Here is a 115,246-nt window from a genome sequence, read left to right as displayed (position 1 = left end):
GGAGAATAGATCATAGGTCTGTTTACAAAATGCATTAAGACTGGAGGTGCATCAAAGCTAAGTTCTCAGGGCCAAAGGACAAATGCCTAATAACCATCCAGAGTAACAAACAGGTTAGCAGCAAAATGCAAGACCTTTCATCTGCTGCACTGCTTGTTTAAAATACATTTTATTAGGAGGTGAGGAGCTGGGTGGGTATATAATCGCCAAAGTACGATTGGGGATGTCAAGAGAAGCACAAAAGTTAATGCAGTAGAAATTGATTCCTTAAAAAGTATAATAAAATAAAGTCAAGAAAAATTAGAACTGAATGAACAGATTGACAACAAAGAGTGGCCAATAGAAAAATGTACAATTAAAGTTGTTTAGTTGTATAAAAAGAATGGCAATTGGACTTATCAATAAGCACTATTTTGAGCCCAGTTGGATGGAACCTGTGAGATTCTAAGCAAAGATGAAATTGAATACAAACTGGAACCCTGGCTCAGAAGATTAAGCTGGAAGATGCCAGTTATATCAGCAAGAGTTATCAGTTACCATCTCCTGGGCAATTAGCGATCTATAACATACCTAGCATCTACACTATATTACCCTTCAAAAATATGATAAGACCAATGGAAATACACACAGGAATCACAGTCAGCCTTTTCTTCCTGTATATCATAAAATTGGGAGAAAAGTAATTATATAATTATCTGTACAGTAATGGGAGCAAAGATGGTTTGGAAGGACAGAAATATATAGATGAGTGAAAAATATTAAGAATAAACTAGATAAACTAGTTTCATCTTTTTTTTATCTTTTTAATTTATTTGCTTTACTTTTCTTTAATTTGCATGACATAACTTATTCCAAAAACAATTAGCCTGAAAATTATAGCGTAAGTGTTTATAGGAATTTTTCTTAATAAAATGGAGCTTATTTCCAAGATATATCCATAGGTATCAAAAGAGAAAAAACTAAAATCATGTCAAGTCCAGGGCCTAAAATTATCTATTTGTCAAACATGTTTTAAGATAGAGAAGCCATATGCTAATTTAGAAGAATTCAAGCTCTGAGCTATTGCCAAGTGAAAATGTTAGGAGGAAATTGGAATCACAACCTAGAAAAGGGCCATGAGAAATACTGAGGGCTTGAAAGTACCTCTGTTGGAAGTCTACAACTTCCAGAGGCAAAAAAACAAAAGGAAAATTGTAGAAATGATAATACCTGGAAATTTATGTGACCCTATCTGTTAGCAAACAGATCATGGAGCAGAGACAGCTGTGTTTTGTTATGTTTCTTTTCTTCTCTGCCTAGGCAATATGTCCTTTCATGCCAAAACTGAAATCAAAGGGGAGGAAAAACTGTAGACAACCCAAACAATCTGAAAACTGGAATAACACATTTGTCCTTGGGATACTTTGTACATAGTGCTTTGACCACATCCCTAAGGAGAATGAAAGATATGCTTTAGTGCAGTGGTTCCCAACCTTTTTTTCGCCCCGCACCCCTAAAGAAATTTCACTCGAACCTCGCACCCCCTGAAATTTATATTTTGCTCAGTTAAGTTAATCCATTGCAAAAGAAAATAAAAATGCCAACATATAGCCAATATCCTATTATTTACCTGGACTTTTCTTGCACCCCCTGGAATACCGTCTTGCACCCCCAGGGGGTGCGAGCACCCCAGGTTGGGAACCCCTGCTTTTGTGGGTGTGATACATACTAAGAGTTCTATTTCAGTTTATTTCAGTGCATGGGGAGACTTGAATTTTAAACCAAATTATGGTTATTATTAGATCTTACATTATTATTATTTTTAAATGCCTTCTGCCACTTTCGTAGTATGTTAATTTTTAAACCATTATGTCATGAAAACTAAGAAGTGTGCCAGTTGTGCCCTTTTCTAGATTGGGAGGAGGGGTCTGGTCATTCATTGCTTGACTACTGAAACATTCTATATGGGAATGCCCTTGAAGGCCACCCAGAAGCTTCAACTGGTCCAGAACAGTGGTGGGATTCAAAAAATTTTTACTACTGGTTCTGTGGGTGTGGCTTGATGGGCATGGTAGGGGAAGGATACTGTAAAATCTCTAGTCAGAGGTGGTATTTGCCGGTTCTCTGAACTACTCAAAATGTCTGCTAGCGGTTCTCAGAACTGGTCAGAACCTGCTGAATACCACCTCTGGTCCAGAATGCAGTGATACAAGCAGGGCATGCCCCAGTATACCCATGTAATATTTATTTTGGAAGCTACATTTGTTCCATTTGCTTCAGTGTACTTGAGGGTCCACCCATTCCACATAATATCTGCCTGGTTGATTTCATTTGGCATGGTTGGTGTCAATTAAGTAATGCCCTCTGCCAGAACCCGTAAGCAGTCTCTTTAGAATAAGATTGCTATAGAAAAAGATTCCACCCCAGATCCAAGTGATCCCACTCTGTAGTGTTTTGAAGAAGCCCAAAGACCTAGCTATTCACCCATGCCTTTGGTGAGGATGATCTCCTTTTAACCAAATTTATTATTCTACAATCTTTAACTTTTAGTTTTTTTATTGTCTTGTTTTCAAGTTTTAAATATTATGTAAACTACCCAGACTTAAATAAATTTAATAAATAATAGAGTTTTGTCTTGGAGATGAACTTTGGGGCATTTGAATTGTTTCTAAATTCTATCAACAATTATGACTGATGTATTTGGGCTAGCCAGTACTAAAAGTTATACATGTCCAGTGACAATTGTGCAATATACCTCTATTTAAATGATGGAATCCAAAGAAGGAAGCAAAATGCTTTTATTGATTTTAGACCAACCATTTAGATAGCCTTCATTACAAAATTAATATTTATTGCTGCAATAATATATCACAGGCTTCCCTGAAGTTGAGTGCCTTCTAAATGTATATACAATGATTGTCAGAATTATTCGCCACATAGAAATCCCATTGAGGTTGAAGGCAACAATATCAAACACAAAATATTGAAGATAAACATCACACAATTTTTGTCCTTCACTGAGCTGGGTAAACCTATGTTTGTTGTGGCATTGTTACCTGGAATTTTAGTCTTTATTGTTAGCATTTTAATCAGTATTTTAGCATGGCATCTGTGCTTATTTTTGAACTTTAGGAAATCTCTAAACTGGGTGTGTCAAACTCACAGCAGCATCACATGACATATTGCAATTTTTTTTCTCCTTTGCTAAACCGGGTATGGACGTGGCCAGCATGTGACGCATCCAGCCCACAGGCCATGAGTTTGACAGCCCTGCTCTAAACCATCTGTGATCTATTGGATCATCATTTCAAAGGTATTTTCTTACCAAATTCCTCAATGTCTCAACCAAAGCAGAGCTGCTAATGTAGGGCCTTCACAGGAAAAATTGAAATTCAAGGAAATATTCAGAGATATATCTGCTTTGAAATTAGCCCATGTTGAACTGTATAGCACAATCTCCAGGAGTTGACCCACAGCAGACATTTTGTGGTATTTTGTATTATGTCATAAAATGTTTTATAACATTTGCCAAATTCCAATTTCATATGACTCAGGATACCAGATTTTGAATTCTGTAAGTTAAGCCATTTAAGGTACCTCACTTCAAAAACTGTTGCTCTCTGATGATTTGTTTCACAGTTAAAGTTTACAGACACAAGAGTTTTACTGTAGTAATATGCAGGGGTGGGATTCAAATTTTTAACAACCGGTTCTGTGGGCGTGGCTTAGTTGGTGGGTGTGGCTCGGTGGTCATGTTATTGGCTGGGTGTGGCCAACTCAATATTACTCACATCAAAGCACACATCTCCTCGCCTGGCCTCTCGTGACTGTGGGAATGCTGCAACAGTGTGAAAGTGTGTAAGTATGAAAAATGGTCATAAGTCACTTTTTTCAGTGCCATTGTAACTTTGAATGGTCACTCCACACAAGTAAAATACCAGCAAAGGAGTGGGGGGAAAACTCCAGAGAAGTTCCTGAGACAGGAAGTCTAGTCCTGCCAAGAATGTAATAAGGGTTAACGGGGAGGCAGTTTCTGTAAGCAATACCAAAATGTTTCCTTCCTGCCTTCCTTACAGGATTAGGCCAGTAATTTCTTCTAACAACCGGTTCTCTGAACTGCTTAGAATGTTAACAACTGGTTCTAGCGAATAGGTGTGAACTGGTAGAATTCCACCCCTGGTAATATGATAAACCATATTTTTCCTTTTGGCAAAAGCCATTTCCTTTGATGTGCGAAAACCACCTTTCAGGAACTCACAATTAAACATTTTGAAATCCTTAATTGCTGTTAAAGAAATGGGAGGAGGAAGATGCAACATGTTTTAATGGTTTCTATCTTTTCTCACATCTAATTAATCTCTTTTATTGTTTCACTTGTAGCTTGCTTGATGCAAGACATACTGTATATTGAATTTCTGCATTTTTTCTGTAGTTTATATGAAGATTTCACCCATTTTAATAAAATTATTGGTTTTGTCTAAGGCATTTGTAGTTCAGGTAGGTAAGTTGTGGGTGAAAAAGCCACTTTACAAAGGAATTGAATATTTATTTCAAATTCAAGAACTAGATTGACGTCACTCTAGTACTTGAGTTTCTTAGGCAACAGTATGTTCCAGCAAATAACCTAAAAATGTCATTGTAGTTGCTGAATTATTTGTTCAAGTTAGTCTTGTATTATTTTGTACAATTCCTCTATAGATCAATCTACATGTGGTTTTATGAAATTTTTATGGTTTTATGAAGCTTTTATGAAATTTATAGACCACTCATCTCACTCTCAGGGCAAATTTCCCAAGTCTATTCCCACTGCAACCTTTACAATGTTTTAATTCTGTTGCCACTATATAGTATATATAGAAATGTGCTATTAGATTCTGATTTACCTTTCTGATGAGCTCAGCATTAACACATTAAAAGATCATCAGTCTTTTTTTTCTGGGCCAACCTATTAGTTTTTAATTCTTTTCCCCAACTTTAACAATAGTTTTGTTTTGCTTATTTCACATTAAAAACTTTTAACAAGGATGCCTACTAAAATATTCAAGACAAAATTGTTTTATTCAATGGATAATGTGAACCAATTTTAACAAGCCCTTTGGGATGTATCAGATGTTATTTGAAAAAAATGGGCTTTCTTCAGCACATATGTTCAGAAGCTTCTTCCAGCACTCAGAGAGAGATGGTGGGGGATATTTTATGCTGTTTCTCCCCCCCACTCACCCGCCTTTTTTTGTCTTCGGCTCTCACCTGAGGCAAAGAGCATGACCCTGCGAACGCGCACACATTGATTTTTACCACGCACGCGCGGGCCAACCAATGTTTCCATTGTAACGTGAGCGCGTTCATTCGCCCGGGACGAGACTGGGGGGTGCGGGGGGGGGGAGAGAAGCCGTTGCCACAGTGGGCAAAATAAAGAGATGGCGATGGACTAGCTAAGCTCTTTAACTGGCGCTCAAGGTAGGGACTCGCGCTTATGCCCGCACAAGAAACAGGCCGGGCGGGGGAAAGCAGAAATCGCTGGAGGGAAACAACGAAAGCTGAGTAAAGCCGCGCGCTCTCGCGCGAGAGCTTCTACGCAGGCGCATTCGTTGTCTTCCTACGGACTAGCCAGAGAGCGACGCTTAAGGAAAAAACGAGGAGGGAGGGGGAGGCAGGGCGGACGTAATCGTGAGGTTGACTGACTGACTGTCTTGGTTGGCTGCGGCGAGGGCCACGTAGCGCTGCGGCGGCGGCGGCGGCGGCAGCAGCGGCAGGGAGGGCGGGCGATCGAAGGATAGGCAGAACCACGGCGGAGGTAGCTGCAGAGGGGCCAAGGCCTGGTCCTAAAAACAGGCGGCGGCGGGGGCTTTAACCAGGGGAGGGCAGGAAGGAAGGAGGGCCCTGACCGCCCTCTCCTTCCCCCTCCCCTCCCCCGCCTCAGCATGGATCGCGGCGGCGGCGGCGGCGATGGAGCGGTGGAGGCGACAACAGCGGACGATCCCGGCCTGGGTGAGTTCGTGCAAGGCAAGAGGCCCAGTTGGCAGAAGGATCAGGGCAAGTTTCCCTTGATGAGCCTCCGAACCTCGTTTGTTCTATTAGTTGTTATCCCTCACTTTTCCAGGAAGTGCAGTGATAACAGATTTCCAGCACAATAAAAGTATGTTTCGTCAAATGTAAATCTGAGCATGTTCAAAGTAAGAGATAATTGATATGTTTTGGATAAAGTTAGCAAGATTTAGCCCAGAGGACATAGCTTTCAGGTAGGCATATTTATCTTGAAACTTGAATTTGGAGCAATATTTCTTAAAGCCATCATTCACTCGGCAGAAGTGGAGATCTTAGAGCTAAAGGAAATGATTATGAGCTTGGATACTTTAAAGACTTTAAGGTGAAGTTTATTTGAAACACAAAATCGTGAAAAAGTTGAGATAGAAGTTGGCTTGAGGGACATGTGAAGAAAAAATATTTACTTTGCACATTAAAAATGATTGGACTTCACCATCTGAAATGTTTAGCTTTGAAATATCTCAGGATTAGGAAGTAGAATCTTCTGTATTTTGCATCCTTACATTAACAGTTCTTTTTTGTTTTCTGAATTCCACCAGGAAATATAAACAAGAAATGCTATACAATATTTTTTCTGAGATGTATGGTTTTCCCTTTCCAATCTATAAAGACTGCATTCATATATATCTACTAAAAAGTAATCTCCACTGAATATATATTTGATAAAAGATTTGCTGTAGTTCAAGTAATGTAAATAAATAGAAATCTGGAGTTATCTCTCATGCTCTTCCCTAATTGTGAAATACATTGAAGTTATCCAAATAGATTAATAAATAAAATATCAATATATGCTATGCATGGTTATAAAATAATTGACAGCATGTGGTTTTCATAAAGCATGGCTGTGTATTAGGCTTTTGTATAATACATTAATATGAAGTTTGAGCTCAGACATTCTACATAAGAATACATCTTATTCTTCAAGTGCTAATCCTTTGCTGTATGTTGAACAACAGTATATTCTGATAAATGTTGAAAATGATATTGTGAGAGAAATTGAGGTTTTGTTTTGTTTTTTTGAAAACCAATATTTGTGACTGAATTAAATAAATATCTGTTTGCCTTGATGTTCTGCCTGACAAATAGTATAACTTCTTTCAAGTGACTTGATCTTTGGGGAATCATTGAAGAGTAGAAAGAGTACAATATGGTGAAGCAATACTACTTCCAAGAAACATGTGCAATTTGGAAACAGACCTGCACTATTTCTACAAAGATGGGTTTTGCAATAGTTTTTCTACCTTTAAGATGGAGATGGACATGAGATTTCCCAGAGCAAGCATAAAATGGAGAGAGATGAAATATGTGGTAATGGGAAAGATATTGTACTTAGAACACTTAAGAATATTGTACATTGCTGGCATTAGATGTTGATAGTGGCTGGAGGATAGAAAAAACAAGATAGTAGCTGGTATTATAGAGGTGCTCAACAATCTGAAAACCAACTCATCTTGAGTTATTCTGTTTTCCCTATAGTCTTTATCCCTGATAAATAGCTACTTGGGTAATAATTTGCCAGTGTTATATTAGTTCAGATTTTTTTTTCAGTGTACAACAACTTTATGGAACAAGATAGTTTACAGATACATAATTTACATCCTTTAGAAAAACGTTTCCACTTTATGTTGAGATATGTTTATCTTTCTGCTAGATGCAGTTCAAGGTGCTGGTTGTCACCTTTAAAGCCTTTCAGGGCTTTGGACCCGAATATAACTGGGATTGTCTAGTTCTGATTATATCTGCCCATCCAATAACTCATCACTTCCTCATCTCTAAAATTGCATTCACATTCTGTTGATTTTACAGAGGTTATTAAAAACTACACAATACAGAAGCTTGATGATGGCAGATGAGATTCTGCCGAAACATTGCTACAAATTTAAAAGCACAACTATAATGACATGAGAAAATACCCAAACAAAGCTGAATACCATATATATATATACATATACATATACACATACATACATACATACATACATACATACATACATATACATACTATTTGCAAATGAGGGAATATATGCCACACAGAGTTGATAACAATTGGAATAGCATATAAGCCTAAATAAAATAATAAATTGGTAGGTGAATAAGTAAAAAATAAATTCAGGTCAGTGTGTTTATGAGTAACATCACTTTTGACAAGAGATAGATGTCTAAGTCATATTTGTATTCTATAACATTAATCAATGGTACCAATAGTACCAATGGAATTGCTATGCTGATAATCTATATATTATATCCTGGAGAAATAAAGGATTTAAAGGAAGACATTGGGGTACTTGTATCATGATTTGCATTATGGTTAGAGAAGGCAAAGATATTTTCTACTACCAGTAGGCTTAACAGTAATTCTAAAATATGGATATTAGCCAGATGCACTGCAGTTTTGAGATACTACAATCAGTGGGAGTGTGTACTTCCCAGCAAACTGTTTCAGATAAGAAACTGCAATGATTACAGTTGCTGTAATAATCTCTGTTCATTTGGAGACACATTAGTTCTTTCAACTTAACATAATGAAATGTTTTCTGCAGTGGTGGCATGATGTCGAAGGATGCTTTAACAGATTTAAAATTAATCTAAATTTGGGAGACACATTTTTATTCTGCATTCTAGATAATTAATAATTTATTTAAATATTATTTATTCTTTTATTGCTTTAATACAATATGGTGGATTGCCTGTGATATGAGTTAATGACAGGACAGTTTCCGGATAGTTATTGAACCTATGCCTCACTTCAAATTAAATTCCAAAAGGTGTTTTGGAGTGCAAATGTAGCACCTGCTTTCTGTGGTTGCCATGTGAACCTGGCAAAAGGCCCAGCTGTTTTAAAAGTTGCAGACATGTTTATGTTCCTGAATCCTCCAAGGCACTTTTTAAAGAATTGAATCAGAAATGCTACATACAGCCCTAATAATGAAAAGCCTTCTTACATTACATTATTATAAATGCAAACATTATTTAGATATATCCACAGAGTAACATATTGTTTGGTGTGCAGGCCTGGAATTATTGGGGACAAGATTCTGTACCATTTTCTTCCTATGAAGGTTTTAGGTGGTGCTGGTTTTAATGTTATAATCATTATGGGTTTTTTAAAATTTAAATGTTACTTAAAATCTATTTTACCATTGTTTTTGTATTTTATTACAATTTCTGTTTAATATAAAAAACACAAGTTAAGAGAGAGAATACAGTGAATCCAAGTTTTATTTGCTTGCACTCTTACCAATGTTACCATCTTCCCAAATTACAGCAACTGAGTAATGAAATAGATTCATTTGTTAGTGAATGCTGACTTCTTACGTTAACAAGGACTATGGCATGCCATATGAAATCAGTATATGCTACATTATTAATTCTTTCTGTGTATATACTGCATCCTGCATAAAGGGTAGTAATTAAAGTCCCTCATAAATGCTACTTTCAATATACAGTTACATCTACCAATATTTCACTGATTTCAATTCTGAATTGTGTCATGTCCCTCAAGTATTTGGGTTAAGAAACTAAATCAGCCCTTATTGGTAGATCTGCCTCGTTTTGTCCTTGTTAATTGAAAATGGGATGATTTTTTTAGACTCAGGAGTATGTTACATTATTGTTATTATTTGGGGTCTTGTTTTTTACATGTCAGTGCTTCCTTTGTACAGTATATTAAGTTGTTGAGCGATTTTTTGTTTCTTGTGGCTTTGATCGTCATTGTGCCATCAGAGTCACTGTTGTAAAGCTGACAGCTATTTGAAATGTTTAAGTAAATAATGTTTAAAACACAGTTCTAATGTACAGGTACATTATATTATTTCCTCTTCAACCATAGCTCCAGTTCAGCTAATCCTTTTAACAGAGAAAACAATAAGTAACAATGATGCCTTTAATACCCTCAAAACAACAGCATCTGCCTGTCTCAGGTCCTTGGGAAGGACGACTACAAATGCCAAATCCAGTCTAAATATCTGGCTGACTATGTAACCAACCATAAAATAATAACATAACATAACATAGTCATCAAAATGATTAAATGGGACATCTGTAAAAATTATCATGTGCCAGTAATGAAAAATGGATAGAGATAGAATTGAAAAGTTATTGAAAATGAGGAGATTAAATACTGTGGAATTCCAAAATCTTCATTCATAACACACCAAATTTAACTGGTTGAAAAGAAAATAATTGATGTAGCAGTACCAACAGATAGTAAAATACAAAACAAAGATTTGGAGAAAATCACAAAGTATCAAGATCTAAAATCAAAGTGGAAAGATTATGGTGTACATAGGCCCTGGTGGTTATTGGCATATTGGTGCCATACCAAAAAATCTTGGATGACGCTTAGAGAATCTGTGCATTGACAAAATTTTCACCTCTCGATTACATACAAAAGGGCACACTATTTGGATCCACACTATACTATGCTGATATATTACAACATCATAAATTCTTGAGAAAAACTCACTGCACAAAGGCCAATACTAGCTAAAGAACTGGCAGTTGTGATAATAATAATCATTCAGCATTGACAAAAATCACAATCAGTTGATTTCAAAAGGCAGCTTTATTTGGAACAGTATACATCCTGTCACCATACTTTAACATGATCAAACAACACCTTATTCTATAATTCTGGCAATGACTTGATAGGTGGATAAAAAAGCCAGATCCATTCTAAACATCTGGCTAAATGTGCAATGAACCTTCAACCTTGTGATTCAAGCTTCATATGGATAGTTCAAATGCAGCTTTCATGGGCATTGTACATTTATTATATTTCCAGTAATGAAAATTGCTTTGTGATAAAAATTGAATTACATCCTTTGGTAAAGTAATTTTTGTACCCTTTGTATCACTCATTTTCTCCTTCCCCAGCATTGTTCATTTCACATTTTCTGCACATGCATGTGGAAATGTGCAAGATTCTGTGTTTGTTCATTTTCACCTTCCCATGAATGTACCTAAATTATCAAATATGTATTTTCTATGTGCTAAAGAAATTTGAAAATATATATCTAATGTTTCTGTCCCATTATAAATGACACAATAAAATAATGTATTTGCTAAAATTGACATTCTTTTGAATACATATTATTCTGGAAAGTATGATCCAGAAAATGTCATCCTATATTCTAGGAGATTCTTTTCTAAAGGGCAACTTTTATCTTTATTGCATGTCTTGCAATGATCAGAACTCAAAAAATTTCAAATCTCAGGTTATGATATGTACATTTCTTATAATCAAACTGATCGATATTTCATTGTGGTATTGTTTAATTTTTTTCCCTAAATGATATCTTTCCATGTAACTTGGGATGGAGGAAAATCTAATAAGTTCCATGGCCTTTGGTATCCCATTAAAATGATCTTATATGGGCCTAGTTTTTATAAATGTAATTTGCTTTTCTGGTTAGTGAATACTCAGGGTATAATGCTAGTAACTGGCAATTCCCAATAAGAATGAAACTGATGAAGTGATGCCTCCTGGTGTTCAGTGTTTTTCAGAAGAGTAGATATCTTAGACTAGTATTTTAAATTATATGGTTATATCTGTTTCATTGATTATGTTGGTGTCCATTTTTAGCAGTCACACAGACCGTTTTTCTCCAGAGGATCTGTCCCCAACTTGGACCTTCAACACTTCCATTGATTCACCTTTTGCAACAATACTGTCCATCCACCTTGCTGGTTGGTCATCCCTTCCTTCTGATTATGCCACACACAAATATGTAGGTTTGGATAATTTTCCTATAAATAAATGATCAATTTGACTCATTGTTAATTGGGTTATCTTTATTTGGTTTTAGATCTTATATGGGAAACATATTTTAGATCATATTTATGCAGAATATTGAAAATTCAATTCAAAACTTTTAAGAACCATTTTGTATTTAAAATGCATGGAACCAACAGATATTCTTTTCATGTATTATGTTAACTATGGCTTTTTAGTGGGGGGAATGGAGGGAGGGAAAGAGAAAGAGAAAGAAAAGAAAGAAAGAAAATCTGGAAACCTTGATCAACAACTCAGTGGTTTGTGTGGTTGTGTGGTATGTATGCGTATATAGGTTGTCCTGAACCCTAGGTACAGATGCTTTACAGTCCATAAAGTACTTCCAGCCACCACAAAATATCACACACACGCCCCACTCCGGTCTTGCGCCTGCATTTGGGCAACTTGACAGCTGGCTAGTCTTTATGACTGGTTGCAGTATGCTGTGGTCACCTGACCATAATTTGCAACTCATGGTGATTTGCTTCACAATCCCAGCAAAACATTTCCATAGGTTAGTTCTAGTCACATGGATGCTTCGATTTATGACCACAGCAACTTAGGATCAGATTTCTGGTTCTAATTCTGGTCATAAGTAAGGACTACTTATGTGTCTATATACTAAACAATATACTTATATTGATAATTGAATTAGGAAAAATTTACAATTCACAAACCAAAATGAGGCAGCTAAAATGAAACATGTTAAAGAAATAAATAAAATTAATACACATACAGTGCAGGGGAAAATCTTTCTGTCTGCTTTAGCTCTTAGGAATGTTCCCTATCGCCATCCCTTTGGTGGTTTGTGCACGTTAGACATAGTATTCAAATTTAGCTCTTAAGCAGTTTCTTCAACAGTGTTTTTAAGGCTCAAATAAGGCTCTGAGTTATTTCTTATGTGACACATGTTTGATTTATTTTACAGCATGCTAGCCATTCGGTTAAGTAATATTATTTTAAAAAAATCAGGAGAAAGGTGACTAATGATAAAACAAAAAATTCTCATTGAAACTACAGTATATTGAAGAAACCAGAGCTAGAGCTTAGTATGAATCAGTTATGTGTCCAATAATGGCTAGCAACTTCTGCAAAATAACAACCTGCAAGGCTAAAACTTACCAGAAAATATCCTATGGAAATTTATCTCAAATAAAAAGTTCAAATTATTTATTCAGGGTTGTTCTTATAATGGAGAATGTGCATAGCCATGATCTTTTTCTCATTCAGAGATTATCTAATCTGATAACATTGTGCTGAAGGGAAAATAATTCAGATGCTGTAAAATATGCATAATGTTGCACAGATTTTGTAGCCCTTTCTTGATTTTCTTAATTGTATATTATTAATTGTTTTAATCCTTTGGATGGATTATGGATACTCATAAATTGTGGCCCTGAGGTGGTATCTCTTGTGTGATTTGCTATTTGATTTTGTGTGTGTGTGTATATAAAAATATCTGAAGATAGAAGCAGAAAATAAGCAAGCAGACGTTCATCCAGTGATCACATAAAGCAAATAATTGCTGGTGGGGAAGTTTACTCTTGTTTACGAAGAAAAATCCCATTTGTTGCACAGAAATCTTCATTGCAATAAAGCAGGAGTTTAGTTTGAGACCCACAATGTTCTAAGAAGTATATTCATGCTATTTTTAAGAAAAATATTATGTTGACTAAATAATGCTCTATATATTTTTTTTTTTTTACATTCCTGCTTTTCATGTGGAAAGATAACTGGACACAGAAATAGATTTAGTAGTAATATTATGTTTTTAACAAATTATATAATTGTGTTCAATAGAATTGCTTCGTTAGGAATGTTGTATAAGATTACTGACATTTACCAGATTGTTTACATTTGTACCACAGGTTTTTGTACAAATTGAATACTTTTATAAAAGATTGCAGATACAGATTTTCAAAAACTAAAAAAAAATGACTTGCTAAAATTTTTCTTAATTCTAAAATTACTCTTTATTTACTATTTTCAGTTAACTTACAGTAACCACATGATTCCAGGTAACTATATCTTTTTACATAAGAAGATAATAGTATGTGCATTCTTTCTTTATCACGGTCATACAAGTAGTTCTCAACTTACAACTGCAATTGGGACTGGGTTTTTGGTCATATGTCTTGTCTTTACAGTTATAAATTGAGGCACATGACAGGACCTGATTTTATGACATTTTTTGCTGTGATTCTTAAAGTTAATAATCATGATTATTAACTAAATTTATGTTCATAAATGCAAACCCATTCTTACAAATGAATGTTTAGTGCTGGAAACTGGCAAAAAATATTTCAAATCATGGTCACAAAACTGCAGGATACTGCAACTGGTCAGAAAGGTGAATTGGTCATCAAGCACTTGAAATGCAGGACTAGCATGACATTTTACAATAGCTGAAGTGCTTTATGAGTTATAAAACAACCATTCCAGGGCTGCTATAATTTCGAATGGTTGTTAAGCAACCAGTCGTAAGTTGAGGACTACATGAAATTATTAGCTTTTCTTTTGTGAGCACATAAGACATATTTTACTATATTTTAAAATTAATGACATTTTGTTTGCTTATTTAGGCTATCAATATTTTTGACAGATTTCTGGTTTTATTTACAATAGGTTATTTAACACTATGTTCTGCAGAATGCTAGGGTTCTATGAAAGACTAATGAGGGGGGAAATACAACGAAGGTAATTTTTCTAACATATAACTGACAGAATGGGGCTTGTTCTTCATAAAAATACTCTCACTGTGGTTGCCATTTTGAGGATTGGAATTCTGGGATTTAAAAATTACTTCTAATTTTTAATTACTTCTTTCACAAATTAGGATATTGCCCTAACAAAATATAATTGATTATACTGTTCTGTCAGAAAAAAATATTGAATCAAGGCAATGAAAACAATTATTAAGTGGTTATACTTATTTTTACTTAGAAATAAGTACACTTAATTTATTTTTCCCAAGCTACATAATACATACATTCATAATAATATATATCAAGTTCAAAAGCTATGTATGTTTGCTTGGACTGAGAGATGCAACTGGCTGAGTGGAATGAAGTGAACATAAATTAAAAAATACTTAACTGGCATATTGCAGGCATAATTTATGTACTGTACTGCAGTAGCTTTGATATGCCTCACAGATAACTTTCAGGAGAAAGTGTTATGGATGCTGGCTAGGACATATCAAAAGAAAAATAATGTAAATCTTAACAAAATTTAAAAACAGGTTAAACTTTATTAATGTGCAGAGAATTGGATTGCAATTTAAAGAAAGTTGATAGAACCAAGCACAGTTTAGAGATTGCTAGAGATAAAATAGAGAACTTCATTAATCTGAATAAGTCAATTTATATCTGTCAAAATGCAAATGTGAAATTCATAACTCAAAAGTAAAATAGTTTATAATTAGGAATTTGATTTTATTTGTATTTATCTGTATATCACACTTTTCCTTAAGTATCTAAATATGGTTTGCATATCACTTTATCCTTCAATTTCCCACTCCACAAGAACAATTCTGTGAGGTAGAAAGGGCTCAGGGAAAGTGACTGGCTTAAAGGTACCCAATAAACATGATTGAATTTAAGTCCTCCAATTCCTAATCTCTCACTGTACACTGTACTTTGTATATAGTGACATCTTAACATCTTTAATTGTATTCTGTGTTAAGAAGCAAATAGAGCATCTGTAATTTGAATCCAAGCAAATTTGCTTCTAACCTATGTTAAGCAATGCAATCTCTGTATTTACACATTATATGTCAACGTCCTGCAAAACACATACATTTTCCTGAAAATCTCTACCCTCGCACTTACATAATCATTGATACTTAGCAGAAAAATATTTAAATATATTTTAAATTATTTAAATTATGTTTTATAATAACATCTTGGACCTATGATTCTAAAAATACTATATTAACATTTTATAACATATAGCAGGCAACCTTCCACAGGATTCAGTAATAGGGGTTTCAGAAGCTGAAAAAGGATTAGGAGACATCAAGATTCCCAATTCAGGGATAACAAGTGATGAAATAGTTGTCCTTCTCAGGAATACTGTGATTGGAAGCCAACTTCTGTGTGAACTCATTGAACATGGCTTGTGTATAGTGTTAAAATATGGTAAAGAACTTCTTTGAATTTTATTGCATGAATTATATTTGTAGAAATTTGCAGGCATTATGCCAGTTGCTTTCTTTATTCTTAGCTAGATTCTTGTTTAACCTTGTCCTTATCCTCAAGAGTTTATTACCCATTAGTAATCATGCCTTTCAATTAAAATGTTGATGTACTCTCCTCCCCTAAGTCCTTGAAACTTACTTCCCCTGTTCTCCTGGCCAAATTGTTTATTTCTGCAATGATTTTCTTGTGCTGTTCAACTGAAATGGTTCGTACCATTTTTGGACTTGTCATGTACAACATCAGGCCTAAAGTTCTTCCAAAAAACATTTGGAACCTGTCTGAGTCATCCTTTTGACTTTTATTCAATGGATTAAAATATTTTTAAACATAAACTAACTTATTTTAGGTTTCTTGACTCTTCTCTGAAGATTTGGATGTATCAGGAGGAAAATTAGTTCTATCTCCCTCCTGTTAATAGCAATTATGAGTTATTCCTCTTCTTCCAAATAATTTAGCAGAGCTACCTTATGCAAACTCTTTTTAGATTAAGAAATTGTTTTAAAAATAATCAAATAATGCCAGAATGTATTTTAAAGCAAAAAATAGCATATATGATTTGTTGCAAATAAATAAGTTTTTGATTAAAAATATACTCTGTATGACAATTACATTGCAACTGCTAAGAGCCTTTGAAAATCTTACGTTAGAATCTTCTTAGTCTTCTAAAGGTCTAATATTCATGTTAGATTTAAGATATAGTACTATATCTTTGGCATTAGGTTGAAGACTTCACATTACAGTCAACATTAGCAAACAACAGAGAAAATTACTTAAGATATTCCTAGATGTTATTATATGCTTGCTGTATTTTTTTTTCTTCCATTCAGTTGTGTCTGATTCTTGGAGACCACCTGGACAAATCCCTGCTATTTTCCTGGCAAAGTTTTTCAGAAGTGGTTTATTATAGCCTCCTTTCTAGGGCAAAGAGTACATGAGCAGCCCAAAGTCACCTAGCCTAAGGCAAGACTAGAATTCATGGTTTCCAGCCTGATGCCTTATCCATTACGTCAGACTGGTCCTATATGTATATACAAGTATCTAAAGTTGCTGGGGAAAGCCCATGTAAAGTGTAGCAAAGTGAAGGTTGCCTATATTCCTGCATGACCATACTGTGTTCAGAAGTTCTGATCGGAAGCAAATAATAGTACATAGGGAGGAAAATTTACCTTCAGTCCCAAGATATTCTTACTGTCATTATTTAGTTAGGCAACTCAAAGAACAAGAACAACAAAGAAAATCAGTTCACAACTGAAGTAAGATTGGCCATACCATAATACAAGTAGTCCTCAACTTATTGACCACAGTTAAGCTCAAAATTTCTGTTGCTAAGCCAATACAGTTGTTTAATGAATTTTGCCCCGTTTTACTATCTTTCTTGACATAGTTGTTAAGTGAGTCACTGCAATTGTTAAATTACTAACCCAGTTGTTAAGTGAATCTGGCTTCCCTATTGACCATGCTTGTTAGAAGGTCACGAATGGTGATCACACGACCCTGAGACACTGCAAATGTCATAAATATGACCATTGGCCAAGCATCAAATGAACATGGGGATGTTGCAACTGTTATAAGTATGAAAAACAGTCATAAGACTTTTTTCATTGTTGCTGTAACTTTGAACAGTCATTAACAAATGGTGGTAAGTCAATAACTATTTGTATTGTAAAAACCCAGAGGCTCCATCACTAAATCTATATTACAAAAAATTATAGAAAAATATCGTAATGGAAACATTGATATAAAAAGGAAGGAAGTATTGGGATGTACTTGAAAGATTACTTTTAATTCAGTTTGGGAGAAAGTTATTCATTATATTTCTTTTTCTTTACTTCAATTCCACAAAAGTTGCTATTGGAATATTGTTCTTAGAACTTTTTGATATGTGCACTAATTTTTAAATTTAAAAAGTTTATTAAGATTTATCACATTGAAACATATTCATGAAACTAAATGTTCAAAACATACTAATTAAAAAAGAAAGCAAAGATTTTAACCCTTTATATTTCTAATGCATTTAATATATAAAGCATATAACTATATTTCTAGACTTAGTTGGCTTAAGATGTAACAATGTAAATAAGAAAGATTTGTTCAACTAATAATGAGAAGATGATGCAGAACATAATAACTTTGTTTTTGTATAATAAAGTTTTAAAAGAATTATCTTTCCATAATCTGCCATGAGAGTTAATTTGATGCAGTAGCTAAAGAAACTGACATAGAAACCAGAAGACACTAAGATGTAATCCTGCCTTAGACACAAAGCCAGTTAGGTGACTTTGGGTTAGTCTCTTTTTTTCAGTACTAAGAAGAAGGCTATATAGCAAACCACTTGGGGGGGGGCGGGAATTGCACATGTAAACTGGACAGGAACCAAAATTGACTCAGAGGCTCCGCCTGCCCTCCCATCTTTGCATGAAAAGCACAGAAGTAGTAATTGGGAATATTGTTACTATTTATGGTACATTTTATAGACGTTTCGTTAAATATTTACAAACTATGATTCATAACTAGATGTCATTTGAATAATGATTTCTTCATGCTTTCTTCAATGTGTATTTGCTTAGTGTGGGAAAACATAAAATCTTTGTGTTCTTTTTTTCTTTTGGAAAAAACTTTTTAATTATTACTTTTTATCTTTTTCAAGTACTATACCAATAATTTTTTAATTTGATATCTGTGATGTGTAGTTTGAAACCAATTTGTATATAGATCGATTGTATTTCTTTACCATCATCAAAGGAAAATTGTGAATATGTCTTATTCTTGCAGTGCTGTTCTGTGCATACTTAAAATTCCCACATACTTGAAGCTAAGTCTTAATTAGCTGTCTTAATAAACTTCTATGTGGCCAAATTACATGCAGGACAAAAAATGAGAGATTGAATAAAAATAGACTGGTCTTAATGATACTATTTCTATTTAAAAGATGGAAACACACAAAAAAATTTTTTTTCAGTAGATCACATAAATGCTCTTTCATATTCGGTGTAATTTAGTTGAAAAATAGATCTAGTCTGTCCATAATTTAAAATGTGCAGAACATGAGTATCTACAGGCCCGAAATTTGGAATGAGAGTAAAATTATAACAAAAATTATTTCAAATATATTTATATAAGTGTCATTCTTAACCTACTTATTTTGTAATCCCATATTTTATTATACGTATCCATTCAAAATCTATGTTTGTAAATGCTCTTATAAGCAGCAAGTGTAATTAGATCTTCAATATATTAAGTGAAGAGGTCATACATTTACAATTTATAATCAGAATAGAGCTTGAAGGGATATTTGAGGACTTCTAGTACAACCCACTACTCTCAATTTATTGTTGCAATAGTAAGGGCGTGGAGAATATAGCTATATCTAGCTGTTAAATACCATATATTAAGTATGTAATTCAAGAACATATTCTAAAAAATTTAGTTTTTGCCAGTCACATTTATATAATCCAGTATTTTCTCCCAAAATACACATGCTTCAAAGAAGCTTTATCCTTATTATTTCACTAACAAAATGGTGTCTTAGACGATTCTTTTCTATACAGATATGATAGAGTCCAGTAAGTTGAAAATATTTTTGTTGTATAAGATCCACTGACATTCTTGCTATTGAAGTTGAGACATTCTCCCATTGATTAGGTAATATAGGAACATTTACCTACCTACCTACCTACCTACCTACCTCTCTCTCTCTCTCCCCCTCCCTCCCCTCTCATACACATACACACAATATTTTCAGTAGATAATTATATATCAAATTGTAACTCTTTACTGTTCTAATAACATGCTGTATTGTGTGTTTTTCATTTTTTACTTAAAGATAAAAGCCCTTTTGCATTTTGAAATGTATGGATCTTCGTGTGTTTTGTTGTTTATTGTTTCTATTACTATTTTAAGCACAACAAAAATAAATTTTAAAAGAAGTTGGCTCTGTGTTATTTCACTTGCACAATACTTGTGAAGAACATTATTTTAGTGCTAATCATACTAGCTGAATTTTAAAATTTTCTTCCTTACTTTCAATCTCTTTCTGTTCAAATGAAAGCCCAGCTTTATAGCCACATTTGGAAATTGTCTATCAGATGTTTGAAATGCAACTGATACAGAGATAATTAGTTATCCCATAATACATACTCAAATGACAATCCCACTTTTTCTTAAGTCACTTTTCTCTGTGTTTATTATATATTTTTTCTGATAAATGTCATAAGCCAACTTGTGATATACGGCTTATGCAGCATCCAGCATCCCTCATTTTTGGCAATGTAATCTATTTTTGCTGGGAATTCCAGTTTAAATTCCAAGTTCTTTGTGTTTCTACTAAAGTTTGTAAAATTAGCTGCTGGTACATCAAATTCTTGAGCTATAAAAGATATTAGCAGAAGGACTTGTTTCTTTTCTTGTGATTTCACAGGTGGTCTTTACTGCGGATTAAAGACCTATTTTCCTGCAAAGGTCAACAAGTAAGCAAATTGACATAAATTTAAGGGTTGACATTCTAAAAGTTTAGCAACAGATAGACAGGATATTTGTTTTTATTTCAAAAATGATTTCAGATCTGAAAAAGTAAATAGCTAGCTGCTATCAGCATTCCAACCAAACTTTCAATCCCAAATTCAGCACTCGGAGACAAAGTCCATCCAAGTAAGAATTTATTAGAGAAGTCATATTGGCACATCTGAGAAAAACCCGAATCTGAATTCCCACGTTTTCCCCTTGCTACACTAAAACTCACACCCTGCCCCATTGATTTTTAGACACATTCTCCAATCCACCTTAATTCTGAACTCCCGCCAACTCCAGTCACTCCCCTCCAACCTCCAGAGACTCGATTTTGAGGTCTCTCAAAAGAATGTTGTTGTGGCTATCCTCCCTTCTCATTATTCTCTCATTCCAACAACTGCCCATCCCCCCGTGGCAGCTCTAATCTGAATCAAGATGAATCCGGGGCTAACAGCTCCCTGATCTGATCATATGCTTCTTTCTCCTCAACTCCTTCCTGTCAGTGACAACAGACATGAAAATGGCCTGCTGGTCAAATTGCTAACATACTCTAAGCTTCTATGATTTAAAACACATACATAAACCACAGATATCAGCACACTCAAAATAAGTTTTGAAATAAGAAAAAACCTTTTACCTACTAGCTGCTAAGTTTTTGAACAAAGCGGACAGGTCGTCAAATAAAAAATGTGTGTACTGGACAAACAGCATTAAGACAAAACTTTGGCCCACTAGCCAGGAAGTTGTTTCCCTGTTTTGTCATTATTGAGCTAGATTGAATCCTTTACTATTATTTCTTTGCTTGAATCAGTTTTATGATTAGATGTAATTAAGCAAACAAAGCAAACTCCTTCCTATTTTCTCCACAATAATTTATCTTTCCAATGGTACAATATCAATCCTTAGCTATATTAAGAGCGTGAAGAATTCATTTATGATATCCAATTATAAAATTCCATGTGGTAAGTATATATTTCAAAAGAATATTATCTTCTGGAAAAAATTAGCTTTTGTCACACAATTGTATTTAGGTAATCCACTACTTTCTCCCCAAACTTGATAAATATAGGACTTTTAGGGACATTTTAAAAATGACATCTCTAACAAAAACTTGTTTTGACAGCCTTTAATTTAAGGAGCTTTTTGGGAGTCTTATTTTTTTTATGAATAAGTTGTATAATGTAAGATCCATTGACACTCTTTCTCTAGAAATTAAGAGAATGTCTTAATTATCTAGACATAGGAATCTCCAATTCGTTATTCCACTCATTTCTTCACAAATGCATATGAAATTGATTTAATGCTAATGAATAAATTTAAAACAATAGTAATGTTGGTTTTTGTTTTAAAGGATTTAACAAGTTGTTCCAGTATCTTAGACATCTCAAAAGCTGAAAATATTTCTGAACCAAATAATGTTGTTAAAAATGTTGTAATTGTAAATTTTGCCATTGGGTTATATCTGAGAAATTATATTTATTTCTTAATATGGAATATGTTAAAATTCAAGTTCATCCTCTATAAATTAATCCAAAATCAACCTCCCTGCTTCTATCCAATTTTTTGGATTTCCCCATAAAGTCAGTTTGGCATGAAAAAAGGATCAAATCTTTTTTTTTAAATCAGACATTTCATTCCATAACTTCCTGACGGACATAATTATTTCTAGAGATTCTAAAATAGTAGCATATTTAGATCATAATCCTGTTCACCAAATCAAAGGTGCTATGTATGTATATTCTAAAGTTGCCCAAAACAGAAAAACCCAATTGTTTGCTTCCAATATATGATATGGTAAGATAAGTATGATGATACAGATTTGTAAAGATTTATAAAACCAAATTCTTAAATTCATTAATTGGTAATTGTACTCTCTGTAAAGATATTCTAGGAATCAAAGAACTAAAATTTTTCTAAACAAATAGTTTATTTTCTGAAAACTTTTCCAGGAACATTATATAATCCTGTCAAAATATAAATTAATCTTGGAATAATATTCATTTTACAGAATACAAAATTCCAAGAATTGGAAGGATCTTGGAGGTCTTCTAATCCAATCCCCTGCTCAATCAGGAAGTCCTATATTATCCCAGACAAATGGTTGTCCAATCTCTTCTTAAAAACCCCTAATGATGGAACTCCCACAACTTCTGGAGGCAAGATATTCTACTGATTAATTGTTCTCACAGGCAGGAAATTTCTCCTTAATTCTAGTTTGGATGTCTTTGTTAATCTTCCATCCATTACTTCTTCTCTTGTCCTCAGGAGCTTTGGAGAATAGGTTGATCCCTTCCTCTCAACGATAGTCTCTCAGATATTGGGAGACTGCTATGCTGGCTGAGGAATTTTGGGAGTTGAAGTCCACAAGTCCTAAAGTTGCCAAGTTTGGGGACCCCTGGACTAGATATTCCCAGTTCCCACAAATGTTCATTGTACAGTTTAGCCAGTCTCCTAATCATTTTTGTTACTCTTCTCTGCATTCTTCCTAGAATCTCAACATCTTTTTTTGTATTGTGGTGACCAAAACTGGATGCAATATTAGAAGTATGGCCTTACCAGTGCAGCATAAAGCAGTACTAATACTTCACGTGATCTTAATATTATCCCTGTATTGGTGCAGTGTTCACCTTTCCCCAAAGGGTAAGGTTTAATATCTCTCAATTATCAATATTTGAAGAAACCTCTATCCATATTTTATTTATATTATTACATATTAGTAACTGGATTATATCCTCTGGAATATAATGTATTTGGTACAAATACCAAATTGATATTCCTTAAATGGAATAGGTAACTCAATTTTCACCTATTGGCATCAATTCCGATTTGAACCAGTTAATAATGCAAACTGCTATTTTGTTAAAGGCAGCTACTTTTGCATAAACATTGGGATAGCAGTATAACATTTAGAAAAAACCAAAAGACTGCCCTATGCAAAAATTAACACAAAATTAATTAATTTACACAAAATTAATTGTGTTAATTGTTAATTAATAAATTAATTACTACTCCACAGATATCTCTGTGTTGTCTAAAAGCACATACCAAGAGTTTCATGGATATTAAAAAACATGGGTGAAAGTGGGCATCCTTGTCTACTTCTAAATACCAGAAAAGTAGAGATAGAATGCCATTAGTCTTTACATGTGGGTGATTCATATGATATCTTAATCAATTTTACGAATTCCTAAGAAAGCCTGAATCTATCTATCTATCTATCTATCTATCTATCTATCTATCTATCTATTTATATCCATTATAGTTCTATAGATTTCCTATTGGAATGATTGTCCTAGCTTTCTTTATTTTAAATGATTAGCCATGATATTACTGGGCCTTTGGCCATTCTCCCAATATCTGTTGTAGATATTTAAGCATAAATTCTGTCTGCTGTGATATTATAGTAGTTAGTACATATTTCTTTTTCAATATTTGTCTGTATAAAACTGTAGATGGTTATCTAGCCATAAATGTTTCTCCTTTTATTTTTAATTTCAATTTTATTTTTGTATTATGCATAACCAAGAATTCTGTCGCAAATATATATGTATTCTATATGCTTCCCATTCAAAATTTGGGCACTTGGTATTTCTGAATTCAAATCAAAACATTGTAGTGTCTCTACCTGCATTTTTTCCCCTGCTTTACGTTTTTCACATTTTTGTTAGAGCACTTTTTATTTTTTTGCTTCTTTTTGACAGTATATGTATCATTATCACCATTACCTTGTGTTTTGCTCTTTTTTGTTATTAATTAAGAAGCAATAACAACTTTTTAAGTCATCTTTTTTGTCAAATTTTCTATCGATCGAATGTGAGGAAATATTCTTGAATGGACTACAGTACAACCTCTGTAATTCCAGGACAAAAAAAACAAGAGACTTGTTTTATGCTCCTATTATTAAGTATGGCAGAAGTTGGAAATATTTTGAATTTTGTTCCATTGAAACAGAGCCAGTTTAAAATATTTCTGTCAAGCCTTTCAAATTTGGAACAGAACTTTTATTTGTCAACTTATATGCCTTTTCAATCAGAGAGTCGATATAGGAGACTTATCCAATTAAATGATATGTTCATTTTGTAAGCTTTATCTTGCTCATTTTCTGTCTTCTGGCTATAAAAATGGAGGTGAGGATTATTGGATAGAAATAACAGCAAAAATCATGAAACAATTAATATATAAATACATGTTCTGCATGGATAGCTGACCCAAATATGCTCCCTACCCTAAAAATATGAAAAATATTGAGCAGAACATTCTACTTTGGCCCAGGTCTTTATGCCTTTAGGTAAGCTCAGCATGGTTGGATTATATATTATGTTTTTTTCTCAGGAACAGCTTATCTCCTGAGGTAAACATTGCTTCTATTGTCATGGCCTTTTGGAATTTGGTAAAATACGTCTTTTCCAAGTGTGGCTTAACAAAAAGAAGAAAGAAATGAAATTATGTGTGTTGTGCACATGAATTTATTCATCTGTGTCTTTATCAAAGAAAGAGGATACGGATGAGAAATGAGAAAGAGAAAGCGGATACATCTTGCCCATAAGCCCCACACCTATTTCACCACCCAGAATCTACCGATCCATGTTTCAGTTCTGAAAAAGAAAAGATTGTCATTTACTGGTGAAGTGCATATTTTGCCAGTAGAAATTCCTGGATCAGTTCCTGATACCTCTGATGAAAGAATTAGGTAGCAAGTGATGAGAAAGGCATGAGGAGTTGATACCCAAATGATACTACGTTTATGGACAACACAGTATCTCACAGATTGCTATTTCATTTATAACTCTGAACATTTAATTGCATTCATAATTTTACATAACTGCGTTTTTATTTAGCATTTAATATTGAAAAGTTTAGAAGAATTTTAGATTAATGTTAAGTAAATATTAAATGTTCAAGTAATTGAGAAAATTTTCAACTTCCTAGTTAATCACAATTGTATTATCTTTTTTGCAATTCTGTTTTAATTTTGAATATATGAGTAGGCAAATACCTTAAAGCTGATATTAAAAATACCAGATTTGAGGTGATGCTGGTATTTATTTATTTTTAAACATGAAAACTGAGTAAGATAAACTATTGTGCACCATCTCTTATACAAAACCATTTCTTTTTAACTATATTTAGCACCTTCTATTGCTCTAAGATTCAGATAATAGTATATATTTGTCAACAATGCTATAAAAACATTTCCCCATTTTTCTCTTGTGGACAATAAAACAAAAGCCTTATTAATATAAATGGTTAACAATTGTGGGAGCAAATCCTGTACATCGTTTATATTAAGCAACAGATTTTTCCAAGGGTACTAACTTAAGCTATACTTAAGCCACTAACTTAATTTTCTCCTTTTTTTCTAGACAAATTTTTCATCTGTTGAATGGCAGCTTTCTTCATGTGAACTGCTGTCGATGTCTTCATGCTATAAAACCAGAGTTCCATGATCTACACGTGCTTTCTTGTTCCGCTCCCCAAAAACAGTCATGAGTTAGTTATTTCCAGATATTCATCTTGTTCCACAGGAGATACTTCATTGATATTCTGGAATACAAGGTGCTCAATGAATCGAGAGCCCCCATGAATGAAACAGCCAGCTCTTGCCAGCAGATGGCTAAAAATTGCACCACACATGTAGCAGGGATGGCACAGGAGGACAGGGGTCAAGTACCATCCACTTTCTATCATGATGCCAGCCAGGAACTTGATTTGTCCACCAAGGTATACAAAAGGGAGTCTGGGAGTCCTTATTCTGTACTGGTGGACCCAAAAGCAAGTAAGCCACATCTTCATGAGAGAGAGGAGCAGCCATATTTCAGGGAGGAAAGAACAGTAGGAGAGGCCCGAGCCATGAAAGAAGACAGGGAGAACTCTGACGACTTGCAGGAGGAGGACGAGGAAGAAGATGAAGTGACTTACAAAAGGGAGCAGATAATAGTAGAGGTAAACCTTAACAACCAAACATTAAATGTATCAAAAGGGGAGAAGGGGGTCCCTTCCCAATCCAAAGAAACTGCTGTTCTTAAGACCAGCAGTGAGGAAGAGGAGGGTGACAGTGGGGAGGAAGAGGCCACTGAAGACAGTAATGATGATGAGGAAAATGAGAGGCAGAAGAAAAAAGAGCAAAGAGAGGAAAATGATAGTGTTGCACAAAGGAGGACAAGGAGAGCTGCATCTACTGCAGCCGCCACATCTTCCCCTACTTCCAGAACTACAAGGGGCCGTAGAAAGAGCATTGAGCCTCCCAAGCGTAAGAAGAAAGCTGCAAAGGAGCCCAAGGCACCTGTGCAGAAATCAAAGTGTGAAGAAAAGGAGACTTTGACTTGTGAGAAGTGCCCCAGAGTGTTTAACACACGGTGGTATCTGGAGAAGCACATGAACGTCACTCATAGGCGCATGCAGATCTGCGACAAGTGTGGGAAGAAATTTGTTCTAGAAAGTGAGCTCTCCCTTCACCAGCAAACAGACTGTGAAAAAAACATTCAGGTAGGTTTTCTCACTGGTTTGCCAGATTTCCCTACCTTCTGCTGTCCCCTGGACACTTTGCAAGGGGGGAAATCCTTTGAGGAGGACAAGTTCCCAAACTTTCCTACTTTGATCAACATTTCCTCCTGCATAGTTAAGGAAATTGACTTGCATGGATGTGGGGAGGAGAGGGAATAATGCTTGGCTGTAAGAGTTCTCTATGCAATCTTGCAGAAGAAATGGAACGTTGGGTTCTAAGCCTACACATACAGTAGAACCTCTGGTCATGACCATAATTCGTTCCGTTAACTTTGGTCGCAACCCAATTTTGTTGTGACTCGAACCTAATTTTGGAAATTTGGCACTTACAAAAAAAATGGTGTGGAAGGGGAAATCTGCCACGAAAAAAAAAAGGGGGAACTTTTTGGTCGGAACCAGATTTGGTCATAGTCAGAAGCGTTCGTGACCAGAGGTTCTACTGTATATTGTACATTAGTCAGTATTAAATGGAAGATAAAGACACATTAGTTAAAAAATTAATCATAATACATGATATATATAGGCTTGCATATGTAGACAAGATATGACAGAATGCAAAACTAATTTGTATTATATTGTGTAAATCTTATTTAGCTATAAATCGTTTAGGAAATATATGACAATAAGACACGTAAACTAAACATCCTATTGTACTTTTCAGTAAATGTAAGAAATCTATTTAATTGGTGTGTCAAATATCCATTTGCTATTTAGCATGCTATGGATTGTTGTTAGATTTTGAAATCATCATTTAAAAATAAGTGACCTATGTTAGGGGACTGAGAGCTATATTAATTCCTCAGAATCCTTTTGGAACTGCCGAATGGGTAGAGCTGCGTGACTAAGAAATAAAGCATTCAGCCAGGATAAACAAACTCAAACACTATTCACATTATCACAATTTAAGAAACACTATTTTAGCCTTCCTATTTTGTCCATCAGATCAATCAGACAGCAGGAAAAAAGTGAGTTTGGGTTCCATGATTTCATAAAAGATAGTTGTGAATTATACACAGGTAATTCTGAATATTGGAAAACTACTAGATAAAAGAAACTGCGTGTTTGCATATAATTTATTCAGGTTAGTTCTTGGAATGAAACTGAATACAATATAATTAGATAAATACCTAGCAAACTAGATATTGTATACAGAGACCATAAAGAGACTGATAGAGCAAAGTGATAGGGAGCAGTTTTCCTAAGAAAAGTTCTCTTTTAAAAGGCACATGTTTGCTTATTTACCCATAGAATTGGAGGTTGAATTCAAGTTAGTAGTTAGCAAGATGATCCTATAGCTTATTCCTCCTATGATTCTTGGTCCTGGAAATAATGCAGAATGAGCAAATCCAATAATCTTTGGACAAATACAAATGAAGAATCCTTGTTGTATATGGTCAGCATTTATGTTTGTTTAATAAATGGATCAACAAGATGTTTATTTTCAACTACAGACTCTTTGCCTGAGAACATCAATATTTAACCTGGTAGCATTTATACTTTTTATCCTAATCAATTCCGATTTTTTTAAAAAAAAATAATATTTTAAATAAATATGACATAAAGCATAGAGTAACCTTCAAACTATCCTGTGGGTTTTGATACTTATTTTTCACTTTTTAGCTTTGAAATGCCCAGTCTGAATTAAAGGATAAGTGATTCTCAACTATGTGATTGCTTTGCATTTGTTTCCTTCAGTGTGCTCATTGTAATTGCTGAGATCAAGAATTTTGGTTTAGTATTCTCTTATCCCAGATTCTGATGTGTGTCTCTTCTGTAAACTGGATGTGTTATTTCTGATACATGTGTGAACCCAGAGGAGTAAGACACAGATGTTCCTTCTGCTACTGCTCTGTCCACTCTTACTCAACAGTTCCACTTCGTTGTTATTCCTTGTGCCAGCTTCAGCAATCCTCTGGTCCAGAATTCTTATGCTGTTATGCCCTAGGAACTGGAATCCACTTACTTCTGTCTTCCAATTTGAATGGAAAATAAGAACGAGTTTCAAGTCAGTTAACTCTAATCCTCATTTTGTAGTAGGTTTATTATTTTTAAAGTGCTTTGGACTAACTTAAATAATCTTCATGGATCTTATATTTTTCTCACTAAACATGTTTAAAATTACATTTTGCTAACTTCTATATGTTTCACACGATCTAAATAACTGATAATGTTCTGGTTTCTTGGCACAGAATTTAAATTTGGGGACAGAGAGAACATTACTTTCTTGTATAACTGGTCTGCTAGGGTTATGGTAAGATGTATTAATGACTACTTCCACTGAATAATGATACAAATTACATATATTTTTATTTTGCTTTGTTTTACTATCTTATTTTATACAAGATAAAAATTAATTAAAAAGTGTCCTTTCCAACTAAAATCAGCCATTAATACAAAATCACATTACTTTGTTTAAATATGATTGCCATGATTTTGGGTAGAGGGAAATGTATTATTTCATTCTCTCTTATTTCCTGTACTCCAAATAAGAAAAATAGTTGTTTCATTTTGAGTAATTTATTGTAATCCTGCAATTCACAGCAATATACTTCCCAGATTATGCTTAAATACAAATGAGCTATTTTTGATATCAAACATCATTTTGAGGCTGGCAGACTAGCTGACTGAATTTAGTTAATATCCTTCTCCCGCATCACTGCTCATTCCATCAATGTATTTTGTGTCTGTGTGAAGGGCTGGTAGAAGCCTGGATGTTGCTGCTGATCTGCTCTAGAGGAAGCAGCAGGTGGCGATGTAAGTACATGGATACAGTATTCACTTAAACCTTTTTATCTGTGGTTTCAGTGAAAGAATGAACTGAGCAGCATTTTAATACTTGTCACAAACAGTGTACATACAGTTGCAGCCATTTCCTTGTGTATGTTCATTTCATTTGGTTACAGCTTCCTGGTACCATCTGAAGTGAACTTTGTTTAAATTATTCTTCTTTGTCCTGTCCACCCATTCAGTGTGTTTCCTGTAATAAGTCATTCAAGAAGCTTTGGTCCCTCCATGAGCATATCAAGATTGTCCATGGATATGCAGAAAAAAAATTCTCCTGTGAAATATGTGAAAAGAAGTTCTACACCATGGCTCACGTGCGAAAGCACATGGTTGGTGAGTTTTTGCTGTCTGTTTTTGCATAGCATAGTGCTTCTTTCAGATTTATGATTCTGATGTTCAGTCAAATGCCCATGTAGCATTTAGGTAATTCCTTGTTTACAATAGGTTAGTCCTTTTTAAAAATACCTCTCTGTAACTATGCCCTTGTTCATCTCCATTAGTCATTACTGGAAAGGATAGAGAAAGCCATAGAAAGCCTTTCAGGTAAAATGGGAGAAACCCAGTCTTTGGCCTCTCAGTCTGCCCAATGTAATACTATCTGGGGCTGTAATGTGGAGAATCTGTTTTAGATGCAATTGGAGAGAGAAATGACACTTTAGTCTATTTGCAATACAGAGATTTGGTGTTTTAGTTAATCCCCATTTATTACCAATTTTATAATAAAACTGTACTTTGATGTGCATCTTCCTGAATGCAAGCACTGAAGTTAGGGAGTTCATACGTTTCCTTTTGCCTTTGAAACTAAAATCTATATTTGGAAGAATTGAAGCATATAACATTGGTAAAATGTGGGATATCTTCACTGTAAAATACCTATCCATAGACTTAAATGATACAGGAAGAACATTTCCATGACAAATTGAACTTCGTTTTAGAGCGAACTGAACTATTAAGAAATTATTCTTACTTGGCTGAAATAATTTTGACCTGGTGAGATAGCTAAGAACGTAGCTTTGAACTTTGAAGTAGGATGTTGAGAAAGAGAATGAATGAAATAAGGCACTTTAGTCTTGTGATTACACAAAGTTTAATTATGTAGGTCTCTGTATACATGCCTACCAAAATTTATAGTCAAATTAGTGTGCTTTATTTTTATCTATATTAAGCTGATTTCTATATTATAAGACACAATGAATAGTATTTTTATTTCCTGAATGTTAATTGCTTATTATTTTGTTTATATTATAGTTTAACTATAGGCTACCACAAGAACCATTCTAATTGAATAACATCCACATAAATATTTTAAATAAAATAAAATCTCACCTAGATCCAATCTTATCTATGCTTAGAGTATACCTCTTGAAACCATTGAGACTTAAGCTAGTTATGACTGACTTACTTAATTGACTGATGTTTCAGCACATACTAAGGACATGCCGTTTACATGTGAAACCTGTGGAAAATCTTTCAAACGCAGTATGTCGTTAAAGGTTCATTCACTACAGCATTCAGGAGAGAAACCTTTCCGATGTGAGGTATGAATTCTGCTCAATGTCTAATTGTAAAAAACAAGCATATAATTATAAAGTAATATTAAAATTGAATAGACATGAACAATAAAACCTGTGCTACAGATCAAAGCTATCTCTTACCTAACATTCTATTTCTACAGCGACCAGCATACAAATAAGAATAGTGACATGCTCACACTCCACTCCACTGCAATTTTTTGTCTCATGGTGCCTTCTTAAATCTGTGGCAGAAATGGATTATATCTCAATGATTATCAAAATTATAATATTTATCAGTGCTTGATAAGAAACCATGGATATTGTTGTGCTACATTGCAGCAAGATGAAGATATAGTGGGTAGGGGAAGATATGGCAGAAAATAGTTTAGATCATTGTCAGATGTATGAGGTAAACCAGGTTAGGAAACTGACTCCACTGAAAACTAGAACTATATTTATTGAAATGGGTTATAATAACAGAATCTTGCAAGTTTGAGAGGACCTTAGTTCTCTCTGAGCTTGCTTGTTTTCTTGCAGACATTTCATTACCCAAATAAGGTAACATCATCAGTGCTAGTAAGAAGTGCAATTTGCTATCAGTTTATATTCTAGTGGCTTGCCCTGTCAATATTGTGGGGGTGATCTCAACCAAATAATTTCTAAGGCCATCCCCACCATCGCTGACCAGGAAAGCCATTAGAATATAAACTGACAGTAAACTGCACTCCTTACTAGTACTGATGATGTTACTTCTACATGGCTTCTGAATGATTTCTCCAACACTATCTCCATGCTCCTTATACCCACTTCTAGGGATGACAGCCTTGGTATTTGGTACCAATCTTGATAGACTCTTGTGCTATATCGCAAGATCTGATATTGAAGGCTCAAATGCCCTGATTTCTAACTGTTGCTACTTAATGGATAACACTAGTTTATAATAAAGCTCTCCTCCTCCACAGCTTAATTGTGGATGAAAGGGCTGGATTTTTTAAAATTACCAAATCCTAGCTGGATATCAAGGGTAGCCCAGGATTAAGGTGGTAGTGTAGCCATTGTCATCTGAAAAATCTGATAACTTTCAGGTGCACTGTTCTGCAGTACCTAGTTGGGAATTCCTGTTCGTGAAGTTGAGCAGTAGGAATCAGAGGGAATTGTGCCTGTGTTCCTGTTAGAATTCACAGCTAGTTTGGCAATAGGGTTCCATGGGCTTATGGTATGGCAGACTTTAATCTGATTTCAGGTGCAGGCTTGCGGGCTACTCAGGTGGCTACCAAATTACCACTATGCCAAAACACGGACTAAAAAGTGTCACATATTGAACATTGTCTTTATCTTGGGACACTTGCAATATAAACTGGACTTGGAGAGTACTACCATGAATCCCTTGACATGGACAGATCACTCCCACTTGGTCATAGAACATTAATGGAAAAAAGCAAAGAGTATATGTAATCCTTGATTTATGACCAAAATTGTTTTTGTATAAGGAAGCAACAGGTGAGGCTAAGTAAATTTCATTTAGTACCCAAACAATGATCACAGGCTCCCTCAGGCTCTCTCCATTGTTCTTTTCTCTCTATACCAATGACTGCATCTCAAGGGAACCCTTTGTTCTGAAATTTGCAAATGATTCAACAGTCATTGGCCTCATTTGAGACAGTGATGAATTTGCATATAGACGGGAAGTTGAATAACTGGCTCTGTGGTGAGCCATCATAATCTGGAGCTGAATACACTTAAAATTGTAGAGATGAGAGTGGATTTTAGGAGGAGCCCTTTTGTTTTACCACCTCATCATATTGAATAGCACAGTATCAGCAGCAGAGTACTTCAGATTTGGGGGTTCTATAATTTCCCAGGGCTTGAAATGGACACTTAACATTAGAACCATCATTATAAAGACACAGTAAAGAATGTTCTTCCTGCATCAATTTAGGAAGTTCAGACTGTTCAGGAGCTGTTGATACCATTTTACAGAAGAATTATTGAGTCTCTTTGTATGTACTTTTATAACTATCTGGTTTGGTATAGACTCCAATGGCTATTTAAGATTATAGAAAGAATAACTGCAACCAGCCTGCCTTCCATAGAAGACCTGCATATTGCATGGGTCAGAAGAAGGGCCCTAGAAGATATCTGCAGACTGCTCACATACATCCTGGATATAAACTGTTTCAATTCCTCCCCTTGGGACAGGCTACAGGGCATTGCATGCCAAAAGAACTCGACATAGGGACAATTTTTGTGCCATCACTGTGCCGAACAGGTGCTCACAATGCTGTCTAATGTCTGTGTATTCATGTAATATAGATGTAGCATTATTATTTATCCTTATTAACCTTCTAAATCTCTCTTATTAGGGTGGTGGTGATGAGGATGTTGATGATGATGATTCTGTTGCTTTGCATGTACGTTGAGGGCTTCTGCACCAGAATCAAATACCTTGTGTATCTAATCACATTAAGTATTCAATTTCTGTTGAGCTCAAAATTTCCATTGTTAAGCAAGACAGTTGTTAAGTGAGTTTTGCCCCATTTTACAACCTTTTTACCACATTTGTTAAGTGAATCCTTACAGTTGTTAAGTAAGTAAAATGGTTATTAAATGAGTCTGGCTTACCCATTGGCTTTGCTTGTCAGAAGATCACAGATCACTTGACCCAAAGACACTGTAACTGCCATAAATACATGACAGTTGCCAAGGGTCTAAATTTTGATCATGTAACCATGGGAATGCTGCAACAGTCATTAAGTGTGAAGAACAGTCATAAGTCACTTTTTCAGTGCGGTTGTAACTTCAGACGGTCACTAAATGAATAGTTGTAAGTCGAGGAGTACCCTTAAATCTGATCAAAAATGGGTAAGAACCTTTTTTAACATTATCTTGTAATGATAAGGGTGGTAGAATGTGATATTTTCTGCCTTTATTTCATGCCAGAGCAGACCCTCCTGGGTCAAGGAAATATTTGGTATCCATTTCTGGACCAGGAAATGCCTTTGTCACTTCTTGATTGAATTAACTGTAATGCAGTCTACATATGAGGTGGTCCTTGAAAAAACATTTAGAAGCAGCAGTTAATTTAGAATGCAGAGGCACAGTCAGTTTTGGGTATTCATGATACACCTGTTTTGTGAGCCGCCCTGCCTGCACTGGCTCCCAGTGATTTATGGTCAGGATAGTTGTGGAATGTTTATTTCTGATTATTTTTGCTTGCCTGTAGAGATGAGTTTGAAAAAGATATTCAATAACCATTAGATAAACACTACCTTAGCTGTGAAAAAGAGGAGGAACTATGAAAAAACTCAAGATTGTGATACCTTCATTCTCTTGTTGTTAGCCAAGGGAGAGAGAGAATCTCTGTTGGGCTTTCAAGATTCTGTTATTATACTTTGCAACAATAAAATTACCAGCTCTTTTGGAGTCTTATTTCCTGACCTGGCCTACATAGAAGGACTGGCATCAATCTTGAAGGCCTCTCCTCTTTCTAATTATGAAGTCATTAATCTTTCTTTTGATTGTGGAAATTGCATCATAGAACAGCTTGCTCAAGCATGATTGTCATTCCCTTGTTGGAGTCTGATTCTGAGGGGGAGATTGAGGAGCTGACAGGGAGTGGGAGTGTGGCTTCGGTGGCTGTAGAAGAAATGGGGGAAGGGCACAGTCCGGCTGGGCATTCAGAGGAAGACCCTCTTCATCCTAGGGCACGCAGGGAGGAATGGAAAAGGGAGCAATATGGCTTATGGGAGAAAAAAAGCTTTGATCTCTTTCATTAGTTGCAGCTGGGAGAACAGGATATAAGAAGAGCATTTGCACACAGCAGCTTGCTGGAAGCAAACCGGGTTGAGACTTATCTGGGTTTTTGGCGTCCTCCCAACTGTGTGTGCTTCGTTATCTTTTGGAAGTCTGCAATTTTTTATCCTGGCCAGTCGTGTTAATTACTTCAGCTGTGGTTTGTGTTGTTTTTTTATTTCTAATTTATCTGTACTTTTTGGTTTGGACTGCATTTTTTCTTCTCTTTGGAGACTGTTTTTGGAAGAGTTTGATCTCCAGGCGAGGATAACTGGACATTGGGGGCCAAGTTGGAGGTATTAAAGGGACTTTTCTCACTTTTGTGACTTTGTTGCTTTTGTGCCACGCCCCAGGTCATCACAATGATAGAACAATAACAGCAAGTGGAAATACAAATAACAAACCTGCACAGTATTGTAGTACAATTAATGCAGCAGTTCAGACAAGATTTGTCTCATCAGGGCAGTTCAACAATCTGCATCCCAGATAGTATTTCTTCGCTCTCAAAAAAATTTCTGGAGTGGTTTGGAGGAGACGAAGATCAGTTTTTTGTTTTTAGACTCAGTTTTGAGTTGATTATGAAATGTCAACCAACAGCATTTCTTACAAATTGTTCCAATGTTTGTTCTGAATCTTTTAAAAGATGGAACAGCCAAATAAGATGTGTCCCTCATTGAAGGCAATGTTCATTACTGCATAGTTACCAGAACTTCATACAAAGTTGAAGTTGCATTTGATTATTCAAGTAAGGTAGCAATAACAAATTGAGAGATCTGCAATGTAAAACAAAGTAGTGAGAAAGTTTATAAATACATATAAATTTTCAGTTATTTGCCAGAGATGTATGTAAAATAATCTTTCTCCGATGAGCTAATTTTCAGCTTCCTATGATGAACTGGGAAAGGAGGTTAGTGTTACAAGGCATATCAAAGAATTTGAAAGAACTGTTACAATACTGAATGTTAATAGAAAGTGGTTGGAAGACTTGAGGCATGGAGGAAATAGCAAAAAGTAGAGATTTTTAACCTCTGCTCCACCCCAATGACCTCAGATTCCAGTGTCAAGAGAATCCATATAGAAGTAATAAAGAGATGCATGTCCTCAGTAGAGAAGGAAAGGATGCGGTTTATGCTTCTACTGTGTAGCCCTAGAATACAAAGCCTAGACTTGAATCACAAAAATAGGTACCTGTCAATGTCTCACCTGTGGAATTGTAGTCCACATTATAAGCAAGTGCCCCATCTGTTGGAAAGCCTTATCTTTGGGAAAAATAAGGAATCCACCAGTAGAGCCTTTTAGCTATTAAGAAGAGCTCAGGCAGCCAAACAGAAAGACTTATCTTTTTATGTCAGAGAAGAAAAAATTCTCGAGGGATATTCATTGCTATAGATTCCATGTATCCAAAACCTCCTGGATGTGACCATTAGCGGTCTCTACCACTACCTCTTATTTCAGACTTACTAGACAGCCTTCAAATGACAATTTTTCGCAAAATTGGATTTGAGAGATACATAAAATTTAATCAGAATAAAAGATTGACATGAAAATTCGCTGAGAAACCAGGTGTGGCAGATTTGAATAGATAGGAATGCTATTTAGATTATTTAATTGCAGTATGACCATCTCCACGTTCATGAGTGAAATATCATCTAATGTCTTGGATAAGTATGCACTAGTATGTTTGTATAACATACTGATATTTGCATGAGAGCAACATTAAAAAGGTTTAAGAATGACTTTGCAAATGAAGCTTTTTTTAAGTTGCAAAAATGTGTATTTGATTTTCCCCAGCCGGATTACTTGAGTTTCCAGTTCTCTATAGAAAAAAGAGATCCAGTACAGTTCATATCATGGCAGGCACTTAGAAATATGAGAGAGTTCCAAATGTTTTCTGGGCTTTGAATTTTTTCATAGAAAATTTATCCTTAACTTTGTAGAGTGCAAAAGACCTTTGCCACAATTCCTAAAGAAAGGACCCAAATTAAATTGGTCTACCCTAGAGCAAGCAACAGGTTAGGGTTCAAATGGAGGGAAAAACAGCCTAAAACAAAGGAAAATGAATGGTACATTACTGTATAACTATTGACCTTCAATAGTTAGTGGAACACCTGATTCATAGGGCAGAAAGCTCTCCTCTCCCAGAATCCTTTATGTATTGGAATTTGACTACATCTCTTGTTGTATGATTGCAGTTTAGTAAGTTCTGTTGCTAAGAGCCAGTTTGGTATAGTGGCTAAAATATTAGATTAAAAATCAGGAGACTGAGTTCGAGTCCCAGCTTAGTCATAAAGTTAGCTGAGTGACAAAGCCCTAGGAAGAAGGAAATGGCAAATACTTCCAGAATCTTGCAAAGAACCCTATAGGACCTAATTTTAAAAAAAACTGACTCAGAGACAAAAAAATCTGCTGCTATAAACTTGTCTTCCAGGAGATGCCACAAGTCACAGCTTTTCCTTAATAACGGTGTGGGTGAGGAAGAAAACTCTCACAATGTTTCTTTTCTTTTTGGACAATTAAAAGAAGGGGTAAATGGGAGCAGACATAGAATAATATACATACTACTTGCCCTTGTCCTTCAAAGGCATGAGGGCTTTCCTACCCATTCTTGTGAAAAGGGATAAAAAGGGATAAAAAGAAACACACTTCATCAGACAAGAAAAAATTATAGAAGTCCTGAAAAATATAAAAGAAAATGCAGTATGCCAGGCAAGCTGTGAGATTGTGATGAACTGTCTCAATAATTGTATTCTTCATTTTCTGCATACTTATTTTCTCATCTGAATTGCCATTTATAAGGTAGGCAAAGAACTCCCCTTCTGTCTTTTGATTATTTATGTCTAATAGTTTTTCCATTACTTTCACATCCTTCAGACAGTTTTGTCTGTCTGTCTGTCCTTCCTTCCTTCCTTCCTTCCTTCCTTCCTTCCTTCCTTCCTTCCTTCCTTCCTTCCTTCCGCCAGCCTCACTGTCTGTCTCTAGCTAGCTTACAGATAAAATCTGTCATAATTACAACTTTTAAAAGCACAATTTTCATTTGCTCATCTTTTTGAGGAGATTTCCTATTAATCAGTAAGATACTGCCAAGGAGTTTGTTTTCTCTCCAATTCAACTAAAAACAAAACCTTTTCTATAAGAGGTATAAGGTAGGATAATTTGACGGTATATGATATTTGTCAGTGTGATCATCAGGCATGGTCAACTGGCTGTGAATATCAATATTTAGAACCTGCACAGTTACAACGCTTTTAAATAATAACAAATATTTAAACTTCAGTAAAAGAGCACAGGCAATCTTTTCTAATGTCCAAACTAGTTGGTAGTGCTTTTTTTATTGACTACCTACCCCACTCCCTTCTCAACACAACAGCTTAAAAATACTAGATTTATTTCAAACCTTAGAACATTCAAAATGGCTACTACACGCTTGAATTAGTTGGAATTAGTTGAAATTCTACCATTGTTGAAGGTATTGAGGAATCTGGTAAAGAAGTATCTCTGAAAAGGTCATAGTTGTCTAGTATTTACCTAAAATATTTGTTTCACTTTGAAACTATTCTCTTACCAGAACCAACTCATCCTAAATAGGATTCCATTGCATTTTTTTAAAATTCTAATTGTTAGATGTATTGATAAGATGCAATGTTAGTGTTGAAATTTTTGATGGTAAAAAAAAATGTCAAATACATTTATATAAACTTAGCTCTGTTCTGTTTGATATACTGCTACTGTATTATAAATTTCTTACCTGCAAGTAGGAGACTAGTTACTCATTATGTTTTGCAGAATTGTGATGAAAGGTTCCAGTACAAGTACCAACTTCGTTCTCACATGAGCATCCATATTGGACACAAACAGTTTATGTGCCAGTGGTGTGGTAAAGATTTTAATATGAAACAGTACTTTGATGAGCACATGAAAACACACACTGGTAAGGTTATATTTTGATTGTTATCTTTATACAAGACCTACTAATGTAATAATTCATAGGGAAGTTAAAAGATATAGTTTTATCAGCACATAAGATTTTCTTTCCATTAAAATCTAAATAAAATGCTGTTTTCAGTGCAATTAAACAAGGAGATTCTTGAATCATCTGAATTTCAACGGTAGAAAGCAAAAGAAGGAGAATTAATTTAAGGAAATAAAATTGCACAGCCTCTTTGAAAGTAGAAAGCTCTTGACACAATGCATGAGAACCCCTTAGGCCAGAAGGGCAATATATGTGTATATTAAGACAGAACAGAAAATATAAAAGGTATTGTATTAGATACAGAAAGCAGTAGAAAGGCACTGGGAAGATTTAAGAAGAAGTGTATAAGATATATGAGTGTGATGTAAAGGAACCAAATGCAAATTAAGTAAAAAAGGAATGGGAGATTAAGAGAATAAAACATTACAGCTAGAAATGAAAGAGCGTAATTTCCTGCAGATATGGTGAAATCTGCGATGAAACCTAAATAAACTACAATGAGGCAAGATGTCTGATAAATTATGAGGAAGAATAGATTGAATATAGAGAACAAAAATCTGATTACAAGAGGTTGTGAGCAGAATAGTTGTGACCAAAGGTTTATAGTCTAAGAAGTCAAAGCAAGATATAAAAAGATAATAGGTTGAATAGTTGGATAAATAGTGATAGAATAAATAATAATGGGAGGGTTATTGATGCTGACATTTCAAATGAGATTGGAAAATGATTTAAAAGTATATTTTAAAAAAGAATGGATTGGAAGAAACCTCTGGTTTCATGTTAAAGGTGAGGAAGGTGAATGGTATAATCTGTAGGACCAGAAGTTGGGAAGTACTTAGAATTCTTGGGTATAAATCAACATAATGCATTGGAATTGTAACTTGACAAATCTGAGTTGAATTATGAACCCCAACCAGAATAACCAACTGTGAATGATTTTGGAAATTTTAAATTAGCAATATAGATGAGTCTTTGATAATTTCTTTGATTTAGGATTTGCTTTCAATTTTTTTTAATGAAAATTGAATTTTATTAAAGATGCCATTTTATAACTTTTAACAGGAGAGAAGCCTTTTATTTGTGAAATCTGTGGCAAAAGTTTCACCAGTCGCCCAAACATGAAGAGACATCGCAGAACTCACACAGGGGAGAAGCCATATCCGTGTGATGTGTGTGGCCAGCGATTCCGGTTCTCTAATATGCTTAAGGCACACAAGGAAAAGTGCTTCCGTGTTACCAGTCCTGTTAATGTGCCACCCTCTGCCCAGATCTCACTTGCCACAACTTCATCTGCCACCACTGTACCTTCTGTTGCGAACACACCGAACCCACTTGCCCCTACTTCAATCAATATGAATCCAGGGAGCACACTTCCTCCTCGCCCAATTGGCCATCCATATTCTCATCTGCATCTTCATTCACATCATTCACATCATCTTCCAGTCCCCATCCCTCCAGTCCCTCATTTGCCTCCACCTCCTGCTCTATTTAAGAGTGAGCCTTTAAATCATAGGGGCCAAGGTGAGGACAGTTTTCTGCGACATCTAGCAGAAAAAAACAGTTCAGTGCAGCACCACTAACTGCTTGTCTTCTGCCTGCCATTCTCCTGATTTTCAAAGTTTGGAATTGTGCTCTTCCCTAAGAAAAGGTACCATTTTGGCCCCAAGTAAATTTGCATTACTCTTGGTGATCATCCAACTTAGGGGAGCCAATAGGACAGATTTGGCTTGCACGTTTTACTGTTGACTTTTATAAATTTCAAAAGGACTGAGAAATGTGGTGTTTTTTTTTATAATTTCATATCAGCTAATGAGGTATGCTTGCTTTTGTATTCTGGATTTTCTCCTCAAATTGGGGATAAGTCTGGTTTCCTTTGTACTAATCAGAAAGACTGTGAGACTAAATCCCAGAGCATTAATTTTCACTGTGTATTGTTAATTTCTTTTCTGCTCTGTATATGTGTGTGAGAGAGTGTTTGTGTGGGTGTGGGTGTGCTGGTTATGGAGTAAACCAGCCACATGATTGCAGAATATGAAGCATAGGAAAAACAACAACAATAGTAAACAGAATTTAATCTCATTTGAATAGTTCTCCTAACACACTCTTTATTTTATTATAAAAATTATTTTAGAGTTTTTGTATAGACCTATTTAGTAGCCTGTTTCTAAAATGAAATGTATTTCGAATAAGCGATGTAATTTTTTTCAGTGTAGCTGGACCTATGTTGTTACAATAGATAATTTTTATAATCATTCAAATCTGATTCTTTTACAAAAAAAATGCAAATAGCTTCTATAGTAAAAATTATTCTTACATCTGTACTGCTCTAAAAAGGTGCTTTGAAGTATAAAGGAAGAAGCCCAAGAAGTCTCTTGTAAAGCTGCCTCAGAAGTGGAGATAATTTCAGAACTTTATATAACTTATTTGTAAGGGGAGGGGAATTTTTACTGTGAGACATATCTTCTTTCCATGTCACTTGAGGGTGATTAGATAAGGACACTGAACTACTGTATGCCCCAAAATTTCACTTCTGTTATACTGAAGCATGAAACATTTAAGAAAGGATTTCTGTTAGAGTGAAAATTGCACATGAGGGACAGTCTCAACCAAATATGGTTTCAAATGTAGTATGCTACCTTATCATGGGCATACCTTAGAACCTAGTTCGTTATAGAGACATGTATAAGGTATGAGTTATATTGGGACCGATTTGATGCTGCTTGTTTTGTTCTTAAGTTTGTTAGGAGATAAGCAAGGGAACTGCAAAGTAGATGCAATTTAATTGGATCTGTAAAAATTAAGCCTGAATTAGGCAAACTGGTGTGAAAGCCATTGTCATGTTGGCTGAAAAAATGAATATCATGGAGTATGTGCATATGCTAAAGTTGTGTGAAAGACAGATAGTACTGATTATAGAGGATAATGTCTTTCAGGTTTGACCATGTTCCACAGATAAATGGGAAAGAAATGTTGAATGTTAAGCAAGTTGGTAATTGTGTTTTTCTCAGTCTCCAATGATTCTAAGTTGTGATGAATAGAATCATAGTAATTAACTTTGGATAAAATAGAGCACCATTTAAGGATCCACTTAGTATCTTGAGGAGAAGGCATAGAGATTCCTTTATAGCTGGACTCTAAATTTTTCTAATTTTCATGCTCAAAGACCATCATGCTGATTCCTAGGATATTGTTCTGCTTTTAAAATTAGGCTTTAAGTCTAATTTAGAAAGGGATATTACCTTGGATGAAATGGAAAGCCCTTGTTATTGCATTCCCTTAGGCTGCTGATTGTGTTTCCGCCTTTTATAAACTTTGCATTAAAAATAAAATAGCTGACCTTTCAGTATCTATTCATATTTGACTGAAAACTTCTTAACTCCTTTTTTCGGGGAGTATTTTTAAAATGTTGTCATAAGGCAGTAAAGTTAACTATAAAAATTAATAATATTTAACAGTTCACTATCATCTACTATCTTAATTGGTTTTATACATTCCATGTCATTTTGTAAAGTTGCAGCTCTATATAGAATGCCAGAGGCCAACAATGTGGTTTGTAAAATCCGCTGTTCCAAATTTAAAGGAAAAAGTCACAACTGATAAATCAATTGTAACCCAATTTGCAAAAAGCATTTTTTTTCAATAAATTTACAGTATTTGGCTGCTATTTATGAATTCTACTACTTCAAAAGGGTGTATTTCTGTGTTTCTGTTCTAAAAGTTAACATTATTCATTTCAGAGCTGTGCTCTACATAGAATGAGTACAGGTAGATAGAAAAATGAGTCAATGGCCATTGAAGTTTCTTTATTCTTGTGTGGACAAATTTGCATCTATCCTATTGCAATTCTTAAGGCTTTTTTTTTTTTTTTTGAATTAATTTGGTTCAGTGCAATGTCATCCCTGTAATCCCAATCATTATTGGATATATGAACTGATAGAGGTCTACACTTTGGTCTTTATGCAATGCTGTAATATACTTCTGGCCCCTTTTCATTTTTATTTTATTTTCAAAGCACAAATATTATAAATGTGTAGCCATTCAGAATCCATTTAAAATGTGTGGGACATTTCCAGAGAATGCGTCATTCTCTGGAAATCTTTAAAGCAGCTGCCTATTTTCCTAGGAACACACAACTTTGGAGAACTAAGTTGAAAACATTGCACAGCGCAAGTGCAAAAATTATTCAATCAATATATAAAATACCTTTCATTAGATTTTGGATTTTGAAGTAGAATTATAATTTTGGAAGCCTATTTATACTGGCACGCTTTTACTCATAAGATATGAAAGTTTTCATGCTTAATCTTTAAAACAGTTTATGTTTGTTCATTTGATTGTATAATAGCAATAGCATTTAGGCTTATATACTGTTTCATAGTGCTTTACACTGTCCACTCTAAGCAGTTTATAGAGTCAGCATTTTTGCCCCCAACAATCTGGGTTTTCATTTTACTGACCTTGGAAGGATGGAAGGCTGAGTCAACCTTGAGCCAGTCATGATTGAAGTCTTTGCAGTGGGAATGCAGAGTTAGCCTGCAATAATGCATTCTAACTATGGTACCATCACGGCTCTTTAACTCTGTAATATTTTTTCTTCTGCTGCAAGTTTTACTATTTCCTGTTAGAGTTGCAAAGTACTCGTCTCTGCATTTTTTTAAATTTTGGACAATGATTTGTTTTGCTACTACCATAGTCTTGAAGCCATACGATCTGATCTTGGTGTTTTTACCATTAGGAACATCCCATAAATTCACCATTTTCTGAATATAATCATAATAAATGGAATGGTTTTTAGAAAAATTATGTCTCTAATGTTTGCTCAAAGGGCATGGTGACAGAGCATATAATCAATTTTTGTACCCGGCCTGCTCCAGGAGAGTTGCATTGCCAACACCTATTCTCAGCATTAGAGAGTTTTGATTGATCTTGTCAAACATGTCACAAAATTGCAGTGAGTATTGAAGCTGTGACATGTAGTTCTTCAGAGACACATACAATTTCAACATACTACAGTTACGAATTTTATTTGCTTCTTATCAGAAACCATAATAAAAAGACCTATTCATTCTATTAGTTCGTTTTTATAGTTGCATTTTAATAATTAATCCCAAAGGAAGATCTAAAGATTAAGCAAGAACTGTGATTTGTTTAAAGGCTGCTGTAATAGTATTGATTTTGATACTAGCATACAGCATATGTGACTTCCTCTCCAGCATGAACGTTTTCTTTAGAAAAATAATACTTAAACCAGCCCCTTGAAAGACTAAAGAAGGCAATTGCACAAAAGCTGTAAGAACTATTGCTCAGTTCAATTCATAACAGCAAAGAACATCAACTATTTTCTTCCCATTACTGTATATGTAGCCCTCAATTTACAATCACTCATTTAATGACCATTCAAATTTACAGTGGTGCTGAAAAATGTGATTTACAAACCAGTCCTTACACTTACAACTGTTGTAGCTATTCCAGCATCCCTCTGGTCATATGATCAAAATTTGGACACTTGGCAACCAATATATATTTATTATGGTTGCAGCCTCCCAGGGTCAGGTGATCACTATTTGCAGCCTTCCTACCGACCTGAAAGCAAAGTCAATGGGGGAAGCTAGATTTAATCACATGATTCATTTAATCACAGTAATGTGCTTGAAGATCACAGGTAAAATTGGATGTGACACTTAAAAACCACTTCACTTAGTGACAGAAATTCCAGTCCCAATTGTGATTGTTAATCAAGGATTACCTGATACTAAAATATGTTTGATTTGAGAATAAATCTTTGGCCTGGCAACACAAATATTGCCTTGTTTTATATCATGAATGGTTTAAAGATTTAATGAAGTGTTTGGATTTGATTTTAATTTTGCAATGAGTGGAACAGTAAGGAGTATTCCTTTGATGATTTGTCTTAGTGAAATGTTTAACATTCATTGGGGGCTCCTTTCTTCAAAAGAACAATGGAAACAACAACAACAAAAGAAATTAAACTGTTGAAATTGTTCTCTCTCATACTCTTCTGTAAAGTTGATTTGAAACCTATTTTTCTACTTACCAATCAACTTAGATTCTTGAATGAGAATGAATGAATGCTCTTAACAGCTTGATTTTCAGGGTGGCAACAGATGGCATTTTAATAAGGTTGAAGAACAGATTGAAGAGGTGAGATAACAATGACATGTTACAATTTTGTCAGTGTATTGTGGCATAAACAGATCATGTGCATGCTTAAAAGGAGAATTGTATAGTGTTCTGAGGTAGGTGGGGTTTTTTGCATAAATAATGTTGGGTAAGAAATTTAGCATAAATGTCAGCCTACATGTTGGCTGCTACTGCAAACAAATTTGCAAAAATTAGAAACTGTTTGCTATGCTGTTTTCTGACATGACATCTGTTTGCTTTGGTAGGTCTGCTATATATTGCTGAATACATTCCCTGTTCTTCCTTTCTAGTCATTCATATATCCCTAAAAAAATAAAGTGTAAACATACTTTTACAAACTTAGAAAATAGAAGTGTTTTTTTTTCATTTATCATAGTGTTATGTTTTTCCATATGAAAAAGACGTCTTTGAACTTAGTTATTTGCATTCTAACAAAACATTTCTGCAGAGACTTTATAATTAAATATGTATTCTTCTGTAGCAAACCTGACTCTTAAATGAAATGGAATAAGTTAAATTCACAGCCATAGTCCCTTGGACATATGTAATATTTCTTTTTGCTCGAGGTTAATATAATTGCTTTCTGCTAATAACTGTTCTCTATTCTGATAGGCTGCATAAGATGCTAAACGACTCTTAACCAGTGCTAACCTTGCATGCAAATGAAAATCTGATGTCCATTTAGCCACCTAAAATCAAAACTGATTCCAAGGCAACAACAAAAACTAGGTAGCAAGTGAACATGAGTTGCTTGAGTATTTTTACCCTTTTTGACTCATTTGACTCTTGATGACTGCATGAACATATCCATATAGTTTTGTTTGACAATGAATACCAAAATGGCTTGCTGTTGTCTTATCATTGTGTTAATTGCCACTTTGTAGGGATTTGCAATATTACTACAATGTTGTTAGGAGGACAAATTATTTCAGAAAGTAGAGGTGGCCACTGAGAAGGCACATCATTGAAGTCTCACAAAGTGGCAGTGTCTCAATGAGACCTGGAATGTGTCTTCCCTGTTGGAATATGTGGGTGGGGCAGATACCTTAGGGAATAGGCAGTCCCATTAATAATCTGCAATTGGGTGTTGAGCAGCACCTTAAATTGCATCTGAAAGCCTATGGGGAGTAGGTGCAGCTTGTGAAGTGGGTGTATCATGTGGCGATAACAGGAAATAACCCATAAATACTACACAACCATATATTGGATGATCTTCAAGAATAATTTCATTGGGGATGGAGGGTTAGACTGGATAGATAATTTTAATTTTTTTTTTGTAGGATGGGCAAGAGTATATGGAACATTATTGAGGTGCCTTTTCCCTGAAAAGGAAGCTGTCCTGTTGTTGACAAATGTGTTGTATGTACATATGCTGTATTGTTTTATAAGAAGTTTGTGTTCTGCTTGGCACTGTTAAAATCTGGAGCAGAGAGGTCATCTTAATCCTTATTGAGAAAAAATACTTAGGAAACTTACATTCAAATTTAATTGCATTTAAAGCCGCAAGAAAAAAGATGCATTTATTAAATAGTTTTTGAAATGAAAAGAAACAGGACCTTCTTGTATGTTAAAACTAAAATGTAATTTAAATATGGTTTTCTAGGACTGTATACTGTACCTCTCTCTTCTGTCCACCCTTTCTGATTCCCAGTTTCTCTTCCCCCGTCGTGATTTTTTTCCCCATCAGTGTTCTTGCTGATATACTTCAAATTATGTGAAAATTAAATATTAAATATTATTTCTGTTGAATTACATAATCACAACTATTTTATAATATTTGCAACTCTTAGTATAATTGATACGAATATTCTTGCAACTTAGCTGAGACATTTTCCTTGGCCTGTAGAATTCTGTTATATCACTGAGAATGATGTCAAAAGAAATTCCTGATTTGTGCAATTTGTTCTTTTATTCTTTATATGCTTAATGATAGATATATAGACAAATATGCACTGGGGGACCAAGCAATTTCTGCTACTGTGATATTAAACAAACTCAAACTTTACACAGATATTCCAACACCATTTCTTGATTATTTTTTAGCTTCGGCTAACAAAACAGTTGCAAGTTGATGTATCATTTTTTCCGCTTTATGCTGGGAGCAGCTTACTTTCTATACAAAAGGTTCTTTTTGCCTTTTTTTTTTTTGTAAAATGTGTAACTGAAAGCTTCCTGGGACAAATAAGGTAATCTACTGTCTGAATATTCTGCTGCGAGGAAATGCAAGAATAGGGAATGACAGAAGAGATAAGATCTCTGCTTTGTTTTACTACAGTGCCAGCTTTCTTTTATCATTTTTATATAAATTTAAATTCTAAATTCCCTGACAATTTTTTTCTATTCAGAAAAGCACATGCTCATAAAACACAACTGCCTTTTTTTTTTCAAAAAACCTAGTTATTTTTTCTCCCAAAAATTAAATTAGAATTTCTTTGCATACTTTATCTTTTTTCAGAAGTGTATATGCGTATATGCCTCTCTGGGTTGACAGTATATTTTTTTATATTTTAAAGCTTAGTTTGGATAAAAATAACATCATAGGGATTGTCATAGGCACTTGCTGTGCTTTGGTACATTGAAATCTAAATTATCAGAAGGTTTGCTTTTATTTTTTCATTGACCACAACTGGATGTCTTAGCAGTTAAGCTACATTTGACTTTGCCTTGAACAGATAAAAATGTAACCAGAGTTTTTTGTAATTCACACCAGAAAACCATTTAGCTTCTCATTCTGTTTCCCCAGTGGCCATCCACTTGGGGAAATCCATATGCAAATCACTAAAGATTAGCTCTGTGGTTCTTCTGTTGTATCAAAGGCCTATTGGTTCCACAAATCAAGTGTAACTCAGGACAAGTTAAACAAATCAGTGAAGGAAAAAGCAACTGCTGTACTTTCAGAATCTCACTTTTTAGTAAAAATTTCAACAAAGACTAGCTAATTTATAAATACTGTATATATGAAGATCTTTATATTGTTGGATAACAAGAAAGGCTAGAGTGCAAAAGTGAAACTTTTGTATATCTATTTGTGATGCAAGTGTTATATCTTACATTGCTGTTACAGACCAAGGATGGTATCCATTATTATGTGCTATGTTAGGTCAGAGTATTACTTATTTGAGGATCCTAACTGAACAGTTGATGCTGAGAAATGTTCTGTGGTGTCTTTGGTAGTTGAGATAAATATTTGAAATTCCCACCAATTGCATGTCAGTTAGCAAACTGTTGGTACAGTCAGTACTTCGTCATATTAAAGCTGTAAACAAAACACAGTTTGTGCACAATTCAAAATAAAAGATTCCAATATTTATTCAAAAACTTTGCATAGTAGGAGGAGAGAATAAAACCAGATAGTGGGATGGCAGTTGGGGGAATTGCAGCAATTATGAAAACAAATGGTCCTATCATACTCTTCCTTACATTTGCCCAAGGGCTAAACATACCAAGTTTGTTAAACCCACTTCCAAAGACACAACCTCACTACCCATTCTTGAACTGTTTCTAATTTCTCTGATAGTTTCTTAAAATGTAATATTCAACACTGAATATAACAGCCTTACATTTGTCTCCATTTTTTTCCTATTTTTAGCTTGTTTCTCAATCCTGTCATTATTTTGGAATGTATTTCTGTCATCTAAAGTTTCAGATATACTGTATTTTTTGCTCCATAAGGCACACTTAGCTTTTGAGGAGGCAAAGACAAAAATAATATAAATATGGAGGGCTGTCTCACTGTGAATACGGAACGCTGAATATGGAGCCAGCAGTGTAGTGAGGGCAGGAGGCAGAGCCTGAGAGGACCACAGATAGGTGTCCTCTTGTGCCAGCTCTGCTATTCACTTCTGGACTATAGAAAAGACAGAAGAGGCAGGGTTCAGCACTGTAAAAGGACCCTGCTGCCACAACCCTGCTGCTTTCTATTCATATTTGCGCCATAAGATGCACAGACATTTCCACTCACTTTTTTGGGGGGGTGGAATTGAGTCTTATGGAGCGAAAAATACAGTAATTCCACCTGGTTTATGACATCTGCAAGTGCGAAAAGCATTCCATCCACCTCTTAAATAATTTATAAATCAAATCCTTTATTACGGTTGATGACCAAGATATAGGTTCAACTCAACTTGTTGAAGAAAGGGGAAATGGGATAAAGATAGTCAATTTACCCAAAAAGAAGGCAGAATAGAGGAGAAAAGAAAGGCAAAAGCAGCAGGAAAGAAGAGTACCAAATCATTTTTAAAATATGTAAGGCAACAAAAATGGGAAGAAATGCTTAACTGAAGGATTTACAAACCCATATTGTTGTGTGACTGTCCAGTAGAAAACTTTTAATACAAAAGTTTTGACCATAGAGAACAAAGGATTGAACTTGTGGCCTCTTGCTCAATACCTCAATCTAGTTTGATCAGAAAACAATAAAACCAGCTGTGTTTTCACTTAATTATATGCACCAGTCCACATTTAAATAGCTTCCTAATAAAATACCAAATGCTTTAATGAAATCGGAGGGAACATCAGAGTTCACAAATGTGATTACAATTCATTACAAAATCATAATCATGAGCTGGTCACCAAATACCCAAATGGTAATAATGTGACCATTGTGACAGCAGGAACTCCCAAGAGACATCATAAATTCCTTTCATTCAGCATTGTAATTTTGAGCGATTGCTGAATAAATGGTTGCAACATGAGGACTGACTATAGTTAAAATGAGATAATCTAGCAAAATTTATTCGTGACAAATTCATGTTGAGTTCTAGAAATCACTACATTGTTTTCTACGTATCTACTGTTCCTAGATATTTAAAAAGTCAGTTCAGTGTTTTCATGACAGATTATTCTTTCAGAAAGCAGTTTTGCTCTATAATTGCTGCAGATGGAATTTGCACCTCATACCAAAGTAAAATGGCTTTCTTGTTTTTACAGTACCAAATAACACCTGCAGATAAACTGAATATTCTACGTGTTAGAATACACCTTAAAAATTGGATTTGGTTTATCAGAGATGGGCTTATCTGCAATTGTATATGGCAATGCTTTTTAAAATACATATATATCTAATTAATATCTGTCTAAATAACCTGACTTTATTAATTAAGTCAATTGACTGTATCAAATTTTTAAAAACTAATTCATGTTTATAATAAGTCATCAACCCTATAATAAGTCATCAACCCTCCTGATCTGATTTGTCCTCTTCAAAATGGCCTTTGAAATTAAGAGTGCAGTTTTATTAGTAATTTGCAGGTTCATTCCCTACAAAAAGTAAGGATTTCTCCTGGTGCCCCAATATTGTTTAGTTTTTAAGTAAGATTCTGAGTAAACAGCCCTTTCTGCAGAATGCAGTTTGCAACCCACAATAATGTATCCAATGTCTTTGGTGGCTGGTCATCACAAATGCAGTCTTTCTTCAGGCTTCCATGTCTTATCAAGTTCAAATGTTTGAAGTGAGCTTTACAAAATGCTGTTCTGAGATGGTGAGGCATGTGGATTATTAGATGTTTTTTTCTAACTGGGAAGCTGATTTGTGATGACCCAGACTGTACATAAAGTGCTACAATATCATCTTGGACAACCACATTAATAATTCTTTGTTTGAAAGCTTCCTTGGCCTTTAGTAAGAATCCATATTGAGAGATGACTTTTGAAAGTTGGGTGGCCTAAGTGTGAGATTACATTTTGTGCAACAGCTCTTCAAAACAGAAGAGCCATTGGGTAGTCTATCTGGGTTCCCTGGATAGAATCTTCAGCCAGTAATTCAATAGTTGAATTATTAAATGACTTTGTCATTGAATGCAGGGGCTGGCATAAACTAATTCATCCCCAAGATATAGTTCAGAAAAGTAGATTATATCTATTCCAATAAGGGGGCATTCATGTATTCCCATAGTTCTGCATCATATGTAAGCATTGTGACTATTTTGCTGTTTTATAACTTTATGAAGAATTAGAAAACTCAGTGAACTATAACGGGTGAGCTGTTTTATGGCATTGGCATAAACTGCAGCCCTTAAAAAATTCTCCTTTAAAAGTGGGAGCAGAAACCTATTTCTATGAAAACAAGTCCTAAGTATAGATAGGACTTGACTTGATCTATATTTCCAAATACAGGCTATGATAATAATTGGTACGTTTTTTCCCGAAAACAGCTACCTTAGTTTTGGATTTATTCATAACAGAAATAAAGAGTTGGAAAAGACTCTAGAGGTTTTATAGTCCAACCTGCTGCTCAAGCAGGAAACCCTATACCATTTCAGACAAATGGTTGTCCAGTCTCTTCTTAAAAACCTCCAGTGTTGAAGCACCACAACTTTTGGAGACAAGTTGTTCCACTGGTTAATTGTTCTTATTGTCAGGAAATTTCTCCTTAGTTCTAGGTTGGTTTTTTACTTGCTTAGTTTCCATCCATTGCTTCTTGTCCTGCCTTCAGGTGCTTTGGCGAATAGGTTGGCCCACTCTTCTTTGTGGTAGCCCCTTAAATATTGGAACACTGCTATCATGTCATCTTTTGTCCTTCTTTCGTTAAACAAGTCATCCCCAATTCCTGCAGCCGTTCTTCATTATATTTTAGCCTCCAATCTCCTAATCATCTTTGTTGCTCTGAATCTTTCTAGAGTCTCAACATCTTTATATCATCTCTGATATATTTAAAAAATGGACCAAAACTGGATTCATTATTCCAAGTGTGGTCTTACCAAGGTACTATAAAGTGGTTTAAAGATCATTTCAAGTAGTTGAGTGCACAGTATGTACCAGTGGTGGTATTCAGCCGGTTCGCACCGGATTGGGCGAACCGGTAGCAAGAATGTGGCATGCGTTGTCGAACCAGTAGTAAGTTCTGGCTGGCCACTCCCCCTACCCGGTCACCCTCCCAATTGATGCTTGCTTACCCCGCCCACCTGACATTTGCCTAAGGTATTTATTTTTTTCCCCCTCCCAACAAATCAGCTGTACATAGATCAGGTGTGCCGGGATTCCCCTTGCTGAGGCCCAGGAAGGCAAAAAATGGAGGGAGGAGTTCAGCCTCCCCCTCCATTTTTTTGCCTTCCAGAGCCCCAGAGGAGCTTTAGGGGAGCAAAAACGCCCCCCAGAGGCTCTTCTGAGGCTAGGAAGCTCCCAAAACGGAGCTTGGAGGGGTGCTGTGTGCCCCTCCCATGCTCTGTTTTTCTTCTTCCTGGGCCTTAGAGGAGTTTTAGGGGAGCAAAAATGCCCCCCCTCCAGAGGCTCCTCTGAGGCTAGGAAGCTCAAAAATAGGGGCTGCAAAAAAGCAAAAAAAAAAAAAGCCACACCCACCCAGTCACATGGCCACACCCACTAAGCCATGCCCACAGAACTGGTAGTAAAAAAATTTGGATCTCACCACTGCTATGTACCAAAGCTACATGGTCTCCTCAGCCTACTTGGTTGTATGTCATCAATGCCAGGTCATCTGAATAAAGCAGAATATTTACATGTTTATTTTTAACTTTAGGCATATACATTTCAGTAGAGTGAAGGAACTTTGTTGTTAATATACAAGCTAAACAAAATGGGAGCCATTATACATACTTGTCTAACTCTTATTGGTATTAATTTTTCTCAGGGAGTGACATTTTTATTTGGGGTCTTCTAGATGGGCATTTTCAATTAGGAGTTTTCTAAATCCTACATTTAGATTTTCACAGGCTATAAGTACAAAGTTGATATCTGTGCAAAGTGAGATAACTTTTTACTAGAGTCAGGGCTTGCTTAGATTTCATGTCCAAGTTCTCACATCCTCTCTGTTTTGTTTTATCCTTCTCTCCTGGGAGATCCATTAATCAATTGTAGTGTAGGGTCTGAGCTCTGAATGCTCATAGAAATTAACAACAACTGGTTGATGGTCACTATCCTCTCTCACATAAACCTGAAAGTCTGAGAAAAGGGTCACATTACTCCTGGAGACACATATCTAATGTAAAGAATTACATTATTTCTCCTGGTGGTTAGTAAAGGAATATACAAAACTTTGGCCTTTGCCCTCTAGGATTTGCAAGTATACTTGCATACTAGGTTTAGCAACTAGTATGCAGCAGCATTTCCTTTCCATAAAAATAATGGGGAATTAAATTCTTTTGAGGGTGTTTGGATTACTAATATCTTGAATAGAAGGCTCCAACCTCACATTAAAATCTCCCAAACAATTGTAACTGTATCATGAGTTTGGAGATATAGCTCTATCATGCTCTGAATTCACCCATATGTCAGGGAAGTAAAATGTAAACATTGGTAAATATATACACATTTAACATCACAATCACAGAGGCCATATATTAGAATGTAGTAGCTAAGCAAAAAGGCGAGGCATCTTTGGTTTTTTCTGTGTCCTTCCATCCCAGTTCTTCTGTGGTCACTAGTCAATATGACCAGACCCCTGACCTGAACATAAAAGCCTTTCTCTTTTACTTTCTGTGCTAAAGTGACCCAGGATTTAGAAACAGGTATTGAGATTCATTCATCTCCAGCTATTGACCATGTCTGTTGTACTATGATCAGGCCAAAATTGGACAGAAATTCAGATAGATCACATGGTGTGTTCTTCCAACCTGCTAGATTCCATGTTAATATACAAAGTGTATCATAAATCAGACCTCTAGGAGAACAGGAAGAAGAGCTAATTGGGGGTGGATTATTTCATGGCTGAACTAGAATTTGAACTCATGGTCTCATGACTCTTAATTACCAGACCAAATGTGATGACCTGTAGTCTCTCAAAATAACCCAAAACCCAAAACATATGTTAAAGTCTGGTAAGGCATTCAACTTAACTTCACTGTTTTATTAGGCACAGTTTAAAGTCACAAAAGTAAATAAGGAGGCAAACAGAAAACCAAAACAAACCGCATTGATGAGAGTTCCGAAGCAAGCCAAGGTAATTTATCATAAACTCCAGGAAAATAACCAAGAAAAGTCCATGGGAAGAACACCAGCAAAGATAAACCTCTTTCAAGGTGAACACTAAATTGACTCCTGCAAATTCTAACTGTGCAGTTGCAAACCTATATACATAGTTCCCACCTGCAAGCCACGAGGAGGATCATGGTAATCTCCTCGAGTAGACCTCGCTTTTCCCTGATCCTCTCTTCCCTGCGTGACCTAGGATGGATAGGGGATGGGCCTGGATCCTCCTCTGACTGCTCAGCCGGCCTCTGCCCTTCCCCAGCCTCCTCCACCACCTCTGGAGCCACACTCCCACTCCCTGTTGGCTGTTCCTCCTCTTCTTCAGTCTCCACCAGGGGCATGACACCAAACTGGCTCTTAATAAATCAAAGTTTATCAGAGGTTTTGTAGATTGGTATAACTGTTCTTGCAACCATTTTGAGAGGATATTGTCACTAATCCAGTCAAAGATTCTGCTGTTATACATGTTAAGAGGGTTTGTTGTAAATTCCTTTTCTTAGTATTTCATCTTGCTCACTGTTAGCAGTGCTCAAAATAAATGAATCAGCTATGCTTCTAAAGTTTCATCAGAAACCTCTCATGACTTTGGAGGATTATCAAAGTTGCTTCTTGTCAAGCCCAACTCTCAAGGCTACTTGTGGTGGGCAGCTTATCATTTCTTGAATTTAGAGGGTGATCGTCAGCTTGTTTGGAAAGATGGAAAAAGTGAGCATATTTTATTACCATGAAACACACGTATTGGGAACATTTGAAATGTGCCAAGAAATGGTTTCATTATAAATACAATGCTAGGTATTGTAGAGCATTTGAATGTCAGCAGAATTCTTAGTTTCCCTTTTTAGAAGGTAACCTACAGGTCTTTAAGATGAAGTTGGCAGCAGACAAATCAGTGGACTTAAGAATAAAACTAGCTCTTTTTGTATTCCCAACAATCCCTGTTAACTCCAATAATATATTAATGTAGGGCCCCCTGGTTTGTTTGAAGGATTCAAGTACTCCCAATTCACTTCTCCCTCTTCTCACCACACCGTATTTGGTGATTTTCTCTCCTATTGCTCTTACAGTGGCTGGTTGAGTGATTTTTGTTATTAGGCTGCTGTCTTCTGATATTAGTTGGTTGCCCCATAAATGCAGTCAGTTTATTGAAATGTTTTTGAATAAAAGCCTCAAAAGACTTTTAAGAAAGTCACACTGTTGTCTATTGCTGTTAAATAGTTAAAAAAAAAAATTAGAGTCTATGCCAGGGCCGGGGGTGCTTAGATCTGGCCTGCGGGGGGGCCCTGGAAATAGCGAAGGACTGGCCCACGGTGCCTCTGCCAGGGAAAACAGAGCTCTCCTTTTTACTAGCAAAGGGTTGTAGGAGGCTGTCCCAGCCGAAAACGGAGCTCACAAAGGCCACACATGCCCCCCTGAGCTCCATTTTCACTGGCAGAGGATTGTAGGAGGCCATTACAGCTGAAAACAAAGCTAGGGAGCCCATTTTTGCTGGCACAGCAATCGGGCCACGACAGGTGTCCACCCAACACAAGTGACATCATGCTGGCCACACCCAACCTTGCCACACCCATCCTGGCCCCCCAAGGTCAAACACAACTTGATGCGGCCCTCAATGAAATTGAGTTTGACTCCCCTGGTCTATGTTGTTAAAAGGCATTGTTTTGATATAAAGTGTGTGGCACTTTTTTGTGGAATATTGTGCCAACAACATAATATTTAACTTTAAAAAAAATCAAAATACCATGACAAATGCAAGTTGGTTTATCTGCAGTTGGCGAATTTTTCATAGTACATTGCTTTAAAATTTGAGGTTTGTTTTATTCATGGATAGACATATGTGAGTAAATATGGTACATTAATTTGTGGTTTAGTGCGAGTGAGAACACAAATATGAATAAACTATAGTTGGTGTAACTGTATTTGGTATGCATTGCAATGTTGACTTAGCATGGTTTGTGAATACACATGTTTTGAAGTGGTTTCCTTGCTTATTTCTGGTTAGATTTTTGTCTCTAATTACATACCTACAAAGCAAGCGTAGGGGTTTTTTTTTTTAAGAAAAGGAATTGATAAGCAAACTGCCTATTTGCTCATATATTAGACTGATTCTGGCTAATTTGACAAACCATGGTACAACTTGGGATTTATATGTGTCCCAAAACTTTTTGGAAGTTTTCACCAGTGGTTCAATACTATGGAGATTCTCAGTCATCCAGATCATGGTTGCCCCAAAGGAGCTTTTTCAACTTTTCTTTGAAGACATTTTGCTTCTCATTCAAGAAGCTTCTTCAGTTCTGAAGTTCTGAACTGAAGAAAGTTCTTGGATGAGAAGCAAAATGTCTTCAAGGAAAAAAAAAAGTCTAGTTGCCTTTTGAAAAAGCACCTTTGGGACAGTACTATATGTGGTATCCCAGTATTTTGGTGGCACGGTGGTTAGAATGTAGTACTGCAGGCTAATTCTGCTGACTGCCAGCAGTTTGATTCTCACTGGCTCAAGATTGACTGAGCCTTCCAAGGTCAGTAAAATGAAGACCCAGATTGTGGGGGAAATATGCTGATTCTGTAAACCGCTTAGAGGGAGCTGAAAAGCACTATGAAGAAGTAACTTATAGTTGTATATAAGTAAGTGCTATTGCTATTGGTATTTTTATTAAGTGGTAACGATTGAATTCTTAAAGGTATATTGTTTTCACATCAGGGTAGTTTGATGAAAATTTGGCAAATATAAGCTTAAATGTCATTTTTCTATTCTTCTAGAAAAATTATGAATCTAAAAACTAGAGTATCATAGAGTAAGAATGTGAGACAAACGCTTTTTGTTAAGTCTGAAAATGTGTAGCAAACACGTTTATTACAGGAATGCATAGCCAACTGAAAAAAAAAACCAGAATTTCCCTTAAAAGAGCATACTTTGGGCATTCTTCAAGTAATTTTTAAAAGATCTATAACTTTTTCTTCAGGCAAAAATAGTCTTTGTAAAGTCCACACCCTGAACTTTAATGACTTGTTTTCCTTATCTCTTTGAACCATGTGGAACTGAATTAGAAGGTTGTACAAAACCAATGCTACTAAGCTGTCCACAAAATGCTACGGTGGAGGCAGACTTGTTTAACATGTCAGTTTTTATATAGAAGCCTGTAATCCAATGTTTTTACAAAGAACCCTATAATCTAATATAATGTTCCATGTGGCAGACTTTGAAATCTATAGGTAGCCATTTGTATTGCAAAATTTTCCAATTGTGGTGACCTTTTGAAGAACAAGTTTATTTTTGATTGCTTGATTTTCACATTCTCCTTATGGAATGGGTACTAAAAGCTACCTATCTAGCATGTAATCCAATCTTTTTGGGGGGTGGGGGGATGTCTCAGGCTTGGTTCAAATATTATCAGAAGCAGATGAAGCCATTACTAAAAACTGAAGTTGCTTCAGTTTAATGTGTTAGTCCTTTGGTTAATATGGTCAATCCTTATTAATTGATTTTGTCATGTTAAAAATGTGCTTTCTGGCAACCCTTGAAAGGGCTTGGGGGCAAAATTCATGACTTGAGGTTGGGTACATATCATACATCTTTATTAGCTGCTTAATTTGAAATTTACCATTTTAAAAATGATCCTACATTAAGAAACATAGTAATTTCCACTGTTGATGTACTGATATTTTATATCTCTTGAGAGGAAAGAAAAAAATGAAAATGTTATAGATGGACAAATAGATCTTCTGTAAGCTGCATTTCCATTACTTTTGACCTGGGAGGGTGGAGTTGGGAGGACTAGCCTTGTTAAAGCTATTCAAGGCATCTGAGGTCGCATTGAATTTTGTAACCTGTAAAATTCGGGCCTGATGTGGTCTGGCGAGCTGGCATATTTCATTGAGCTATTTATATTGACTTGGAATTGTATCAGTCAATTTACAACCAAATCCTCTGGCAAAATGTTCATCATATTTATAGTTTATTTCTTGGAGGTTTGGAGTTGGATAATAAAAAAGACTTGAAGAAGAAGATGATAAAAGAAAATGGAAAATTAAGAGGGGGAAGTAAATCTTCAGATGTCAACTCAGACCTTTAAAATGACAATGCTGATTAATTTTATGTATTTATTTAACTGACAAATCTGTATGCCACCCAATTCCCAATAACTTTTAGGAATTGGAGATTGTGTTTACTTAAGCAGGTTTAATCTCTGATGTATTTCTAAATCATGAAATCTGCACAAACATGAGAGAAGGATTGGCAGGGCTAGGGGGAGGGGTTAAAAGAGTTTAGGATCTGTTTAGGATTGTTACATAGTCATAAGCAAACAAAGTTCAACTCCCTTGAATGTTGTTTAGCCTTATCTAGTTTTAACCATGTGGTAACTGTTAGTTGATTTCTGTGTATAGATTTTAACAATGTCAGTAAACTTGAACTTCTGTGTGTGAATCTATTTTTTCTCACCTGGCAACAACACATGCCTTTAGATTACTTCAGTTGACCAGTAGCATTTATGTACTGGGCTTACTTGCATGAGTTGGTTGATACCGAGTGAATTTTCTTGCCTTGTATCATGTTTCATAGATTTGTTTTTCCAGCATAATGTGCACATAGTTGAACACTCGCACAGTGAAGAGAGAAAAAATACTACAATATTATATTGCTGTTTACTTTGATACTTCTAAACATTCCTTTGTTTAGGACATTGAATCTGATCATTCTACAAGTTCTTTTGGGAGAAAGGTCTTTTTCAGCCTCACTTTCTTATATTCTTAACTGACTGATAGTGCTGAAAATTGGACTTCCATATGCCTTCATCTGTAATCTAACATACTTATTGTTCCCATATCTTTGCTCAGAAACTGGAAATATTCTGATAGTTTCCAAAAATGGCTTGGTTTGTGTTATTTCCATCAAAAGTTGGGCTCTAATTTCAAGGTATAATTCTGCTTTCCATAGTCTGGGTGGGATTGCAAAATGCTGAAACTTTTTCTGCACCAGTATGTTCCTAGCATCTCTGTTGAGTCTTAAGAATCAGCCTCTTTATGTATCTCCAAATGTAACACTGTTAGAACAAGGATTAAAAAATTGTAGAACTTTGTCACGTTCCTGCATTCTGGGTTTTTTCTTTACTTCATCTGATTCTCTGTATTTTACTTCCTCCACTGGTTGGTGAAGGTCATTTACACAGTTAATATAAAAGTATAAGGGGAGGGGATTATGGCGTTGAATAAGGCGTTGCACCAAGACTGGAAGTTTTATCACAAGAATCTACTTGTTCTTTGCTTGCGATTGCAAATAGCGGAGGTGGCTGAAAAAGTTCTTGCTTATAGGATTGCTCCATAGAGGAAAGGATGAGTTGGGCGGACAGGCGACCTAGTTAGAACTTATTTGGTGTCTGGCGTGGCTTTTTCGTCGGAATGGCGCAAGCACAGGTTGGTTTTTGCTTTCTCACATCGCATCCCCCTTCTTTCTTTGCAGGCGTTCTAGGCATGCGTTGCAGAACATTCAGCTTTTTTATCTTTCGCGTGCATAAAAGGTCCGCCGGACAAACTTCGGGGCAATTTCTGATTCCGCGGTGGTCTCGAGATGCGCAGAGGCAGAGAGGGAGGGCAGCGCTAATGGATGCTCTTTCTCAGTCGCGATCTCCTCTTTTGATCTGTGACCACGAGCCGTTCCTATTGGCCGTTTCCCTTGTGACGTCTGGGGACTGCGGTTGTCCTATGTATCAAGCGCCGGGCTTAGTTTCCGTATCTTAAAGAGAGCCCGGAGATCGCTGGGTTTCTTGTATGCTGCAAGGAGAGGCAGAAGCCAAGAAGAGCCGGGCCTGCCTTCTCGTCAGCCCCGCTCCGCTCCGGTCACCGGGGATGGGGACAGCTCTCCGCTAGACTCGCTGTCAAACTGGACGGGGAAAGGGGAAAGCTGTTCCCACCGGCCGAAGTCAGAACCATGCTGTGACCAAAGTTGGAGTCTGAAGCGAAAGTAGCCCCCTCACTCCCTTTTACAAGCGGGATCCGATCTAAAAGAACACGTGAGTCTGCCGCACATTGGAGGAGGAGGGGGAGACTTCAGACTTTCCCAAGGGCAACGGGGACACCGTAGTCTGGATGGTCCCCTGTGCAAGCGGCTGCTGGAAAGGTGGCAGAGAGCGGCAAGAGAAGATTGCTAGCAGTTGACAGAAGCGGAAGGGGAGAGCAAGCTTTCCTAGTAGTTTTTATTACTACTGGGGGTTATGGTGGTCTAATCAGTAACTTAGTTCGTGGAGTAGATGTAGGGTTTTTCCATCTCGATTTTTCATCGCATTTTGGGGGAGGGGTAAAGGATTGGTAACGATTAGTGGGAAACAAGTGCAGAATTTAATGTTGACTTTAGGTGTCATAATCGTTTAGCCTAAACTGGTCCAGTCATGTGTTGCAAGTTCATCTTCAAATCAGGAAGGAGTTTTCCTCCTCAGAGGGACTTAAAGCAACAGTGGCAAGACTCCAAAGGGTTGTTTCTGGCCAATAGAAGATGCAAATGTGTATATTTGACATCAATTTTCTAATATAATCAATGTAGAAGAGGGTATATGCCCAGAAGACCTGCCCAGGTTTCCTTCCCTTATCTGTTCCCAGAGATTTCTAGTCAAACTCCAAACAGCCTCTCTTCAATTCTCTCCCTCCCCCTCCCTCTCCTGATGACTCCTTTCTTTCTTTCTTTCTTTCTTTCTTTCTTTCTTTCTTTCTTTCTTTCTTTCTTTCTTTCTTTCTTTCTTTCTTTCTTTCTTTCTTTCTTTCTTTCTTTCTTTCTTTCTTTCTTTCTTTCTTTCTTTCTTTCTTTCTACGGTTTTGATCAGTTGTTTATATGTAACCTCCATTTCTGCCCAGTCTTTTTTTTTTTCTGTCCCCTTTTCAATTTATTTGATCCATGGGGGGTTGGGAGTTGGAACTGCAGCCTGGACTGTCTATAGCGGGAAAATTGTCTAGCAGATTCCTAGCCTTTGACAATCCTAAAATTAGAGAGAGCAGAGCATGATAGAAATATTGCAGTAATTCTGTCCTACAACTAGGCAGAGGTGGATTTCTCAGGGCTTGGATGGATTGATCCATCCTCCCTATATTTTCCTCAGCCTTATGGGAAAAGTTGCAAATGAAACTAATACAAAAAGTAACTCCCCTGGAGGACTAGAATCTGATCCACTCTGGAAAAAAAATATTGAAAGGCTCTAATGTAGGATTTGAGACTGTTTATTACCCTGAGAGAGGAGTACTAGTACATTAAGGACCAATTACTGATAATGGCAGAATCTCAGGCTTTCATTTCTCAGGCTTCAACCAGCTTATCAGGCCGATTGGACTAGTCAACTCTTCAGGCTAGAAGAAAGTATTGTATGAATTTTGGGATTTGGTAGGTGCATTAAAATGTTGAGCTGCAGATAAGAAATACTCAAACTAAGAAAGCCTGGGCCTCCTGGGTGGAAGGTAAGAGGCAGGAAGCTAGGATTAACAAATACATACCCCAGGCTTGCTGCCATTCAGTACCAAGTATGCATTTTTCTAGCATGATTTGATTGCTTATTGTACCCTATGATTATTATTAAGTGTTGTACCTTATGATTCTTGACTCTGGATGAATGTATCTTTTCTTGTATGTATACTGAGAGTATTTGCACCAAAACAAATTCCTTGTGTGTCCAACCACACTTTGCCAATAAAGAATTCTATTCTATTCTATTCTTAAGTTGCTAGAAGTCTTCTTGCAGGATCCAATCTGAATAGGTCACTGGCACCAAAGATTTATTCTTCCAAGATTTTGGGCTTATGCTTGAGCTCATCCTCAGGGAGTTTCTCTTTATCCAGAATATGTATAACATGTGACCAACTCAGATTGGATTCTGCAACATTATCCTGGGACTTGTGTATTTGGCTTCTTTCATGAGAGGTTTTCTTTTTTCTTTTTAGTTTACTTCAATCCCTGTTTTAAAGTATGGTATTCAGTGTTTTCCATTCCATGTTTCAGAATACAAAGAAGGGTTTATTCGAGGCTACTAGCTGTACAAAGCTTTGAAGCAAAGTTTATCTTATAAAATCTTGTGAGTTTCATTTACCCATATGCTCCAAAAAATGGTAGTGTTCACAGAAACGAGGATTAGAGGCTCTGATGTCATCAATAGGAATTCTAGAGGAAAAGGAAAATTTTCAAAAGTGCATTGGGAAATCAGATTATTCTAGACAAGTTTTATTGTTAAGTTTGTTAAGTTTTTTTCTTTTATATTTTAATTTTCTGAATAAGATACAAAATAGGGATTTAAAAAGGGAAAATTTGATTATTTTATAAGCAATATTGTATATGCCCTACGGTCATTTTTTTTAATCAAAATGTTATGTCCCGCATCTCCAGTGCAGGAGTCACACCATGCAAGTTAAGCCAATGTGCATTATGGCTTTATTTTATACAATATATTCCATTCCGGGTCTGTTCCATGGGCAGAGCATAGAACTTTACAATTTTTTCTGAACAGATAGTTTAAAGTAGTCTTTTATTGGATTAGTACCAAATACACATGACAGTTTGTTTAATATTTACTGTACCATATAGATTAGTCCATGTACTACACCAGTCATCTACTCTCAATGTTCAGGATTACAGCTCCATTACCCCCAGTCTGTAAATAAAGTAGCATAGTATACAATAGTGACTTGTAGTGTCAATATATCCAGATGGTACAAATTGGAAAAGTTTACCATAGAATAGTGTTTCTCAGTCTTGGCAATTTCAAGATATGTGGGTTTCAACTCACAGAATTTTCCCAGCCATCTTGAAGGTGAAGTTCATACATCTTGAAAACAGTAGGGATTAAAGTAAGACTTGAATCTTATGCTATTATTGGTAAAAATGTTAATGAATAAGTAATACTGGAATAGGAAAATACGATTATGGAATGCTGTATTGCTGTTATCATATATGTTTATCTAGGAATATGTTTCTCTGAGCTCAGTAGGGTTGGCTTAGTTTTAAAAAGACGCCCAAATTGTACTACATAATTATACCTTGCACTAAGCCCTTGCTTTTTCTTGGTAGAGCCTAAATACCTACATGATACCACATCTCACTGGGTTTCCTAATCATAAATGCATGTGGACAAGTATTGTTTTCCTTACACCTTTGCCAAATATTCACCAACATACTCATACCCATATCAACCCAATTCTTACCACCCACATTTGCTTCTATTAATCTTTACAGCATTTCAGCTTATTTATTGTAATGCTGTAAACATCAGGCCTACTTTGTCATAATCTTATACAGCAGAAGAGAAAAGCAACAGTGAATTTAAAGTATCTTTGGAAATAGTGAAGTGTATATCTTTAATATATGGAGATCCATCTTAGACAAATAAGCTGTTTTTCTGCATGAAAGAGTTGGCAATGTAAATTAATTTGCAAACAAATCTTTATGTTTCTTTTTTTCTTTCTTTTTGGAACTTCTATAGATTTCTGTATCCTCTTATTGATTTTTTTCCTTTGGGTTAGACTCTTCTCCATCTCTCTCATTCTCTTTCTCTCTTCTGAGAGGGACTCCCACAGCCCAGTCATTAACAGAGAAGCCATATGTTTATTTATTGGCAGAGAAAGGGGTTTCAGCAATTTCAGTGGAAAATCCACAGTGAAGCTAAATTTAGAAACTACCAAAATACTTTTTCAAATCCCTCACTAATGAAAATCAGTCCATTAAAAAGGAATCAAAATCAAACCTTGTACTAGTCTCCTTACTGTTTACAGAAAGTGACCAACATTCATTTCAAGTTTAAAAATAGTGTTCAAACTTCATTTTACAATTTATCACTTTGGTGGCACAAATTTGCCTATGAATTTGGCTCTTGTTTCCTCTCGCAAGGTTTTCAGAAGGATTGTGAATGATTTGCCAGTTACTTTATATGCTGAGAAGTACTACAATACCAATAATGTTAGGCGTTAAATACATTTTCAGGTGTTTTTTATTCTATAGAATAAACTTTAGAGAAGTTGTTGTACTGCAACTCCTGCAAATTCCTCCTTACCTGCGAATTCATCAACTGTTCTTGTTTCTTCCAGCATTTTTGGTGCTTTTATTATCATGAGCTAATAAAAGCTAGTCAAAAAAACTACCACCAAAACACTTAGGAATGGCTTCCTTCGTGTTCTTTCAGAATGCCTCCCTTGACATCTAGTTGATTGGACATTAACTTTCCATTGAAACCATTTTCTGGATTTGGGGTGGGATGACTATGGCATTGTGTGTGTCTGTGCTTGAACAGCTAGGCAAGGCAGCATGACCACCTCTGTTCTACCAAAGGATTATGTGAAGGCCTCAGTTGCCAAAGCCATGATGGGTGGCAAAGGTCAGTATTTCATAAGTTTGGCTATTTTTTGTTACAAACCTTATGTCTTAAATCTCTTTAGGCTACCTCTGACTCTCTTTCTGGAGTTTGTGTAACATTGCGTAATCAGAAAGGAAATTATGCAATGGATGTGTATGAATGTGTATGAAAACAATACTTTTGATCCCAAGATTAGTTGGTGAATCAAGGATCATGTAAGACACCCATGAGTGTGGCTCCAGTGAGACTGTTGTTCCCTTGTTGCTAATGGCTTTTGTTTTTCCTCTTTAGTAATTTTAACCATAGTGTGAGAAACAGGCTGTGTTTCCTCCTTCCCAGCAGTGGTGATGCGGATTTTCTCCAAAAGGGAGAGTTCAGCGTTCATTCTCCTTGTGTTTCCTGCACACTGAAATCCTCAGCCAGATGCTAGTCAGATGTGTGATGAGTTGGATACCCGATCCTTCTGTGGTAGGGGCACATTCACAACCTCACATAATACCTTTATCCAGCACATTTAGGGGGTTGGCAGATGTGGTGGTGATGGAAGTGCAGGGAGCAACCCATATCAAGCTACAGGAAGAAGCCTTTGAGGGACAGCTGCAATACAGTTTGCCATTTGCAGGAAGTGCATTGCTGTCCGCACCCAGGTACCATTTGTACTTTAACCACCTAGAGAAAGACTGAGAAGGAACTCCCTTATCAAGGCTGCTCTGCCTGTCTGCTGTTCCTAGCTTGTGAAGCCACTTCACCCTTAATAGGCACGTCCTTTTATGACATGCAATGATACCAAAGAACAAATAAATACAAATAAAGGCCAATGCAAAATAATTGCTGCTCCCTGTTTCTCTCTTCCTGATTTAAACAGGGGCAAGCTTTTTACTTTCTGGGCAACAATGAATTGTAAAAGCATTTTCCTCAAGAGAATTCTGGAATGCCTGTGAACCCCTTCATGCCATAATATTATTACCTTGCCATTATATTTAGTGGATTCAGGTAAAAATCAAAGACCTGCCAATTACACTGCTCTTGGAATGGTGGCTTTGTCCAAAAGCTTTACTTTTCAAAGATCTTTCAGTCCCATTTAAAGAATTGTAGCATACCCCCAGTTACCCCCTTGTGACCTCACAACATTTTATCACAAGTTTTTATTCCCTTATAATTCAACCCCAGCAGGTTTTGTCTGCTAATCCAAGAAAGAAAAATGCCCCCACTCTTACCAGCATAGGGAACTATGGCAGGAAAGAGGTGATTTTGATTCACAATCAGCGATTCTGAGTTCTTTGGCAGCTCTAAAATGAAAACAATGAAGCTTGTTTTAGTCCACAAAAGACATTTTTTTTTCATGTACTAAGCTTTCATATAATTGAATGCATGGGTGGATTCAAAGAAAAGACTAGGGTTTAAATGGCAAAGGCAAAAACTGTAATATTCAAGTAGAACAGAGCCCAGCCATCCAGAGATCATTAACATCACTATGTCTGGGGATCCCTTCCATGCCCACCAAATTCCTTCTTCTACCTGTTGTCATTAAAAATAAAGATTATTTTTTTTAATGGAAAACCAGAATAATGCAAAGTTACCACAATGTCTGATACCATCTTCTTCCCTCCCCCCGCCAAGAATGTCATTGCAACTAATACAAGCCACATAAGTTTTGTTGGAAAATGAAAACAGCAAGGGACGTGGTCCCGTGTTTCCTCTAAAAGCACATCCAGATAAAAGGAACATTTGCTAAGCGGTAGAAATCTGTCAGAAGCCACTTGAGAAGGGGATGCCAGGAAGGACATTTCCCTTGGGAAAAAGGGCATGGTATCCATTTTGTGATACGGAAGCCTCTCTGCGCTCCCCATTTTGAGAGGGCACAAGGAACACACTCTGGAAAATCCAAATGTGTCCTAAGGATACTAATACAGATCACTAGTAGGGAATTTTCACAAATTTGGGTAGTATAACTGATGGGTGAAATGTTGGCTCTCGGGACAAAGCGATGGCCTTGGATGTGAGTGATGGTAAAAAGGGAGAGGTGCCTTGAATGTAGACAATAGCTGGAGGAGAGTGCTGACGGGCCAGCGGTTCTCCATACCTGATTTGAATATATAAATTAAACAGGCATTGGTGGTAAAACATTTCCAAGTTGAATATTGCTTTCTGATGGATTGAATTCATGCAGCTAATTTATGATGCATTACTGTACACTACATGAACCTGGCCAAGGTGATTTATTTGTGGTTTAGCATGTGCGAATGCAGTCCTCGTTTGAGGGTTTTCCAAACATGACATAGGCATGGAAGGAGGTCAGTACTTTGCTCTATAACAAAAAGATGTGGTCTTTTTGTTATAGGAAGGTCCACAGTGGGAGGTACAGAAATGTCAAGACGGCAGCTGCAAATTCAGATCCCTCCCTTTCGGGCATGGATTCTGGGCACTGCACATGCCAAAACAAGGGCAGGTCTTTCTTCGTGCAGACTTTTTGCTCTCTCTCTTCCTTGCAGATGTCCATGTTGTGATTTTGTATGCCTTTGTTCCAACTAGTAGATAACTTTTTCAGGATATTATCGCTTCACTACAGGAACCACCTAGCCAGCATTCTGTAGCTACAAAACAGAGCGTTCTCGATGAACTCTTTCAGGACATGTTTTCTGTGTTTAGAGCGAGCTTTCATAAATTTTTTCTTTTGTGCTTCTGTAAACCTAAACCCACTCTTGCCTTCCATTTGCTTCATTACCAACACTCCAAAATACTTTTCTTCTTAGCTCTTGCCTAAGATGAGAGGTTTTGTCTTGCTTTTATTTTCTCGTTTGCATAAAGCAGGAAGACGGTGAAGAAAACAATGCCTGCATGTAAAGAAGAAGAAGGAAGTTCTGCTATGTCAACAGCTTTTGTTTCATCATTGCAGATATCATTGGGATAATATATTTGTATTGAATAGCTGGTTTTGCAGCATTCTGGTCCATAATTCTATCCTATCCCATGTGAAGTAAAACTCAAAATAGTGTCTGTGCCCTGGAACAAACTGGGTTGAGCAAGGATGATTTCTAACAAGCAGCAAAAGGTGATCACCAGGAAACCATGTTCCTTTGTGTTACAATAGACCCAAGTTGATTGCCATTTCGATTTCTGTAATAGAAATAAGAGTAGATGTGCAAAAGCTTGTGACAAAGATAGCATTAACAAAGACTATGATGGCAAAGTGGCCTCCATCTCATTAACTAGATCCAATCCATCACTCACCCTTCTCTATCACATGGTAGAGTGCATTTTTCTGGGATCCCAATCATGGGTCCTGTGCAGGGGTGGGATTCAATTTTTTTAACAACTGGTTCTGTGGGCGTGGCTTGGTTGGTGGGCGTGGCTTGGTGGTCATGTGACTGGCTGGGCATGGCCAACTCAACATCACTCACATCGAGGCACGCATCTCCTCGCCTGGCCTCTCATGACTGGGGATGCTGCAACAGTTGTAAGTGTGAAAAATGGTCATAAGTCACTTTTTTCAGTGCCATTGTAACTTTGAATGGTCATTCTACACAAGCAAAGTACCAGCAAAAGAAGGAAAAAAAACTCCAGAGAAGTTCCAGAGACAGGAAGTCTAGTCCTGCCAAGAATGTAATAAGGGTTAACAGAGAGGCAGTTTCTGTAAGCAACTCCAGAATGTTTCCTTCCTGCGTTCCTTACAGGAATTTCTTCTAACAACCGGTTCTCCAAACTGCTTAGAATGTTAACAACCGGTTCTACTGAATAGGTGTGAACCTGTAGAATCCCACCCCTGGTCCTGTGGCATTGTCCATGCATTGTGGTTGTCTGTCATCTGCCCAGATTCCTGCAGGATAGGGGAAATAATTGCAACTAGATATTTTTAACATATTGCCAAAATCACAAAATAAGTGTTGCTAATTTTAGGTGTACCAATAACTCAATAACTCAAAGTACCAATAACTCATCTTTTTAAAGGTAGAGAATGTGGCTAAGCCTATGCAATAAATCTGTTGGTGAATTTCTTGGAAAAGGGAGAGATTCAGTCCGTCTGAATTCAGGAAGGCTGATCCCATCCCAGTGGCCTCCTTAGAGCCATATCTTTCCATTCATTTGTGTCATGAGTGGGATGTGAAGATAATTCACTGCCTTTGAGGTTTGTCTTCTTTGGGGTGGACTATAAATGCTGAATGCAAGTAGCTGTGTGTGGCAGGTTGTCCCCAGTGCTAAAAATAAAACCCACAATTTGCTGTGCCACGTATTACTGAACTTAATTGCTGGCTCGGCATTGCATGCATGTTCTACACAGTGCTTGCCAACCTGGGGGCAGTCTAGGACAGAGAATATCCTGTGGGAGAGCGCATTGGGAGACAACCATGCTGGCCTTGCTGATGCTAGATTTATGCCATCTGCTGGTGTAGATATTGCATTAGTGTGTTCCAAGAACAGGTTTTATAGGAAAACTAGGGGGACTGGATAGGTAGCCATTCTGACTTCACTGCAAAAATATTTGTTACCTTTAGCACAAACTTAGGATTTCTCTCTGCATTGAGTTCAAGCTTTCTATCCAATCTCTTGATCAGAGCCTGTTATTGTCATTTCAGATTTAATTCCTCCCTCCGTTAGCCTTTCCTTTTCCCAAATTGGACTGATTATCAGTACTGACAGCGGCCTGACTCGTGTTTCATCAGTCCCCGTAGGATCCTTCATAAGCTCAAGGCAGCCCACGAGGAGGGAGTCTCTCCTTCTGTCTTCATGCATACAACTTGGTGAGGTAGGCTAGAGGCATAGTAAGAGTAAATGGCTCAGGGGTAAGGCCCAAGCAGAAAGAACACCGAACCAGAGTCTTCCCCCAACTCCAGTACACCACCATACTCAGTGCCTGACACTGTCCGTTCTTTAATCCAAAATGTGTGGAGAGTTCTGGTTTGCAGAAAACAGAATTAGCATTAAGCAGTCCAGAGAATCCTGGCTGTGGAAGGAGGTCCTGTCTATATTTTGAGAGGGGTTATCAACCTGCCATTCGAAGGTCAGAGGAGTCTTCAACTCTCCCACCTCCCAAAGTTGTACCTCTTTATTTTAGGCTAACATATAAGATATAAGAATGTGAATAATACTCACCTTCTTGATGTTCCCGTGATAGAAATTTGGGCAAATCACCTTACACATGAGCCTCTTTTTGTACGTAAGTCAACAATGCTTTGTTTTGTGTGTTTGCTGGGGAAAAAACTGAATTTCAAGGCTCCGAATTTCCCCAGTTTGCAATATAAACAGACAAGCTTGGCTGGCAGTCTGAGCATTACAAAGGACAATTAGTGGGAATACACATATGTTACATGTATGAACAGATGGCTGTGGAAGCACATTCTTTGCATTGTCCAAATACTCCTATTCCTCATCAAGATCAAAGAAACTTTTTCAGTCAGTTGATAGCAGAATCTGACTCCATATCTATGCACTGACTGGAGACTGAGATATCACCATTTTATCTTACTTCATCTTGATCCTTTGATGAATATATAGCTTTAAAAGAAAGCCTACCCAAGTAGGGGAGAACATCCTTATTAGTGCAACTGGTGGCATACAAGACTGCCTTTAATGCTTTAAAAGCAGGTCTTGCCTTATTTAGATGAATCCTACAATCCCTGCAATATTCAAATATATTCTTCAGAGACAAATGGCAGGTTACACAGGATTTTTCTCTGTACTTAAGGGATCAGTAGAAGCACAAGAAATAAATAATTTCTCCTTTTCAAATGGTATAAATGCCAGCAGTGTCAGCAAGTTAGCAATGCATGCTAATTTATATAGTTTATAATTAATTTATACACTTATCCAAATGTTGATGTCATTCTGCATAATTTGTAGTTCTATAATATCCCTAGCTCTTGGAAGTTTCTAAACTTTCTAGATGTGCCACCTGTTCTGATCCTGGTTTGTACGTGTGGATAACTTTTGAATTGTAATTACTCCTAAGCTTGGTTGACTTGGATCTTAATTCCAGTTGCTTGCTGCTGTACCTGATAGAAAATATTTGAGGGGGAAAAGGAAAGTTGGAAAGTGATTGATTGATTGATTAGATTTGTATAGCAACAATGCTGAAAAATAAAGACAAGGTTCAAATCTTTATATGGTCTTAGATCAGCAAATAAAATACAAGAATTGCAGTTAATTAAGAAAAAAAAATCCTAAAATATCTTTAAACGTTTAGAGTAAATGCTATGGCATTTTGTGCAATCTATAGTACCTGGCTATGGTCAAGGAAATAAAATCAGAATGATCTGATAATAACATCTTGAGAAAAAGTAAATTGGAATGACAAGATATTTAGTAAAGAGTGAAAATAGTAATTCCTGCAAAGCATCTGCATAGAGAGAGCAATAGAGAATAATATGTTCCATTGATTCAAGTATTCCTATACCTCATGGACAAGGATAAGGCCCTTCAGAATTTTGGGATTGTTATGTGACTGAGATATTTAGCTATGCAGAATGGCTTAAGAAGATGTTTCTGGGTAGAAATGGAAAGTCTGCTTGCAGCTCTACATCAATGGTTCACTGTTCCAGATCAAGAAGACCACATTTGTAGCCTATCAAGGTGATGGCTGGCCATGAATAACCATAGACTTGCAATTTGACATATATTGCCTGACTCCAGAAACACTGGAAGCTGTCATGGGGCAACACCAATGGTGGGATTCAAATAATTTAACAACCGGTTCTCTTCCCTAATGATTTCTTCCAACAACCAGTTCCCCAAACTGCTCAGAAAGTTAACAGGTTCTCCTGAAGTGGTGCGAACTGGATTAATCATACCACTGGGCCACACCGACTGGAAAGAAAGAGAACTTAATCTAGTAAGAGATGTAAATCCATGTAGAAGTTTCAATTTTAAGAAGGCCAGCGTCATGGTGAAGGACCAGGTTCAAGCAAGGTGCTGGAAAGATAGTTCTCAAAAACCTAGACTGAACTTTTTAGGGGCTGAACCAGAGGTGGTATTCAGCAGGTTCTGACCAGTTCCAGACACACGGTAGCAGAAATTTTGAGAAGTTCAGAGAACCGGCAAATGCCACCTCTGACAGGCTCCGCCCCCATCTATTATCTGCCTCCCAGCTGATCAGCTGGGTCTTCTTTTGTTGCCCTGCACAGGAGAATGGAGCTCGAAAGCAGGTTAGTGGGGTGGGGAGGGAATGGGATTTTGCAGTAACCTTCCCCCAGGAGTGGGGAGGGAATTTTACAGTATTCTTCCCCTGCCATGCCCAGCGAGCCAAGCCATGTCCACCAAGCCATACCCTCAAAACCAGTAGTAAAAAAATTTGAATCCCACTACTAGGCTGAACTAAGCAACAAAAAAGGAGCTGTTAAAAGGAGCTGTTTAACTCAGTTAAACTCTTAACTGAGAAGAGTTTAATTGCTGCAGGTTTATGGTTACCAATAGCTTAGAATACAATCCCCAGATATTAAAAGGTCCTGACTTGCTCTATTAGGTGGTTATTTGGATGCCAGGTATTCCTCCCATGGCATATCTTAGCAAGGCAATGACATTTCCACAATTCTTAGAATGAGTAGTAGAGATTAGCTGGTTTCATGACTGTATCAGGGCTCGCCTCTTCTTTGCCTGTAATACTTGTTTATATTTCCTCTTTAATAAGAGCAGGTCTTGAGCTGAGTAGGAGAGAAGATCCTTTTGTATTTCTTAAAGCAGGAAATTAGTTGTTTCTTGGCTGGCTGGCAATTGTATTGAATCAGGATTGGTTAAAGGAGCTCTGATTTCTATTACTGCCAGATGGATGGATAGAGAGAATTGGCTGGAGAATCTGAACTAGCTGAATGGCAAAGTCTGTTCAGGGGACTTGTCATCCAAAATAGCTGTAGTCAGAGGTGGGATTCAAATTTTTTAACAACTGGTTCTGTGGGCGTGGCTTGTTGGTAGTCATGTGACTGGGTGGACGTGGCTTGGTGGTCATGTTACTGGCTGGGCGTGGCCAACTCAATATCACTCACATTGAGGCACACATCTCCTCGCCTGGCCTCTCATGACTGTGAAGATACTGCAACAGTCATAAGTATGAAAAATGGTCATAAGTCACTTTTTTCAGTGCCATTGTAACTGAATGGTCACTCCACTCAAGCAAGTACCAGCAAAGGAGGGGGAAAAAAACTCCAGAGAAGTTCCTGAGACAGGAAGTCTAGTCCTGCCAAGAATGTAATAAGGGTTAACAGAGAGGCAGTTTCTGTAAGCAACCCCAGAATGTTTCCTTCCTGCCTTCCCTACAGGATTAGGCCAGTAATTTCTTCTAACAAATGATTCTCTGAACTGCTTAGAATGTTAACAACCGGTTCTAGCGAATAGGTGCGAACTGGTAGAATCCCAGCTCTGGCTATAGTATATGTAGGTGAAGTGCCCCATTGGCAGAGAGCATTTGGGTTAGTTTGTTCTTCATCTGACCTGTCCATTTTGTTCTTATTTGTCCCTTGGGAATAGTTTTAGATGAAATAGGATAGGTTTTCAAAAAAAAAGAGGCAACGAAGTTCTTCAGAAGCAATCTGTTAGGACAGTGATCACTCTCAGAACAGTTGTCAATACGGAATTGGAAAACTGAAGAAGATAACTTTCTTGGTATGACAGTCAATCAGGGAGGGCCCTGTGTCTGCCCAATGTGAGAATTCTGCTGGGTAGTTGATAATAATGGTGCTATGCAGAATTTGCAAACCAATGTATAAAATGTCTATAGCATTTTTAAGCCCCATCTTCAGTGTGGTCTTTAGATTGTCTAATTAGGAGTGGAGGTAGGGGGGACAATCTGCAAATTAGGTGAAAATTTGGAAAATTTGGCAAAAGGTGATTATCATTTGAGCCTAGTTTGGCACTGAAATCTCCTGCAGTGATGATGTGACCAGTGGGAAAGTGTAATTGAATAGCATTGATGTAATGTTCCACTTTTCCCCAAATTTCCACAATACATGATTGAGAGATGTTGGGAAGCATGTAGAAATTAATGAGAAGCTATTTCCAGAAAAGTTGAGAATAGCTGTTTGTGGAAGGCTCTCAAATGAGTCTAAGATAGCATAATCTTAGTGTTTAGAGTAGCTGAGACGTTTCCCTCCTCTGATGCCAGGAACTGCTGAGAGAGATCATGATTTATATCCCTCAAAAAAGATAGAATTCATTAACCACGTCTCCTGGAACATAAGGATGTTGAATTGGCATACATAGCTTATAAAAGCAAGGTCTCTGTTTCTGGCTTCCCATCCAGCATTGTTCCAAGAGAGCAAGGGTAGTGATTCTGGCGCAAAGAACTTCCTTTGCTGTCCTAGAGGGTGACTGGGATGTATTGAGGTCTAGGGATGAATGATATGGCTCATGCAATTAGTCCAAAGATGAAATGAGATCCAAAGTTCCTTCAATATGTAGGAAGACATATTGGTTGTAATTTGGGCATGGTTTTGCCATTCTCATGCTGCTGTATAGAGTTTGTGGCGGTTTGCGCTTGGTGATCGTTAGCAAATTATTGTTTCGTGTTAGTATAATTCATTGGAGTGGTTAGTTCTGCCCCAGCAATGTTCTTTTTCCTGCCTCAGGGGCTGCCATTATCATGATTTCATGTGATTCTTGGGGCAAAAGTTTGCCTGGAAGACTAGAACTTGTGGCAGTTATTGGGTATGTTAAGATGCAAATACCCGTGTCATGTTCCTGGTGCAGCCACCATCTGACTCAGGTTGTGGTTCCCAGGGTTTTAGGCAATCAAATCCTTCCTGTTAACTGTCAGCAACATCCAGCTTTTTATTCTTTGAAGTTTCTAGATGTTATGCTACTTCCGTAGGGGGCAGGGTGGAGGGATTTAGACCTGCTCCAGGGGCTCTATGTTGATATCCACCTATCTAGATTCCATAGGACTGAGGAGGGGGACCAACAGATGTTCTCTCAAAGCGATGGCAACTGTCTTGCGTTGTTGGTAAAACCAAATCAACAAGAGTACTGGCTACTTCGTGTGTTGCCACTGGAGTTTCTCTCAAATTGTCCAGTCTTTTAATATCAGCTTTTTCCAAACCTGGCAGGGCACTAAAAGAGTTAATAAGATTTCCCCCGAAAATTGCCTGTGCACAGTCTTGCTTTAGATAAAGAAGACTTTTTGCGTGGGCAATCATCTCTCAGGACAGAATTGGTAAGGTGTCCTTGAGATTAAATGAAGTTGAGTGGTCACATTTATTCTTTAAAGTGGTAATATTCTCATGGCCAGATTGGCTTAGGAGTGGGCTGAGTTCCTCTGAGCAGAACACATATTGTAGAAAATTGGAAACGAAGCAGAAAAGTCTTCATTTTAAACAACATACTGGGAACTGTAAGTAAAAATTGCTCTCTGCTTCTACTAGATGGATACCACTCAGCCTGTTGTAAATCAATCTGCTGTTATTTAATATTTATTAGGTGATCTGTTTAGACCAGGGGTCTTCAAACTTGACAGCTTTAAGACTTGTGGACTTCAACTCCCAGAATTCCTCCTCCAGTCATGTTAGCTCAGGAATTCTGGGAGTTGAAATCCACAAGTCTTAAACTTGCCAAGAGGTTTAGACTATATAGATGGTACTTACAAATTTAATGTCTCTCTTCTTTGGTTACATGCCCACTGGAGGTTTGTTTCTCATCCTTTCCCAGAGGAGTGGTCAGCTCACTTGCACTGTTGCTCTTTTTTTCCTAGGTGTAAAGGTAAGGTTGCCCATTGGCTTCTCTATTGGCTGTTTTTGTGAGAAACTTAATAGAGGAGATTCATGCTTTCAGCGGTTTAAACTGGCAGCCTGCGGGCTGGATGAGTCCGCGAAAGGAAAAACTTCATGAGATGTCACATGATGGCAAAGTGACGCCATGAGTTTGACACCCGTGCTTTAGCTAGTTGTCATTTGGCTGGTTTTACAAAGGCTTGTTTCAAGGAGTCCACTTTGATTTTAAGTGTTAACCAACAAGTCGAAGATAGAACCATTTGAGCCTGCCAGAAGACTTTGCTTGCTTAGAAAGTCAGTTACATTTTTGTTCTTTAAGTATGTCAGGTGAGTATTCACACCCTCATCCTGTAATAACTATGCAGCTTCAGAGCAGATTGCATCAGTGCGTTTGATGGAGCGGGGAGAGGTCTCTTGCACTGAAGAGGAGAGATCTGTAAGCTGTTGACTTTCAATCTCTGCTTGCAAATTCCACTCTAAAGCATTTAGTATTTTTAGTATTTATTTGATTTGTCAATCGCTTACAAGATACAGGTATAAGAATAAATATAGTTTTGAATACATGAGATAGATACTTATAAGAAAAATAAAAAACAATAGGACAGGGATGGTAGGCACGATTGGTGTGCTTATGCACAGGCCCACAGGCCTCTTAGGAAGGGGGTGAGGTCAATAGTAGACAGTCTAAGGTTAAAGTTTTTGGGGTTTGGGGAAGAAACCACAGACTCAGGTAGGGTATTCCAAACATTGACCACTCTGTTGCTGAAGTTGTATTTTCTGCAGTCAAGTTTGGTGTGGTTAACCTTGAGTTTGTATCTATTGTGTGCTCTTGTATTGTTATGATTGAAGCTATTCATTTGCAGATAGGACATTGCAATGTATGATTTTATATACTATATTTAGATCGGCCCGGAGGCAGCGTAGTTCTAGGTTTTCTAGGTCTAGAGTTTCAAGTCTGGTGGCATAAGGTATTCTGCAACGAGTAGAGGAGTGGAGAACTCTTCTTGTGAAATATTTCTGGATTTTTTCAATTGTGTTAATATCAGATACAAGATATGGATTCCAGACTGATGAGCTATATTCAAGTATTGGTATAGCAAATGTTTTGTATGCTCTAGTTAGTAGTGTGATATTACCAGAGAAGAAGCTATGTAGGATTAGATTAACAACTCTTAATGCCTTTTTGGTTTTGTAGTTACAATGTGCTCTAGCACTTAGATCATTTGAGATGAGTACTCCAAGGTCCTTGACAAAGTTTGGATCCTCAATAAGGTCTTGACTATTTAGCTTGTATTTTATTTTCTGATTTTTTCTGCTAATACGTAAGACAGAGCATTTATTTGTTGAGATTTGAAGTTGCCATTTGATTGACCATTCTGATACATAGTCAAGGTCTTTTTGGAGGGTAGTAATATTGTCTGTGGTGTTGAATAGCTTTACATCATCAGTGAAGAGAACGCAGTTGCTCTTATCCAACAGGGGAATTTGAGGGAGTAAGAATACCTAGAGGAGCTGGCTGCCTGCCCATTAGGTAACTATCAACTTTCAACCGTTTTGTCAGCTTGGCTCTAGCTTGCCTTCCAGAATGTGTACAATATCTCTTCCTTCTTTTCCCCATGAGGTTCACTAATGTCCTGGAGTTTTGTCAACTCTTTTTAAAAGTTGAGGCTTCCCTTAAAGTAGCAGAAGTGTGGCATTTACAACAATAGATTGAAAAATATGGTGATAAAGAGATATTTTTCCAGAAAAGCTCCCTGCCATCTCAGCTTCTCCCTCATGGGTAAGGAGTGATCCAGCCCTCAAGTCAAAAGAGTGAAAGAAGCATTTGAGGTTTATAAGAGATGGCAAGCTGGCTGGAGATTGTTGCATTTGGAAGGCATTACATCTGAAAAGTGCTAAGTCGGAGGAAGTTCTAGCATCTGATGGCTACTCAGGCACTGAGAGTTTGTCTCTGTTTAAAAAGTCAAAATATTTCGCCATTGTGATATAAAAACTCAACTCCTCCTGCTACACATGTTTTTAATTAGGATTTGGCAAGGGAGTTTCAATGAATAGAGGCAGAGTGATCCTTTTTGCTGTGATGATTTTTTTAGGCACAAGAAGCTGCATTTCCCGTTTGACGGTGGAAATTAAAATATTTATCTCTTCAGCTCTGCAGCTAATTGAACTGTGCTAAGGAAAGGCTCATATGCAGTCTTGTAGTAGGTGAGGAATTTCTGTTGTGAAACAAGCAATGTGGGTAGTTCTCAACTTACAGCCACAATTGAGTCCAAAATTTCTGTTGCTAAGCAAGACAGTTGTTAAGTGAGTTTTGGCCCATTTTATGACTTTCTTACCACTGTTGTTAAGTGAATCACTGCAGTTGTTAAGTTAGTAACATGCCTGTTAAGTGAATCTGGCTTCCCCATCAGAAGGTCACAAAAGTTGATGACACGACCCCTGCAACTATCATAAATACATGCAGGTTACTTAGCATCCAAATTTTGATCATGTAACCATGGGGAATGCTGCAGTAGTTGTAATGATAAAAAATGGTCATAAGTCACTTTTTTCAGTGCTGTTGTAACCTTGAACGGTCATTAATCAAATGGTTGTAAGTCAAGGACTACCTATAATTATCAAAGTCATTTGTGAAACAGGCTGAGGAGTTTATTTTCAATATGGGGCAAAATCTAAACTGAGCAGGACAAGCTGAACAAAGTTGGCGTTCATAAAATCAGTGACCTCTGGTTTCTTCGGCAGCAAAGGGAGTGTATACATTGGGGGATGCATCACCCTGGAAACTAAAGTACTGAAGAAGATGAAAAGGTGTTTCGAAGGTATCGGGCTGCAATGCTTTCTTAAGGTGAGCACTATTCTCAGAAAACTTGGGGTAGAAAAGAAAAACCTCAGAATCATCGGCTACTGTATTGATGTGCTATGAAATAACATGCTGTGGAACAGGGGGTCCAGAGGCTCTGTGTTCAGTTTAACTACATACCCTTGCCACTCAAAAGCTATAGGCCACACCTCTTCATTGATTAGACCTCATCAACCAATGGGAAGCAGCAGAGGTAAGAAAATGAAGAGGGACATATCTGGAGGTGATGTGGAAGGCACAGCCTATCTGGCGAGTCATCAAAATTCCACCTACATCGGGCTGAAAATGTTTGTTGAACTATTGCAAACGCAAAACCTTCTTCTAAAATTAAACTGAAACTTCAACATCTCAGGCAACCCATATTCAATATCAGTGCAAATAACCATTTAAAGCTACCCATTATCCTTTCCTCCAATCCTCCATGTATTCCAAAATTCCCCAGTATCCTATCATTGCCTCTTTGTTACAAGCAAGAATCCCAAGGACATAAATTGCCTTGATCAGGAAAGGATGTGACCAGGATTAAACGAAACTTAAATACTGAACCCCTGTGCTGAGTACTTAAGCCTCTTAAGGTCAAGACCTGAAGATACATGAGGAGAAAACAAAATGTCCCACTTGGACTTAGAGGGGGCACAAAACAGTAATAGGCAATGATGAACTAGTTCACTTGGAATTGCTTGCAATCTCAGTTTTATTACAACAGAGCTAAGTGACTTCATCATCAATGTGAAAATTATTAATGATAACAGACCTTAATGGCATTGGACAGGGAGATTAAAAATCATTTCATTTTCAAGAGGTTGTAAGGCACCAAAGTTCCTGGTTCTTGTGAATGCAAACACCTCAAAGCATTCTAATCTTTTCAGGGAATAAGGTTATAAAATAGAATGTATAAGTAGCAAATTCCATAATTTTGTCACCGTTCCTTCTTTTTGAAGTCTTGAAGCAAGACTAAAAAAAGGGGGCATATAAAAAATAGAATTTCAGTTATTTCTAAGCATAGTCATACATTCTTTGCTTTGGTTAGGGCCAAATAGAGATATCATCTATTTGTGCATGAAAAGGATCTTCTGCTATGGATGCACCTGCCTATGTACTCAACATCTCATCCTTTGCCTGCTGTTTGTGGCACCTCAGAACATCTTCAGATAGTTCATGCTTCAGGTAGGAAGTGGAGGGTGCACCAAAGTTGGAGCCAAAAATATGCAGATTTTTTTTTTTTGAACACTGTTTTGCCATTAAGGGGAGAACATTCAGTTCTTACGTTTGCTGGAAGTGGCTTTGTAACAGTCATGGAACCAGGGAGATGTATGGATGTCAATTCCCAGAACTCTCAGGAATGGCTGTGTTGACTGGGAAGTTCTTGGAGTTGTCAAGATATGGAAGGGAATCAAGTTGGGCATGGGCTGCATTATAAGAAGGGCAAAGCAACGGAAACACTGTAGTTGGCTTTCCATTAACCAAACCTCTTTTTGTTGCAGGATGGGCCAATGGCGGCCACACAAAGCCAAAAGTACCTCCTGGTCTTTGACTTTGATGAGACCATTGTAAATGAGAATAGTGATGATTCTGTCGTCCAGGCTTCTCCTGAGAAAAAGCTGCCAGAATCCATACGCCAAACCTTCCGGGAAGGCTTCTACAATGAATACATGCAGCGGGTTTTGAAATATCTGGGGGATCAAGGGGTAAAGATGGCCGACTTCAAAGCAGCCTATGAAAAGATTCCCTACTCTCCTGGCATGCAGGAGCTCTTCCGGTTCCTCTCTAAGCACCAGAACCACTTTGAGATCATCCTCATCTCTGATGCCAACATGTTTGGCATTGAATGTTCTTTGAAGGCTGCAGGAGTTTACTCCCTCTTCCGTAAAATATTCAGTAACCCTTCTAGCTTTGACAAGACAGGCTACTTCATCTTGGGCCCTTACCATTCACACAATTGCCCTCGGTGCCCTTCAAATATGTGCAAACAGAAGATCCTGATTGAATACCTGGAAGAAAGAGCTCGGGAAGGAAACAAATTTGAGAGAATCTTCTATGTGGGAGATGGAGCCAATGACTTCTGCCCTTCCGTGGCAATGAAGTCCAGCGATGTTGCCTTCCCAAGGAAGGGCTATCCCATGCACCAGCTCATCCAGGAGATGGAGAAAAACCAGCCCAGGGCTTACCAGGCTACTGTAGTCCCTTGGGACTCTGCCATAGTGGTTTGTTCCCACCTTCAAGAAGTTCTCAAGGAATCATCCTGAGGGGAAAACTTGGCAGAAGCGGCAATTCTCCTTGATTTACCTGTCATACAGCATGGAAAGATCTCAGCAATTAACCTTGCACTGCCTCATGCTTGGCTTCTGCTCTTGTTTCCCCCCTCTCCCCTTTCTCTCATTGTGCACAGTCTGTCTCTGGATCGCCCCTTCTTTTGATCTCGAGATAAGGGCTCTCTATGCAGTTTTGGCAATCCATTCCTGGAAGGGTGGGTGGGTTGCCTGCCGCCTCATATGCTTTGCTTGCCTATGCAGAAAATGCTGTTGCATTTCTTAAAAATTGCTTGCCCATTTTGGGGATACAGAAAAGGTGTATCTCCGCTACCAAAGCATATAAAAGCAGACATGGGTCCTGGCTCTTTGAAGATGACAATAAAATCATCTGCTGTAGATCTAAATGGAGCAGAATTATGTGTCTGCCAAGTCAGGTTTCGTTTAATCTATGATTTATCCACTCAGCCAGGTTCGGCTAAGTTCATATACTATTAAGCTATAAACCATGGTTCACAAACCACAGTGGCTGGATTCACACATCAAAATAAATTATTGTGTAATGTAAGATAAATGGTTATCTACATCTTCAAAAAAATATGCCTAAAAGGAAAAAAAAATGCTAAAAGGTAATTTAAATGTGTCATTGTTGCTGGGCATAACATAATCATCTAATTCAGTGATCCCCAACTTTTTACACCGCGGCCCGGTATCCCCAACCTTTTTTATGGCGCGGCCCGGTACCGACATCAGCTGGGCGCCGCCATCTTGTTTTGATGAAAAAGTGCTTCCGGTGAGCTTTCTACCCAGAAAAGCTCACCGGAAGCACTTTTTCATCAAAACAAGATGGCGGCGCCCAGCAAGCCAGCGGCCCAGTAGGACTTGTTCCACGGACCGGTACCAGTCCGTGGACCGGTGGTTGGAGACCCCTGATCTAATTGAGCTCAAAATACTGGGTTCTTTAAGGGCTCATTTTATTGCTGAGATCAGTGCCCTAGGCCATACTTCCTCAACCTTCTGCTCTCCAAATGTTTGGCTTCCATAATTCTCAGTTAACATAGCCAATAACTAGGGATTTCAAGAGCTAAATATGGGCCGGACATTGCAGTCCCAAGTCCTTTATAAGGTGCCAAATTGGCAGGGCAGCTTTTAGCCAAGCAAATTGTAAGAGAGAAAACAAGAGAAAACTCTTGCCACAGTAGCATGTTGGTCTGTCACCTAGAACAGAGGTCCCTGACCCTTGGCTCCAGCCCACTGCCCGGCCTTGAGCCTTTTGGAACCGGGATGCGGAAGTAGTGAGCAAATGGAACTCTTCTCTCCCCCTCTCCCACCCACCACTCAGCAAAGCTAAAAAGGTTGGGAAATTCTGATCTAGAAGAGCCTCAAGGAAGCATTTCAGCTCCTCCCAAAGAAGCTGCTATCTAAATGAGGCATGTGGTGCTACCTATTTGACGTATAGAAACAAGAAAACAAAGTATTTTAGATGTGCAGGGTAGGGATAAATTGAAAAGTTGCCAAGGTTGGAGATCCCTGGTGTAGGGAACATGTTAAAAAATGACTATTGCTGATGATAATCGATGTACAGCAAGGCCCTTCAGATGTTGCTATGCTACACCTTCTTATAATCGGCTTGTTAGTTGAGGTTGTTTGCAGTTATAATTTAGCAGTAACTGGATAATCACAATTCCTGACAGCTGACTTTAGAAATGTAGAAAGTAGGACACTACAAGAATGAAAAAATCTGCTATTACTGTATTCATTTCTCATTCATCCATAATTATCCTGTAATTTCAGATCTAACTTTGGACTTCTTTTCTCCATTCTATTCAAATAATACTCCATATACTTCCTGATAAATTGGAGGCAGAGGGATAAAGAGAAATGGGTCTTCTGAAGAAAATAATTCACAGCTTGCTAACAAGATGTCCAAGCTGAATGATGGTGCTGCATCATGGCCTAAAAATGATTCAGGGAGCTTTATAAGAGTGAATATGCTAACTATGCCAAACTCTATATTTCATGTTTTGCTCAGGAAAAAAGAATACAATCAATATGAGATTAGTGACATTACGGAGGTACGGGACTAAGATTAGAAAGAGAAGTCAGTGGAACATGTTCATTCAGACAAACTACAGTCATAACACTGCCACAACAGACACACAACAGTTATGCACTAAATTTCAACAGTTTACACAACCATGAGACATCTAGATTATGCCATTTCTCTGTGCAATACTGAAACAGGTTTCCACTGAATTTGTTACTGTAGATACACATGTATTGCTGCCAGAATAATTTCCCTTTATTAAAATTGAGCATTTGACTTTTCTCTCCCAAGGTGTTGTACCCCAAAACTCCAGCATGGACTTCTCCTGGGCTTGAAATGTGCTTTTGCCATCTCGGATTCCATAACCAAACCAGCAGTCTGTCTCCCCTTCTTTTAAAATGTTGATCTGTAATCCTCTCTTGGTCTGTATTCTCTGCAAATATCCCATATTATTTTGTGTTGTACTTCTCTCTGCTTGTTATTTTTGGAATTTAAAGCCATGGCAACTCTTTTATAAGTACACACATACACGTACACACACACACACACACACACACACACACACACACACACACCACAAAAAATACCTAGCAAATATTTAAATGTTAAGTTATCTTTTGTATACTCAGCTGACACAAATTGCTTATAAAGTATATTCAAATACCTATTTCATGATTCCTGTGTTTCTAGAGTCTTGAATGTGTGCAATCTCTAGTGATGGGGATTCTTTTCTTTCACCTACAGTCCTACCAGTGAGCTGCTGTTTTTCCTCATAAATGAGCTTTATTTTCTCCTTTGATCTGAGAAGGTGGTTGTTCCTCTCAGTTATCCCTCAGCTCTTTTTCTCTTGATGTGATTTCCTCTTATGGCAAAATGAAGGGAATTAAAAGGTGGGTCCATGTTAGAGATTTGAGGGTGTGTATAACCACTTACCATGGCAAACCAGGATGCATGTGGAGTGTAATTAAAGTGGTATACAATATTTGGACTGCGACCAATCAGAGCCTGGTTTAGTGGGGAGAGAGAGAAAAATGTCTCTGTTGGAACTTCCCATAATTTGTTGTGACAAACATTTGTAGTGCCTGAACAAGAGAATCTACACAATTCTTGGAGAAATCAATTACCGGTATATAATTCCAATTGGCAAAACGGGGGTTTGAAGCTTCCTCCCTTTTTTGTTCTTCCTCAGTCACAAATTAGGAAATGCTTTATAGTCACATTCACCTCACCATTCTAATATTCTACACATTTCCCAGTATATAATGCAAACATTTAAAAAAAAAAAAAAAACAAGAAAGCAAAAAACGCCGGTAAAGGAAGGATGATAATATCCTGAAAGTGGCGACTTGGAAGGGTTGGCAACATTGGTGAACTATTCGAAGTTGAATACTTGGTATTCAACTTTATGCCTATTTTGAAAGCAGATGACAGTGCTTTGGTTGAGCCGGCTAAGCCCTTTGGTAGGAAATCACCAGCTCTAAACTGTATGGGGAAGTCAAAAGACATGGAAGGCAGCGATTGCAAGAAAATCTCCATAACTATATCCATAAAACTATAAGGAGTTAATTCAGATAATTTTACCTTTTATTTCTTTTCTGACTGCCCCTCCCTCCCCCCAAAAACTATAGGTGATCATGCTGTCTCTGCTCAATTGTTTGCTGCTAGTGGTATAATTTTGGGATGCAAATAAGATTTCAGGAATGGACAGAGAGGGGCAGTAGCTACTACGGAATTAAACTACAGAATAGCACCACCTGCTGGCATATTGAAAAAACCACACAAAACCTTCAAGAATATTTTACAACATATTTATTTTCTTTACAATAGTAGAAAGTTTGTTGCTGGATTCGTTTATTTATTCATCACATGTATCAATCATGGGCAAGCCCGATCTCAGAATTCTAAGAAACCACTGTTTTTGTAAGGATATAAATTAGCCCTAATGGGCTCTTTATTAACTGCTGAACAAGATTGTAGGTTTTGTGAAGCTCTGCAGAAGAAGAAGAACCTAAATCCTGTGTTTATATTACAATGTATTTAAGGAAATTTCCAAAGTACTCTCAACACATTCCTTTCACTAGCTTGATTTTAGCCTAACTTAAGTCAGGGAAATACTGATTTCCTGGCAACTTAAACTTATTTGTTAAATTTATTTGTTAAATTTATTTGCAGCCTGTGGGACTATTCTAGATGACTCCATGCTCTCCATAAAACTTGGGTCAGGGTCCTGTCTTTTTTTCTCTTCCATTCTGCCTCATTCAGTGCAAAGGTTCAGTGTAGTTCCCTGGGAACAATCCTTCTGCATCACTTGTTACACCTTCACACCAGCCATTTGAGTATTTCCGTGTCACGTAAATAATGACCCCTTCTGTAAATGAGAGTTCATCATCCTTCTTCTGAACATAAGGGTAAAGAGTCACAACTGAAAACAAAACAAGGAGAAATTAAGTCAGAGTCAATGGAACAAATAAAAGATCAACTAGCTACATCCTTAAGATAACCCAGGGATGCTAAAGAGATAGAATGCCAGGTGACGGGAAATATAATCAAGTAGGTTTACACCTTATGCCACTCATTGCTATAACCAAATTCACTGAGACAAATGGGATAGAAGAGTATAGATTAACTACTGTTGAAAAAGGCTGGATGGAACAAATTGTTTATACTAATTAAGATGGAAGACAGTCCTACCTATCTCTTCTCCAAGCTTTACTATAGATAATAAAGAGTTCTCATTGTCAGCTGAGCTGAGAAGTTCTTGTTTAATGTGTGGATTTGACTTTGTCCTGCGTATAATTAGAAATCATGCACAGCTGAGACAGTTTTCAGGAGTTTTCTTATTTTTACTAAGATACCTTTCTCCAGATAGGTGTCTGGGGCCCACAACAATTTCTCTGGGGGTGGTGGAGGTGGCAGAAGAGGAGGCTTCAGGAGACCACAGTTGGAGATGTCCAGGGATGGTGGTAGAGGAAAAGTTGGAAAATCAAGTTCTGCAAACAAACAGGGTGCCTGCTTCACAAATAAGCAAGTCAACTGTCTCATCTGCTTGGTGTTCTGTAATTGAGCCCTTATACCAAGTCATGCTAAAACCTAAGACATAAGTCAATCAAATCACTTGGTGTAATTTATGAACTCAGGCACTATATACCAGCCAACCCATTCCCAAGAGCACTGGATACTGTTCCCATGCTTCCTAGCTGACATTAATGTGCCAACTCATTAAGGGCTTGAGACACTTTGATTTATTTTCCTAGTGCTTTAAAGGGCTTTTACCTGACTCAGGGTAAGGCAGAGGAAGAACATCTTCTGCTTGAAAAGGAGGAGGTGGCAAAAAATCTGTTTGAGAAGGGAGAAGACAATCGTCTGCTTCTGGTAGTGGTGGTGGTAGCGATGGATCTGGTTCAGAAGGATCTTTCATACTTGTGCTGTTCAAAGCTCCTGTGAGGTTACTATGACATTTAGACAAGGACAGGTTTCAGAGGAACGTTTGTTGAAAAAGGCAGTGGAAAAGGAAGGAAAGTAGCCATGACCCTTGTGCTAAAATAATAATAGACTTATAATTCTGGAATGGGATAGCTTCAGTTCCCATCATCCATCATCACTGGCTCACTATCACAGCTGATGAGAACTGGAGCCCAACAACATCTAGAGGGACATATTTTGTCCATCTCTGTATGTAGAAAAACACCATACAGGAAACAGTCTGAGCTAGCACATTATCTCATTTTCTTGCTTAGTGACACTGGTTTTTTCCTATTTCTTACATAAAGGGAAGCATTTAAGAACAATGTCTACAATCAAAGTAAATAGATTTGTCTATCCTAATAAAGGAAGAGGTAATAGTTACTGAAGAACACCTCTAAATTGTAATAAAGATATAGTTTAAAGTGCTATGCAATAACTATTATCTAGCACCATAATAGGGAATTTGGGAAGAAATCCAAAATAATGACATGACAATGATCGTCATGTGTGGTGCCATATGCTTTAGAACAATTCTTTGTAATTTTAGTGTGAAATAACAAAAGATGTTTGATGCTACAATTTGTCTTTAATGTTCCTGGATGATAAAATCTTGCTTTTCACTGATGTTTAATCACTTGTAATAGTAATTGCTTTTCCCACAAGGTTGTTCTTTACATCTCCACTCTTTGCTGGGAAGAAGAGAGGGTCTCTTAAAGGTACCTTATGGATGACAAAGATGAAGCTGATGAGAGTTGGCCTTCGGGGATAAGTGGTGGTGGAATTGCTTCTAGGACCTTCTGGCTCCTTCTAAAATAAAATTGAAAAGAAGTCGTATCTGGATTTCTCACACCTGCAACAATACAACTTTCCTTTAAGAATTGCTTTCAAATGTTGTTTTTAAAGAAAATTTTAAAAGTTATTCATATATTAACACCCTAATTGCCCACATCCCATCCCCCAAAAGCATTTTCATCTTAATTTCTTTAGATCATCACATCCCATGTGACTCTTGGAGGCCACTTTATAAAGCATCTCTTCCCCTAAAATCCTCATTTGCAAAATAATAATAATAATAATAACAGCAACAAAAAACACCACCTTGTCCGCCTGAACCCAGAGACCTGAGAAATTCTTGCATTTTGACCGAGTGGTTTATATAACGGAAACAGATGAGTCATTTAATACCCACAGCCAACCACATCAATTCATTCCATGTTCAGAATAAACAGCAACGACTCAGGTGATGTCCTGTAGATCATTTTATTATCAAATCTGTTTTCACAGGCCAGAGCCCACCATTCCACACACAACCGGTGTTTCCATGGAAGTTTTAATTTTGTACAAATAATTGGTCCTTTGAGTAAATAATAGAAGAATATCATACCCATCCATTCCAATGCCTAAGATTCTAACTACTTAGAAAGGGTCTGATAAGAGAGAATATAATGTCAGTATTTCTAACCATATTATTTTGGACAAGCAACAACATCCTAAAGAATGTTATTCTACTTCTGACTAAAGCAACTCATCTTTTTATGCAAAGCGTCATTTGGTCTGTGGATGCCTATTAAATGTAATTTAAATTATTTTTAAAAACAGTATATAATTAATTGTCAAACTAATTTAAGTGATTAATCTGAATTATAGATTAAATTATATAATTCTAATGAAATAATATATACCAGTATGTCCTTTGAACTGGTGGGGACACCAATGCAGCCCAGTCTTTTAAGAAACATTCTTGACTGACCCATAGTATAGTTGTTCATTGTGGGATGATAAGGCATACAATTACATTATAGTTCTACGTGTTCTCATTTATATAATAATTTGGAAGGAATTATTAGCAAAATGGCTACTCCTCATAAAGAAGGCTATCAAGATGTTTATCTGCAACAGACATCTTCAGGCAAGGGTTGAAAATTGGCTTGGTGACGGATGGAGCAGCATGATGCAAGCCCCGCCTCTTGTGATCCACTTGCTCAAAGGGGGAGGGATTTGCATCATCCTGCTGAGCTTCACCTCTCTTTTGCAGATGTCGCTGGGATCCACTGCAGGGCTGCTTACTTCAAAGTCCCCTTGACTGTTTTGCCATTAAATCAGATATATTGTTTTCACATAAAACAGGGTTAGGTACCTTCATTGTTAAGGTAGCTATTCTTATCTTCTTTGTGTAGAGTTTATATATTTGTTTTTATAATATTTATTTTTCTTAACTTTTTTATATTTGTTGGTTTATCCATTTGCTATACACTGTCCAGAGCTGCTTTTGGTGAGATGGGCTACTAGACAAATTTGATCAATAAATAAAATAAATTGTCAACAATAAAATATCATTGATTAGATGATTATCCTGCACAAGTAGTAGATGGCCGTAGCAGCCTTAACTCAGTGGTGGTTCCTTCGCTTGCTCCTGCTATTAGCTGATCCATTCTTACCCAAGGGTTCCAGGTGATAGCCCAGCCGAGGACTTGATTGATCGCCGTGATAGAGTCCCTGTTTTGGCCAGCTGTGTACTTTGATCCTAAAGGAGAAAGATTAGAAGTACAAGCTGAAAAAACTGCAGGAACATGCTAGTGTAGTATTTGGAAAACTTTCAAAGCAATGGCTGTTTTATCACTTGGATTCTGTTCTTTTTTTTTGCCAGGAGTTTCCAAGGTATCCCGAATTCCAGAAACGCACTAAAAGATGTATCTGAGTACTTCACATAGTGATAAGCCCCAGCTGCTCCAAAAAGGGACGCATTCTAAAGCAAGCAGATGATACAGGCTTCATTGTGGTAAATACTAAATTTTCAGAATTTCTAGACAAAAAGAGTGATATTATTGAATGCCAGGAAGCAACTAGAAAGCTGCAGAGCTTCCGTAACACAGGATTAAAAGCCAGGAGGCATTTGGTACTAATAGGGTGAGATTCTAGGCTCATGGAAGAGAAAAATCCTCCAACCATTTCTTGAATTCCATTATAGTGCCAAGATAAGGGCCTGGGAAGCATTTGTTCATGAATACACACCCATAAACAAACACACCCACACACCCACACACCCACACCCTATACTACTGTGACATTCAGTCAAGGGAACTAGAAGCTGTGGCTGCTGAAAGAAGCCACTACAGAGCACTGTGCTATGATGCTCCCACTGGCTTTGAAGACAGGTGCCACCAAAATGATTGAAAACTGTGAATAGAATCACAGAATAATACCCACAGCTTTTATAACAATGGACTTTCAGTGCCCCTGTTGTGCTAAATTCTACCCTTTCAGATTGGGATTGCAAACATCTCCATGTCCACAGATGTACTGCACAACAGTTCAAAGGGTTACCTGCATAACTCAAAATGAGAAGTGGTAGGAGAAAGTATTTATTATCATTCACTGTCTCCTACTCTCTTCATGCCTATGTCTGGTAAATAGGGTTGTACAAAGCTTTAAAACAGGATCAAATCACCCTGTTGAAGTAAATTTGTAATTCTAAGCAACTTTGAAGTGACAAATCAAATCAATTGGCTTCAGAGCACTTTGTAGACTTTTGATACACATTGTAGAATTAATGTCTTTTTACTTCTTCTGGATGTCGTATTTTGTAATAATACTCCTAACATGTGAGTTCTCTGCACACAAACTGCTTTATTTTTCTTAACTCCTCCCTTCCGGTTCCTTCATACTGTGTCACCTCAAAATATGTCCCTCACTACTCTCTGTCTAACATTGGTTCCTCTTCACAGTTAAACATCAACACCACATCTCCCTTTTCTAGAGAACAAAGGGTAGACTACCTTTGTCTCACCAGACCTTAGAGGATTATTCTGCCTCTTTTGTTGAAGGTCTGTTCCTATCTAAATCCTGTAGGGAAGAAAACGTTATCATATAACTATTTACTAATCCAATACACCTAACTGTGTTTAAACTATTCTGCACCTCAAATTTCTTACTGAACTACACATCAACATTAACTCTTTTTCACTTTCTCAGTTCACAGATTCAGTCTCTCTAGTTTAACTATAGCTCTCCCAGACCTTGTCCTTGGGGTAGCTGTCACACTAGGAAAGTTTTTAAGTATTTTCCCAGGTGATGTAGAAACTTGTTCACTGTTTGTCTCTGGCAACTCCTGCTGCTCCACCACTCCTCCTTCACTTGCATGTGTGTGTAAGGGTATCAAGTGCTGACGATTGCATCTCACCACACCTTTAGGTACATCCACCAGATATGACCTTGGACTCGTGTGATTCTGCAGCACAGTCTCAGATTCTTTTGTATCAGTGACCCATACATGCTCTCCTGGTATCAAATCACTAAGAGTTTTTGCACGATGTCTCCTGTTGTAGTATTCAGTATTCAATTTCCTCTTCTCTCTCTCTTTACAAGCAAAATAGTCAACATCTGGCAATGCTGGGTTTAGCTGAAAGGGAAGAGTCGGCACAGTGGTACGAAGATGTCACCCCATAAGCAGCTGAGCCGGACTGAACCCACTCAGGAGAGGGGTAGCTCTGTAGGCAAGCAGGGCCAGATAAGGGTTGCTAGCCTTTTTCAAGGGACTTTTCACTGTCTGAACTGCACATTCAGTTTCTCCGTCACTTTGTGGAAACTTGGACTGCTGGTAACATGTTTGAACCCATATGTGGATGCAAAATGAGAGAAATCTTGGCCAGAAAACTGTGGTCCATTGTCTGACATCAACTCCTCTGGAATCCCATGCCAGGCAAAGATTGACTTCAGATGGACAATGATATCAGTTGACTTAGTGTTCAATAGCAGTGCAATCTCAACATATCTGGAGAAATAGTCTATCACAACTAAGTATGTTTTCCTTCCAGGTACAAACATGTCAGTCCCTAACTTTTGCCATGGTCTTTCAGGGCACTCAGATGTCATGAGTGGCTCTTTAGAATTCTGATGCTCTTGAATACATGTCCTACATTTGAGCACCATTTTGCTGACCTGCTGACTGAGTCCTGGCCACCACACAGACTGATGAGCACATTCTTTGCATTTCACCACCCCTTGGTGTCCTTCATTCCTCATTCCTCAGAGTGGATGGGATCACAAGCCTAGTGTCTTTCAGTAGTAATCCATCTTGTACAGTGAGTGTAGCTCATTCTGGCCAGTATCCTCTCAGTGCAGGTCCCTGTTTTGCATGCACTGGCCATCCATCTGCACACAATTTCATGACTCGAGAGCAAATACTATCAGCTTGCAACTGCTCTTTTATGATTTCCATATATGTGTGGCTAACAGGCAGGGTGTCTACGACACAGTCCACATATATGTTAGTGCTTTTCATCAGCTCCAGTTCTGCTTTGGACATGTGAGAGTCCATAGGCGAATGTGACAATGTGTCTGCTGTCCAAAGTGACTTTCTGGGCACATGCACAATGTAGTAAGAGTAACGCATGAGCCTCATCCTGAATCGCTGAATTCTCAAGGGTAGAAGATCTAGTGCTTGGTCTCCAAACAAACTGACAAGTGGTTTGTGGTCAGTCTCCAGGCAGAAATGCTTTCCTAGGAGGAAATCCCGAAATCTTTCACATGCCCAGGTTAGAGCCAGGCCTTCTTTTTCCACCTGTGCATAGTATTGTTCAGTTGGAGTGAGTGAACATGACGCGTAAGCCACAGGCTTCCATTTATCTCCCCACTCTTGAAGAAGAAAGGCACCCAAGCCATATGACGATGCATCCGCTGACACTTTCGTCACTTTGTTCGGATCATACATGGCCAGCACTGGAGGGGAAGACAAAGCATCCTTCAATGTCTTAAATGCCCTGACCTGTTCCACATCCCAAACCGAACAGTTTTTCTTAGAAAGGAGATCACGAAGTGGCTTGTCTTTTTCTGCCAACTGAGGGATGAACTTCCCCAGCTGGTTTACCATGCCAAGAAAACTCCTCAGTTCATTCACACTAGAGGGCTCCTTAATAGCTCTGATAGCCTTTGTTTTCCTTGGGTCAGGTCATATCCCTGCATCAGAGATGATGTGACCCAAAAAGACCACCTCACTCCTGGAGAGTTCACACTTATCCACGTTCAGAGTGATTTCCGCCTTTTCCAGTTTTTTTAGCACTGCATGGAGTCGATTGTCATGTTCTCCTTGGTCCCGTCCCCACACCAGTAGATCATCAATGTGGCAAACTGTACCTTCCAGCCCCTGTGTAACTTCCACCATCATACATTGAAAATGTTCGGGCGCTGAGGCAATGCCAAATGGAAGATGGTTAAAATGGAACCACCCAAAGGCGTGTAATGAATGTGGTATACTTGAATATCCTGAATCCTCGGTGAGGGGTATCTGCCAAAACCCCATGTTGGCATCTAATTTACTGAACATTTTAGCACCAACCAGTGTTCCAAGACTCTGTTCTACTGATGGTAAAATGAATTTTTCACGACACACATACTTGTTCAAGCCAGTCAGGTCCACACACAAACGCACCTTTTTGCTGTCCTTCTTGGGCACTACTACCATGCCTGCACACCAGTCCGTAGGCTCTTCCACACGAGTGATTACTCCCAAGTTTTCCATGCATTGAAGCTCATCTTTGACTTTCCCCATCAATGGTAGGGGAATCCTCCTTGGGGTTTTCAAAGAGAAAGGCACAGCATCGGGTTTGAGCTTAATACAATAAGGTTGTCGAACCTCCCCTAGGCTGCTGCATAACTTAGGGTAGCTTGACTTCAGGTTTTCCATGTCAATAGTGTCCACACGAAACAACAGATCAAGAGCTACAATAGCTGGCAGTCCTAGCAAAGGCATACTCAGGTTTTTGACCACATACACCTCTGTAATTTGTTTTGCTCCTTTCTTTAGCTGTAGTTTGGCAAACCCCATCACTTCCAGTGGAATTCTCCCTGGACCCAGTAGAGGTCTCTCTGCTTTTTGCAGCACCAGCATCTGTGTGTTGTGAAAAATGTTGGCGAAATTCTTCTGTGAAACAACAGTGACATCTGCTCCAGTATCCAACTTGAACGTGATGTCTTTATCCATCATTCTGATTTCCACAGTCCATGGATCAGCATGTGATGTCACAGAGCCGAGAAAGAAGCTTCTCTCCTCTTCCTCAATGCCATGCACAGCCTTGCTTGCAAAACATACACGTTGATAGTGACCCTTTTTCCCACATGTATGGCATTTAGCATCCTTAGCAGGACATTCCTGTCTAGGGTGAAGCATGCCATCGCATTTGTGACACTGGGGGTCTTTAGTGTTTTTGTTCTACCTGCTTTGAGGCTTTGCTCCATCATTCTTTGATCTGCTGAATTTTTGCTTTTCTTTCTGATGCCTGCCTTTAAACAGTCTGTCCAAAGAGTTCACATCCTTTAGGTTTACAGCACTAGCATCACTTCTCAATGTTGTTTGCTGTTTTTTAATCTCCTCTGATTGTCTTGCCATATTAATAGCTTTATCCAGGTCTAGGTCTTTTTCCATTTGCATGCGTTCTGATAGCCGTGTATCGACCAAGCCTACTACAATCCTGTCTCTGATGAGCTCGTCATGTAGTGCTCCATAGTTACAGTGTTCTGCTAATGCATACAGCGCTGTGACTGTTGTGTTTGGTAGACGGACACACCAGGCAGACACAGGAGCTGAAGAATAACGTTTCTTTTATTTGAAGAGTAACAGGTTATCGTGGCTGCCCAGCTGGGCTGGCAGCCAGCTGGCTGGAGCCGGTTGATGCCGTTTGACAGCCCCTTATATAGTCTGCTGTCAAACGGCACCAACCAATGGGAACCGTCGGTGGTCCCACTCAAATTGCGGACCAGGTTGAAGACTTAGCTAGTCAGGGACACAACACCCCTTTCCCCTAGCTAAGGGCATGCGCTGCCCAGCCCTTTGGGAATGCAATGGTACAAATAAGGAAATTGAACTAGTAGCTGCTTTGCGCACCTATCCACTTGGCTTCCAAAAAATGGCACCCCACCTGTCGCAAGGTAGGAGCCTGAGAAGGGGAACCAGATAAGATGGTGAATAACATGTCTGGTGACTGCCTGCATGGGGTAGGGCAGAGGTCCCTGAAACCTAAGGCTGGAGGCAACATGTCTGATGACTCTGGTGAGCTAGGGGGTTGACTATGAAGAACAAGGCCTAAACAAAGCCTAAGGCCGAAAAGGGAGCAGGCACGTTGTGCTCTCCTGGCCCCCTTGGGACAAGAACATCCAACCTCCCACCTACCTAGCTTTCGCCCCCCCTGGGGAGTGTAGTGCTACTGTCAAGGGATACAAGCCCAGGTGGGAAAGACCCTAGAGGTGGGTGCATGGAAGGACTCTAATGGTGGGTGCGCACCTCCTTGTTCAGCTCCTGACACCCACCACCCCTAAATACAGGATCCATCCCCCAGAGTCACTGGGAAGGGGAGGCAGAGAGAATTTTATTTAACAAACGTGAGAGAAACGAAGAAAAGTCTCAAACAGCTCAGTGAACCAGGAAACAACGCCAGCCATGCTCAAAGCCACGAAGGGGCTGCAGACCTGCAGATCCAATGGCTGCACCGAGTCCACAATGGTGAAGGGCCAGGAGCTGAATCGCAGCAGGCCCACGAAGAGCTGCACCGGCAGCAGGCACAGCCCCACCGGCGTATAGAGGAGCAGCGCCAGCAGCACCGGCAGTGGCCCGTCGCTCGGCAGCCGGTGGGAGTCGAGGAGGCGCTCGGGCTGTCGGCGGCGGTGGCGGAGGCGGCAGCGGCAGCGGCGGCCGGGACGGGAGGCGACTCTATGTCTGCCCAGCGGGGGTCTCGCCGGCCTTCACGGGCCTTGAGGGTGACGTCTGTTCCTCGGCTGGGGAGGCTTTCAGACTTCTGCGCTTTTGGCAGCGCCAACGGGGTGCCTTTGGCCACGGGAGGCGGCTCTATGCCTGCTCTACGGGGAGGTCTCGCCCGGCCTTCACGGGCCTTGAGGGCAACGTCTGTTCCTCAGCTGGGGAGGCTTTCAGACTTCTGCGCTTTTGGTAGCGCCAACGGGGTGCCTTTGGTACGGGAGGCGGCTCTATGCCTGCTCTACGGGGAAGGTCTCGCCGGCCTTCATGGGCCTTGAGGGCGACGTCTTTCTCCTCAGTCAGGGAGACTTTCTCCTCAGCTGAGGAGGCTCTTTAAATTTGGTGCGCGCAGAGATTGTCTGCGGCTCCAAACATTCAGTGGCTTCAGCTCTATCTTCAGTGACTTAGCTCAGCTTCTTGCCTGGGTGTCTCTTCTGACATCCCATCCTCGTCGCCAGTGTTGTGTTTGGTAGACGGACACACCAGGCAGACACAGGAGCTGAAGAATAACATTTCTTTTATTTGAAGAGTAACAGGTTATCGTGGCTGCCCAGCTGGGCTGGCAGCCAGCTGGCTGGAGCCGGTTGATGCCGTTTGACAGCCCCTTATATAGTCTGCTGTCAAACGGCACCAACCAATGGGAACCGTCGGTGGTCCCGCTCAAATTGCGGACCAGGTTGAAGACTTAGCTAGTCAGGGACACAACAGTGACAAATGCATCAACTGTCTCATTTGCTTCTTGTATGCGCATATTAAATCTTGCACGCTCATACACAATGTTCTTTTTTACTACAAAGAATGACTGAAAGCCGTCTCTTACTTTAGTATACTGATGCTGATCAGCTTCACTGAGTTTCAGGCCACGCAGAACATCATCTGCTTCGTCTCCCACACAGTAAATCAAAGTGTTCACCTGATTTTCTTCAGAGCTTATTGCGAGATTGCTTGCTTGCCTAAATCTCTTGAATCGCCGTATCCATTTTGTCCACTCATTTGGTTTGAAAAAAATCAAAGGGTTCCAGTGGTTGGATGTTAAAAGTAGCACTGGGTGTGCTAACTCCTTCCTCATTCTGCTCATCCCCACTGCCGCTCATTTTCCTCTTTTGGGTAGACCTCGTTGTTCAGTTACCGTGTTACAGAACTTCTGACACCATGTCGTATTTTGTAGTAATACTCCTAACGTGAGTTCTCTGCATACAAACTGCTTTATTTTTCTTAACTCCTCCCTTCCGGTTCCTTCATACTGTGTCACCTCAAAATATGTCCCTCACTACTCTCTGTCTAACATTGGTTCCTCTTCACAGTTAAACATCAACAGGTTCCATTTACCCTACACCACACTGGAGTTATTACAGACAATAGGTAATTTTGCAAATTTACTTCCATATATGGAGGATGCTGGGAAGGACACCTGAATGGAATGAAGCAGTCTTAGATACATATAGCCAGCAGGAAATACAATTTGTCATCTCATTAATCTCAGTGCTAGGATTTTATTTATTTTTTTGCATGATAAGGCTAAAGTTGCTTTTGGTTTCATTTGGTTTTTTTTTTCAATTCTCAAGTCCGAAGTCTGCTTTTTCTTGTATGCAGTATCCTGACCTTGGCAACATAAGTCAACACTTAAATTCAGCTCTTAGCACTTACAATATTGTCTCAAGACTGATTGTTCAGTGCAGACATTTATGTTACATCTTAGATTTAACTTTTGAATGATTTACATATATACAACTTAAGAACCAGAGAACAGGTACCAAGTTAGGACTTAAAGGTACCGCTCTATATGTTATTTGTTTTAAAAACCAAGAAGTGCCAAGTCTACAGATACCAATTTTTATGTGCCAGCCTCTTTCTCCTTGGCTGCATATTTCAGTGGCATTTTCTTTCACTGTGTCATCTGGCCCCTGCTGCTTCTGCCAACATAGAGCATTGCCAGCAAGCCACACAACCAAGTCAAACCTATGATCAGGTCTTATTCCTAGGAGGGGCCAATCTGGCTATTTTACTATGCCATCTCTCTTGGCACTCCACAAAATCCAGTGAACAGAGGCAGCAAATCTATACCAATCCACAGGGGCAAGTCGGTGATCATACTTCAATGTTAACCAAACGTGGACTCCAGAAAACTAAAAAAGCTTTACTTAGTGGAACAGTTTACAACGTAAGGCTCATCCTGGCTGCTGCTTCAGTTTTCTTTCCTCTTAACTTTGACTCAGCAGAAAATTGTGCTGACATCATGGCAGGTTGTTCCTTTTTGCAACAATATCTCTTTTAGGAATGTGTTTTTTCATGGGTACATCCCTCTGTTTTGTAGCACAGATCACTCAAGTGGCTGATATTACCATGGTGGGGTGGGGGAGGAAAGGCACAGGAAGCTGGTAAGTATTTTCTTTGTCAGACCAAGTTACAATGGATCGACACAAAGGTGCAGTGTCTAATATGACTGAATAAGGGGGAAGGACAGAAGCAGCCATTGGCTATATCATTCCCAGACTCATCACTAAGTATTCCAAAGATTTCATGTGGCAAAGTTTGTTCTAGGATAAAAAGAAATGTCCCCCTTCCACACTAGATGTTCCCAAAATAACTCTAATTTGCCTGAGAATGAGATGAAAGTAATATTATGTGACTATGTCCCTTAAAGACTAGTTAGCAATCACTGATTTAATTGTACCTGTTTTGATGGTCCTTTCCATCTTTCCAACTTAGTGACGGGCCATTGCTAAGTTAGCAGCTTTCTTTCCATATGGATGATTATTTGTCTTTCTGTAGCTGCTCTGCTAGCAGCATCGAAGCATTGCTTATCATCAGCGTTAGTGAAAATGCTACAAACCCTTTGAATGGAAGCAGAGTTTCAAATGACAAGAATGCTACTGGGAAATGAGAGAGAAGCATGGGAAGAAAGAGGCGGTGCTCTGCTTCCTCTCAGCTCGAAATGTCTCTGTCTCATCGGTTTCAGGCACATGTGGTTTCCAGTTCAGTCTCAATGCCTGACCCCAGTTACCAACACGGCCCCACTTTTTTTTTCTTTCAAAGTAGTTTGCAAAATGGGGAGGAAGAAAGAGCAGCTTATTTTGCAACTTTGATATCTATTCTCGGGCCACAATATTTTGAAGACCTATGGTCCTGATTTATAACTGTACCCCAACTTGTGGGGGGGGAGAAAAGAGAAGAAATGTTTGAAATATATAGAAATAAATGTGGAGGATTAATAGGTTATGAAGGGTTAATCATAGTCTTTAAAATTGCATGACTAAAATTTGTCCCTTGTTCCTTATTTTAAGAAATCATTACTTACTGGTAAATCCTATATGAAGATCTTAAACAATAAACTGGTACAAATTTTTAGGGGGACAAAACATTTTAACAACTTCTTTCATATCAAGATCATCCAACAAAGTCCACAAGCACAATTATGATAAGCATCATAGAAATTTGATAGGAAAGAGAGGGGGGAGGGAGGGAGGGAGGAGACTGTGTAATGGAGAGGGGGAGAGGGAGACAGAGAGAAGATTTTCTCGGTTCTGTTTTACCTAGGGAAAATTGTCTAGAAAGGAACGGCTTCCTGAGGGTACAATCACTCTCTACAAAGGAGAATGAATCTAGTACAGGTAGTGTTTATAGTTTTGCTGGAAGAGGCAGCATGATGACTATGGACACCAATGCACCTGCAGGTATGCTCCTGGATGCCTAGTAAGTTTTCTCTCTCTCACGATTTAAACTTATAGAAACCTAACATTTTTTCTTCCAAAAATGCTTTTGGGCTTCATAAGAGCACCAAAGGCCTTCTTCAAAAATAAATTGATGTTTGGCTACAATTATATGGTGTGTTTGGAAGTGTGTCCATCTGCCAAAGTAAAAGACAAACTAGAGTGGTAGAGAATCTTTGGTAGGGGGAATTGGTGAGGGATTACTCCATTAATGTGTGTTTTTTGAATTGTCCATGCCCATAAGAATAGCCATTTTGAAAAAGGGATGTCTACCAATAGTAGCTATTTTTTGTCAGCATCCATGACATGGATTCAAACTCTTCTTGTACTGAATGTCTCAATAAGTTGCCTATGCCTGTTTTAAATTTTTATGCTTGTTCTTATTATGCCTAAGTTTTTTTTTTCTTTTGTGTTGAAGGAGGAAGAGAGTAATGGCTTAGTAGCACATACGTTTTTCCACAGAGGAAGTGCTTGGAGACACATTGTCTCTTGTTGAATTTCTATGTCTATGTAAGTCATCAAATACTTGGGTGGGGAAAGAACCTTCTCCTTTCCAAGAGCAAAGCTGCACCACATAGGTCAGCACACCCACATTTATGAATAAAAGACCTAGTTACATGCCCTATTTCTGCTGATGGTTAGCAGATCTGATGCTAAATCAGGCATACATTTTCAAAGTCCTCTTCTGTGGACAACTCCCAAATTTCTTTAATATTCTGAAAGCCAAATATTTGTTGATGGTCACATATATGTTCCCTCCACCATTCCCTCTGAGAAGAAATCACACTATATTGGAGAAAGCAGATCTTTTCTTGCAGTTTGGGGAATAGGAGAAGCAGTTTGTTTTTTCATGGTATAGGACTATTCTTCTTCTTCCCATTTAAGGGATTTAAAAAATAAACAACAGAAACCAATATTTTGCTATAATACAATACATAAAGTTCTGCAAAGCAAATTGAGCTTAGCACTGATACCATAAGTATAAGAAGTAAAAGTCTTAGGGACAGAGTGTCCCTCAAGTGAATATGTAGAAAGAACTTAGAAAAATGTGTCAGGATAGGAATCCTCCCAAAGAGGTACCCAAATTAGAAAGAAAGATTACAAGGAAAAACTGGTTGGGTTCACCATCCATCTAAGAGCGTGTTTTTTCAAATTTGGAAACTTTAAGGTATGTAGACTTCAACTCCCAGAATTCCCCAGTCAGCATGGGGAACTAAAAAGCCCAATGAAAAGAATTCACATTAAAATATTATCATAGTAGAAAATAAGAGACAAATAATGGACACCTGTGGAAATAGTGCCTTCCTCAGTAGAAATCTGCAGGTGTCTTTGATGTTAATCCTTTACAGACGCAATAGCTGTTTTCTATCAGTTATGATTTTTCATGGCTCAGAAGCCCAGGGTATGAGCACAACTTTTAAAATTGTTGGACTACTACTCCCAAAATCTGGTGCACTTATTAGGATCAATAGGGACACCCCAAATCTGGGAATCTTGAGGGGAGGGGAGGGGAGGACTAAAGCATCTCATTTTTTAATTGGAGAGTGTCCCTGTCTTACCTTGATCCCATGGCCAATGTCATCCAGAGTGTTGAAGTCCAGTGGTTTCCTGTAATAGGGCTGCAAAGGCTCAAGTTTCTTTGGGTACATGATTTTCTGATACAGAGGAAATGTCTTGCAAACAGTAAGCATCCCAATTTCCCGACGGGACACTTTCTCCTTATGCATTTCTATCACCTGCAATAGAAAGATATCATGAGAAAATAGACACTTGTCTGGCAGGACTTAATGGGAAGCTGGAACAGGAACCATCAGCAGCATATTTCCCAAGAGAGTTAACATGCAGCACTAATCAATCAACAGAGCTGGCCGAGATGTAACAGGAAAAATGAGGTTCACATCATTAGATCAGATGGAATTCACTGCTATACTGGTGCTGCTTTTCCAGGACTTTTTCTTCTCATAAATCAGGGCATCACATTGTCGTCATGCGACGTATCGTGACTTTTCCCCCTTCGCTAAAATGAGGGTGGGTGTGGCCAGCACATGATGCATCCGGCCCGCAGGCCATGAGTTTGATACCCCTGTCATAAATAGTGAACAAATAGTGAGCAAGTTTAGATAGAGAAGTATGCAATATGGAAAACCCAAAGATTTGCAAACATTCTACAACAAAATAAAATTCAGCATCTTCGCCTGAATTTCAAATGATATCTGTGCACATCAGCACAGTCTATAGCACTCCACAGATGCCTCATGTTCACAGCTTTGGTGTAGAGAGTAAACACCAACATGTCAGCTATTCCAAATAATTCTCAAGTAATATTTTTATGGGAGGAAAAAAGAGCAGAGCCTGTGGTTGAAAGGTTACAACTGGAGGATGACCTTGTTTGATTTACTGTGAAATTCCATGAGCAAAGCAAAATTACCTCAAGAGCAGCAGCCAGAGAATGGATTCTTGCATGTGATCGTTTCCTTCCCTTTCAGTATTAATTTTCTACTGTTAGTTCAGCATTTCCATCCTGATCAATTCCAGTTGTAATAAAAGCTATAACTCTCAGAAGACCCAGTCTGTCTGGGAACTCTGGAAAGCATCTCTTTTTAGATGATTTGACTGCAGGATGGAGGATCCATTTTTTTTGTTTAAAACTCAGTGGAGCATGTAGAAATTATTAGCATAATAATATCACAAATTATAAGCAATAATGAGAGCCAGTTTGGTGTAATAGGAGTTTTAGTCCCAATTTGGACACAAGCTGGGTAATCTTGAGAGTCACTGTTTCTCAGCCCTTGGAAAAAACCACTTCTGAAATATTGTCAAGAAAACTGCAGGGCCATGTTGGAAATTACTCAAAGGGATAGAGAGAGAAATCCATTAATAATCTGATGAATGCTCAATCATTTTCAGAGCAAAACTGTACTTAGTTTTGGAAGCAAGTCAAACAAATAAAGCATGCAGAGCCAGCACAAAGATTATATTTGGTTTAATTTACATTAACATTGATACAATTAGTTCATACGATTACTACCCTGAATTTAATTACCCCCCCCCCCTTTCCTGTCATAGTAGTACATATTCCAATTCAGCAACTGAGGGTTACTGAGATTGCCACTCAATACTTAGGCGAGGCAGAGGTTGGCTATCTCAATGATGGAACATATAGTTGTTCAGCTTATAAAATAGGTTGTACCAGAAGGAATATTGACCTGATTTTCATCCTGCAAAACATTCCTTAAGTTCCTAAGTAAGAATGTACATTCATTATCAGTTTGAGCTCATGAATGTGAGCTATTGCTGTAAAAAAAATTAAATGGGAAAATTCTATTAATAACAAAACAGGATTATAGCACCGAGGACTGAAACCTGGCCATTATTTCATTATTTGAGAGCTAAATAATAATGAGATTGCAAATTGCAAACCAAACTGCAAACCAAGGAAATTGGGAAGCAGTGAGAACATCCCAGGGGCTGATTTAAATATGAGGAAGGCAGAGATAGGAGTTCTCTAGATAGGGTCTTGAGCATATTCTCACTTTGCAATAACCACTATACCATTTGTTTAATTAAGCATATTGTGTGAGCCTCACCCTTGTCATGTGTAACTAAAGGCTTATGGCTTGAGGTGTTATGCAAAATGTAGTTCAGTGCAAAATGGGAACTCAGCTACTTGTTGATAGCCAATGCAAACACTACTGTGAGGGATGGATCAGGTTTCATTTGGTAGAAAGAAATTTCTCTTTTCTACTGTTTAAACTGATTTGAACCAGATATGACTCGTCCATAGTTCCTCTCCCACCACCAGCTTCCCATCTCTCGGGGGTGGGGTGGGGGAAACGCCTAAATTGTTCTATCATTACACACCACATTATTTGGCCAGCACAAATGATAGCATTGTTTCTAGTTCTGCTTGAAACCCCATCTGAATTGGGAAGTGAACCTTCAAGTTGGAAAGCAAGGAAAGGATCCCAGGCCAGATTGAACTTCAACCTTGATTTTTTTAAACATTTAACTTATTTTCTATCTGCTGAACTGAAAGAAAATATTTGCGGCTGTCAAATCATCCCCTAAATGCACAATCCTCAGATTACAAGCATGGTAATCTGGGAGAAACAATGTAAGCCTAGAAGAGCCAAAAGCCAGTGTCCTAATGGTTCACAAACATAACTTTATTCTAAAATAGGGGGTGGGGGTGTCCAAGAGGCAAAAGAAAATCATATCTGATTTATGCACAATTTTTACACAGCATATTTTGGGATCCAGCTTCAACAAACTGCACTTTGATCATTCTACCAACACACACACAGATACACACAGACACTCACACACTGCATACACCTGCCTTGGTTATATAAAAGTATAAATGTTTTGGCAGTATAAAGCAAGTGAAATAGTACAGATGATTAATCCATTCCACTTAACGCTTCCTGATCACATGTGTTCTATTTTATTTTGTTTTTGTTCTTACTCTTAGGAAACAGGAAAACTATCAAGCAGGTCCCTAGTCTCAGTCCAGTAACAGGAAGAGGGATCTGATATCTGCTGGGAACAGGCATACATCTTCACACACTTTCAGTAAGAAGAGGAGGGAGAAGGAGAGAAAGGAATCCTTTGGTTTAAAAAATCCAGGGATGCGTCTGCTTTAGCAGTGACTCAGAGGGCAAGGAAATTCCCTGAAAGAAGTGAACAATACACCTTCTGTTCTCCATATATTCACCAACTTCCCATCTCTCCAGGTGTGGTGGTCATACCTCTTGTAATCCCCTGGTCACCAAGTTGTGAATGATGGGATTGTAATGTGAGACATTTGGAGGGGCACTATGTAAGGGAAGATTTGTATTTAATTTAATCGATTCATTTAATGGCTTTATTGGTCTTCTTAGGCCAAAGCAAGTTTAGTATAGAGAATAGAATACATAAATAAATTAAATAAAACATAAATCCAACTGAAAGCAATCCAACAATAGGAAACAACAAACCACTTATATTGGGGAAATAACCATACAATTAAATGGCATGCAAACAAATATCGCAAGGCCAGTCACAAATTAACTTGTCCCAGAACCTACTGGTATTAATCTTACAATTGCCTGTCATCTACATTACATGTGACTTGAGGACCCATTGGACATGCAGGCTGCTATATACAGTATATTTACAATATTCATGTGTAATTATGTAAGGATTTCAGCTCTTTCTTTTGCTAAGATAACTTTTGCTTACTCTCTTGCAAGCGTATTAGGCAGATATGTGGGTGGGAAAAATGAGAACTCTGAAAATACCAGATTGAAGATACCACATTGAACTCAGAAGATACTGAACTAAAATACAGAACAGTTTGTTGAAGCCTCCAGCTGTGGTATTTCCCAACAAAGCCAAGATACTTACAAAAGAGAGATTAGAGATTTAGCTTGGATGTTGCAAGCTTGGATGTCACAAAGCTAACAATATAGGAAGGGTTGCAGGAGGAATCAATGCATGCATACAAAACTTCTCATGCCAACCATAGAAGCTACCAACAGGAAAAGTGTTCAGAATTTCAAAAAAAAAAAAAATCCAACCCCAAGTTAATCTTCCACATGGTATCTTCATAGTGTCTGCTGAAGCAGTATTCTTGCTCACCTGTTCAATGGAACAAACGTTGGCTTCCACTTGCTGGAGATGGTTGGTCTGTAAGTCAAATATTTTGAGGATGTTTCTGGCTAGGTTATTGATTTGATAGGTTACGCTGGCTAATGACTGAACAGTGAAGGCCATGGTTTCCTCTAGGGCTTTTCGTTTATCTTGAGCCTATAGGTTAGAAAAGACGTGAAGGGGATGAGAGACAATTATGCAAGATAGCAGAATAATAGAAGCATATAACAGGTATGACAGGTATTCAGGATGGGAGGGCAGAATTTTAGCTGGATGGTCCAGTTTAAATGTGATATTAAGCCATGAAAAACATAAAGTTATGTCTCCAAAATATCCCAGCCCAGTGATCTTAGATGGGCTGGAGTAAGTTTCTTATAGTCCCAGGCTGCAGGTCCAATCAATTATGTTGGATAGAAAGTATGACAGTTGCACTCTGTTTGGAAGTCACAAACCTGGGACTTTAAACCATAATCATCATTATAAAGTGTTCTCATTGGTGTAATACCATTCATTATTTAATGACTCCCAGTCTTCAATCAACATGTATTCTCTGGTCTATCAAATATATTAAATTGTCATACTGCCTGGAAAAATAAAACAAGTGTTTGTCCTATTCTGCGTGATAGCCCTCTTAATCTGGAGAGAGCAGTTATTTCCAACCACTGCTATAGAGTAGCTGGCTCACCCAAACACGAACTCTAAATTCTAACCTAACTTAATAAAATATAATTCCTAGGTTCATATGACATACTGTACATGTTTTCTATGTTATTTGTATTATTACAAATAAGGATTATTAGGGATTTGCATGATCACCTGGTCCCACAACATACCCAGTCTCCACAGAAGGGTCAAGTAATGAGGCAGAGTGATGAAATGATGCTGGCTCCTTATCTTTCATACTTATCTGTGACATTGCAATGGGATATGAAAGGCTTGTGTCATGACATCACGACACACAATGCAATATTTTGACAGCATTGTGACTAACTGTAGATACAATAGAATACAATATGGTGTCTCACCTATATTCCAGCAAATATAGTATTGCACTATATATTTAGTAGACCGAAGATTGGTACACTCCTATCTGGAATGGTTGCCCTCTTCCACTGAGTGTGCAGCTTTAGGAGACACACAGAGGGAATGGTGAGGAAGGATTAGATTAACAGAGTTGGAAGGGACCTTGTAGGTCATCTAGTCCAACGCCCAAGACCTTACACCATTTCTGACAGATGGCAGTCCAATCTCTTCTTGAAAGCTTCCAGTGATAAAGGAAAGAGATACCCATCCAGATCAGCCAGATCAACCCTGGCAATCAATATGGTGATGGACATTTCAGCCATTAGTTACATGTCAGGGCCAGGGCATGTATTTCTTTGCATCATCGTGTCCATCAGTTTGCAGGCCTCCTGACTTCCCACATTTCAATTAAATCTGAAAGGAAGACATTAAGAGACAACTGCTCCCATGGAAACTTGCAGTATCAATATTACTATTACTGCCAAGAGAAAGAATTCTCTTCCCTTCCTCTCTCATATACAATTTCATTGGCTACAAACAGGTAGAAAATGTCAAAAGACCGTTTATGCTCAGCAATACATTATGGATTTCTAGACCATGGAAATTCCTTTCTATCAGGTCTTGAGAAAACTATTTCAATATTATCTATAACATATTTCTCCAGTTTGGCATCCATTAGCTTGGGGCAAATATCCAGGGATCAAAATCTTTTAATTGTGAGAGATATGTCAATAATACAGTGATATTATCAAAAGAGGCAATGCCAAAATTTTTTTATCTAGCTTTGAGATGGGGTAGGAAAAAGCAAAACAGACACACAAATATGCCCATTTCAATCTTTATTTTTTATTTTAAAAAAAAATCAAAATGTTGCATTGCTGAAATTTGTGATTTGTCACCAAACTTGGCAGTGCAACTTTGAGTCACATTTTTGGAAACTATATCAGCTGCAGAAAGAAGGCAGTAAAAACTACAATTTTCCCACCCTTGCTTTAGGTGTTTTCAGTTCCTCATTCATTGCCACCAGGCTCCCCCATTTATATTAGCGGTAGAGAGCACTGAAAATCTCAACTCCACATTGACCACTTCCCATATAGATTCAAGATGTTCTTCAGCATGTTTTGCAATGCTATAGTTAATATACAGGTGCTGTCTTGCTCATTTCCCTCTGCAAGTATCTTCAGCTGCCTGGGAGCCTAGCCCAGATACTGCATTGCCCCAGCCAGGGTAGTCCAGTTTCTCTTTCAAGCTAGTCTGCCTTTGACTTCTGTCCCACTGTAACTCACCTGCTCATAGTTGCTGTCACAATAATCTGCCACTTTGAGGAGGTTGCTGTAGTTCTCTTGTAGAACATCTCTTGCAGATGGTATGGAGTCCTGCATCAGCTGCTGAAACTCAGACATGTCGCTACTTAGCTGTGCTGGATTCACCACTTCCTTCTTATAGCAGACACTGTTTCAGCAGAGAAGTTTCGAACAGTCTGGCTGGGAACTATTTTATACTTGATTTGGCTCCAGTGACAATGCTGATCCCTCCCCTTTTGCTCACCAAGAGAATATCCTGCTGATATCTGGAGATTTATTGTAAAAGGTGCCCCAAAAACAGTGCTACTTACTCGAATTATAACTATTTTCCTTCTTGAGATTTTGAAAATCTACTAACTTAATGAGTACAAAAGTGATGATAATGAACTGGGGAAATGTTGGGAGGGCACACAGAATTGTTAAGAGAGGAAACCAGTATTTTTAGACCAGTGCTTATTTTACTGACTTTTCTTACAGCAGCCCCTGAAAGGTCAGCTCTGTCCATATTATTTACAATATATATTTCAAATTATCTTGGGAATACTACTGAACCTGAGCTGAAGCAAACTCAGAAAATCCATTGTTGTTTATTTATATTTGAAAGTTGATGGAAGTTCATAGCAAGCCTTTGGCTCTGTCCTCCGTGATTTGGATCTGGTTCATTCTTTTAGACATTCTTCAGGTTTCCCATACTTTTAAGCACTACAGTTTCTTTCAGTGGCTTCATCTAAGAGTAAGGATCCAATACAGGTGGTCCTCAACTTACAACAGTCCTTTAATGGCCATTCAAAGTTACAACAGCAGTAAAAATGGACTAATGCCCATTTTTCACACTTATGACTGTTGTAGCATTCCCACGGTCATGTGATTAAAATTCAGAGGCTCAGCAACTGACTCATATTTATGACAGCTGAAGTATCCTGGGGTCACCTTTGTGATTTTCTGACAAGCAAAGTGAATGGGGTAGACAGATTCACCTTAACAATCCTGTTACTAAATTAACAACTGAAGTGATTCACTAAACAAATGTGGCAAGAAAGTACATCAAATGGAGCAAAATTCACTTAACAAATATCTCACTTAGCAACAGAAATTCTGCACTCAATTGTGGCTGTAAGTCAAGGACCATCTGCACAAACATCTGTTTTTGGTCTTTTAGAACCATGCAGTGCAAGACTCCATTTTGGTTTTTTTCTTATACCCTCTTTCTCAGTTCCATCTTCCTTGGGCAAGTTAGGCAACCTCACCGTTATATTGGGCTATGTCATCTATTCCCTTAATCTCTTCAGTTTTAACACTTTTTGGGACATTGTCATCAAAATGTGGAATGAGTAACCTAACAATGTTTAATATATTTAAGAAAGGTTTAAAAATACACCAGGCCAGGTATAATGAAAAAAAATGGACAATGGCTGAGTGATGCTGTAAAATATGATCCTTAGCAAGGATCACATTTTATATTGACGTTTTATGGATTTTTATCTAATTGAATTTCTCCTTTGGCAATTTTAGTAAAGGACATGATGGCACTTTTTAAATTGGTCTTGGTGTTCTGGTGACTGTAAATTAATTTTTAATATGTGGTTTTAATTTGTAATTCTTTTGTGTAAAGATTTTGACATTCTGCTTTTATTATTATTATTATTTTATTTATTTTTAGGAAAACATTTTAATTTTAATTAGAAAAATAGAGAAGGGGAGAAAGAAGGGGGAAGAGGAATAGGTACAAGGGGAAAGAAAAAAGTATCAACGTCCAACTTTTTTCAGCGCAGTAAAGTACAAAATAAAATTACAATCTGAAATGTTTACTAACTTAGCAAATACTAGCCATTTCTATAACAACAAATTAGCTTAATTAGCAATATCCAAACTTTCATTCTGCTTTTAAAATTGTGTTTAATTGGTTGTTATGCACTTTTTTTTAAAGGCAGGCTATAAATAAACACTGTTATTGCAATTATTGCTTTTCCTGTTGTTGACATTTACAAATAATTGGATAAAATAATGTTTCTATATTCTAAAATCAATGACTAATAAGTCAAAATTCTTTATCTTGCCAACATCATAGATTTGGAAGTAGGATTTTAAAAAGAGGCCATTGTATTTAAATTTAGTTAGTATAGACTTGGATAAAATAGATGCAGATTCTGTCTCCAGGGTAAGGTCATTAAAGGCAATTAAATTTAAATCAGGCACATTCAAATCCTACTGATTTCAGTGCAGAGACATACATTGTAAGGTTTTAATTGTATAGTGTCAACTGCCATTTTGACTTTTTTATACGTACCATCACCATACAGAGGCTTCTACTGTTTCAGTGGCTCTGGCCTAAGCATAAATGGCAAAGTCGTGAAGGCAGAGAATTCATGATTTGTTTTTGACAAGAAACCTCAAAATACCTTTGGCGACAGTCAGGTCTATTAACTATAGCTTCTGAGAGAAGGAGTGATGTCTGAATGATTAAAAAAGCATTTTTTGCAAACTGAAAAGAGAAGGAATCTTGGTCCTATTAGGCATTCCTATAAATATTTCCAGAAACTTCGTCTCCCCACATTCAGTAACAGCAGAATCTTCATAGGCTTAGTTTTTGTGAGGCAGAAACGACGTCCACGATTATGCTAAGTCAACCTTTATTAACTAGTAACTATTAATTGTAACATTTAACTGTAAGAGTAACTGTAACTGCAGTAACCGCAATAGCCGTTACTTTTGCGAGTCGGCTGATAGGCACGAGCAATAACCGACACGGTCTGGCAGCTCACTTTTATATGGCTTGCTGTCAGACTGCTCAGCCAATGAGAATGGACTTCAGTTCCTGCTCAGCTCAGCTGAACGTAACACCCCTTCCCACCAGTCAAGCGCATTCATAGTCATTCAGATAGGCGGGGCGTTGTCTATTCCGGCTGGACCTACACAACTCGGCTTGCCTGGTCATCTGAGAATGATCGCCTGCAGGGTCAACAGACGATGATGGAGACACCGCTGGACCCCTCTCCTCGGCTCACTTGGACTCAGATGGAGGAACTTCTAAAGGTAGGTCTTCTCTCCCTGGTATGTTGGCCACTTTGAGTTCGCGTTGCTGTGTGTTGTCCGGCCCACTGTCAGATGAGTCCCCTGAGAACTCAGCCCAACGCTCTCTTACACGGTCTACATGTTGGTGCCAAACTCGGCCATCCAACAGAGTTATTTTATAAGATTTTGGGCCGGTAACTGCCTCTATTTTCCCTGGCAGCCACAATGGATTACCTACAAAATTCTGTGCATAAACCAAATCCCCCACTTGGAAAACTCTAATGCCACTAAAAGAATTTAAGGGAACATTTGGGGCATAACTGTGGTGGAGTCTGTCCATATGGTTCCTTAACTTTCGGCCCATTAATAACTCCATTGGGGAACGATTGGTCACTGTGCTGGGGGTAACGTGTTGCATTAGCAGGTACTTTGCCAACTTAGAATGCCAGTCTTCACCCTTTAATCGTCCCAGCACTTCCTTGGCGGCCCTCAGAGCCCTCTCTGCTTGACCATTAGACACCGGGTGGTAAGGAGCGACAAGGGCGTGCCTTATGCCAAGAATAACTCAAAGTTCACTGCAGTAAACTGTGGACTGTTATCCAACACTAGGATGTCAGGAAACCCATGGATTGCAAAAAGGCGAACTAACGCCTTGATCATCATCTCTGATGTGGTAGACTTCATGGGGACCTACCCACTTCGAATATGAGTCCACAATGATAAGGAAGGTGCGACCCTGAAATGGCCCAGCCAGGTCAATATGGACCCTGACCCATGGTGATTTAGCAGACTCCCATTCCCCAGAAGTAGCGGCTGGAGGTGCCGCTCTAGATGTTTGGCATGTATGACATGCCCTAACTCTTGTTTGGCATGTATGACATGCCCTAACTCAGAGTCTATGCCAGGCCACCAAACATAGCTCCAAGCTAAAGCCTTCATACAGGCTATTCCTGGATGGCCCTCATGCAAGCTGTTTAAAATCTTAGGTCTGAGGATATTGGGAACTACTACTCTACCTCCCCACAGTAGGCAGCCCTGTTGGGTGGATAATTCATGCTGCTTTGCTCTGAATGGTATAAATGGGTCATCTACAGCCCACCCTGGCCACCCCGTTATTACCCAGTCTAATACCTGTAAGAGAATAATATCATTAGAGGAGGCTTTCGCGACATCTGCGGCCGCAATAGGTAATTGATGATCGTCAATTAATAGTATAGATGAGGAAGGGGCAGGGTCTATAATTTTGTCTGGCAAGGGGCAACGGCTCAATGCGTCCGCATGTCCAAGGTGCTTTCTGGCCCTGTATTGCAAGGTATAGGAGTATGCAGCCAAGAATAATGCCCAGTGGGTCATCCTAGGGGACAAAATAGGGGGATTTTGTCGGTCGCCAGCCAGGATACCCAGGAGAGGTTTGTAGTCCGTTATTAAATGGAAGTGATGGCCATAAAGGAATTCGTGAAATCGTTTAACAGAGGCAACGGCTGCCAAAGCTTCCTTATCAATTTGTGAGTAATTTCTTTCTGTTGCTGACATAGTCCTTGAAAAATAAGCTATAGGGGCTTCCACTCCGCTAGGCAATATGTGAGCTAAGACAGAACCTATACCATAAGGAGATGCATTGCAACATAGGATCAAAGGCAATTGGTTATTAAATTGCATCAATACCCTGTCAGAAGAAAGCATCGCTTTGATAGCGTCAAAAGAATCCTGTTGTGATTTGCCCCATGACCATTTAGCTTGAGAGTCTAATAATCTGTGAAGTGGTTCTGCAATAGAAACCTTGTGCGGAAGAAATGAGGCGTAGAAATTTAGGAGACCCAAAAAGGCCTGCAGCTCCTTTTTGTTGGTAGGAACAGGTGCTTTTTTATGGCTGTAACTCTGTAGGGTGAATCCCTTGGGCATCAATGCATTATCCTAGGAAGTCCACTTGAGAAACACCAAATTTGCATTTATCTCTTTTTAATTTGAGTCCCGAATTCTGGAAGCAAGTGAGGACTTGTCTAAGGTGTTGCAGGAGGTCTTGCTTGTTTTGTGTCGAAATGATGACATCATCAAAGTATGGTATAATGCCAGGAATACCTTGCAGCAATCGTTCCATAAGGCATTGGAATATACCAGGAGCCACAGATACCCCAAACTGCAAACGTTTACACTTATCCCTATGTGTTACAATGGTTTGGGCCAGAGCAGTTGTTTCAGTGACAGGCAGTCGTTGATATGCTTGGGCCATGTCAAGCTTAGCAAATATGGTGCCCTTTTCCATTGAATGGAGGAGATGTTGAATTACAGGCGCAGGATAAGTGTTAGTGTGCAAAGCCTTATTTAATGTGCTCTTATAGTCTGCGCATAATCTGATAGAGCCATCATGTTTAAGAGGGGTCACTATAGGGGTTTCCCATAGTGCATAATCTATAGGCTCCAGGACCCCTTGTGAGATCAACTTATCAATTTCTGTATCCACTTTTGATTTTAATGCAAAAGGGACACGTCGGGGTTTTAATCTGATAGGAGTTACTGCTGGATCTAACGCAAAAGAAATTGGGGTGCCTACATAATGGCCTAACTGGTTGTTGAAAACGTCCTTAAATTTTGCTAACAGTGCCTCAATATCTTGGTTTTGAGTGCAATGTATACCTGTCACTTTAAGCCATAAAGCATCAAACCAGTCTAGCCCCATTAAACTAAGTAAGGTGCCTTCTACAGTAAGGGGTAATTGTCCCTTGAAGTCCTGAAATTTAATTGCAAACTTGCCTGTTCCTATAACTGGTATGTTACGCCCTTGGTAATCTTTGAGAGATAGATTGCAAGGTTGAAGCTGTTTCTTTGAAATGGTCGGAATCAGTCTCTTTAGGGTGCCCCAGGACAGTATGGACAGAGATGAACTGGTGTCAATCTCCATTGGACAGTCTTTACCTTCTAACGAGATGGTTACATGAAGTTTATTAATGTTCAGCTATTGTGGAAAATTGTTGAGAGAGTCAGTGGAGGATGCTCTAGTCACAGTAAAACATTCATCCTTTTGTTTTTGGAATCTGTTTGGTGGCTGAGGCTGCGATTGTAGTGTTCTCTTTCCAGATTTGCAGACCCTGGCTATATGGCCCTTTCACTGGCAATTTAAACAAATAGCATTTCTAAACCAGCAGACAGGTCTTAAATGATTACCCCCGCAACTTAAACAAATGACCTGTGCTGTAGGAAGCTGTTGTAGTTTGCTCCCTGGGTTCCAGCTTTTTTGTTGCTGCAGTTGTTGGCGATTAGAGAGTCAATTAACATCTTCGCCATAATCTAATAATTCATCAGGGTTAAACTCTTCAAAATGAACAGTAGCATTTGGTTTAGCCCCTGGATTGCTAATTGTGCCTTGGATCTCAGTCGCAGAGAGACTGGACATCTCAGCGGCTTGAGCCTCTTCAATTGCCAGTTTTAAAGTGAGGTCAGCTTTTGCTAACAGACGTCTTTGGAGTCTGAGGTCTCTCACTCCACATACTAGTTGACCAAGCAGCATGTCATCAAGCTCTTTAAACCCGTATTGCAATGCAGCCGTTCGGAGAGCAGCCATATACATATTGATGGTTTCCCCCTCAGCTTGTGCCCATCGCCGAAAAGTGTGCCGCCTAGCGATTCACGATGGTTTGGGGGCATAATGGTTACTCAGGATTTCCTGGAGGGCTTCCCAGGAAACCTCTTTAACTGATTGTGGTGCCAATAAAGCGGTGGCAGTGTCGAAGACAGCTGCTTTACAGAAGCTTAGGAAATAAGCTTTTTTTCTGTGATTTGATATGTCCGCCAAATCCACAGCATCTAAAAAGCACTCGAAATGGTTAATGTAGGAATACCACATCTCCGTTGTAGGGTGGAAATACGGGAATGCCGGAGTGGACGATACCTCATCAGCTGGCTGAGGTAACTTCACTGTGCACTCTGACTCCTTGAAATTTCTGTGTGCCTTCACTGCGTCGATCCCATCCTCGTTGCCAGTTTTGTGAGGCACAAATGATGTCCACGATTATGCTAAGTCAACCTTTATTAACTAGTAACTATTAACTGTAACATTTAACCGTAAGAGTAACTGTAACTGCGGTAACAGCAATAGCCGTTACTGTTGTGAGTCGGCTGACAGGCACAAGCAATAACCGACGTGGTCTGACAGCTCGCTTTTATATGGCTCGCTGTCAGACTGCTCAGCCAATGAGAATGGACTTCAGTTCTTGCTCAGCTCAACTGAACGTAACACTTAGGATGGCTAGACGGGTTTATTTACTGTAGATGAAAATAAATGCAGCAAGACTGGCTACTGCACAAAAACAAGAATATACGCACATACATATTTGGTTGGATTCTTGTTTTTCCACAATGTATATATGCAGACTTCATGCATACATACACATACTTCAGCACACAAGTATATAGATGCAGGATTTGCACTGTAATCTCTCTAAATGTGTACTTTTGTTCTGTCATTATGGCTGGCTTGGGATGCCTATAGCTCTCAGATTTAAATCTTTGGATTTATCTATCCCACATTTATATATCTTGCCTGATAATCATTGGTTCTTCTTTTGTAGTCTCGGCTCCCATACTTACTCAGATGATTTCTCTTTCATGTTACCAGACCATTTAGTCACATTTGAAGATGAAAAGTTTGAAATGATTACACTGAAGGTATCAGCAGTTCTTGAATTATGACTGGTCACTTAAGTACTATTCAAAGTTACAAGAAACTTAAAAATATATATATTTATGACCTATCCTTGAAATTACAACTGGCACACACATAGGGACTCAATAATCATGTGATAGCATTTTGGGTGCTTGGCAACTGGCTCATTTACAACCAGTTGCAGCATCCCATAGTAACATGACTGCGATTTGCAATGTTTTTGCCTGTTTGTGGTGTTTTTGTTGGCTTCTGGCAAAAAACGCCAATTGGATATGTTGGGTTTGCTTAACAACTATCTGATTTATTTAAAGATCGCAGTGACTCATTTTATACCTATGAATCTAAACATTGTTCTAAAAGTGAGTCTGTGGTGCCTCAAATTATGAGCACAATGAATTACATCAAAACTTCTGGGGCCCACTGTGGTCGTAAGTTGAGGACTACTACATCAATGAAGCTTTCTTTTTAAGAAACTCTGTATGTTTACTTCCTGGGACCATACTGTATTGTACTGACACATGGGAGGGATGCAGACATAGGTTAGTCTAGGTTGCATAGAATAGTGTGAAGATGCTTGAGTTAAAACTGGGCTCTTGTTACGGTTTTGACAGATTGCCTCAAATGTTCCACTGAATAGAAGTATCCTTTTCATTGACAGGAAATATTGCATGTGACACAGTTATAATTACTCTTAGTAATTTAAGCTATACCTTTATTTTATTAAAAGCATTATGTGAAAGCCTTGACTGACCAAAGTTTTGATGGCAACAGAAGTCAATATCTAAGGGTCCATCTGACTATGACCACAACATATGGAAGGTTGGACTATTAAGGAATAAGTAGTAAATTACTCTAACTAATTCTATAAATGAAAGAAGGATGTGCTCTATGTTTGTGAATCTGAGACAAAGTACAAGATACAGTGGTTCTGAATAAAGGTCTTCTGATCTGGTGGAGTGAATGCAGGAAAGCGAACATGTAGGTTTAATTATAAAACATAGAATATAATAGGGTGGGAAGAAACCTTGGAGATTTTTTAGTCCAATAAATGGCTGTCCAATCTCTTCTTAAAATCTTCTAGTGATAGAACACTAGAATTTTGGGAGACAAATCGTTCCACTGATTAATTATTCTCACTGTTTGGAAATTTATCCTTAATTAAGAAAGAGTTAAAATATATGCTATAAAGCAGTGCATCAACATTGACTAAACATGGTTTTTCTTTGGGTAACAATATTCAAGTTCTTTCCTCAAACAGGAACATTTAAATTTGACCTTTCCGATAAATGGTTTTGACTAATGAAGGAAAAGGTTTGAGAAGCATTTTTATAAAGTACTAATTGTGCATATGTGCATATGAAAGTAAGAAACCACAATGTGATGATAGTTGCAAA

At 38.0% G+C, this 115,246-nt stretch overlaps 3 protein-coding genes across 26 annotated transcripts; 2 read left to right on the top strand and 1 right to left on the bottom strand.

Moving 5' to 3' along the window:
• Positions 1-5,730: 5,730 nt before the first annotated feature.
• Positions 5,731-42,728, top strand: ZNF652 (zinc finger protein 652). 19 transcript variants are annotated; one of them, XM_087944943.1, is made up of 11 exons: positions 5,731-5,967; positions 11,609-11,753; positions 13,788-13,815; positions 14,423-14,494; positions 20,414-20,462; positions 22,992-23,142; positions 25,866-26,988; positions 29,976-30,123; positions 31,213-31,328; positions 38,880-39,024; positions 40,129-42,728. In XM_087944943.1, exons 7-11 carry the CDS (start codon positions 26,083-26,085, stop codon positions 40,644-40,646), a joined length of 1,833 nt encoding a protein of 610 aa, XP_087801069.1. In that variant the 5' UTR covers positions 5,731-5,967; positions 11,609-11,753; positions 13,788-13,815; positions 14,423-14,494; positions 20,414-20,462; positions 22,992-23,142; positions 25,866-26,082; the 3' UTR covers positions 40,647-42,728. The 19 variants fall into 19 exon arrangements, with proteins under 19 accessions (XP_087801069.1, XP_087801076.1, XP_087801075.1 ...); XM_087944950.1 differs by lacking the exon at positions 11,609-11,753; XM_087944949.1 differs by lacking the exon at positions 20,414-20,462 and having other exon boundaries at positions 11,612-11,753.
• PHOSPHO1 (phosphoethanolamine/phosphocholine phosphatase 1) lies at positions 5,731-80,653 on the top strand. Of its 5 annotated transcripts, XM_026669729.2 has the most exons (4): positions 59,827-60,152; positions 77,891-77,993; positions 79,039-79,175; positions 79,493-80,653. In XM_026669729.2, exons 3-4 carry the CDS (start codon positions 79,167-79,169, stop codon positions 80,252-80,254), a joined length of 771 nt encoding a protein of 256 aa, XP_026525514.1. In that variant the 5' UTR covers positions 59,827-60,152; positions 77,891-77,993; positions 79,039-79,166; the 3' UTR covers positions 80,255-80,653. The 5 variants fall into 5 exon arrangements, with proteins under 5 accessions (XP_087801083.1, XP_087801085.1, XP_026525511.1 ...); XM_087944957.1 differs by lacking the exons at positions 59,827-60,152; positions 79,039-79,175 and adding an exon at positions 5,731-5,967; XM_026669726.2 differs by lacking the exon at positions 79,039-79,175 and having other exon boundaries at positions 59,621-60,152.
• Positions 80,654-84,098: 3,445 nt separating this feature from the next.
• On the bottom strand, positions 84,099-106,608 carry ABI3 (ABI family member 3). 2 transcript variants are annotated; one of them, XM_026669724.2, is made up of 8 exons: positions 106,163-106,608; positions 103,842-104,009; positions 99,782-99,958; positions 88,208-88,293; positions 86,490-86,576; positions 85,578-85,753; positions 85,160-85,294; positions 84,099-84,726 (listed from the first exon to the last, which is right to left on the bottom strand). In XM_026669724.2, the coding sequence occupies exons 1-8, from the start codon at positions 106,277-106,279 to the stop codon at positions 84,563-84,565; spliced, it is 1,110 nt and encodes a 369-aa protein (XP_026525509.1). In that variant the 5' UTR covers positions 106,280-106,608; the 3' UTR covers positions 84,099-84,562. The 2 variants fall into 2 exon arrangements, with proteins under 2 accessions (XP_026525509.1, XP_087801067.1); XM_087944941.1 differs by lacking the exon at positions 85,160-85,294 and having other exon boundaries at positions 106,163-106,371.
• Positions 106,609-115,246: the final 8,638 nt, after the last annotated feature.

Source organism: Notechis scutatus, chromosome Z (assembly GCF_049901735.1).
Source record: "Notechis scutatus isolate UNSWTSFEM ecotype Mainland chromosome Z, rNotScu1.2, whole genome shotgun sequence".
Classification (NCBI taxonomy): domain Eukaryota; kingdom Metazoa; phylum Chordata; class Lepidosauria; order Squamata; family Elapidae; genus Notechis; species Notechis scutatus.
The sequence above is the reverse complement of the archived record's forward strand: the minus strand, read 5'-3'. Positions and strand labels throughout refer to the sequence as shown.

Excerpts from the sequence above, each read along its gene's own strand:
- ZNF652 (XM_026669717.2), top strand. The coding sequence starts at position 26,083 with ATGAATGAAACAGCCAGCTCTTGCCAGCAGATGGCTAAAAATTGCACC. Across the intron at positions 30,124-31,212 it reads CGTGCGAAAGCACATGGTTG|CACATACTAAGGACATGCCG; the intron begins GTGAGTTTTTGC and ends CTGATGTTTCAG. Across the intron at positions 39,025-40,128 it reads GCACATGAAAACACACACTG|GAGAGAAGCCTTTTATTTGT; the intron begins GTAAGGTTATAT and ends AACTTTTAACAG.
- PHOSPHO1 (XM_087944957.1), top strand. The coding sequence starts at position 77,949 with ATGAAAAGGTGTTTCGAAGGTATCGGGCTGCAATGCTTTCTTAAG. Across the intron at positions 77,994-79,492 it reads GGCTGCAATGCTTTCTTAAG|GATGGGCCAATGGCGGCCAC; the intron begins GTGAGCACTATT and ends TTTTTGTTGCAG.
- ABI3 (XM_026669724.2), bottom strand. The coding sequence starts at position 106,279 with ATGTCTGAGTTTCAGCAGCTGATGCAGGACTCCATACCATCTGCAAGA. Across the intron at positions 99,959-103,841 it reads ACGTTTGTTCCATTGAACAG|GTGATAGAAATGCATAAGGA; the intron begins GTGAGCAAGAAT and ends TTTCTATTGCAG. Across the intron at positions 84,727-85,159 it reads AGACACCTATCTGGAGAAAG|TTGTGACTCTTTACCCTTAT; the intron begins GTATCTTAGTAA and ends TTTTGTTTTCAG.